The 144179-nt window shown below is 42.9% G+C and overlaps 1 protein-coding gene across 2 annotated transcripts; it reads right to left on the minus strand.

Annotated features, from left to right (window-relative positions):
• Positions 1–18703: 18703 nt before the first annotated feature.
• Positions 18704–58923, minus strand: ptchd4 (patched domain containing 4; the record flags this gene model as incomplete). 2 transcript variants are annotated; one of them, XM_084559922.1, is made up of 3 exons in its annotated part: positions 18704–21753; positions 45872–46367; positions 58498–58923. In XM_084559922.1, 3 exons carry the CDS (start codon positions 58921–58923, stop codon positions 20072–20074), a joined length of 2604 nt encoding a protein of 867 aa, XP_084416048.1. In that variant the 3' UTR covers positions 18704–20071. The 2 variants fall into 2 exon arrangements, with proteins under 2 accessions (XP_084416048.1, XP_084416047.1); XM_084559921.1 differs by having other exon boundaries at positions 58324–58923.
• Positions 58924–144179: the final 85256 nt, after the last annotated feature.

Below are 144179 nucleotides of genomic sequence, written 5' to 3' on the forward strand. Positions count from 1 at the left end.
GTCACGGTGCGCCCTGGTGCCTATCCCAGCTGTCACTGGGTGAGAGGCGGGGTACACCCTGGACAGGTCTCCAACCATTCACACTCACACCTACGGCCAATTTAGAATCACCAATGAACCTAACCAGCATGTCTTTGGACGGTGGGAGGAAGCTGGAGTACCCAGAGAGAACCCACGCAGACACAGGGAGAACATGCAAACTCCACACAGAAAGGAACCAGTCGGCCGTGATGGATTAGAACCCAGAATCTTCTTGCGGTGAGGCATCAGTGCTATAAAAGTATTCATTCCTGCAATCTTACAGTAATTCATGCTTTATAAATCTGGGGCCGTATTACTAAAGATTCTTAGCGCAAAAAGTTGCTCCTAGCGGCCAAACTCTAAGAAAATCCTTAGAATCATGATGTTTCTAAGAATTTCCCCTTACAGTTCAGAGAAGATCCTGGTAAAGATAAAAGGTATTCCTAAAGAATCTTAGCTCTTAAGAGAGCTCCTAAGATGAGATCTGTTAAGAGCAGGGAGGAGGACTTTTAAGAGGCTTGGGAGTTTCTTAAGCAGAAAGGAGGCATTTATCTGTTGTGCTATATTTCCCCATGCCTGCTTCTTGGCTTGTAGTGTGACATTGGAGCCAGATCTACATCTCAAAACACTTTCATTCTCTGTGACCAGTTCAGCCAGAAGTAAACACTGTTCCTCTGTCCAGTTGGGTTTCCTGCTTCATTTTTTCTCCATTGCTGTTCAGTTTGTGGAAGATTTGAACGTCAACCAACGCTGCTTCTTCTAGGCCGGTCAGCAATCACAGAAACCGATGAAAGCTGAGCCATTTTACAATCGTTAATACTAAATGGATGAAAAATGACCGGCATGGTAAATGAATGCAAGCAAATAAATAGAACTATCAGCATGTGACTACTGTGTAAGCAGAGATTAGATTAGATTCTATTATTAAGTCTGTTGATTTGACTCTCCATTCTATGCCCATTATCACCAAAAGTGTATGTTTATCTAGCTTTTAGGATCAACCAGTCACACCTTTTAAAAGGATGACTCATACCTAGCAACGGGGGTCAACCACACCTCCTCACTAAGATCAGAGTTTCTGTCCATTCCTTGCTCAGAGTTCTCTGAGAATGTTCTGGAATCACTCCTAGCACTCCTAGCTAGGGACTTTTAGGCTAAGTTAGCAGCTCTCTGAGAGGAATCGCAGCAACTTTAGGAATATGGGCCCTGGTCTCATGAAGACAAGGTTCAAAAAACAATATCATCACACAGTAGTTGGTGATCAATTATTCTGTAAGAATTCAGCTGCCTTTCTATCAATTATCAAGTTCTATCAAGTTTTGTGTGAATTTTAAACAATGTGGTTACAAGAAAGAGTCTGACATGCTGCAGTGTTTCTGTTTGGCTAATCGTGAACTCTTGTGGAGACACGAGAACTAAATGCCAATGAGTACTTCATATGCAGTCCACGTGTACGCACTTTTGAGGCTATTTCGCGCCCTGGGCGCCTTAGCGCAAAGCCAGCTTTGCATGTAAAAAAATAATTGCTTGTGTGGATGTACAGAAAGCCCTGACCTCGACACCCCCGTCCAACACCTTTGATGATGAATTGAAACGGCAAAAGCCAGCGAGAGATTATCTCCTGTCAGCCGCACTAATGCACCTACACGCACATCTCTGCAAAACCAGAAGAACGGCGGATGTTGTCGCAGAAGATTAATGTCCACACTTTCCAGATGAGATGCTACGCAATCACATGTAATGGCCAGGTGTCCATTATGTAGCTACAGTGCATGGCATGTTATAATGCTTTTGAATGCGTGCACACGAGGAGTGGCGTTTAATAGCACTCATGCCAAATTCTTTTCCTCCTGGGCTTTCAGAAGCCAATGCACTCAAAGGACCGTTGTCCGTAGCGACTGAAAAATCTCTCAGTTAATCATCTATCTGCTTAAAACCAGGCTTACTGTTTAAGAAAATTATTAAGCAATACCTGATTAATACGCCTCTATAAACGCCTCTGGAGACAAGTGGTTTAACTGTCATGAAAAGGATTCAGCGGCCGGCTATGTAAACACAAGTCTATGATTACCACCAGCCCCTTGACATCAGTGAGTGATGCCGCTGGAAAAAAAAAAAAAAAAGAAAAATCGGTAAATTCGGTTAAGGAAATTAGGACAATCTTTTAAAATGCTCCCCACGACTCTGAACTGAGGAATGTTCACTCCTGCCAAAAACCAAGAGGAGGCCAAGAAAGTTTATGTCACCCGGGACTGAGTGTACTAGGGTTTCCTCATGTCGCCTGAAATTTAAAGGACGCTCATATGGAGTTGGAAATTGACAGATTATAGTGAGGCACCTAGTGGTGGATCTGTCACACGGACTGAAATGATTGGATTTGGCAGAAGAGGTGAAACGGAAATGATTGCTTCAAATTTTGAAGCAGTTTAGACAGGAATGTCTTCTTGTAACAACTTGATGCAACCTGGCCACAACCTCAGTGATATGATGTTACCTGGGGTCATGGAGTGTTCCGGGTCTTTCGAACATCGTACACCCTCTCCCAGGCGACCAAGCTAGGGCTGATCAGGCCCCGGCTTGTGTTCAGGCAGCCCTACCTCGCCCAAGGCTCACAGCCACCTTGAGACAACTTCTGCCGCCTCAATGACTTCCTTGATGGCCCCTTTGATGCCCAGAAAGTTGTAAGTCGTGCAGAGAGAGACTGGCCCGCAAACCCTCTGCATCCCACCTCAGTGGGCTCGCAACGCTCCCGCCACCCGTTGTTCCGGCACTCCTCCACTAGCTCGGCATACCTTGCCCTCTTCCTCTCTTTAGCCTCCTCGATGCAATCCTCCCAAGGGACAGTGAGCGCCAGGAGAACGATCTGTTTGGAGGCTTCTGAGATGAGGAGCAAGTTTGGGCGCGGTGTTGCAGTAGCGACAGTTTCTGGGAATTTCAGTTGCACCCTCAGGTCAACTTTCACCGGGTGTAGGTGCTTGCAGTGGCTGATTCCACAGCCGATGGTGTTCGCTATGACCTTCAGGCCTTGTCCAAAAAAGGTTTAAAAAAGGCGACTGGACTTGTAAGTCCAATTGCCGTTTTTAAACCTTTTTTGGATATACCATGACCTGGATGACTGAGAACCTTCACAGACCTTCAGGCCTTGGTCATGGCGTCACCCGGGACTAAACGTAGTAGGGTTTCCTTGTGTCGCTTGAGATTTTAAGCACACGCATATGTACTTGAGAATTGACAGATTATAGTGAGGCCTGGTGCTGCCGCAGCACCTAGCGGTCGATCTATCACACGGACTGAAATGATTGGAATTGGCAGAAGAGGTGAAACGGAAACGATTGCATCAAATTTGAAGCAGTTTAGACACAGATGCCGTGTTTTGAATATAGGCAGGAATATCTTAAATACTACTGAAGTACATTTACTCAAGTTCTGAGGTATTTCCACTGCTCTATCCTGTATTTTTTTACTCGACTGATTACTTATCAGATTCAATTATACATTAAAGAACATTGAGGTTTTAAACTTACAGCACCAGTCTAACATATATAGTAGACCTTTTTCTACTATTTTATAAGTTATGGACCAATATTAAGATTGAACTATGAAATAACACATATGGCATATGAAGTTTGACAGAAAGAAACAGCTTTTGACTTCTACTATGTCGTATGCGTGGTTTCTTTTGTGCTTTCAGGTGCCGTCCTTCTTCCCCCGCGCTGGAGTCAAGTGACTGATTTCATCAGATGCCACTTGTTTGTTAAGGAGAGAACATAAAGGCAAAGAGAAGACGTGGGCGTTTGTCATAAGGTCAGCCTGAGCAGTGTCCGCATCTGTGTTTATGTGGGTTATTTTTCTGCAGAATGACGGCGTCCTCGAAGGGATGCAACAGTCGGAGGGTTCTCATGTGGGATTTTGGCTGGGGAACCAAGTAGCCACCGAAAAAGCTTTGGGGTTTGTTTATAATTGTATTGTGTTGTGTTGTAAGTCTCTTGCATTTGAGTACTGGCCTTTGTGCTGTGCTGAGGTGGTTTCTATACAGCGAATAAAAGAGTCTTGTTCCCTGCTGGGAAAATCCATAGCGTGGTGAGAGTCAGTTAAACGAAGGAGAAGCAACAGTCCAGCTTCTTTTGGAGGCTCAGTCTGGACCAACTGCTGTGATGAAACTGGCTCTCGTGAGGATGGGAAACCTCCCCTCGCTGTTCATTAAAGTTAACCAGCCCCTCAGATTAAAGCCCACATCGATGCTTTCAAGTAACAGACACAGCCAACCATGCTCGTTTTATTTTAATTAGGTACCCGATTTCTTATTCCTTTGACAGAGGAACATGTGAAGGTACAACCCCAGGCTCCTCAGACATCCTCTTCAGCCTTGATTAGAGGTCCTGGCCAAAATCTACTCGTGGGCCCCTACTGAGTCCCTTTTACCTGCACTATTGGTATCCAAGAAGCTGTAAAATGTCCTGTACATGCATTACCATCAATAAACAGTGGATTGTTTGGTGTATCAATGATCTGAGTGTTAAAAATGGGTTTTGTTTTTCTGTCTGTCCAGCTGTGGAAAAAAAAAATAAAACCCCAAAGGTTGGGTTGAAAGCTGAGTTTCTAACAACAACAATAAGGAGTTCTACTATTTCCTTGATCCAGGTAACCCTGGGGGCCCCTCTGTATAAGTGGAAAGCAATGAGGGGTGGAGGGGCCAGGCCTTTGGAAGGGATCTGGTGATGGGTCTACCCTATTCCCTTAATTTCATTCTTCCTTTTATACTCTTTTGTGTGTTTCTATGTGTTTCTTTCTCTGTGTGTGGGTGTGTGGGTGTTAGCTACCTCTATTCATACAATCCATCACTCTTATATTACACTAACCCCGTCATTCGCATCAATATTATTAGGTTTAATACTACTGCCCACACAATATTACATTAGCGACGTTCTTTTATTCTCTATTTTTTTGTGTCCCTCTATCGCTCTTTTCCTCTTTTACCTACATATATTTACCTTCAGGCTCAACACACAACCCAGCACATGCTTGCGTACACCATATATAGATGACGACAACTGTACCAGTTCTTTTGTTGCTCTCCTGTAAGTGTTTATGTTCAATTAGAAAGAAAGAAAGACAGAAAGAAAGGTAAGTTTACAGTCAAAGAAGAGTATCCAAGAAGCACTCTGGCTGTTTGTTTGGTGGTGACACAGTGTACGCTGCCATCTAGTGGTCAGCCGCTTGAATTTTCACAGCAGCAAAATGTATGACAGGCTTAATTAAAAATGAATCTATTATTATTATTACATATAAATAATTAATTAATCCAATTAAAATGTATTTATATAGTGTCAATAACAATACAACATCTGGTCTGAAACCCCCAGAGCAAGCCTGAAGGCGACGGTGGCAAGGAAAAACTCCCCTTTAACAGGAAGAAACCTTGAGCAGAACCTTAAGCTCATACGGAGGAACCCATCTGCCTGAGGCCGACCGGGTAGAGACAGAAAAGAGAAAACAGCACGAGAAACGGTCATAGACACATACATCTGACTGAAGCGTACATGTAGAATCTGATGATGATACAAATACAACATACAGCTGATGATGTTACATGACAGTTTGAGAATATAAGAGGAATCATAGGCAGGTTAGAGAATTGTTCATTCAGGTAGGAGAGGATAACTGCAGGAGGCCATGAAGACTGGGCAGGTTGATGAGGACCAAGACAACAGATGTACAGCATGTTAACTGACCTGGAGTTGTGTGTTTCCTGTGGAGCTCCATAGTACCACAGAACTGCATGACGAGTAATAGAGAAGAAATTAAATGAGAAATTAGAGGATAAGAGCTCGGTGCCAGAGAAAAAAAAGTAGAGGATAGGAGCTCTGTGCAAGAGAGAAGAGAGTAGAGGACATGTACTCAGTGCATCGTCCCCCAGCAGCCTAGGCCTACGTATAGCAGCATAACTAAGGGATGGTTCAGTCCAGCCCTAATTTGCTTGAGCAAAAGGAAAGTCTTAAGACTTACCTGATTATTATTATTATTAGTTTTATTTAAGCCTATGCACATTGTTTAGACATTTAAGTTATTAGTTATTAAACATTATTTTTATTCTGAATCAATACAGACTCATAAAAAAACATGGGTGTACGGCAAAAAATAAAAATGTAAAAATATACTAGTAAATAAAAGAGATAGTAAAAAGTGTATAACTATTATTGAAACAAATAAAATAAAAATAAAAAATTTCAATAAATATATATATTCTTTTTTTTAAAAGAAAAACAAAAACTTGACTGATTAGGACTGAAAATAATGATATTTAACCTAAAATTCATTATTTAAAATAAAGTAAAATGAATTTAAAATTCAAAAATTTGAAAAGTAAAAGTCTTAAGAAATACCTTTTTTTAAATTTTTTTTTATTTAACTTTACTTTTCTGCTTAACTTCAGCAGGTTACGGGTTTATGTTATATAACATACAGCATCATATGCAGCACTAACTCCATGAACTCAAATGAAACAGCAGTTGATCCACCAGGGGGAGGAATTGTTCTTCCCCTGAAGTTCAACAGCAGCTCAGGCTTAAAGGATGCACCCTCAGCATACTGAGCATAAATGGTGGCAAGTCTCTGAATTCATTTAACATGCTCTGAAAATGGAACCAGATAGAAACTATTTCCATATTTGCTCTCTGCGGGGGGAAAAAATCCTGAGCTGCTGTGTTTTCAGGAGATACCAGGGCCATGACGTTACTCTTCTCAAAATTACACCCTCACCTCACCACACACGTTTTATTCCACCATTTGGTTCTTCCCCCCTCGTCTCTCTGCGTGGGTGGTAGCTATAAGACGAGGGGACTGGATGTTGCCCTTGAATATATGCAGGAGCTCTTTAAATAAACAGGATGAACTTGCAGGTAGGGGTTGGAGGCAGCTTTGCCTCTCTCTCTCTCTTTCTCTCTCTCTCTCTCTCAGCTGTTGTAGTAGCAACTGCAGCAGGAGTAGATGGAGGCTGGCAAGAAGATAAGCAGCAGATAAAATCCATGAATATTTCATTTCTGGAGAGATGCAGGCAGTAGGAGAGGGTGAGGATGGAGTTTGAGGGGGAAGAAAAAAAAAGTGCCAGACTGGGGATTTTCAGCTGCTGCCTCTCTCCTTCTCGTACGCTTGCTGCTGCTGCCGTTGCTGCCTTCCCACCTCTCTCTCTCCCTCCCTGCCCCAGATGGACTATTTTCATTACCTGATTGGCTTGGTGTAATTAGCATCGATGAGCTGAGGGGGAAATTGGTCCTTTATCAGCCTGAGTTCAGGTTGAAAATGGCAAAATGCAAATGGTGCAATGGTAGCCGTCACGGGCCTCCAGGAGAGCTTCAGAGCTGCATGTCATAGATTCTCCAAGTCAATTTCTACTGTTTACGCACTGTTCTCCTGGAAGATATCCCCTCAAATGCTGTTTTTACTAGACACAAGATTAAGAGACCACTTTGAATTAGACCAAAATTCTATTTTCTTCTCAGACGAGGCTAATTCAAATGGACCAAAGACAGGAGAAGTAAATAACATTGACCAAACGGTGGCAATTCAGCGTTCTGCAGGGAAACTTTTGGACCTGGCATTCATTGGTGTGAATGTTACTTGGACATGTAGCACCCACCTAGACCAGACCATGGACCCCCCACCCCATAGCAATGACACTCCTTGATGGGAGCAGCTTTAGGAACAACTCAAACAAACATGAAGAACAGCACAAGGTACTGACATGGCCTCCAAATTCACGAGATCCAAAACTGATCAAGTGTCTGTGGGATGATCCACAGAGGCCCCTCCCCTCAAAGGCCCCGCCCCCTTCTATTGCCTGACACCAAAGGACACCCACAGAAGGCCCATGTCCATTCTCTGATGAGTCCCAACTGTTTTGGAGGCACAAGGGAGACCTACACAATATCAGGAAGGTGGTCGTAATGTTATGCCTGATCGGTGTATATTTTGACTATATTTTACTCCTACCCAGACTGATACGCCCGCATTTAACTTTGATTAATGTTAGGAAGCTTTGCTGAGTATACACGCAACCTGCTTCAGCACCGTCCAATTTCCCACTTTAATCATTCGGCGCTTTCACACATGGATGCGGCCCAGCGAAATACCGGTTTCTTCTGTTTGTCAAAGAACAGCAGCACTGCCGAAGCACTTCGTTAATTTGCTAAAGGACACGTTTACGGCTGTAATTTGTTGAACGGGGAAGTCGGGCCGCCGTCGATGCTCCTTCCGTTTGGCTGCGCTTCCCCTTAAGACGACTTTATTTCTTTGTGATTCTGTGATTAATTAGGTAATGGATACTGGCAGCCACGTCTGCCCCTTGTTGACTACAGTGAAATAAATAAATAAAATAAAGTGCGTTGCTTGGTTGTGACTGCGTCAGCTCTTGTAAGCCTTAGCTTTGACTTCAGTGTCAGCTTTACAAGGCTTGTTTGTAAGAGGCAGCATCAGTGAAGCAGTAAGTGAGACACATAGGAGGAGAAGTGCTCTTGTCAACATAACCATATTGGTGGTTTATGATCGCCCTCTGATATGACCCATGGGAGGCAGGATTTTGTCGACAGTTAACTTGGGTTTTAGGGGTCACAGTTTGTAATAAAACTAAGATTATGGATCATGGGAAAAACAAACACATACACAGGAAATGAAGAGCTGTCTCTCCCATAGACTGTACATAAAGATGGACGATAAAACGGCTCCTCAAAAGTAAAGCCAAAGGAAATAGAGCTCCCCCTGGTGGCTGTCTGAAGTATAGGTCATAAGCTCCACCCCTCCATGTTAGTAGGCGGGACTTGGGCCAAACTAAAACACTAAAATACACTTCAAATAATTCTTTTCACAGATAATTTCTGTCATTTTTTTCTTTTTTTTTTGGGATAAGTTTTGTTTTAGTTGGTTATTTGATGCTATAGAAACCAACCGCTCCATAAGCAGTCCCGTGGGACTGGTGGAGGCAGAGCAGAGCGTAGCATTAACTCTCTAACACTCTCGGACCGTACTGATCAGACTCTGGCTCCAAAGTCCCAAGATGGCGCCGCCCGTATCCCCAGGAAAATACCGTCAGTTTTACCAATGGAAGGAAGTGGAGACGCATTGTCCATATTTATATACAGTCTATGTTCTCTCCTATTAAAGCTTACTGTTTTGCTAACCAGTCCATCTACCCCGACATCCTCACCCAACTCCCCGACTCTCTGACAGCATTGTTCCCTTACTGTGACCACTTGAGGGCGCTGTCACTTAAATGCTATATTTTATTTGTTTGATTTGTTGTTGTTTCACGACCGACCGCTACATCTTAACTGTGGACTGTAATAAGCTGCTTGCACAAATGTGTTATGTTTTAACAAGAGGATAGTTTTTTCAGGTTGCTTGTGAACATGTTTCGCGGTTAGACTTCTTTTTCCCCAAAAGCACCTCTCTGTGTCTTTACTGCAAACAGGACTCGGGTCCATTTATCTATCAAGACTACAAAACCTTGTTGTCAGTGGTCTCTCGAAGGGAAGAATCGTGAAGTTTCAGCGTCGGGGTTGCAGTTCTTAATGTCCCCCCCCCGTTTTTACAACAACCATTTTTTGACCCCTTCCATGCGATGAATCAGCAGAATGATACTAACTGCCAGTAAGTAGGTCATACATGTTGTTTTTTATTTTTTGCTAATGTCTCTCATCCATCAGGCTTTAAACCTATAAAAAAAAAAAAAAACTATCCAAATAAATATGAGTCAAAATTGAATGTTACAGTAGACACACTGCAATCTGCCCCATTGACATCTGAATCTAGAGAAGCTAGTCTTTCCACACACACATTGCATAAAGCATATAGCCTGAGCTAAACTGCTAGCCTCGGCCACCTGAGAAAACATGACTGCAATACATTGACCCCTTCAGTATGTTGTTGTAATTTCTTTATTTGTTACCGTGATTACTTTTATTCTCTGGCCCCTTAGTTTGCCTCAGTTTCATGAGCTGGCCCCAATTCCCAATTAACTGAATAGCCCTGTCTTAGACCATAAAATGTTGTCCGCTGCAATTTTAAGAGCAATGTTGACAAAAATAAACCCGGCACTCAATTATGTGTGGTCAAAAGAAAAAAGTCCGACATAAAAGTTGTGACAGGCGGCTGCTTTTGTTTCTTAAAGTTGAAAAAGAAATAAATAAAAAATGGACAAAAAAAAAAACGACAGAAGTCACTCGAGTGTTTCGTAGACAAAAGCTCTTTTAATGAAAATCCTTTTTTTTTTTCTCTGTCAAGTAAAAAAGGTTGATCATATGCATACTATTTATAGCTTCAACATAGCAGGCAGTAAAAAAAGGAGTTTACATTTAAAATATTCAGAGCATTCAAAAGCATACGTCTTCTAATAAACTGAAACTGAGACATTCCCGTACACTGCCGTCTCACTACGGGTCTAGTTTTGGCTGGTCCGGTCGGTGGTGTTCAGCTGCTCGGCTACAAAGAGACGTGAGTACAGTATGCAAAGCCTGGGCTCAAACTCTATTCGAAATCCTTCCGCGGGCACGTCCAGAGCGTTTCTGATTTGGCTGCAGTGTGCTGGGTGGGCTCAACCGATCGCTGCGAAAGGCTTTGGACGAAGGATTCGGGATAACGTTTTGACCCAGGCGATTTCTGTCTGACACACTGAAAAGTGTTCATTTAATTATTTATTTTTTTTTTTTTTTGTAACAGTTGAAATCCTAAATTAGAATTATCAAGAGGTGTGGCCTGCTGATCATGTATCAATAGACGTTTATGGAAGACTACTTGTTCGTTTGCTGCTGCTGGGAACGTCTGCGTTATTTCACGTGACATCTGAGAGGAAAGCAGAGTTCAAGTCACACACACACAAAAAAATAATATATATTTATATATATATATATGTATATATACAAGCTGCTATACTTTAATCCTCACTGGATAATGTGTAGATGGTTGCAATGCATGCCAGCGTATTGGTGCCAGTGATGCCTGTTGTACATTCATCTAAATCTTAAGTTCCTGTCTACATTTAAAGGTTCAGGATGAAGTGGTCTAACATGATCATTTAATACGCGTATGTTTTTTGTCCTATTGTCTGTTTTGCTGGGCTGCGAGTGCCACTTTCACAATCTATTAAATAATTTGAAGACGGTTTCATTTAGTTGTATTTCATATTGCGATCGGTGGTTCGGCCTTTGAAATGTTTGGGGTGTTTTGTGAAATTAAAATATGTCCTCTTGCATAAGACAATAGGACAGATGGACAAAGCAACCTGCTAGCCACTGCAGCGAATTTTGAAATGCTTTTTTGTGAAACCACATTTTTTGTCTTATTTTATCTTGTCCTATTTTGGCAATGGAACCAAGAAACTCAAATCTAACTGCCGTAGTGTGAACGCAACCTGAAACCGAATGTGGTTCAGGTCAAATAAACTGGGACACTAAATTAGATGCGGAATCACCCGGAAGCCTCCAATTTCCCCACTTTTTTGGGGGGTCAAGGCAATAACAATGACTGTTTTCCATCATCGCATCATTTGTTAAGTGCCGTAGACAACGACAGTCACAACCAAACTGTAAGCTTGGCGAGATTTCACAGGGTACGCCGACTCAGTTTCTAGTGAAACCTGCCGTCTGTTCTTACATTTTTGAACTTTATCCATTTCTAAAGGTTTTCGGCGATTCTTTTCAGGTGGAGAGAGAAACAGCAAAAGAAAGGATTCTATGAAAGCAGCCCTCAGCGGCGAATTCAGACCACTTCAATAGGCTGTGAAGAAAAGTGATGTCAAAGAGTGGGTGGAAGGATACACTTTACAGATGGGTAGTGGTGTTAACGTGTTAGCAGGTATATAGATATACAGGTATATTAGTGTATATATTGTGCACGGAGAATAGCAGATACACAACCAAATTGATCAATAAATATCAGAGGCGATTGTTCGGCAGCACACTCGAAGACGTTTTAATGATAACACAGATATATGGCGCGAAAGGAAAGGCTGGTGTTAAAGGAAGGTGCTAAGGATCGGAGGATGGGGAAGTGTAAAAGGATGAGAGAGAGAGAGAGAGAGAGAGAGCGAGAGAGAGAAGGTGAGAACAAGAGGAGGTGGGGTGAGAGGGGGGAGAAGGGGAAGGTGGCAGAGGAAGCATGAATAATCCATCGGAGAATCACGACAGGATTAAGACAAGGTGGGAGCCAAAAATATCCCCGGCCAAGGCAGCTTGGCGCAATAGCGCTGCAACAGAGCACAACACGACAGCAGCCACTCCTGCTGCCACTCTCCGTCAGCTCAGGAAGCGAAACGTTTGGGGGAAGATTACGGAAAAGAAAAGCTACTGTGTGATGTTGCCGCGTACAGTAAAAACTCCAGCGTCTGCAAGCACGGACTCTCTGTGCACGTGGGCGAAAGCAAGGATATTTAGGAAAATGGAAAGCTGGACTGAAATGAAATGCAAGATTAGATTAGACAGAAGCTTGACATCCTCTTGGGGGTCGGAAAAAAATCAATTTTGACATGTCATTTAATGAACCTTAAAAGGACTCTCCATCTGTTTTACAGGTCAAGGTCAGTGACCTCAGTGTAACACATTACTCCGCCTTTACACAGTTGTATCATGAGTATTTAAAAAAAAAAACATAGTAAGATAGATAATATCCCAATAAATGAGTAGAAACTATGCATTAAAGAAACATATAAAAGAGCCTTCTGGACTGAGGGATGGGAGGTTTTTAATACAAGATCACCAAGTCAGTATGCTAGTAGCTGCATGAGGTGCTACAGTGATGCTTTAAGCTAAATGCTAACATGAGAACGCTTCAATGCTACTGTTTACCGGGTATGTTTACTATAATCACCAGGTTAGCTAATAGCTAATGCCTTCTGCTACACTCTTCTTCGCCCTTCTTTCAGCATGCTGCAGATAAGCTAACAGGCGGTTTATGCTTCTGCGTCAATTTGATGCCATAGCTATGCCGTCAGCCCAGGCCCTACGTAGACCCTAACTCACCTCCCCAGAAATATTACTGCGCATCACGGCCACACAGACCACAAGAGCTGCGATTGGTCCGCTTTCTGCTTCAGTATTTCCGGCTGCTTCTCCATCTCTGCAATTTTCAAATAGATTGTTTTGGACCAATAAAAATGGAACACGTTGGAGGAAAGGTTAAGTGAGGAGGTTTGAAGGTACGAGCATTTGTATGACTCGTCTACGGCGAAATTTCAATGAAAGCCAGAGCCAGACTGACGAGCGCACAAGTATAAATGGCTCGCACCGGCGTAGGCTACATACGTAGGTTATGCCGTCTAATCCCCATAGAGGCATAAGCTGCACTTAATAAGGCGCTAAGGTTCATCAAGTCAGCAACGGACTCAACGGGAACACCTCCCGCATTGCCGCAGTCGGCTTTTGATTCATGTGACGTCTCCCTATACCAGTAAACTCCTCGCTGCTCAAATCTTCTCAAATTCAAATGAGGGCTTACCTCCTGTTTTGCCTTCATCCATTTTTTTCTCAGACTCTTCCTCCCTCAAACACTTTTCTCAATCTTGCTTCCACCCCTTTCTTCCCTTGATTTCTTAAGCTGTCAAATGAGGTAAAAATCTTCCTGCTGCTTGGTGAGAAGCCGGGATTAGCTCTAGCAACGCCTAAAAGAAGCAAGCAACATAAATACTGAGATCATGATTTCCTGTTCTTCTATAAAGAGCATGCCTCGGCAAGATGGGTGAACTTAGGTGTGCAATACGAAGCCATGGAGCGGCGTACATACGGTAGGTTTACCTTTTGAGCAACATGAAACAATGTCTTTTGGTTGTAAGAAGAGAATAATCCATTCGTCCTTCTTTTCTGGGCACTAACTTTCATAGAGGTACAACTTCATGTGATTGAGAGTGATTGCTGTATGCTGAGTGAGAAAGGCATATTAAGAATGAACAGCACTTGAAAAGCCTACGTCACACTCGACACACAACTTCTGGTCACACAACACGCAAGTGGTCTAAAACGTCCGACATGCGTCGGCATCTCGTCACAGTGTAACTTTCCCGCACCTGGTTCTGAAAGTGTGGGACAGCTCAGTCACAATCTAAGAAAAATACTCCCAATATATCAACATCTGCTCTGAAATATATGTAAGGCAATGCCACGGGTCATACGAAGAGCACAGACTCATGAAGGTAACAGGCGCTTATAACTCTTAAAAGAGAAGCACCGCCCGATTTAAGAAACCACTTTCAAAGATGTGAGAATATCTTTGCTCCCAAACGGTGTCTTTTATATATTACAATGATGAGAAATTGGGAAAGGTTTGCTAACAATTAGCACAAAGCTCATTTTAACTTTGGTTGAAGGTACCCCTTAACCTTCAAACTTGCTGGAGTTCAGGAGTGAATTAGTTCACTGACTTTAAGGCTAATCTATCTCTGCTGTTTCTTTATATTTCAGCATTAAACCACCTTTAGTGTCCACTGTTCAGCCAAAGCTACATATTCTTGCTTGGAAGAATGTTTTAGCAAATGTAGAATTTGATGGAACACTGATCATGCTAATAGACTGACCAGACCGTCCATGTAAACCATTTGGGATTTGCGCCTTCTTAAATTGAGTGGTATATCCTTTTAGGACACAGTATATAAGGCTCAGACTTTGGCAAAAAAACTACCAGAATCCTTAGCATACATGTTTGTAATACTCCTAACAATTAGCCTCGTATACTCGTACAAGGGTTACCTGAACACATCATTCAAATGTACGCGATGCTAGATCCTAGATTTTTCACAACACCCACAGCAACGGTTCTATGGGCATGGGCAGGAACATTGTCAATTCAAAGCTGCTTTTTGATAGAAACACAAACTTGTAGGTATTGCCATACTTCACGATTGTGAGTGAACAATGCAGTAAACAGATCATACATAGATAGATAGATGGACAGTGCGCAGAACATACACTGGATTCACCCACAACATTTGAAGTTGGATTGGAACTAAGGTTACTGAAATAACCACACTATCGTTTGAGAGTCCGCACAGTACTGAATCCTAATATACTGAACTAAAAGACATGAACAGGAATCAACAAGAGCTTCTTTTTGTGGTTTAGTTACTTGACACAGGAGATAGACGAGTTCTAATAAGACGGCAATTTGTCCTCCGAGGCGGTGGTTGAAACAGATGTGCCATGTACCGTAGATCATTCAACAGGCAGAGTGATGATTGCATAATTTTATTGCCCTGCATTGTGGAAGTATTGTGCTGTCCCTGGTTGTTCAAACTGAAAATGTGCTGGAGTGCGTGGTCAGAGGATTCCACGAGACTTACAGTACAATTTCATCGTCTAACTGCCTAAACAATTAAAAACGCCACCAAATTTGGCTGTCGTGTTTATTCTATTTTCTTTTTACTGTTTGATTATGATGCATTGTGCCATATAGCACACACCCTATAGCACAAGCATATAGAACGGATCCACTGAAACTGGCGTGTGACGTTAGAAAATTAATAACACATCAATAAATGTGATTTAAACAACCTAAATTAACCTTGTTCTGCAGGGTTACATGTACTCGGACCAAAAAGAAAATAAAGCTTTTAGAGCAGACTGGGCTTCAATTACGTTTAAAGGGGAACTACTATCTTTTACAACCTGGACCTTATTTCTGGCATAAAATACGGTTGTTTACTCACCCATATAACTTTTGTGTCATTTGCACTCGTTTAGGAAATAGCATATCATAACAAAATATTGGCGAAATGAACGAGTTTTGCGGCAGATAATGTGTTATTTAGAGGCTGCGTCTCAGTGCCCTGTCACTCCCACTATATGGATATACGCTGATCTAATTATTTCCTAAACGAGTGCAAATGACACAAAATATAGTCGTTTACTCACCCAAATAACTTTTATGCTAGAAATAAGGTCCAGGTTGTAAAAAAAACGTAGTTCCCCTTCAAGAGCGTTTTGTGCTCAAAAAATCACTTTTTGATCATACCAACGAGTGTTGCTTGCACAGTATCCAAAGCCGAATTCATTTCATTCTACGAGCCGCAATGCTGTTGCAAAGTGACCCACACCCTTACGCCTAGCAATGTGTTCTTCATCTTCAAGATCACTAACACAAAACGTCATTGCAGTAATTAATGGGAGAAAACAATCCAGTAAATGCACAATTAACCATTTCCCATTGAATCACATTTTGCCAAATGGGCACCGGCAAGTGTGCCACAGAAAAGCTAGCACAGGTATGAAAGTACGGACTACGAACTAGCAATTCTGGATTTTTCAATGAAGAAGGTGGAATAACCACTGAACTACCGAGCCATGTTTTAAATATCAGCTATTGCATGCTTTTCAGAAATCCATTGGTGAGACTGCGTACATTGGTGCAGAATTAAGATTTCTAAGAGGGCATTCAGTCTTGGGAATTATTCTAATAGTAAGAAGGCTGAAAGAGTGGTCAGTGAAACAAAGATACAGGATGGCAGGTTCCGTAGAGTAAGAGGATTTTTTATGTAAATGAGGTTTAGGAAGAGATAAACACTGATGCCTCTGCTGCTAAGATGGACCTGCTACATAGCAAATTGAAATAGATATATATCATGACTTAACTTGGTTCGTTTTCTGAAATTTCTGATCTACGTTTTTGTCAAAAGATTTTTTATAAATCTTTAAAACACAGTTCTGATTTTCAAAAAGAGGGATGTCGAGTGAGGTATGATTTCCTTAAATGCAAGGGCCAAGTAGAGATTATAAAGGCGCCAAGACACACGGACAAACAATAAAGTGGTGGCCAGTTTCCCATATAAAAACGTGAATCATCAACACACATTGACACTGCAGAGTGCAAGGAATAAGATCTAGTATACTGGTAACATTCCACTGTTTATTACTGGCCTACTGTGTTCAACTTTTTTTCCCTTTTTATTCTTTTTTTTTAAAGAAAATTCTGTCATTTAAAAATCTTTCTCTCTTATACTTTTTCTTAAAAAATATATAAAAGACTAATTTACAGTTATTTTACAGGTGAAATATCCTCTGGCTTTTGTTTTGGAGCAGACTTGACTCAGTTTTGTTCTTTTTGCAGCACATGGTGTTACAGAATATGCATCAAAACAACAAACTTAAGTCACTACAGCGTAGCAAAATAATAATAATTTAAAAAAAAAAGTAAAATACACTGACTTCATACAGAAAAATTAAATACATGCATACATACAATACAGTGCCATGCAAACACAGCCCATTTTGGGAAGTAAATTATTTAAGATTTGCATTTCTTTCCCGTGTTTCAAACATTTCATGCCTTCTCGCTGTACATACATGACATGGCTTTTACATAATGCGACGTTCGTGTTCACATCCGCCGCAGGAAGCGGATCGCCAAAAACATTTCCACATTTCTCAGTATGGCAGGTTGATGAAAGTCGTATAAGAGAGAATTGAACACTTTGAGTTGCTTTGTGACTCCAGGAAGTGTGAATGTTAAAGTATGACAAGTAAAAGACTAGATTCCCCTTTTGTTTATATATGTGTTTCACTGATGTGAACAAAGAGAAGTGGGTTTAATAGTGATCAATCACAAGGACATATGCACTCCTTTATCAAACATCAACACATATTCCAAACTGGCATTTGGTTCAGTATGAACAGTCTAACTCGACACTCCCGCTGCTCGATTAGCTGCTCCGTGTGAGAGCTTTTCATTTTCTTGGGTGGCCGTACAAAGAAATAAGACAGTGTCTCGCCAATGACGACTCCGCGAGAAGCTAAGACTGGCCAGCAATCTGCAATATCTGCTCATGTGTGGGGCGTCTCTACCAGCTAAGACCCGCCTGCCAGAGGTCAGTGCGAGATTGGTATCTGATGAGGCGGCTGACCTTGAGCGTGTTTGTTTTGGGACTGCAGCAGAGATTCTTATCGGCCCTTTGCAGACAAAGATAATGCTATTCTGGGGAGACAGGAGAACGTTTTGAACTTCTAAAACTGGATATTGGAGAAGGGTATTTGTAGAGGTCGACTCCATTTTTTTTTTTGACAGAAGGTTGTTTGCTACTACATGGGTCAAACCTAGCTCCAGGCCTGTAGGTGGCAGTAATTACTTCTGCAATGTTACAATAGAGAGTCACTTCCTGGCAAGTTGCTGATCCACATCCTTCTGTAGCCTGATAGAACCTCTCATTGACGTCTTTAATTGTTCTGTTCGAATAAGTAAGTGTTATTGTAATAATAAACAACTTTCCCGGGGTTTAGTGTCCAAATTTTGATTTGACAAGATTGACAAGCGTAACTGAACCGTTCAAGATAGCACTTGGTCTTAAGTATATTTTTCATCCTAACAGTTGTTCTACTATAGCTCTACTATATCCAGGCTATCAATGTTACACCAAAATGTTTTTTTGATACTACTGAAGTGGGATTAAGGAGGATTTCTTTAGTTGTTGCACAGAGCAACAATATCCCACATTTGGTGTTAGGTTTCCGATCACCTGACCCACCTAACTTTGGTGAGTCTTCTTTTTGTTTTGCTCTCCACCAACTCCTGGAAGAAATTTCCAGCTCTTTTTACTGATAAATCATCCACCATGCTATGTAGCTAGTTGTCAACTTAGTCCGTCTGCGTAATTTGGTGCTTTACAGATAGTGTGACCAAAGCAACAAGCTGAAAGAGGCTACAACTCTTGTCAATACGACTGAGCCCTTTTCGCTTCATACTTTGCCGTCAGCGTAACAATATCAAGTAGTCCAGCAATGACAATGCATTGTTAAAAATGTCATACCATGGGCTTTTACTTCAAATCGTATCTTCGTACCATTCAGGGACAGTGTACTTTGCCCATTTAGTCATAATCTGTTTCGGCAACCTGGACATTTAAGAGCAATCTTTTAAATCCCATTGAATTATTCATGATTTATACGGTTGATTCCTATGAACTTTTTCAATTTACTGAGACACTATTTGGCACGACTGCTTGTACTGGATCACATTCAACCCTTCCTGTTTCACTGAGAGTAAGCTTTTGTAAGTGGATCACAGAGAGACATTCATACACTCACCAGAACTTAACGCTGTTATCAATCTGAAATAAAGTTCAACATTTCAAGCCTCGGAAACACTCTTCACTTTTGGTTTTACTGCTCTGAAGCAAAAAGCAGTGTAGGATTTACTTAAGTCATACTTCAAGAACGAGGCTTACTGCCTTCATATGCCGACGCACGACAGTCACTTATCACTGCTCCTCCTTCTTCATTTGCAGCAGCCCACTGCAGCTCTGTCTGCCATTGCCTAAGACCTTAGACGGCCGCTAAAATAAAGCAGAAATATTTGCCTCCTGTTTGTACAAACCTCGACAGTTCTATTCACACGATGCAATGTGCGAGATAATTCTTCATAATGGACACAGTGTATGCCATCTGCCCAGTTCAGCTGTTCCGACTGTTTCTAATGTTACAGAAAAGCATGCGGTGTGCTTTTATGCCACAGTTTCTCTCTTTCCGCACCATTTGGTTTTGTTTCTTTTTGCTGTTATCAAGGTATTTGTAGTAAGGTGCGTGCACAGTTGCCTTTTGCACAGCTTTAATTTGTACACTCTACCGCTCTTACCACTTCTGCCAACTTGTTTAGGTGTCCTTGGCTTAACAGACTGCTATGCACCTCACTCACTTCTTCAGAGATGAGGGCTGTGGGAGAAGGACATAGAATTGCTAATACTGAAATTGACTAACATACCGCGTGTTTAGGGTGTACTTACAGATTTAGCAAGCATACGTTCTGGTAACTAAGTTTTGTCTTTTTACCAGATTGATGGGAAAGAGCTTTAGAACTTTGAGCACTTTGAAGCTTGTGCAAACGAGATACACTGTCCAGACTGAAGGATTGAATGACCGACCAGTGGGGCTGCATTCGTCTCTGGCCAGCATAGCTGCTATTGGTTGGGAGTGACCACTCCTCAGGGGACATCTCAGACTCCCCTTCACCTCAAGAGGTGCCTCAGCATAGGACGACACCTCTAATCCACCAATAACTGACGGACATTACAGCTAAAATCACACACCGCTCAGACATTTGTCACATGATCAGGGTTCTCCCTGACTTCAATGCACTCTATCTCCTCCCTCTCTCTTTCCCTCTCCCTTTCCCGCTCCCGCTCCCTCTCCCGCTCTTTCCGCTTGGCCCGTTTCTTTTTCTTGTGTCTCTTTTTGGACGGCGGGAAGAAGGTCAGGAAGACGGGCAGGATGACGAAGCAGTGCAGCACGGTGCAGCCCGCGGTGAGGAGGGAGCACTTGAACAGTGTGTAGGTCAGATTGGAAGGCACAAACACCAGGGGCATGATCCCGATCACAAAGCATGATGTGTTCTGCAGGATGGCCGCCCCGTGCTCCTCCAGTGCCAACTTGATGCACTGCGTCCTAGTGTGCTCGGAGGCCAGCACAAAAGTGTACAGGTGTGGTGCACAGTGATCCATGGCAAAGTTGAGTGTATAAATAAGGCACAGGATTGAAATGCTGTCCATGCCGACGTTCCAGAGGGTCATCAAACCGAGGACGCCCAGCTCCACGGACGTGACCGTGAGGATGAGCCAGAAGTTCCCTAAGGGGTTGATGACCAGGAAGAAAGTGAGGATGAGGATGGTGAGTACGCTGAAGCCTGAGGTCAGGATGGGTGAGATGACGGAGGAGCTGTAACGGTCCATGAACACAAATGTGGGATTGAAGGCAATGAATTTGATGCTGTTGATCAGCATCAACGGACGGAGCTTCTCCAAAAGCTCCACCACCTCCTCTCGCTTCTTCTCCGTGGTTCGCGCTACCAAGTACATCCTTGAGGCAATAATGTCATATTCGTCAGTCTCACGGTTCTTGGTGAATATAATGTCCTCAGTGAAGTGCTGGTACTCTGGACTGCGTAAGAAGGAACCCTTAAGTATGTTGATGAAGTCACTCTTTGTTGATGCACTGACATTCACTACCCTTAGGTAGTGAAAAAAGTTGTCCATCCAGGAGATCTTGTTGAAGCCATGACTTAGAGTCTTCAGGTGCTCCTGCACCGTGGAGTTCCAGTACTCAAGGGGCTCGTAAATATAAAACCCAATCACAGGACTGTAGTTACTGAAGTATTTCTGCTGGGTCAGGGCATATGAAACACTTGGAGAGTTACTGGCAAGCAGGTTCACAATATTTGATCCATCACTGATTTGTAAACATCCCATGAAGGAGAAAGAGGCGTAGATGAGATAAAGGATGACCACAAAGGGTTTGACATAGGTGTTGGTAATCCACTCTGTGTAGTGCTCTCGTAGGAAGTGCTGGATGAAGTGATTCTGGTAAGGGACACTGTCGTGATGCGTGGACAGGTCATGGCCGTCACTCATCATGGTCTTAAACCACGTGGGTTGGCGGTCCAGATACTCCACTGAGGGGATCTTGCAGCAGAAAACACTGTGATAGCGGTTTTGTTCCAGCTGTCCAGCAAACACCAGGCAGGAGCCGTAGAAAGAGAAAACGTAGAAGTAGTTGACCAGGATGGCCACGCACATGCTCTGGCAGAAGATTTTCACCGATTCAATGTTAGTGAAAGGACTGGCTCCCATGCCAAAGGTGATGATGTAGAGTGAGCTGGTCATCGTGTAGCATACCATCACGTCAGCGAAAGCGTCCGCTACACGTTCCTTGAAGGGCAGGTTTTCTCTCGTCCTCCTCCAGCCTGCCAGGAGCTCAAACACCCCTTTGGTTCCATGACCTAAAACACAAGAAAGAGATGTGTTAGCATGTGTGCACTAAAACCGTCCAGATAACAGTTGTATTTGCAGAATGCAATCATTCCTACAACTGAAAAGGCTTGTGTGTCCCACTACCTTAAAAGAACTTGCAGCATTTGAACATATACATTCCCCCTGTCTGCAATAAGCACTGTGATACACACTGAAGGAGCAACTGAAGCATAATCTAATTGTTATGACCCCCAGAACAGAACCTTATGCAATCTAACATTGCTCGGATATTCTTTGGCTTGTAAAGTTGCATGGAATTACGGGACTAATTATTTCAGGCATCCAGGCTTCTCAAAAATCCCAATAATTTTCTGCCTAGACAATAGAAAGGGACACAAAGTTGGAACCTTTCCAGGCCTGGGAGGCCATGATACTCTTCTGGCTGAATTATGAGGGCAAAGTATGGGTGTATTTGATTAGGTTTTAACAGTATCCTGTTTTTGTGTTTGGGCATGTTAACATATCCTGATTTGAGAAATCTGGGTAAGCTGTTCTCGCGGTTTTGGTAGCTGGCACAAGAAACCAGTTTACATCTAGTCCCGATTTCTGACCGCCTCAGCCTCCCTGTGCAGGTGCCGTATCAAGTAACGTAACAGAAACACAAGCAATGGCAGCAATGAAAGCGTCTTACGTCCGGATTGATGAATTAAACAAGTAAACATGTTTTGGAAGCCTAGATTAGCAAAGGCATCAAGGTGACCTATTCAAATCTGTAGTAATCAAGCTGCAGGATAACAGTTCATTAAACAATAAGTAAGGAATACAATGTTACACTGTATATCAAATATCAAAACCAAAGATGACTGTGTGAATCACTTAGTATATCCAGAGTAATTTTCATTCATTCATTCATTTCTCCTACACAACCAGTCAATCAACAATCATAGTTATCATGTTCTGTATGTGGGCGGTACAAAAACTTTAAAATTCTCCATCTGGAATATAATCAAAGCTTCATAACCAGGACACTGGCGTGGATGTAAACGCGATCTACGATGACCTTTGTAAGAAAAGACACAAGCCAAAGCAGAGACACTGAAATCATGAATTACAGATATTTAATTCAGTTCAATTCAATTTTACATATATAGCGTCAATAGCAGAGGTTGCGCTAGACTTTTCCGTTGTCTGTCATTTTGACTGACGGGGTCATAAAAGTCCCGCCATAATCTATTTTTATCCGTCACTTTAATTTTTTTAAATTATAATAATGACATATTCAACAGCATTTCATTTTCATTAACTTTAAGTACTTTTTCAGAATAGTATTGACTTTAAATGGTAAAAATAACCCCAAAAAAAAAACGTTTGGGCTGCCGACGCGTACTCTTGTCCGTATTCGGACCGGGACTGCTAGCGCTAATAGCTCTTAGATGGCACTGTAGGGTTGAAGTGCTTCGCTGGTATGCAAACTTTTTTTTTTTTTGCACAATTTGCACAAAACTCCGCTTTTATCAAGGCTTCCATCAGGTAGTTTTTTTAAAAATAAAATTTGCCTTCCATCAGTCCTAGCTATGTGCTTTCATCTGATTCCTCCATTTTGGTAGCCGTTAGCCGCATAGACACCATAGACATATATACATATATACTGTATATATGTCTATGGTTAGCCGAGCTCTGGCGTGTGCATCAGTATAATCAGTGTACCAGGAAATCGCGCCCTGACAAAAGTTCTGGGATGTTTGGAACGCAGACTGCGATTAGAGACAAGAGCCAATTAATATGCTTACTCGCCACCAAGTGGTCAGTGGTGTGAATTGCAACCTGTCAAAATGACAGATGGCCTTCAGATTTTTCCGTCAGTTTTAAAAAACCATTCAGTGACGGAAAATATTCGGTTAACGCGACCCCTGGTTAATAGCAATACGAATTGTCTCAAGACGCTTTACAAAACCCGGCCCGAAACCCCCAGAGGAAGCATGAAGGTGACGATGGCAAGGAAAAACTAACTTTTAACAGAAAGAAACCTTGAGCAGAACCCAGCTCATATGGAGGGACCCATCTGTCGAAGGCCAGGTTGTCACCTAATTATCCTAGGTATACCGTCTTCTTCCCCAACCTAACCCTACACCATACTGTATTAAATTTGTTGGCCTCCAGTAAACTCCTCAGCTACGGTACTGAATGCTCAATTCTCAGAGGATGTCTTCTGAAAGGAGGATGTGATCAAATTGGAGTCACAATTTACCACAGTGTCATTAAAAACAGTATGACGTACAGTGTGACGACACATCTCGGTTCTATTCCTCCATTTCAAGGCTGATTTTGATATTTCAGCAGTGGTGGCATGGCTGCTTAAAAGTTTGAGTGTGACAAACCAGATTAAAAAACTGAATTCTTCAACACAGACAGGCTTTCCCTTTCCTCTTCATACAAGAGACAGAGTTGTACAACGTCCTCTCTGCATCACATCAACAAACAGCGTCCGCATCTATCTGCAAGATTTTTTCACCAGTCAAAAAATAGAGACATGAATACACGACGTTTAAAGGCATATGCAAAGCCACGGTGCGAAACCTCCCACGCTGGAACACTCCCCCCCCCCACACACACACACACACTCTGTTCATTTATTTGTAAAATGCCGGAGCCCGGACTGCTTCGAGCGAATCTGCTATGAATCCACTTAACGTTCTCCTCCACCGTGCAAACATTTCAGCGCTGGTGAACACTGGATGCAGCTCTATCCGTGTGTTTCTGCGCCAACGTCAGCTTTAAAATGCTCCCTTTAAAGAAATCCAGCAGGGGGAGACGGAAGTGACGGCGGCTGCTACCACTGGCCGCATTATAAATTTCCCCTTGTTTGACACAGAGGAAAATAAGCTAATTAACTATAAAGGATTAGGCCTATGTAATGAGCGGACTAGATGGCTCTTCCTGCTCTTAGCTTTATTAAGCCGCGCTGCAAGTCAATTAGTTAGTGTCAGTTGGCTTGGAGGCCGCGGCGAGAGAGGACATTCATGCCCCTGGTTTTTGTAGCATTACACCAGGGGCATCAGCATGCATTTCCCTTCACCAGTCACCAAATAGGATGTTAAGTAGTGTGCCATTTTCTAGACGTGACTGGAAAAGCTCTGGGGTTCATTAGAGTGATTGATTGCTGCCAGGTGGAGGTTGATAATACAAATAAGCCCATCTGGTATGGAGTCCCCGGTTAGTATCCCCAGCACAAAGACTCCTAACACAGATGTTCTTGCGACTGCAGAGGCCATGTTTGCGTCAAACCCAAAATGATTCAACACTAATGGCTCAACAGCTTCATGTAAGGTAATATTAAAGCAACACAGAGAGTAGACTAGGGGAGAGACCTGTCAAATGGACCAGATTCAAGAAATGCTATGACAAACTAGTGTTTTGATCTAGTCTGTTTTCTAATGAGAGCATTTTTATTTCTGCCAAACACCCGGGAGACTTCGCACCTGTCTTGTCTCTGCGTGAATCCACCTCTGCCTTTGAAAGCCTTATTACCCCTCAGTGAGAAGAATCCCAATTAGAAGGGGATGAGGGAGGAATGGAAGTGCCAGCGAGGATCAAAAAAGAGACGCACGCTCACCGGGGTGATGTATTCACACCCATGTCTGACTGAGACATATCCTCCGTCGGGCGTCAAGTGTTTTGGACTGAGCAGAAGATGATAGCAGCCTGCTACCCCTTTGTGTTCGGCGAATACCAAAGCGTTGCCCTCCCTGCGTCTACCGAGACATTTCGCACGGGGGCACGAGAAGCAATTACAGAAAATATGTGGGAAACATCAGAGATTATGGAGACACAGTTGGTTGCATCTGCTGTTCTTAAATTCAAGCTAAGCCAAGGTCTAATGTTCACGTTGAGGAAATCGGCACATCAAGGCAGTTCGCCCCATGAAAACTATTTTTAACCTTGAGATTAGTTCTTACTACATATGCAACAGCCAGGTAACTCTTAGCTAAAGTACAGTTAGTTTTTTTTTGTATGAATGGTATTGGAACCAATTGGAACCAACTTTTTTTGGTTATACAATTATATCCTGTTGAATTTATTGTATTTATGTCATTATTTTATTACTATTTTATTTTTAATAGGGGTGGGACTTCAACGCGTTAATTATGATTTGAACTTAAATGCAAATGCCATTTAAATTAAAAATCTCACAGCTTTTTCGGGCAAATATGTTATGCGATTAATCGAGATTAAATAATTACAAAGCCTCTAATTAATTAGATTTTTTTTTTCAGTCCCACCCCTAATTTTTACGCCTCCAAGACTGTATTTTTTTATGTGCAACTGAGCTACTATGACCAAGCAATTTTCCTTGTGAATGAATAAAGTCTATCTAAGTCTAAGTCTAAGTCAATTTCCACAGTTAGGATCACAGGTTGCATTGAAACAAGACATGGTCCTGACCGGTTACATCCCTGTCACTAACACCTGTTTGTGTGTGCATATTAAAATGAACTCATAATGCTTAAAATTACAAATAAACAACAGTCCAGTGTTAACTGTGATTTTTTACAACGTGTACCTTAGGTCGCGATGCTACGCTGACCTGAAGCCGGCTGCACCAGCCGTTCAGACTAGTTACAGGACAAATGTTTACCAGGGTTTTAAGTGATGGGAGTGGATGGGAGGTAGCTTCTGTAAGTAGGGCTCGGACTTAACATAAAATTTGTAAATTCATAGATCTGTAGGGTTCACCAACACATAAAGTGACATCTATTATTTTACTAACAAAAACATACTGTAATAAATGACTGGATGGCTGCGTTGGGGGATGACGTTTCCTTATTGGTTATTTTTTATGAACTTACTGTACCCTCTATTTAATCTTTACGGTACGTATAGAAAAATAGCAAAAACAACAAAAATTATTATTACTTGAGATTAGTTTCAACTTAATAGCTAGCATAATTTTGCCCTCTAAAACTATTAAAGCTTATGGTTCTACAATTAAAATGTCTTTGCAGCTGGCTGATTTGCTGTCCAGCATGCTGCTGATTTTGTGTGATTTAATAAATAGCCATTTTAATCAATGAGAAAGTGCAAAAAGCAAGAGGGAGAAGAAGACATGGCTGGAAACATGACTGCCGCTCAATTCTAATCACCTTTGGAGGAAATCGACAACTCTCTCACTGTCTGAAATGCTAAGAAACGCAAAACTCAATGTCCAAAGTTTGGCTCAGGCCTCTCAGACTCTTTACACAAATGGACGATGAAGGAAGTTTGGGATGAGGCAACGCAACAGAGGCCAAGTGAGAGTCTAAATCCACACGAGCCACGATTATTGCAGTGATAAAACTAAACCAGCGCCACTGACATGTCCCGTACACGGCGGCACGCACAGTAAGGCCACCCTCTTAAAATTTTAAAGCCACGATTATGAGTCTGCAGGGAAGACCACACTCTCATTTCCGGTGGCTCTCACCATCTTCACCCACACCCACCCACACACTGTGGAACAAGCACACTCGGAGAAAGAAAGTCTGCAGGCGGTGTAACATACTTTTCGGTAGCTGCAGTGAAGGACTTGAGCACTTGGTCCTTATGCAACGTCTGCTAACAGCTAAGTGAATTGACCGGGGTCTCGTAATAGCAATTTCAGCCTTCCAGAACGTGCTTGTTAAGTTTTTGCTGTTATCTGAATGTAGCAAGACAACATGAGCAATGAGCATAACATGAGTTTTTCTGTAAATGTGGGCAATTTAGCACCAGTGGACTGCTTGAGTTTCCAACCAAAATTTCTTGCGGAGCACCACAGGGCTCAATCCCAGGCTCCTTGTAATCCTTCATTTGCTGCACATGCCGTCAGCTAATTTATTATTGATGAGTTGGGATTGACCGATTCACTGCATGCTAACAGAATCTAGGGCTGCCTTAGTGTTTATTAGGTAGCTAGGTTCATTGGTGATTCTAAATTGGCCGTAAGTGTGCATGAGAGCGTGAATGGTTGTCTGTCTCTCTGCGTTAGCCCTGTGATAGACTGGTGACCTGTCAATGGTGTACTCCACACCGTAACCTACGTACGTAGCCTACGCCGGTGCGAGCCATTTACACTTGCGCGCTCGTCAGTCTGGCTCGCTCTGTAACAACACCACCCAAACACTAGTCGGCGCTGTGTCTTTTTTGACAACTTTTGTTTCTAGTTCCTGCTTCACTTTCAACAATGGCGACTGAAACTTTCGTGGAAACTTCGCCGAACACGAGTCGTACAAATGTCTGTATCTCCGAACCTCCTCAGTTAACCTTTCCTCCATGTGTTCCATCTTTATTGATCCAAAACAATCAATTCTAAAATTGCGGAGATGGAGAAGCAGCACGAAATACTAAAGAGGAAACACGCTACTACAAAGCGGACCAATCACAGCTCTTGTGGTCTGCGTGGCGTGTGGTTACACGCTGTTCTTTCAAAACACTGGATTGTTAACGCTGCTGTTTCTGTTTCGAGGAGATGTTCTTTTTTGAGTTACCCTTTTGTGTTTCAATAAATTCTGTTAAACTTTCCTTACACCCAAACTTGGTTTCATTGGTTGTATTGTGTTTGTCCCTGAATTCCCCTGGACCCTCCTAGGGACGTAACAAGAAGCATAAAGTTTATTGTGTATATCAAAGTCAAAGTCTGCTTTATTGACAGTTGTGCCATATGTGCAGCACACACAGAGGACTAAAATTGCGTTACACTCAGACTCACGATGTATACTGTAAAGTATATTTTCTCCTTATTTTTAAAGTATACGGTAGAAATTAAATTGTTTCCATGAATCATTTTGCCCTTTAAAACTAAAACAGCTTCTGGTTGTACAGTGAAATATTTACAGCTGACTGCTTTTGAACCGGGGTTTCGTGCGATAAATTACATAATCACACGTGGCATATGAAGGTAAATGATGCATATTTAAAAACCCTTTTTTGCAGGGTTCTCATTTTCCGTCGGGCTCTGCCGGAGACAATAAAAAGTCAGCCGGAGACAAATTTTTTCAACCGACTCAAGGAGTTAATAATAGCTTCAGAAAGCTTGACAGACATAGCAACAGTAACTAAGGTGGGTGGGGTTCAGTGCGTCAGATTTGTCCTCCGTAGCCTCTCGCAGTCATTTGATTTGATATTAAATGTTTAATGACCACATAAATAACTATAAATCCGACTGAAATATAATTAATCCATCCCCTGGCCCCGGTACCTGCACTGTTAACAGTCTTATGTCTAGTCTGGGTGTGCTATTTTAATAAGAAGCATGCAATCTTGGTGTCATTTTTTTGACTCTGTGATAATGCGACGCTCAGGTCGGTAATATAATGCAGTCTTGTTTCACTTAGCTGAGGCATTCCACACAAATCAGGTCATAATCCTCTCACTTGTAGACCCAGATAAGGTCGTGCATGCTTTTATCTCCAGAAGACTTGACTCTCGTTATGCACTTTATTCTAAGCAGGCAGTTGGACCCGTGACCTTAGCATTTCTTAACTCCCGGCGACAGCGCTGGCTGTTTCGCTCAGGTCACTCACCGGCCACGAAATATCGGTTCGGGTTGTGCTAACCTTTGCTGATGTTTCCCGACAACACTGATGAACTTTTGCGCCGACGCAGCAGCTTCCGGAGCTTCTCTACACTCTCTGTAACCTTTATAGACTCACCTGTTCTCCTTCTGTCTAATAGGGGCACAGCCTGCACTGCCTGCCAACCGCTATGCCGGAGAGCCAGGAATTGGGGGAGTCGGGGACAGATAAAGAGAGGGAGAGAGATGTGAAGCTGTGGCTCAGAACGAAAGGACGGAGAGGCGCAAGGTGTTGTATCGCAAGCATTTCCCAGATGCAGGTACAACCCTGAATGGATTGTAAGAGGGCAGTTTGTCACCAGCTGTCCGGCAGTCTATTTTCTGCCAAGAAGGGAGGCGGGGGGTAGAAAAACAGCCGTACAGTCTCGCAGCCCGACCGCAGGGCTCCTCTAATGGAGGCCCCGGCCGAATTTCGCCCTCCCCTCGTCCCCCGGCACACACCAAAAAGCCACCGAGTCATTAAACTGAATTAATGCTCCAAAACCTCTGGGGCGCGCACGCCACCCAAAACACATCCATCACGTGGGGAGAGAGCGCCTCGGCCACTCCCTCCCACTGTGGATTCTCCCAATCGGGGTGACTGTTAAGCACGCCGGCTTGTCACACAGGTGGGGATGACAGAGGAGCCAATATCACAAGGAGGAGGTCTCGCCGCAGAAGTGTGATCCAAACTCAATAAAAACAGATGAGGGGAGCGAAAGCGAGGACCAACACTGGGAAGCCCAAAAAGCAATCTACACATCCAAATCAATATTTAGGTAATAACGCTCCGAATAAACTTCAGTTTACTTTTTTTTTTGCCACCAGAGGGAAGTTTCTCCAATTTAAGTCTTAATGTCCACAGTGTGGTCTCCATCCACCTGCCTGGTTAATTATCCTGATGCAGTGTTTTAGCCAGAGGTGAGCTCAGGGCTGCTACAATCGGCTTACACGCAGAAGTAATGACTACTGAATGACAACATCATTTTCCGGTCTGCAGGGCCAGATTCACATTCTGTTCTCGGGCAAAGCATCAGAAGGCAATTAACAAAAACAAGTTCAGGAACTCAGGTCCCTTTGGCTTCCAGTTGCAACTGCACTGGAATTTGATTTCACCTCCATACTGTGAGCAAAAGGCAGCAGCGTAAAGTCGTCATTTTCTGATCAATCAGTAGACTGCTGATGTCTCTATGGAAAGCCACAGTGGTCTGTTGTTGAATATTTTATCGTGAATATTGAATGAAAAATGATGTGAAACCAAGCTTGCAAGAACGTTAACAAGACTTTTTTGTGGCATACTGAGGTGTTTTAATTAGTTCACCTTTGGTGGTTATTTTGTCATCTCTTTGATCGCTTTTAATTTGCATGCCTGCTGTTGCCGTGCATTGGCGTGCATGTGTTATGTGTTATGTCCAGTGACGGTGTGATGAAATTTGGATCTGCAGGATATTTCAGTCAGTAAAAACAAAAAGAAGGCATGCCCATTGTGGTGCGAGAAGTATATTTATTGCACCTTATTTATCCTTCCCAAGGATATAGTACATATTTACTTCTGTCTCTGTTTCTTGTACATTTGCAAATCTTGTGCATTTTTTGCCATTTTATTTTTAATTTATTTTATTTTAAATTTTTACTTTATTTTATTTTATTTTGACTTTAATTTTATTTTATCTTGCACCTATTTTTCTTTTTACTAATGGTTTTCGAGAGTTTTTTTTTATATGCAACTGAGCTACAGTGACCAAGCACTTTCCCTTGTGAATCAATAAAGTCTATCCGAGTCTAAGTGTGACGACAGAAGCGAAGAGCTGCGCAAAAGCAAAACCATATACAAAATGCAAAACCAGTAGCAACATATTGTGTAAATACCACGAACCTCTGGAGCCAATGACATTAGTTTAAGTTTTAAGCAAACTAGGTTGAAAACCCAACTAACTCTGAATGAATGCCGATCCATTCAGTAAATGCTGAGATACACTGCCTGGCCAAAAACAATTCTGTGGCATTGTCTCAATAAGCTTCTTCAATGTCACCAGACTTATTTCCATCCAGTGTTGCATTCATTGGTCACCAAGATCTTGCATTGATGATGGGAGAGTCTGACCACTGCACAAAGCCTTCTCCAGCACATCCCAAAGATTCTCAATGGGGTTAAGGTCTGGACTCTGTGGTGGACAATCCATGTGTGAAAATGATGTCTCATGCTCCCTGAACCACTCTTTCACAATCTGAGCCCCATGAATCCTGACATTGTCATCTTGGAATATGCCCGTGAACATCAGGGAAGAAGAAATCCATTGATGGACTAACCTGGTCATTCAGTATATTCAGGTAGTCAGCTGACCTCATTCTTTGGGCAACATAATGTTGCTGAACCTAGACCTGAGCAACTGCAGCAACCCCAGATCATAGCACTGCCCTCACAGGCTTGTACAGTAGACACTAGGCATGATGGGTGCATCACTTCATCTGCCTCTCTTCTTACCCTGATGCCCTGGTTCCTCACTATCCTTCCAGTTTTTAATAATGTGTTGGACAGTTCTTAGCCCAGTTTTAGTAGTTTCTACAATCTCCTTAGATGTTTTCTCTGCTTGATGCATGCCAATGATTTGACCCTTCTCAAACAGACTAACATCTTTTCCATGACCACAGGATGTGTCTTTAGACATGGTTGTTTAAGAAATGAGAAGCTACTCATTGCATCAGTTGGGGTTAAATAACTTGTTGCCAGCTGAAAGATAATCACCCATGCAGTAATTATCCAATAGGAGGCTCCTACCTATTTGCTTAGTTAAGGCGGTGGACTGACCACCGACCAGAGACAGAGCAACCAAACTACCATCAGACATCTCTGTTTCTCTATTTTGACTTTCCTGTCATCCCTACCAGCACATTTTTGCTGCACAGTATTCTCACTGTTCACAATAAACAAAATACCGCATTACTACAACTCAGCACCAACACTATCCTGGAATTTGAGTAGGAGTCTGGCAGGGCTTGAAACACATTTTCTGGAATTGCCCTGAGGTGTGAAACAGCAAATTTGGTTATTTGCATTTTCAGGCCCTCTCCTTCCAGACGAAAACTTGCTCCTGCTGTTCTGCAGCAGGGTGCATGAATCTTTCACATGTACCTGTGTGTGTTTGTCTGGCTTTTTTTCCGGCGACACGGTTCTATTGTTTTAACAATCTAATAAAGCAGCGGTAGAGGTGCAGTGTCAGGACTGAGCCGTGCGAAGATTTATTTTTAGATGAGTAGGCCGCCTGCAATTGTGTCTGCATGTCTATTTGATTATTATAAGCCTTTCTCCGTACTTGCGTTTGCCTGAAAATGCATCTCTGGACTTTTTCCAACGTATTCGAACAAGCGAGCACTTGATATGCCTGAGATGAAAGTGATATACTCAAAGGAATCGCAATTCTTCAGTCATTTCCAACAATTTGCATTGAACGGGCCGGTCGCAAACTGGTCTCCGTCGGTTACGTAACGACAGGCCAAAATTGCTGTCGCACAGAAAGGAACAGCTGCTGAAGGGAACTTCCTTGGGTGGACGTTGTCAAATCCAGTCTGTCAGGTCAGGTGGCTTGTCTGCGCATCACTTTTCCGCGTGTTCCCCTTGACTCTTGCAGAAAGGTCCGTTACATCAGGTCCCGGGTGTTAATTAATTCCCGGGAGACGGTTATTTTTAATAATGCATTACAGCATGTGTCTGTTTTTGCTGTACGACACTTTGTCGGAGATGTGCTGAGCTGGGTAGGGTTTTGGCGAAATTCGGAATAAAGGAAAAAATTGGTTTCGGTTAGGGATGCACCGAAGAATCTGCAGAAAAATTGCTGCAGTTGTTGCTTGCATCATCACAACATCCCGTTTCGGCCGTGTTGTTTCGGCGATAAATTTCCGTCCGGACTTTTAGCAACAAACTGCAGCAATTTTCAGCCGAAAATGGCCCGAAAGTGCATTTTCGGTTTTCGGCCGAAGATTTTCAGTGCATCCCTAGTTTCGTTTGCATGTACTGAAGAGAGCTCAAAGCGTCTCTCTGCAACACGGCATCACACAGTCCAACTTCACAGAGCGCAGAGAACACAATGCCTCAGATGTGGCCACTGATCCAACATCCAACCAAACGTCTTTGAATGTTTCTCAGGTTTTTCCCAGGTGATTAATATTTTTCACGCACCTGTCACAGAAAGCCCGCCGACTCCTGAAATAACATACGAGACAACCGTCACTGTCGCACTCTCATCTTTGATGCGAAACGGCTTCACAAGCAATTTGTGACAGCGGGCAAAAATATCCACAAAAGACCAAAGTGCAGAGTCGAATCAGACGATGCACAGGGAAAAAAACTTTATTTTTATTTTTATTTCTATTGAACTGTTAAAAATGCCAGACCTCACATCTCTTTGATGCTATATTTAGCCATTAAGCGGGGTCCTTTTGCGACCCCTCTTCCTGCTGAATGTTCTATTAAAAATGGATTACCCCCCCCTTCGGCACACCTGTTCATAGACTCTTATCTGTAAGAGTGGCTCTCGCCCAGTCAGCAGCACACACTCACGCAAATGGCAATTCAAACGAGAGGGTGGAACGCAGAAGGGAGCGTAATGCGGCCTCTAATTCATTATCACTCTGCTTTTTCATAGTGTGGACAAACACGAGCCATGGTATTACAATTAAACAACAATATACACCAATCGGCCACAACATTGAAACCACTGACAGGAGAAGTGATTACCGTTGACTATCTTGTGACAATTCAGTGTTCTGCTGGGAAACTTTTGGACCTGGCATTCATTGGTGTGGATGTTACTTAGACATGTGGCACCCACCTAGACCAGACCAGGCACCCCCACCCAATAGCAATGACACTCCTTGATGGCAGCAGCCATCCCCAGCAGGATGCAGCCACAAAAACGCTTTAGGAACAACAAGGTTGGTCAACAAGGTGTTGACCTGGCCTCAAAATTCCCTAGATCCCCAAATGATCGAGTATCTGTGGGATGATCCGCAGAGGCCCCTCCCCTGAAAGGCCCCCACGAACAACATTCTGTTGCCAGACACCACAGGAAACCCTCAGAAGGCCCATGTCCATTCTCTGATGAGTCCAATAAAGGTTCAAAAAAGGTTAGTACCCAGTACCAACCTCAACAACAGGTTAGTACCCAGTCGTTAATGGAAATTAGCTGCACCAGTTTCTGGTTATTAGCATAAGCATACAAGCAAGTTTCTGGAGGAGTTCCTATTTAAACCTCAAACTTCCCACCAGTCCCCTAGAACTGAAGAAGCTACTCGGATGAGTGGTGAAACGTCTTCTCAAAAAACTCTACAAGTCCAGTTGCCTTTTTTGAACCTTTATTGGATATACCATGACCTGGATGACTGAGAACCTTCACAGACATATCTCTGGTGAGTCACAACTGTTTTGGAGGCACAAGGGAGACCTACACACTATTTGGAAGGTGGTCATAATGTTATGCCTGATTGGTATACGTTAGCAAATATCATGCTTACTTAGCAGTCTCCACCACTGTTAAAGATATTCTGCGGACACATAAATCGGAAACGTTGCCAATTTCTGCGGTAATGGAAAATATGTCAGGTTGAAATGAGCCTGAATTTGCTTTTTCACGATGCTACTCCAACACGGAGCCTAGCTGTCGGCGAGCTCTTAGCTGGTGAAAATTATGAAAGCACTATATATTATTATTTTTAACTTGCTTGTGTGCTTTAAATATTGTTTTACTTCTAATTGATAATAAATTAGAAATGAGTCACAGTGAGCCATCTTGAAACCTCATAAAACGGTGCATTTAATGGTGTATCATCCCCTCTCTTTACTTCGAAAGGCCAAACACGAGTGCTGAACTAGCATGACGCCGACCTGAAGCCTGCAGTGGCTCCATTACTCCCAATCAGGAATTATACAGCTACCTGATTAATGGTATATAATTTGCTCTGGAGGCATATGGCATGAGAAACTAAGGATACCTCTTGTGTTGATTAGACCTCTATCACATTTTCACTGCAGGCTGCTACAGTAAATCAATAAATAACAGTTAAACCACACTTTAATCTCTGCTCCGAATTCAAATACTTGGGTAGACGCATGACCTCGGAGGTGCTCTGACTTGTTTTATGAGCAGAGTGTGTGACATTATGCATCAAGTATGTTCTCAGTTTGTTTCCACATGACACACTCACAGGGTTTCCCATGCAATGCTAATACTATGGCAGCCCGCCAGGGTCTAATTTATTCCGCCATGGTCTCAATTGGAAATGAATTGGAAATATTTTTGCAAGTCTCAAACAACGTCTCCTGCCCCTCCCCCAAACCCCCTACCACACCGGCTGCTCACCTGCTCTACTGAATTTAACCTGACGGAGAAAACGACAACTCACGTAATGCAGAGCTAAGCGCTTTGTTCACTAACAAAAATAACGTTATCGCCAGCGTTTAAAACACGATGTTTGTGCTAAATTTTTTAGACCACGGAGATTTAAAATTATTTTACAAGAGTTGGTCAAAAATTGGAGGGACCGACTGCAGACGTAGCGTGAGCTAGCATAACTTTATAAGAGCTAGCTAGCAAAGTTAAATAGAAAGTCAGCAGTTTTTTTTTTTTCGTTTTTTTTTAATTATACTTTAATCTAACATACATTTGTCCATAGAATGCCACGTCTCAACAGCTTATGTTTCGTATTCACGTACATAAATTGCACAGGCTGCTGCTATTTTTCGCTAAATCCAACATCCGCGTTATTACGTAAACGACGTACTGATAAAAACGCATGATCTTATTCTATGTGCACACGTTTAGTATACCATATACCGTATGCTTTGTTTTTAATAAGTGGAATAGCATCATAATCTGAAGTTACTTTAATTTTCTTATTTATTAAGATAGCACCCCACCCCCCCACCCCAAAACAAAAAACGTCAAGGTCTCATGAAATTTTGTGGGAAACACTGCATTCATGTATGTGTGGTCGTACCTCTACCTGCCCGCCTGCCAGCCTGTCATGGCTCGGGACATTTATGCCGACGTCAAGTGGAGAGTTCTGCATACATGTCTATGTGTGTGTGTGCAGGTCAGCTCTCTCCTTAACCACAAAACTCTGACAGTGACATGAAAATCAATACTTTTAGACGTAACAAGGGCGAGCTGCTGTGGAGCTGGAGAACATATGGCATGTGCATAAATCCACAAACACACACACTTAGGTTCTTACTCATGTTCAGGGCCTCTCAGTCAATCCAGCCGTCCAGGCATCCCGAACTCTGATCAGCCCCTCTTAACTCTTACACTGCCATTCAGTGTAACCAGCTTAAATATCTGAGGTCATTGACACAACTGCAGAATGCAAAGCTTCGTGCTTTCAGATGACAGTTTGACACATTTGACTCACAAACGGTCAATGTCATTTCAAATATAACGTCAAAAGTCATCCCAGTGATCCCAGCCATTATTTCCGTGTACGTTATAGCTTGGTCCAGCAAAATCCAAGGTAACCTTGCATAAAATACTGTTGCATATACACCACATCAGGCATATCATTATGACCACTGACAGGAGAGGTGAATAACATCATGTGACAATTCAATGTTCTGCTGGGAAACTTTTGGACCTGGCATTCATTCATGTGGATGTTACTTAGACATGGGTTAGGGTTAGGGTTAGGGCTGACAAGGGCACCACAGGACACCTTCAGAAGATCCATGTCCATTCTCTGATGAGTCACAACTGATTTGGAGGCACAAGGTAGACCTACACAGTATTAAGAAGGTGGCCAATGCATTTTGTCCATCAATTCCCATACCTAGTGTTGGTCTGGTTTGTGTTCACACAGCCTCTCTACAAACAAACCAAGATGGTGTCAAGTATATTCATGTTCTCCGATGGCCAAACAAGACAAGATAGTAATGTATATGGGTATTATTAGTTGACACTGCAAAGGGACATTATTTGTGAGGTTATATGGGTACAACAGTGGTGTTGAACACATACAAGACAGACAGGGTATAGTATTATGAGTTGGATTAAACATCAGTGATTAGACAACAATCACTCACTGGCCTGCTTTCTTTCAAGCATGACATTTCACAACTGTCTTTGCAGTCAAGTTTACCAGCAAGAAACGGGAGGGATTTTAATACTCTAAATGCAGAGACACATGGAACTGAATACTGACTTTCTGGAGAAGAAAATACGTGGAAATGCTTGGAATAGAGGAAGGAATAAATCTGGTTTCCAATATAAAAAACATCTTCCTCTTGCCGATAGCAACATAAAATAATGGTGGAAACGTCAGGAGGAGTACATTGTATTAACTCCAAGCGTACTTTCAGAAATAGTGTATTTTTCCATTTAGGGCTGTATCGTCGTGGAGCCCTATTAATTGATGTATAGACCTGGTTTATAATACCTCCCTGCAGGCCTTAATAACCCTGAAGCTGCCATACTTCCATCATCCTAGAGCCACTCACAGCAGTAACATCCACAGATCGATCATCAGTCATCCAGCACTACTTATAGAAGCAGGCACGAATTCCCAGAAGGCTTTTCACCATCAGCGGAGATGGCTGTTGTGCGTGACTGGCTGCGAATGTTGAGTGTCACTATCTATCTTGCCCTCAAAGGATAAGAAAATATCAGTCCGTAAAAAACATCAAGGTCCAGAAAGAGACAACTCCAAACAGCTTGTAAATCATGCAGAAGCACTGACGGGAACATCACAGGCTCGGGTTGATGTGGCAGAACACAGGGAACGGGTGAGAGGGACAGAACTTTTCAAGAAAACATCTTTAATAGCACTTACTTCACCCGGCCCCGTCCTAGATAACTGGTTTGTGTGTGGTTCTAACAGCTGCATTGTGGCAACCTGATACAGCATTACCAAGGGACCAACTGTTCAGGTAAATAAACTATAAACATCACAAATAGGTGCATGTTTGCGTCATGGGTTGTACAACCCACCTTAGGTCAGTGATTTATCATTGTTTGCTTCTAACCAGTTGCACTAAACTAGCTGATATTCTGAGGGAGGTAGGGGACCTTTGTAGTTCTTTCGTACATTGAGTTTGTGTGTAACGTAATACTATAACTAGCAAGCTAGAGGCACAACCAATCCATGGGTAGTTGATATGTGGCTTGCTAGTTATCTTACAGACTACTAGTCATTTGTTATTGAAAAAATGACAAGCACGCAGTGAGCGTTCACAACAGTCCTAGGGACTGAACCTAGGGCTAGGCAAGACTTCCGTACCAAGGTCTAGTGCAAATGACGGTACCTAGCTCAAGACGGCAGTGGCCATTGCTAAGACTCCAAATGTTGTTCCAGAAATAGTGTATTTTTCCATTTGAAGGCGTATCACTGTGGAGCTCTAATAACTGATGTGTAGACCTGGTTTATAGTACCTCCCTGTGGGCCCTAATCACTCTTAAACTGTCATCCTGCTGTCATCCCAGATAGGGTTCACTCAGCTTAAGATGGCAGCGCCCACAGCTGAGATATATTTGGCTTTACTCTTGTACAGTAGGAGGAAGCAGTGCACCTTTATTTTTAGATACAGTTTATGGTGGTAACCATTAACAATACACAAAATGTACAGGGACGAGGTTTTCGCAGAGAGTCTACATGGTAAATAATACGCTACCGTAGCAGCTGGTTAGTGTGACTTAGCACCAACACTACACACAAGGCTAAACTACTATTGTGGCCCTGTCCAAAAGTGAACAAAATGCCTACCAGCACCACGAAAGCTTATGAATATGATCAATGCAATGCAATGAAATTGCCTATTCTGGACAAAGGTTATCAGGGTCACAGTGCACCCAGCCTCTCAGTGCTGGGTCTAAGCTACGAAGAATGAGGCCACGCCTGGCTGTGGCTCAACCTCAAGGACACACACCATCAATTTTAAGAGGTAAATCCTTTCTCTGTAAATGTTTCGGGTGACAAACTGTCTTTACTTTGTGGAACGTTACCGATAAGGACATGCGCAAACCTAAGGATGTGCATATAAGAATTTCAGAATTGCTGTGGCAATACATGTCATGTTACTTCTCCCCGATCAAGCTGTGCAATGTTGCTTCTTACGAATTCATATCCAACAAAGGTTCAAAAAAAGGCAGCTGGACTTGTTGAGTTCTCAAAAAACTCTACAAGTCCAGTTGCCTTTTTTTTTTAACCTTTGTTGGATATACCATGACCTGGATGACTAAGAACCTTGACAGATATATTCTTACGAATTCAAATTAACCTGGTCACAAGAATTCCCACCACTAGGATCACAACTACTTGGCAACATCACACTTCACAAACCATAATGTTTGGCATCTGTAGTTACTTGCTAAATTCCTACAACATCTTCACTTAAAATAACTTTCCTGTAACCTGGCTACTAGCCACTAGGGCATTTGGTAAAGTTGTTAACTGACTGCTGTTGAGAAGATTTGGACCGTTCTTCTGCTAGCGTTAGCGGATGCCTTTTCAGATGAGTGTGCATTGCGCCACATTTGATGAAACCTGATAGTTCCTTGTCTTCTCAGAAGAGTCCATGTTGTTACTGTCACGTGATCACTGACTAGTCATCTAGTGCTTGCAACCCCTAGTTGGAAGGCGTTTGTTGTTTGACCTAAAAGAAGCCACATGCACCAAAACTCACTTCATACAAGGTAGCTATTTGAAACAATTTGTACCCACACTGTGACTCAGACTTGGCTCAGGAGAAAAAGACTGTTTTACAGCTCAGCCCTGTGGAGCACCATCGTGTCTCAGTGGAACGTACAGCACCTGCATGATGTGTTAAGTAAGTAATATGCCGCTCTGCAAGGTCAGTACACCGACTTCATTTAAGCCCACTGTAGCACAAGGAGAGAATAGACAGTCAACCGCCTAGCATGTATGTTTTATGAGTCCGGCTATGATTTTTTTTTTTCCCCTTTCCCCTTCTCCCTGCTTGTTTTTACACTTCTAATAGTCATCACATATCCAGAGAGAGAAGGTAGTGACAAGCTCTGCTCAGCAGTAATTGGCCAGCCAGCAGATGACACGACAGATAGGCACAAGGGACAAACAGGAGGAGAGGCTGCTCCATATTAAAAAAAAAAAGGTTTGAAGACACATGGTGGTACCTGCCCCGTGCGGAGCTGCTTCCTCTACATGATTCATACGCCAGAGATGACATTAGTTCGATCGCTGAGAGCAAACAATGGATTTCTACAATGTCAGGGGAGGCATTGTCGAAAAAGGCAAAACTATGGATTCACAAATCTTACTTGTTTTTCTTGGCTGTATTCAGGCTGACTGATTACACAGTTCCTGATCTAAACCATCCATCCAGTGTCAGGTCACTGTTCCTGCAAGCTAAGCAAGGTAGTCCGAATGTTCCCCCACCAAAGTGATGTTTTCTACCTCCTCCTGGGGATGGAAAGAACTTTCAATGCCAGATACTTAAAGGGTGTATTCACACCTGCCTTGTTTAGTTCGATTAAAACGAACTCAAGTTCGTTTCCCTGCTTGGTTCGGACCTTTTTGACTGGTGTGAATACAATCACTCGAACTCTGGTGCGGACCAAACAAGCGGACCGAGACCCAGCTGAGGAGGTGGTCTCGGAGCGGTTCCTACCGAACCCTGGTGCGGTTCCTTTATGGTGTGAAAGCAGCCCGACCTCGATCCGACCCAAGTTGCAAAAATCTACCTTTTTGGATTTGACGAGCTCCCGTAGTTTTCGCGCATCTATCAAGAAGCGTCTGTGTGTCTGTCTGTCTGTGGCACGCATATGTCGCGAACCGTTGGCCCGATTGATTTGAAACTGGGTAGGTGTCTCGCTACGGGCACGAAGATGTGCACTGCTAAGTTTGACGTTGTTTGGATAAGAAATGTAAAATATATCGGTAAAATAGATTTTCTCCGCTCTAATATTTCCAGTTGCCTGATGACAGTTCTAAATTATTGCGCTGGCTCAAACGCTAGATGGTAACCATGGCAACGGAGACTCAACGTTATTTTACAGTTTACAGACAAAACATGATTGATTTGATCATCTATCTATAAATCAAGAATTTCTTTTAACTTATTTGGTGAGTTTGTGTCTGTCTGTCTGTCTGTGGCACGCTGATTTGAAACTGGGCAGGTGTCTTTGTGGGGAGGAGACATGGGTCACGACAATGGTCACAACTGAAAAATCTTCTTCAGCTCCCACTATAGGAATACATACTTCCGACGGGCACTGCACTAGTTATGGGAAATGTAGGATAGCCCAGTGACACACACAACAGAGAGAGACACGTGAAGCAAACAAACGCAGGTAGGTTAGGTAGAGATGAGCCGTGGCTTAACCTGGAGCTCTGAGGAGACACGCTGCCTCCTAGATGTCTGGGCAGATGTCCAGATATCTCAAATGCTGGAGAAAACACATAAAAATGCAGAAGTATATAAGATTTTTAGTAAACAAATGAGAGAGAGGGGATTCCAGTGCTCAGTTTATAAACCATATTGCTAGCATAATAACAAGTAGACCTACAGTACGCAAAGTCTCCATTGTAGCCTATTTACGTGGGACATTTGGCTTCCTTCTTTACCCCGCCTATACGTTTACCAGCCAATGGCTGAACGACCTTAGCACATGTGTTTTTGTTAATAAATTCTGGTCCGGTTGCAATTAATCACAGTGTGAAAGCGAACCGCACTAGAAAAAAAAAAAGAAAAAAAAAATTGGTCCGGACCAAAGCAAGTGAACTAACGGACCTTCCTGGTGTGAATACGCCCAAAGTCTCCATTCTGCTGAACCACTTCCCTGCAAGGAAGACCTCAGATGGAAGGCACCCAATATGCATGCTGATCAGATGACGTAAGTGCCTACCCTGGCTCTTTTCGACATGAAGGACCAGTGACTCTCGCCATGCCTCCAATGTTGAACTTAGTTAGTTCAATATCACAAACTGTAGCCAAAGGTAAGGGCTTCCCAGCTCTTGCAACCAGCTCTATGAAGAATTCTGCCACCTTTAGGGTTTTACGTAGTTTTTATTGGGCTTCAATCACCATCACCCCCAAAAATCCTCACCACATTCAAAATCATGGCCGCTGCTAAAGGTTTCCTAATCTCACACCACACCACGCACAGCGCTTGGCATGCATAGTAGGTCACAAGATCAGTTTCCATCCCATTAGACAAGTGAAGAGGTTTTTGGCTTTTACTCAGGAGTGGCTCTGTCTGCTGCCCACGCTACCACAATGACCCAACAGGTGGAGAGAGGTACAAAGATCAACAAAACGTTTTGTTATTCCAACCCTCTTCCACTTCACAGCGAGGGAGGCTATTGTGCTTGTGGGAACTTGCATTACCGATTTCAGCCCCGTTCTGAAATGATTATACTCAGCAAAGATCTGCCAGGCCAATCAAATCGTTCGGGTGGGTTTTACACAGTGATGGATGGAAGAGTAACGGCAACATAGTCATCTACAAATTAAACTCCAAGGAGTTTAATTTGTTTAACAGAAAAAGCCTCTCTTGGGCGGAGATAAATGATAAATGAAAAGCAAATTCTTAAAAGCTTGCACACACACTGTGTACTAAATCTTATCTTTCCCTTTAACATTTAATGATATTGACACTAGAAAACTGAAGATATCATAAACTTAAGGGCTAAAATTTCTTCTTTTTTTCTCCAGCATCTTGACAGTATCTTACTGCCGTTATTTAGCAAAAAGATTTTGTATTTCAAGGAGGTCATAAACATGGTCAAAAGTAAATGGCTCTGATTGGTTTTAAGAATATCCAGTTGTGTGCAGAGATATTTTTGAGCCTGTATCGGTTGAAACATGTCCCATTACGATATCTAAATGTCTTGTTACCAGACTAATGTTCCTATAACAACTGAATCTGGCCTCACCAAGCTACTCGTACACTACTGTTGATTGCAAAGAAATATCTAATAGCAAAGCCGGATATTAATATTACAGCCTTTAGTATGTCTTGGGGATTTAATTCAGACTTTGGCAGTCAAGCATCAAGATGTAATGGCACTTTACAGTGAATAATAATAACAACCCATAAATGTTTCTATAAAGGCCAACCCATACCAAGAGGATAATTTCCTTGATAACATAACATTTCTACACATAGGGGCTTTTAACAGCAGCACACTAAGATATGATGTGTTATAGTAGTCTCAACAGAGGGGATGAAGGGATCCAGAACCAACTAAGAAGCAATGGGACTAGAGTCAGATAAGATAATTAGCTCTATGGTGTATATCACCAACTCAAATAAACCATGAGACTGTGCAGAAGCAGGCTCAGAAGTAACTCTGCGTCTACAAAGATATTTGTTAGCGTGTAGCCACCAGACACCGGTATAGTTGCAGGCTAACTCATTAGCACGAAAATGAAAGGTGAAAATGGATGTATAGCAAAACTTATTTACTTATTTCACGCTGTCATATACCTCACAGTATTCAGATACTCCATATCTAGATTCCAAATGGCCTATTTAAATCCTTTTGGGTTCACATCAACCTGCTTAAACTAGAACCTAGGATCACTTAGTGTTAGCAGATGACTGACTGGTTAGCACGCTATCAGCTAGATTGGGAAGTGCAGTGTAAATATACACCGATCAGGCATAACATTATGACCACCTTCCTAATATTGCATAGGCATCCCTTGTTGTGGTTCATCAGAGAATGGACATGGGCCTTCTGAGGGTGTCCTGTGGTGTCTGGCAACACAGTGTTGTTAGTGGGGGGTCCTTTGAGGGGAGGGGCCTCTGTGGATCATCCCACAGATACTTGGGAGACACACAGGTGGATTCAAAAATGGTTTAGGAACAACATCCCAAACTGATCGTCTACTCAGCCCTCTCGTTTTGTTGCTTTTCCCAGGAGATAACCGTAATTTGCCTGGCCCTAAAACTTATAAGGAGCAATAAGGGCTAATTAAGTAAATCTACTTAAGTACTGTACTGGCAATTTCCAGGAAATACTGTGTAAAACATTAACGCCAATGACAAATTATTATTTTTTCAATCGATTAATCAGTGGCGATTTATCGATTAATCTATCAATTAATTAAGGATATCTTTACCAAAACATAACATTCAACAAAAGCTGTGATTTATTGAGTGTAATATAAGTATTCTTATATTTCGATACTGCTACTTTTCCTAAAGCTTCCTTCATCGCTTTATCTTCGTAGTTCTGCCAAGCATCATTTTGTTTGTGTGAAAATGTGCATAAAGGCGCAAATACAAATTCTAAAAATTCAAAAAACTATTTGGGCACAGTAACAAACGGATAGATTCTGTCTTCTTATACTGAGACACAATAAGTTTTGCATCTATGGCTTGTCAGACCATAATAAAATATAACTCAAAATGCAAGCCTTTAACGGTAAGGACGTCACAAAAAGTGCCGTCGCACTGCTGCCCCGACGTGTAACTTATCAGTTTCAATTTCAGCGCTAAGTGTCTTCCCTGATGTGGCGTTGATATAGTGTTAAGGGCGTGTCTCAGACAGGACCTCCAAAGAGGAACTCAGACATCTGCTGCCTTTGAGGCCCTGTCACATGAAATTACAGACTTAATCAAGTCCTCTCCGTCTTGTTTGCCCTTCTCCACCTCTTCACTCTGCATGTGCCTTCCTCTCTATCTTCCCCTCTGCCTGTCTGTCTCTGTCCATCCCACCCTCGTTCCTCCGGGCCCTCTAAATTGTCTTACTTATACATCACATACATTTTTCTATTTGCTCTTTTCTCCTTGACTTTCCTTTTTAGTCTCTCTAAACCCCACCGCACACCCCCCACCCCCACCTTCTCCTCCTCCTCCCCTGCCTCCAGGTCACAAGGAGCTGATCCAGCCTCCTGTTCCTGAGTCTTACTTAAACTTCAGTTATGCCAGCTGGCCTGCAGTAGAGCTGTACCAAAGCCCCGGGGATCCAGTGACCTTAGGAGCACACAGGAAGGAAATGCAAGATATACTGTTAAGTAAATGGACAAGGTATAGCTGAAGAAATATAGGGAGCAAGAAAACGCAGGAGGGGAAAAACACAAGGTGAAGAGACTAAGAGCGCAGAATAACAAAACAAGAAATGGAAATATGCGCACTGCCGATGTTTATAATGCTGTATTGTTAATGATTATTAGTCACAAAGCAGTGTTTCACTTTCTGCTTGCTTTAGTCCGGCCTGCCATGAAGCATCCACTCCTACACCCTCCACGAATAGCAATTTCTGCAAAATGATGGATTACTGTTTTGAAAAAAATGCAGCTCATTGAAATAATATTGAATCTGTACAACTTTGCCAAATTGAAAACAAAAGTACGGGCAAAACGCAAACTACAAAGGAAGGAATATAAGACTCACTCACATGGATGCGCACATGCCACCTTCAATGTTTTGCAACGCCAATTACAACGCAGTACCAGCTTCATTTCCGAGGAAAAGCCCATCACACTCCTGCTAAACCTCTCCACAATCAACCCACTATGAGTGTCTTCCTGATAAGCCCCTTATCCAACCGTTACGCACAGAAACACACACACAAAAACAGTCTCAGTCACGACCCACACTCCTACTCACCCATGGCAAAGAATGGGATCCCCAGTAGTGTGGAGTTGAACTTCCCGTCCGATATGAAGAAGATCCCTGCAGCTGTCACGTTGGCGATGCAGATGGTCAGCACGCCCAGGAGGCCGAGGAACGGCTTCCCCCTCAGGCAGTCCCGCATGGAGCTGGAGATGGTGGCGGCCAGGAGCACCAGCACCAGGCTGACCAGCACCTCGCCCTTGGCCAGCACACCCGTCTGGTGGAAGTCCCGCCACAAGCTGAAAGAAGTGAGCGACTGGATGTGGAGCTGGTCGGTCGCATGGGGCACCTCGGCCGTGGACAGCCGACTGACCAGGGCGCAGAACTCATTCTCCCAGCGCTCTGCGATGGCGTCCTGCACGACGGGTCCGTTGTTACGGAGGTAATAGGTGATCTGGACAGCGCGGGCAAACTTGACCTGCTGGTCGCGGCTGTTGGGGGAGAAGGACACGCCCCCCAGCTGGTGTCCAATGAAGGAAACACGGCCATTCTGCAGAGAAAGAACAAACAATTTTTATATAATATAATATATATATTGTTTATATAATGTTTCCCTCACAACATTTTATTTGACACCAGGGAATGGGGAGCAGCTTCAACCCACAGAGAGCAGGGTAACAGTAGTTTTTGAGCTGCCATCTAACACGCACCCACCTTTGCAGCTGTAGACAGAGCGGGTGATATATTGTGAAGGTTGACTTGCTGTCCCATAGTAATTTTTAAATTAATCAAATTATACAGTACATGCGAGACATCACGGTGACAAGAATATGGTGTTAATGTAATTGCGCAGGGCAGTGAGGAGCCCAATAAGGCAGCTGGGACAATAAAAGTGGGTAACATTAGTCTGTCAGCAAGAAAACTGAATATAAATGGTACATGAGGTTATTGTTGGCACCACCCTTTACTTCATCCTGAAAATGTTGCCAGGGAAGCGCTGCAGATGTACACCGTGCCATGTTCTTATTCTGAAGTACCACCAGTCCACATGTGGGAGAAGGTGACCAAAGGATGCTGCATGAAAGGTGTGACGCAGCTGAAAAAAAAAATGCAGTGGTGTTTGGAAGGAGCTTTTCTTTGTATGTTTCATTGTCAATGGTAGCGAGCGGTGAGGAGCACCTGTCAGTCAGGCAAATATGCCCGACCACATGTCACTGGCCATGCTAATTCTAAAAGTCTGAGACCCTTTTAAACAAATACGATACGATACGATACGATTCGATTCGATACGATACGATACGATACGATATGACACGACACAATACGATACGACACGATACGATACAGCCTCCACCGATATTGACTTAATTCAGCAAGTTAAAAAACAAGGTCACTGGCCATGCTGATTCTAAAAAGTCAGAGACCCTTTTAAACAAATATGACATGACATGACACAACACGATATGATATGACACAATACGATACGACACGATACGATACAGCCTCCACAGATATTAACTTAATTCAGCAACTCAAAAGACATGTCTCTGTCCATTCTGATTCTAAAAGCCACAAATCCCTTTAAACAAATGCGATGCAATGTGATGTAAAAGCCAGAGACCCTTTTAAACGAATACGACACGACACGATACGATACAATACGACACGATACGACACGACACGACACGATACAGCCTCCACAGATATTGACTTAATTCAGCAAGTCAAAATGACAAATCACTGGCCATGCTGATTCTAAAAGCCAGAAACCCTTTTAAATGAATACGATACGATACGATACGATATGATTACAATATGATACGATACAGCCTCCACAGATATTGACTTAATTCAGTCCATGCTAATTCTAAAAGCAACAGACCTCATTAAACATTAAACAAATACATTACCATACCGTACCATACCATACAGCTTACACTCAAATTAACTTAGCATCATCAAAGCCAACTTTGTTGAAGAGCTTAAACCAAAGTTAATAACACAATTCACAAATCAATGTCCAGTAACTCAAAGCATACAATTTATTTTGGTGTATTTTCAGTACTGAGCCACTATCAGACTTAGCGTTTGGCTAGTTTTAAGCTAATAGCTAAATAGCTACGCTGAATGGTAAAATCATATAAATTCAGTAAGTAATTTTTAGGCTTACAGCAAATCAATGCCTATATCTGTATTTAATGATTCTTGACACAGACTAATTATAGTAGGCCTCCTTTTTTTTTTTTTTGATTTCACTTCCATCTATCGGTTTAAGTTTTCAGGAAAAGGTGTCTGCTTTGGAGAATGATTTCACATAATTTCCATTCATTGTACTTCAAGGCTGGATGTGCATTCACTGGGTTTAATTGTACAATACATTAACACTATGACATGACGAACATTTCCCCAGTCCGCTCAATCCATCAAACAGGGCACGCTCTCAGTGAACGCTGTGGTGTGAATTTGAATTCCTACATGACACTAATTCAGCAGTTACACTTTTAATTTACAGTTTTTTGTAGATGTGATTTATCTTGTCGGGAACACAATAATCTAGCAAAACCAAACAGGCCCAACATGCTGTTTCGCAGTGGTGAAACTGATATAAATCTTTTCTTAATAAATAAATCCTTGTGATTGTTTGCTTCAATATCCGTGAACGATTTACTCAAGTGATGGAAGAAAAGGACGAGCTATTCCTCTCATGTGGGCAGCAGCGTGAATTGATGGTGGTGGACACCATATTTCAGCAGCCAGGTTTCCTGACTGCCTCTAATTTGTCAGGCCAGATCTGCATGCTACTTTTGCGCTCTGTCATTAGTCTCTAAAACAATCACACTCAGTGCTTCAAATTTGTCATTCAGTGACAGAGTACAAGTATGTTTATGTAAAGAAATCACTCAGTAATTGCTGAGGGAACTCGGAAAGCTTTAGCTCCAATTTCACTCGTGTAATTGCAAAAAGCTCGTATTAATCTACCAACTTCCCCACAGCTTTTCAAATGAATCTCAACACACTTACGCAGAAATGTTTGCACACTGCGCTGAGCCCGCATGTGTCCGGGCTGTGTGTAGTTCTGCAAGACGCACGCTCCTTTCAAATTTTAAGAAAACTGAAACAAAACCAGAGCAGCGATGTGTGTTCGGCTTCGTTTTTATCCTCGCTTGAGGACAAAACACAGTGCCAGAAAGACGTGTGACGTCTGTGTTCATACGTGAAAAAAGGGTAAGCTACAAGAATGCTACCGACATAATAAATTGAGACCACAGACTTTATAAACCCATTCCTGCTCAGCGATGGGTCGTCAGCCTTTATATGCAGCATGGGTGGCAAACATACGGCCCGCAGGCCACAACCGGCCTAGCCATGGGTCCAATCTTGCCCGCGGGGGATGAAATTTGCAAAGCGCAAAAATGACATAGACGACATTAACTGCAGTTTTTTCGATAAACCTGCCACCTATTCCTAATTTGTCGTCTAGAGGTCACTGTTTTAGTCAGAGCTGCAGACACGACGTAACGCCAAGACCCAGAACTGAACAGCAGGTGGCAGCAATGCACCGAAACTGGACTTATGTGTCTTACGAAATTTCACAATGTTCATAAAATGTTTTGTAAAATGATACTTCATCAAATCTAAAAAAAAAAATCATAATGTTCTTCTTTGCACTAAAACAAAGGGAAACATTGTTATACTATGATGTTACTCGTTATGTTACTCGTCCTGGCCACTTGAAATTGGCTCAAATTGGGCTGCATGTCACCCCTGAACTAAAACGAGTTTGACACCCCTGCTATCTGCTATATAGTCAAGGCCGGATTTACCATATGGGCAACTGGGCAATTGCCCAGGGGCCCACGACCTCTAAAGGGCCCAGGGCAGTGAGTACTGTAATTTATTCTGTATTTTGCCAGATTATGGTGATTCTGGGGTCGTGATGATGGGGCCCTTGAATATTGTTGCCCAGGGTACAGCGAAGTGTTAATCTGGCCCTGTATATAGTCTGTGACTGGGACAACAGGAACTTGAATTGGTTTTAGCTTAACGTAGGAAACGTATGGCAGGAGTTCTCCTTCTTATTACGGTAAAATTATCATTTTACATGATGCCAATTGCTCTTATCACAAAGTGACTTGCCCGTCTTAAAAGCTAGGTTGCGCTCGAGTCTTACATTTGTGCCAGCCCATCCATCTAATGAATATACAGTTTAATACATGCATGCAATAGGAATCTTTACAGGTTTAAGCGATGCCAAGTGGATCTCATGATGCAACCCGCTGTGATTACACTTCTTTTAATGTCATGTTTTCACTGCGAAAGACATCTTGAAGAGATGCCAGTTAAGATTGTGTTTTATGAAATTCTGCTTTCCAAATCATTGACTGAAAGTAAACACATGAACTGATGTGCGGTTTACTGATTTATTAAACACTGTTTCCTGTTTGCTAACTTTTAAAATGTTCAGTTTATGTGGAAACAACATCGGAAAGGTGGTGATTAAATTGCATGTTTCTTTTCTTGAGGATGTAGCTTAGTCAAATTTCAAAGCAGCATGAGCCTCAGGAAACCAGTAGTCATTGGTTACTGTGACTGAGGGTTTGAACTGTTGAACAGAATTGTAAGACTTCACCTTGGGTTCTAGCATGGATACTGGATGGATAAAATAAACAAGAAGCACTACTGACAATCAAAGTTATCACTAGTTGCAGCCATAAATATATTAATCAATTCATTGTTGCAGTCAAGATCCAATATGGGCGATGTGATCACGTAAAAGACAGACGTGAACACCCCCAGGATGCATTAAGATCGCATTTGAGAGATCCAATCTATGACCACATCTGGAGGTGGTCTGCAATATTACTCAGCCATGCTATCTGCCTATATATCTATGGTTAACTGAAATAGGTTTCTGCTAATGCAGGAGACATCCAGGGATTCTATTGCCTGTTTTTATTGCCGTACACCGCAGGGCAAACCTATTATTGACACACACACGCACCCAAACCCCATCAGCCAGTTTCTGGCACCGTCGCTCCTCCTCTCCTCCAATCGCATCGGCTCTCCTGCAGGATCTGACCTGTCACAGACCTCCTTCTGTCTATCGGTTATTTTCTCGCTGCCTCGCTTCTGCTCTCACCTCCGGTTTTATGATTTATTAAAGGGAATTGGAGGGGGGGGGGTAAAACAAACATTGACCTTAGCTTGACATTGCCATGGAGCGTACACCTCAAACTATAACTTAATTCAATCTACTGCTCAATTTCACTGTCTTCTCATGAATGTGACAAGAAGCTTGATCATTGTAGGTGTTAGAATAAATGCAATGCAGAGAGAGTACACCTGTGGCATTTGATTTTTTATATTATCTTCTAAACCCAATTATCATGGTCCTGTTCATCATCCTGAAATACTGATTTAAATAATAAGTCAATAATAAGTCAAAACAAAATCTTATCTTTTTAATATCTGTCAGTCAGGCAAATATGCCCGACCACATGTCACTGGCCTTGCTGATTGTAAAAGCAACAGATCCCTTTAAATGAATGCGATGCGATGCAATAAAAAATGACATGACATGATATGACCTCCCAGATATTGACTTAATTCAGTATGTTAAAAGACATGTCTCTGTCCATGCTTATTCTAAAAGCAATAGATCCTTTTAAACTAATACAATACCATACCATAACATACTATACCATATCATATCGTATGATACGATACGATATGATACGATACAGCCTCCACAGATATTTACTTAATTCAGCAAATCAAAAGACAAGGTCACTGGCCATGCTGATTCTGAAAGACCTCCTTCTGTCACAGACCTCCTTCTGTCCATCAGTTATTTTCTCACTGCCTCGCTGCTGCTCTCACCTCCGGTTTTATGATTTATTAAAGGGAATGGGGGGGGGGGGGGGGGGTTAAAACAAACATTGTTCATCATCCTGAAATACTGATTTAAATAATAAGTCAAAATAAATATCTTATCTTTTTAATATCTGGTTGATGAAACCAGAGATTAGATTCGATTCAACTTTATTGTCAATGCGGTTAGGCATCTAATCAGACATGTAAATAGAAAGTGAAAAATGTACCCAATAATAGGGAACAGGCTATGACTATTGAGTTAAGTATGTATTATACAGGGGATGCCATTTGTGAGTAAGAGCAATTTTTGGTTTGGACATTGGTTGGAGCAAAGCAACTCTCTGTCCTAACTGGAAAACGATAAATTCAGTCTTGATTATCAAACTAGACCCCAAATGAAATAACCAATCAATATTTTAAGAGCTCACTAGAATTGCTTAGCTTAACAAAAAGACGCAGTGTCAAAAGAAACATCACTCTTACATCAGTCTCTCTGGCAACACTGCAATTAGTCACAATTTGCTTACCATTTCAATAGAAAGACCACAGCTATAAGCCACAGTTCATACACTGTAGGTGTATTAGGGGTTATACCGACTGGTCGACTAGCAGTATCAAGTGTGTGGAAACACTTCACTAAAGATACGAAGCCCATTCTACTGTGAGAAGTCCCTCTTCAATTGCAACTAAAGTACTACCGCAATGCACGCTCATCTGAAAAAGCATCCGCTAACACTAGCAGAGGAACGGTCTATATCCTCCCGAACGCAGCCAATTAACGACTCCACCAAACGCCCCGCGGAGACAGAAAGAAGGAGGCTGCTCATCAACAGTTTGCTGGTAAAAATAACCTGTCAAAGTTATTAGACCTTTAGCTGCTATACACGAAGAAGGCTTCAGAGAAATACCACTTTTTTGTTCATCCCGCCTACATTATCCTTTCTTACATCACGCTGTGAAGTGCTATTAAACTGATGCTACTGATGTTGCCAATTTATACAGACAATACATATCTGCAGAGCTCAGTATTGAAAAGCTCATGTGTGATCATGTTCAGTTCTGCCTTGTTCTATTAGTTGACATTGCTGAGGAGGTTGTAGAGACGGAAGTTACAGTAGAGCTGAGAGTTTGCCAAGCAAGAGCCACATATTAGAAGTGTCAGACTGGTTATGGTGTTGGCGTGGGCTACGGCCGACAGCAAATGTTGCAAAGCATCACTTTCTGCTGTGTTTTTATTACGGACGTCATCGGCGACTAGAGAAGGGCAGTTCGGCTCTTTTCTGAGAGTCGGCTCTTTTGCCACGGCTCCCAAAGAAGAGCCAACTCTCGAATGGCTCTTCATTTAGCATCCTTTGTAGCTTACTATTTTAACCCAACACAGCAAATACACATGGTTTGTGTGTTGAAAAGCCCTTTGGCATTCAGTGTTTTTATGAGAAACCTAATAATTGTCTCATTTTGTGCAGTTATTCTGTTACAAAATCATTCTTACTTTTGTTTAACATTTCAATAAAACTGTAATCGTGCAAACAAATGAACAAAACGCTGCAATCAAATCCACACAAGCAAAGCCGGAACCAAACTCAGTAAACAAGCGGTATAAATGTCCTTGTGCAGGTTTGTGCTGGAACCTGCTTTTGATATTATTTTCATTTTGCAGTGAAGACACTCTGCTCTGCCATCCTGATTGTCTTTAAGTTTCAGCCAGATGCTGCTTCGTTTACGGCTGTCACTCATAACTAGGTGCGCTCATGCCTGTCTTACTGAGTCAGCCACATCGTCTGTCAGTCTCTCTACTGTCACATAATGGTACGATCCTTAGTCCTCACATGTGATTGGCCACATGGCGTGCCCATTAAAACAAAGTTCTGTCCCCGTCTTCACGCGAGCAGAGATGAACGAGCAAAAAAAAAAATCGTGGGGAGCCGGCTCTCACTCGTTAGGAATCGGCTCTTCTGAGTCACTACCAAGAATCGGCTCTTTTGCGCATGACACATCACTATCGCCGGCTAGTCCTAATGTAACCATGCTCCTCTGAATCCGCCTTCATAACTTTTAAACTGTACAGTTTAATCATCAGAAAAGTGGTGATTAAATTGTATTATCATTGTTTTAGGATGTAGTTCAGTCAAATTTTCAATATCAGCTAGAGCCACATAAAAGCAGTGATCAGTTATTAGGCTTCAGGGTTTGAACTGTTGAACAAAACAACTAATTTTAAGACCTCACCTTGGGTTCTAGCAAACTGGATGAAAAGAATAAACAGGAAGCACTACTGACAATGAAAGTAATCATTAGTTGCAGCCATGAATTCATTAATTGGTTTAGTCAGTGATTTACGGTGAGGACATCACGGCTTTCTGAGTTTACCTTTCCATTGGTTGCATTAGTCTATAACATTTGAGCAGCTGGACAACAGCAGTTCACATCTGCGTGACCCAAGACAAACTGTGACATTTAGGAGAACTCGGATATTTGGGATTTATTGACGATCAGCGACGGTGCTGACATGTGTCTAGTTTGTTGCTGTAGCAACTTTGGCACCTTAGCTATCAACCCACAAGCTCTAATGAACGAACCATTGGGCATTACATTTGCTGTAATGTATGTACTTCTCACATGGCTTGTTGTATAGATTTATATTAATATTTTCTATCTAACCATTTCACCTTAATAGGTTCTAATGTTGCATGACTGCCTCATAGTCTTTAATGTATTTCTATTTCTCTGACAGCGTAAAAATTGAGAATACAGCAGACAGAGCGAAACAAGGAGTATATATTTTAGGCATTTTCTCCTGGGAATAGAGCTAAAGTTCAGCTCAGCAAAATGTAGGACTTTTTTCCCCCCCAAACAAAGACTACATCTATATAACAAGCACAGAAATAAACCCTGAGTTGTGACATCAAAGTGTAGGATGAGGCATAAGGAGTCAGGCAAATGAATTAGCCCAGACAGCTCGTCAGACCGGCAGGCAGAGAAAAGGAGGAGTCAGGGACACGGAGGGAGCAGGGTGAGCAATACAGCGCGAGGAGAAGCCGGAGAGGAAGGAGTTCACGTCAAGCGTCAAGAGAAATATACTGCGGAGAGGGGCACGTACTGTATATTGTACCATGTTGTGGAAAACTTGAAAAACTGTACCTGTTTTAGCCTTATTTCTATGAAGTCAGAATGTACATTTATAAAGTATTTATTAGGGGTTAGACTCTACACGTTGATTGCGATTAATTCATTACAAAAAAGTTAACGCAGAACTTTTGTCAGTGCACGATTTCCTGGTACACCGATTACACTGATGCACACGTCAGAGCTCAGCTAACAGCTACCAAAATGGAGGAATCGGATGAAAGGACGTTGGTAGGACAATTAAATGCATTTTTCCAGACATTAAAAGAGCTTGAGTTTCCAATATTCATGTCTGTGTCTATTGTTTGATTCAGTCTTCCACTAAAATCTATTTAAATTAAAAAATGTTGCTTTTTGGGGCAAATATTGTTTTGCGATTAATCGAGATTAATTAATTACAAAAAATTTTAATTGAGTCAAATGTCTAGTATTTATGTATTTATAAAGCCAAAACCCAGAGATTTCCTATCATATATGACCAAAAAAGTGTCATAAAAGGTCATTTGAGGAACTGGAAGCAGAGAATATTCACTAGTTTTGCCCAAATATTGACACGTGTTATAGGTGCAGTATTATCACATATTGCAGTTGCATTATGTAAAATGTTTTAATCTTGGTAGTCAAATAGTCAAACTGGACAGCTTGGGAGCCGGACCGAACTAGCCTGAAGTTAGTTTGGAGCAGCGCTGTTGGGAATTGATTATGATCTCCCGGGCCAATCAAATTGTTTGGGTGGGCTTTATGCAGCAGTGGACAGAAGGGTAAGACTAACATAGTCATCTTAGCGCCGTGGAGTTGAATTTGTTCACATTAAAGTGGCTCCGATTGGTTGTGGGACTGTCCTATTGCATGCAGAAGAATGTTTTTTTCTCTGTATCGGTTAAAAGGCGCCACATAAATGAAATCTAAATGACTCATAATCTGATAAGAATTGAGTCTGGCAACGCCAGGCATAATTTGGAAGGAAGCTAAACTGAATTTAGCTGTGGGCAAATACTGAAATGGCCTTTTGAAAAACTCATCAGCAACTCTGCACTACTGTATGTAACTACTGATTGAACAAAGAAGAGGAACAGAAATATTGTCGGCGACGAAATGTAAACTTGATAAATAAAAAAATGCTTTTAGATTAGTGAAACCGCGATTTCTGACCCAGTATCAGCTGTTTCAACAAAAATAAATTTACTTTTTTAACCCAACCGTCACTTCGGCCTCAAGTTGCCATAGCAATAATGACAGGAGCAAATGTCATGTGGCAATTTTATGGAACCACAAAGTCTGCAAAGAGAAGCTGTTGGGGTGAATGGATGGCTCAATGAAACATTGCTACGGAACATGGGAAACAATTGTCCATTTCCTCGTTCTAAGGACCAATTATGCGTGTACCTTTAACACCTTAAAACCACAAATATTCCATGGCCTTGAAGGGGAACTACTGTTTTTTACAAACTGGACCTTATTTCAGGCATAAAATACGGTTGTTTACTCACCCATGTAACTTTTGTGTCATTTGTAGTCCTTCGGGAGATATTTAGATCCGCGTATATCCATATAGTGGGAGTGAATGGGGCACCGAAACACAGCCTCTAAATAACACATCATCTGCCGCGAAACTCGTTCATTTCACCAATATTTTGTTATGATACGCTAGTGCTATTCCCTATTGAGTCCGGAGTTAGCTGTTGTCATCATCCGGGGTCTGTAGATTGACCTACAGTCCCCTGATGATGATAACAGCTAACTCCGGACTCCGGATGATGTCTTTTGACCTGGATGATGTCATCTCTGAGCGCCGCAGATGATGATAACAGGTAACTCCGGACTCAACGGGGAATAGCACTAGCATACGATAACAAAATATTGGTGAAATGAACGAGATTCGCGGAAGACAATGCATTATTTAGAGGCTGCGTTTTGGTGCCCCAGTCACTCCCACTATATGGCTATACACAGATCTAAATATCTCCCGAAGGACTACAAATTACACAAAAGTTATATGGGTGAGTAAACGATCGTATTTTATGCCAGGTTGTAAAAAACAGTAGTTCCCCTTTAATAATAACACAGTAAAGCAATGACATAGAAATTTGGTTTAAAGGTCAAACGTCACATTTTAGAGAAAACTGAACTATTTTCAGGCCGACGAAAATATGTTTTCTGTTAATTCAGTGTGTTTTTAAGTTAACCCAGACTTGAAGCTAAATAAGTTAGAGTGCTTTTACAGAATTTATTTATCAGTCTTTTGAGAGAATGACAGAGCCACAATCAAATCAACTGGATTAGTGAAAAGAGGGTTTCAAAATTCATACTGGACGTTTGCCATCCAAAAGAGGAATGAATGCACTACGTCCCTTCCACTATTAGGAGCCGAACAGCCTGCAACAGGACGATGGACGGCCTCGCCGCTCCACTCAGCAACTGCACGGATACCTCACGGTGCTATGGCAGCTCTCAGAAGTAGTAACAAGCTGCCGTACTGGAGGCCAGGCATGTGATGCTCTGAATCTATGCTTGTGTCAGTCTGAGCCTGCAGGACTGAGATAATCCAAGTGAACGCAGTCTGATCAGCTGGACGGCTGTTGCAGTGACTAAGGTCATACTCTGCTAAGGCTATACACTGGGGTGACAAAACTCCAAATAGGTTTACAAAAAGCACACATCATGAAACGAGAAGCCGTAACCTTGACACCGCTCTCGCCTTTCGTTTTTATCCGTATTAACAAAAAAGAAAGCTGAGCAAACGCGTCCGTGTTTGCAACACCATCTTCAGATGAAAAGCGTGAACACCTGATAAGAGGCGCCCCTCTCCTCCTGCATAGCACATCTGGGCCTCCCGAATCTGAACGCACATCCCGGCGCGCGTCTAAACCCTGCATCCCCGACGTGTTGCTGCTAAAAACTAAAAAGCTGTACGTATGTGGGACTGACGAGAGTTGCATGTGTGCAGCCAGATCTCATATCTCGGCGGCTCGGATGGAGATACAGATGCGCAGGATACCTTGGAGGCTGTTAGCCATGTCATGCTGCATGTGCAGCCAGGAGGAGGCAGGAGGGAGACACTGCATCAAAAAAAAAAACCAAAACAAAAAAAAAAAAAAGAAAACACAGGATATCCCTGTGTGTGTGTTGTGTGTGAATGAGTGTGGAGGAACAGAGCAGAGCAGAGCAGTCAGGGGCTATATGCAGCCAATCAATTCACCTGCACCAACAAGGGAGGGTGAAAACTGTAAAGCCGGCTGTCTGTGTAATGGAGAGGGTTCCCTCGCCGGCTGATATATGTAGCAATCTGCAACCCCACATCACAGCCTGAGCGAACACAAGCCCACCGTGTTCATTCAGAAATTATGGCAAGCTGCTCCGAGGGCCAGCCTGCCACAGCTATGCACATGCTGACTGCTGCTGCTGCTGCTGGTGCACTGTCACCGCGGCTCTGTGAGAGAGATTTCTTGGGGAAGATAGTGTGCAAGGGGGCCCGGCTGACAAGCACGCGTTAAAAAACATCTCACCTTTAATGTCGTGTTTGGATAGCTCACGGGGACCTTGTGGAAGGTGCTGTTGGAAAGCACAGCCTGCCTGATGTCCTCGAAGATGGTGATGATATCATCCAAGAGGCAGCGCTTGTCCCTGTGGCTCAGGATGCAGAGGTGCGCGAAGGTGTAATTGAACCCCTTGTAATTGACGCGCAGATCCAACACCTGCTTGTGGACTTCCAGGACCTGGTCGGCCAGCTCCAGGATGTTCCCCCCGGACTTGGCGAGCAGGATCAGCCTGCCATATCTGCCCGGGGTGTGCAAATCCGAGTACAGCTTGTGCTTCGACTGGTCGATGGGGAACAGGCTGTTGGCGAGACTCCGCTCGATCTTGGCGAGGCTGTGGGTCGGGGCGACCAGCACCTCCAGGTCCGTCTCCGGCTTGAATCGGCTCAGCACTGTAGATCCGAAAATGATGGTGAGGACCGCGGGGACGGTGAGGAAGAAAACGGGGTGCCTGCTAACGAATAAGCCCAGCCAGTAGAATGAAGCCTTGAGCCCTCTGTGTATCACTTGCCGCAGCATCCTCCACAAAATCCCGCTTGCAGATGCCCCGTCTCCTCCGATGAAGCACATGTGACATCAGACTCCGTTCCCCGGCTTAGCACAATCCGTATAGGGAGAATTACACCAGGCTACAACACCAACACCACCACCACCACCGCCGCCGCCATGCACGCACATTTACACACACGCGCGCGCACACACACACACTCGCAACACCTGGAAAAACAGCACTGCAGCAATTCGCGGCAACACGGGCGGACGCGTGCGGACGGGCGGACAGTCAGAAACACCATCGCGCGTCGGGCGATCGAGTCCGCGTCGTCTGCTCTCGGGCCATTCCGTCCTCCGCGGGATGGAAGGGGGGGGGGGGGGGAAAGCCGCCGAGTCTTCCTTCCTTCCTTTCGCCGCACCGGCTGCAGTAGCGGCGACGAGCCGCGGCGGTGGGGATGTGCATGTGCCGCCTCCGTCTAACGGCGTCTACGGCGGCTCTCGCACCAGCGGTGGCGCCTGATTTATGTAGTTAACTGTAACCATGTGGCGCGGGGAGAGAGGGGGAGGATGGGTGGCGGTGGTGGTGGTGGTGGTGGGGGTGGATGTGGTGGGGGCTGACGGTGCCTGGTTATTTTAGGAACTGTGGAGGCAACAGGCAACATGAGAGTTGTAAAATGCGCCTGCAGGTGGCTGAATGACCGACAGAAATTGCAGGAATGAGTCAGTGTTCATGAATGGGGTAAACCCAGCTTGTGTTGTGGATCCCGCTGAGTGGTTTGTGCAGGCTGGACAGGCAGGGTGGCGTGAGGGGGTTTCAGGCAAGGCAGAAGTCTCTGCTTTTATTTTTATCCGCTTTATAAAACAGCCTGTCGGCCATTCAGAGATTTATCCCAAACCCAAAGCCATCAGCACTTCTCTTAGTTTACATTTAACTGGGTATTTGAGTCTTTTTCCATTTACTGTGTCTCTATAGAACAAGATCACGGAGACGGGGCAACACGCTCAGCCTCGACTGGATTTGAATGACTGGTATTTTAGTGCTGATGTAAAATATGTCACACAGTTGGACACGATTACTGACAGACGTCCACTCGTTCTGTTGGACATCGCCACCGATGAGGCGGTCAGGCCGTATTTTCTCACACATGACCTTGAGTCATCGCTCAGTTTTGTTTAAACACCAAAGCTCCATCGCCGCCACACCGAGGACGTGTCTCCGATAAGACCCAGTGCCTTTCGCCGACCGGTTCCCCTGATCTGGCCACCCGAGGCGGCGCTGGCTGCACTTCTGCCTAGCAGCACAGCAGTTAGGAGGGAGGTGGGGGGCAAGACATCCTGCACCATATTTGATTTTGCATACTGACTATTGGATCCTTACTGTCACACAGAGTCACGCTTTTTGTTGCTTTACACCAGATGGTCCACCTTACAAAGCAACAGGTCCTCTAAACTAAATTGCGAACATATACCTAATGAGACGTCCTGTTTGTCTCTCGTGGTCATGCAACATTTTCTGGAGCCTGCTTTTAAGTGTGGTCTGAGGGGCCTAATTATGACATGAGCAAAAGAGCAAGTCACCTTTTAACCATGATCATTCCACGACTGTAGCCATATGTTGCACTTACTTTAATAATAAATAAACACAAACCCTCGGTCCGACTTAAACCGTGATCTTTTCCCAAACCTAACTAGGGCCCGTTGCTGTAATTCTACTTTTCATTGGGTTTTTGGTGGTACTTTAGTGTAACTAAAGTAATTTGCATGTAATCAAATGATCTCAAAGTGGCAACCTGTTACACCAGGATAACTGTGTGCATCACGACAAAGGTAGTCTTACTTCTGCAAACTCCTTATTTTAAGCTAAACCACAATCTTTCGCTGGACCTAACCTGATTGATTTTGTGCCTAAATGTCAGTCATTTTCATTCATTCATTCATTCATTCATCTTCTGTAACCGCTTGTCCTGTGAAGGGTCACAGGGGGGCTGGAGCCTATCCCGGCTGTCATTGGGTGAGAGGCAGGGTACACCCTGTACAGGTCGCCAGTCAATCGGTCCACTAGATGAAGGACATTTCGTCCAAATTGTTACAAATCGTCATTGTAAATTTAAAAAGGAGCACTGGAAATTAGCTTTGGCTGTGCACATTACACAATAAATAATTCTAACAACTCAATAAATCTGTAATTGTCCATGTTTCAATGTAGCTGTCCCTCACAAATAAATAAAAGAAAATCATTCAGTAATTCCTCAATAGTTTCTGATGTCACTGTTAAGGTTTGGTGAGGTTTGGGCATAAAAATGATTTGGTAGGTTCAGAGAACAATAATGGTTTGGGCTGAAGTGTAATGGGCTATCCAGCCAGGGGCTGGACCCAAAATGCACGAGACTGAGCACGGCTTGTTAAAGTCAATCAAAGTGAGTTTATTGAAAAACTCAGCAGAAAAAGTAAATCCAAAAGCAAAAAAACAAACAGAAAACACTGGAAACTCCAGGGTTGAGGAAAAAAATGTAAAACAGCTGCAAGGGCAGGAAACTGGCTCTCTCAAAGAGGTGCCGGAAAAAGAGAAAACACAGGAGACGAGTTCCATGTTTGCAACAAGAATACTACTAAAGCGTGAGGCGTAACTCGAGTGCTGGCACAGACCGAAACATGTGGAAGTATCCGGCACTGGAGGGAAGCCACAGACGGCCTTTTAAAGAGAGCTGATTGGCGATAGGCCGCAGCTGAGTCGGGTGCTCCCGCCAGTTTCCTGCCCAGGTGAGCCTGATGAGAGTGACAGAGGGAGAGAGAGAGTGCAGGGAAAGAGAGGACAAAAAAACAAGGTCCCGGATGCACTGGAAACCCAGGACCATGACGTAAATAAGCAGTTTGCCGATGTAAGGGGACCTTTGTCATCACTACTTAAAGAGTCCAACACTCACTTTTTGTTTCCTGTTCAGTGTTTACCCAGTCACCTACATTAGTCTCTCATTTACATGCTCTTGGAAGCTCTGTAACAACATCCTTTTATCATTAAGTAATTAGACAATATTGTCGTAGTGGTTGGTACTGATGCCTCATAGCAAGAAGGTTCCGGGTTCAAATCCATCATGGCCTACTGGGGCCTTTCTGTGCATGGGTTCTCTTCCTCCCACCGTCCAAAGACATGCTCGTTAGGTTCATTGGTGATTCTAAATTAGAAGTAGGTGTGGATGTGAATGGTTGTCTGTCTCTCTGTGTTAGCCCTGAGATAGACTGGAGACTTGTCCAGGGTGTACCCAGCCTCTTGCCCGATGACGGCTGGGATAGGCTCCAACCCCCTCGTGACCCTCCAGGGGACAAGCGGCTACAGAAGATGAATGAGTGAATGAACTAGACTAAGATACTGAAACGTCCATGTTCTGTGAGATTTGTCGTCCAGGACAAAGGCCGTTCTCATGGACAGGACGTTGGTCACAGGTCCATACTTTATTTTTTACAAGTGTTACTGGAGCACCACACTCATGTCTTCAAATCAAGGTCCAAGCTCTGTAGATGTCCATCATAATTTTACATTATTGTGTTTTTTTTGTAGTTAGATTTTTGTCCCTGTGCTATTATTAGCATCTATCTCCATTAGGTCAGGGCTGGATTAACCTACATGAGGAGCCATGGGGGTCAGAAGGAAGCTGGGACCAATTTTGGCACTCACGTACCACTGACAGGCCAGAGCCCAGACAGTCTTGCTGGATTATACTTTCCAGCCACTGATCAACTGAATGTCAACCAATCACTAATAAGTCCAACAAACAATACCGTATTCATATATACAGCTGGGGTAGAGTATCTTTGAAACTAGACTTCAATACACAGGTTCATTACAAGGAGCCACTTTAAATCCATTGCTGCTTCGGTTTTTCATTGTGTTTTGGAAGCTCTGTGGTTTCAAATGCCTAAAATAATTTGCAGTCAGCATTAACAGTCAAACTGGGGCCTGTTAGGTTAAGTGTCATTTTTATGATTTCTCTCAAGATGTACGTACTAAATTGAAACCTGGCCGACTCACATAGCTTCCTGCTTGTTGACCAGTTTCACGGACGAGGATTAAACCTCATCCTAGTCCAACATCCCGTAATGAACATCTGATCACTGGAAAATCAATTACTGCTCAGGATTAGGATTACCTCATGTCTGTAACGCTGTAAATACCATTTGTATACTCTTGGGTTTACAGTGGTAATCATCGTCATGGCCTCTTCCCAGCCCGGTGTGCAAAGGTAGTCGAACTGTGATCTCGTTGCATAAGTGTCGGAGCCGTCATTACTGTTGACCCAGAATCCTGCCTTAGCAGAGAATCAAATTCCAGCCAGTAACTCTTACAGCTGGAGCAACGGCACTGAAAAAAGCAGGATAAAAAGTAGGGCATATACAGTCTCTACCGCTACACCTGAATAATTTCTTGGCATGAGTCAAACCTCATTCGCCGGTCTGCCAAACAGGCCTCCTGAGAAAAAGATTCAGCATTCTTATTTGTTGATATTTTGCTCCCTTTGACTCTCAGGAGTTTGACTGCTTTGATGTATCTGCTGATTTAAATGACAAAGCTTCAACCGTGCTCATTAGACCGCCACAGAATTGATATCTGTGCACTGTCACTGAATAAATCGTCTCTTGAAATTGCCAGCGTTTCTGGCTTCCAAAATCCCATTCTTCGGAGCGGCCTCAGTTGCTGAGGACTTGAGATAAACAACCTCCCATTGTAGCCGAGTATCAGCTGAGCTCGAGTAGCCTTTACAAAAGGCCTTTATTGTAAACAGAAAACATTGGTATCAAAGAGCTCGTAGTTGTTGGCCCTGCCATGGAGAGGCATTTTGGCATTATTCATTCATTCATTCATGTTCTGTAACTGCTTGTCCTGTGAAGGGTCACCGGGGGGGCTGAAGACACCCTGGACAGGTCTCCAGTCTATCGCAGGGCTAACACACTCATACCTACGACCAATTTAGAATCACCAATTAACCTAATAAGCATGTCTTTGGACGGTGGGAGGAAGCCGGAGTACCCGGAGAGAACATGTAACCTAGGTCAATCTACAGACCCCGGATGATGATAACGTCTAACTCCGGACTCAACGGGGAATAGCACTAGCGTACGATAACAAAATATTGGTGAAATGAACGAGGTTTCGTGGCAGATGCGTTATTTAGAGGCTGCGTTTCGGTGCCCCAGTCACTCCCACTATATGGATATACGTGATCTAATTATCTCCCGAGTGAGTCCAAATGACACCAAAGTTATATGGGTGAGTAAACGATCGTATTTTATGCCAGAAATAAGGTCCAGGTTGTAAAAAACAGTAGTTCCCCTTCAAGGTCTTTTCCAATTCAGCTATTCAACAGATACACTGCATTATGCTATAGCTTTCAATAGCTTTCATATGCACCTCTAATGCCGGAATGCTCATCTGTACGCGCAGGATGCTGTAGCATAAATTCTTTATGACTTCCTGGTCTAAGCGGGTGAGAAAATACTACGTCTTCATTCTCTTCTTCAAGAAAAGTAAATCCTCTTCTCTTCTCTGGAAGGACTTCATTAAAGGCCACACACTGACCACAATCCATTTAGCTTCTGATTGGATTCCAAGTGTTCCAAAATAGTCTTTGTTCAAAGGAGAGAAGGCTGGTAACAAGATGTGAGATAAACTAGTTTGTACATAATAGCTTTTCTTATAACTATTATTGATAGTGAACACTGTCGTCGAGATACTGCGGTCTTGTATTGTTGTATTTTCTTGTGGCTTTGTTTCTTCCTTTATTCATAGTGCTTCTACTTTGCAGTCACAATGAAACATCCACCCATTCGTTCACACAAGCACACACATTCATTGACTACTGCCAAGCACTGTGGGTAACTTGGGGTTCAATGTCTCACACAAGGACTTTGGCATTTGGTCCACCGGGGATCAAACCACTAACCCTAATCGACCTTTTGAGCCACAGCCACCCCATAAAGTGTTCATAACTTTTGCATAAGGACACTACTAGGACCACTTGTCTCAAAGTTGCGCTACAGTGCCATCAAAGACATTTGGTGATATTTCCATAGCAAGCAGAGATGATCAAGGGTCAAATAGCGTATTAAAATACTATCATGCCAGTAACATCTTGTGTAGAATCAAAATGTGCATGTTGTTATTCATTGTCTCTTACATGGCCCATTCGTCAAATGAGTGTCAAAGTAACAGCAACTGTGAGCCACATAACGGATATACATGACAAAAATCCGAACCCATGCCAGCACTAACCAATCACAGCAAGCAGACAGTACACCCACTTTAAAGCCGCCCGGAAACACAATCCAAGTGTTTATGACAGCAAAATGAAACAAAGTGACACCGTTAAAGGAATTACCGGCTGAATCTCTGGGTCTCTTCAGTTTTATGGAGATTAATAGTGCATTTTACTTCCCCCATGCCATCATCTTCAGCAGCAGGAGGCAAATGTTTTCAGCATAAAAGCTCTAAAATGCCTGCACTGCACACAACACGCTCAACACAGAGCAGCAGTTACACAGTGTGGCAACTACTGTAGCTGGTGAACACCGTGGATTGTCAAGCTATTGAAAAGGCCAAACAAATCTGCCAAAAAAAGAGAGAATAGATAAAGTGAACGAAAAACCTTTGGGTTACCAGAAATAAGAAAATCTCATTTACAGTCCTGCTGAAATTAGTCTGAAACTACAGTATGCCAAAAAACAAAAAAAAAAAAAAAATGTTTTTTTGTTTAGTTTGTTGTTTATTACTGAATTTTACTGTTGAAAATACTCTGTAAGGCTTCTCGTATTAAAGATTTTCATTATCAACTTGTCAGGATCAAATATTGGGTGTATTGGGTAACAGTAATGTCAGTGTATAAATATTAGTGCTGTCAAAGTTAACATATTAACAGTGCCTAAGTGCAAATTCCTTTCAACGTCTTTTTAAAGTGTGATTAACGCACACAACTTCTGTTCATATGACCTCGGCCCGGCCATAGTTTAGGAAATCAGGAAGTGCTTAGTGCAGTAGTATTGCTGTGGAAAGCAAGCCGAGACTGAAGTGCAGTCGTAGTAAACATTTTTAGCCTGCGGTGGGCAGTGACACGCCTTATAATGTCTTAACAGGCAAAAATCCCAAAAGAAGCAGAAGAAGAAATAAAGTGAAGTTACCACTGGGTCAGGCAGCTGGATAAATTGCAACACAGACGTCCGGACAACAGTATTCTGAACACTATTTGTCAATTCTTTACGTTGTTGCAATAATAATAAAAGACATTTGCATAATGCAATCATATTTCTCCACTCCCATGTTGATAAGAGCAATAAAAACTTGAAAAAGGTCCCTTTGAGGTACATTTAAAGAGATTAAAATAAATCTGCATAAAAAGATTAAAACTCGTTTTAAGCGATTAATCGCGATTAAATATTTTAATCTATTGACAGGCCTAATAAATACATCTTATTTAGCAACAGAAACTTAGACTACTGCTAACCATCTATCAGTGACAGACAAAATTACATTTGCATTTGTAAGTATTGACATTATATAGTATTTATTTTGAATAATGTTATGTGTAACACAAAAGCTGATATATCATCAGAGTACATGTACAAGCTCAGAGGCAACCTGCAACCGTCTCCAGTGGCCTCTTAGCTGCGTTCTCAGTGGTGGACACAATAGACTAGTGTGTGTAGACAGTGAGTCTTACATCAAGTGAGTCGAATACTTTATGCTTGATGGACAGTATCATATATTTTTGTGTCAAAAGGCTCTAATCCAAGGGAAGCCACAAGCCGAAGTTGAGTTGCATGTCTTGAGTCCGCGCCTCTGGTAAAAGCGGATGATGTGACAGTTATGAAAGTCATTTTCTGCCTGAATGGCTGTTTCCCAAATGTTGGCAACGAGCTGTAATCCTGCAGCGGCCTCCTAACGCACTGGTGTCGTCCTCACTGCCAATCAGAGCCATTCATCAGCACCTCCACAGAGACATGCAGTCACATACTGCTCTCCAGACTGCTACAGCCCTTACACCGGGATGGACAAATGTACACGCTCAAATAACGCCAGTTTCCCATGTGACCGCATGTACACTAACAAAATCACATCCAAGTATTCTGGTAGATACAATAATGAAACTCGAGTGGCACAAATTCATTATCAAAATATAAATGAACAAATGAAAACTCAACAAGAGCTAACTAGCTGACTAGACAGATGGCTCCAGGCTAGCTAGGGTGTCTTTCCATACTTCCTTTTCACTTAACATTATTCAGCTAGAAGAGTTGGGTTTTCTTCACATTGACACTTAAACGGAGTTACATGACATGAATTATTGATACAGTAGTTTAAGATAATGACTGGCTTTATCCAAAGATAAAAAAAATCCTGTCCCTTAATCCAGAATATTCCTCCAAGGATATACAGTAAATTAATGCTTTTCTTAAGGCCATCCCACAATGTATCAGTGAAATTTAATGAAAAAAATCAAATGAGATAAATGGACATGGTCACGTCCCCATCTATCAGTACTGAAGGGGTTCTGGTAAAGCAGGGTTATGTGCCAGACAATATATAATTTTCCACAACTAGAATTCGATTTTTTTATTTGATTTTACGCTTGATTTGGAAGCTTAAAGTACCATCGTACACCGATCAGTCACAACATTAAAACCAGTGACAGGAGAAGTAAGTAAATATCATTGACCATCTTGTGACAATTCAATGTTCTGCTGGGAAACTTTTGGACCTGGCATTCATTGGTGTGGATGTTACTTAGACATGTAGCACCCACCTAGACCAGACCAGGCACCCCCACCCCATAGCAATGACAATGACAAAACATGAAGAACAGCACAAGGTGTTGACCTGGCCTCCAAATTCAGTAGATCCCAAACTGATCAAGTATCTGTGGGTTGATCCACAGAGGACCCTCCCCTCAAAGGCTAACACTAACAGTTTTTCTGTTGCCAGACACCACAGGACACCCTCAGAAGGCCCATGTCCATTGTCTGATGAGTCACCACAAGGGAGACCTACGCAATATTAGGAAGGTGGTCATAATGTTATGCCTGACCTGTGTATAACGGTTCACTTTTTGGTGCAGTTTGAGGAATTTATTTATCTAGGACATCATTTTTGGTTCTAGATAGATGAATTCAATTCAGTTCAATCAAAACTGTTCCTGGATGCTTTACAGGACACAGAATCTGAAACCCCAGAGCAAGCTCGAAGGTCCTTTCAACCTAAAGCAGAACCCAGAACATATGGGTAGAGGTAGATGGGACAGAAGAGACAAGAAGGGAGGTGAGCAGGAGAAGATTGGAGTTATTTCGCAAAACTGTACAAAAAGAAACTGTGTGGCAGGTACGGCCCAGTGAAGAACACTGATAAACAGATGCAACAACAGGCACAATGATGAAAATAGCTTCAGGCTGCAAACAAAGTATGGCATCTACAGTATGTTTCAACACCTGTCTCCATTTCCTTTGTCAGGTGACACTACAAGAAGGGGTGGTGGGACCAGTGGGCACCATTTGGCAGATTCTGTGTGCTTGTGCATTACTCCTTTGGATAGGCAGGATGGTTTTTGTAGTCTACTAGGATGGTTTGACTTTATTGTGTGATCAGTTGGGTTGTTTGGCTTGCAAGGGTTCCGTATTCTGGTGCCATTGATTACAACTGCCACATTGGCATCTGTTTGAAAATAGGCAAATTCTTAATTGTCACCCCCCTCCTCCCCCTGGAACTAAACCAGGGATGTAACAGCTTGGGGGCTCAGCTGGGATATAAGAAAGACAGAGAAACAGAACGATGTGAAAAGTACATTTTTGTGTCGAGATATTCTCCAGTGACTACCGCGGACAGTGTTGCCGCTGATTGTTAATGGTTTGGTGTTCCTCGGCAGTCACAACAGGTGAGTGTACAGCTGAGCCATAGCAGCTCTTCTGTCGAGGACTCTTTTGTAATTACCTTCTCTACTGGGGGTAGTTAAACCTTTCACATCGCCCCGAGTCCAGCACGCTCCAGAAGATAAGTAGGTACCGTAAGTCTGGGCTAGGCAGCCTCCGGGGAAGAGTGTGGAAGTCTGTAATGTCTGCAGCAAAAAAAAAAAAAACAACTGCAGTTTTGTTTGTTTGGTGACATCTGACATCAAGTTTTTATTCTCCAGGAGGCGTGTGTGTAGCGATGATAGTATACTGCAATCAGCAGACACAGCATTGCTACCTTTAGATTATGACGTAAAAGCATTTTTGGACAATCCACTGTAGGGAGATGTATGAAATGGCAGAGCACTACATTATCACGGTACCAAGTCCTTTTAACAAGAGCAAGCTGGAAGCCACTCCTTTAGATTTCAGTTAGCACAGTCCATTGAAACCTCTGGGTTTGGTGGCTAGGGCCGTGCCCGTGACAGCATTACCCCCTGGCGAGGGCCGCTATGATCGTTCAGCCAAGGAGACGGACAAGCAGCCGGTTAGTTTCACTCCCCTGTATCTACAGGTAGATGCAGCCATTAAAATATGTCAGTCAGAGCTGCTCATCTGGGTATCGTCCAGAGCTACTGTTTGATGTAAGTAAAAGGGCATTTAAGCATATTGAACTGCCCACAGCCTCGCCAGACTTCGCTAGAGAGAAAGGCCTTCTTTTTTAAACAGTGGTTTGTGGTGGTGTCACTCCATGAGCTGATGCTGGTAGAAGAATTGTACATTGAGTCTTTCGTCCCACTCCAACTCTTCCCACGGACTTAGAGATGGTGACACGCAGATCTTTAGTGCCGGCGTTTCTTCATTTCTTTTGTCATGGTTCTGAAGTCGCTGACAGTGAAACTCTTAAAGGGGAACTACTGTTATTTCTGGCATAAAATACGATTGTTTATTCACCCATATAACTTTGATGTCATTTGTATTCCTTCGGGAGATAATTAGATCAGTGTATATCCATATAGTGGGAGTGACTGGGGCACCGAAACGCAGCCTCTAAATAACGTATTATCTGCCACGAATATCGTTCATTTCACCAATATTTTGTTATAGTACGCTAGTGCTATTCCCTGTTGAATCCGCTATTCCCTGTAGATTGACCTACAGACCCCGGATGATGTCTTCTGACGATGTCTAAAGCGCCGCGCACACCTGCGACAGTTGGCTTGTTTACCTGTAATTTGCTACTGCTAGGTTTTTACAATGTGGCTGAATATTTTTCCGATTCTGAGGTTGTGGATGAACCATAGGAAGTCATCATAGTTAAAACTAACAATGATTATAATAATGACTTACAGTGTTCTGTCAGCCCATCCATCCGCCCCACCATCTCCTTTAAGCAGATCATAACTACTTTGACACTTTGAGCGACAGTCTCCTCCAACAATAAAGATCTCGGAGTCCAATTACTCTAACTTCGTTTAATCTTGATTGTCAGCTAACATCGTCTATTCTGACACCCGTTAAACTATCCGACTCTGAAATCCAAAAGAGCACACCTGCCCGCCTAAAAATAGCTCACAGTCAGCAGAAGGAACATCACAGAGGCGTCGCTCGTATTCCCAAAATACCCACAAATAATGAGGCTTTACGATTCTATTCCTGTCCCCGCTCTATCAATAACGTGGGGAGAAGTGACAGTTAATGAATGCCCCCTCCCTTCTGCATGACAGCACATCTGAAAGGGCTGGATTCGTGCTGATGTTCGTAGCGGGTGTTGACGTTTCTTCGTTGCTCGACAGATGCGATTAATGCCGCACACAAAATGCAAGACACGCACACACACCATCCAATTACGTCAAGAACGAGAACACAGGCCTTTTGTCACCAACTTCACGTTTCTTATTCACTTCAGCTTCTCCTGTAATGACCATTAATCTCCACAGAAAGACTTTTTTTTCCCGTCCACTTTTAGCTAAATTTAGCAGCCTCCTATTCATTCGCCAGAAATCCTAATAAGACAGAACTATTTCAACTGCCTATTAATGTGACTTGAGGAGAAAAAAAAAATCTACATGGTTTGCTTAATGATGGTTCAGTAGTGGATATCAGTGATTGATTTTTCTTCTACTCCACTGTTCCCCACAGACCAGACTCTAATGAGTTCTCAACTGCTCATAGCAAGCCCACTTAACCCAAAGTGGGTGTCATTAACTGTCTATCATGCCCCGCTCTCCCTAACGAATCATTAGTAGGCTAAAACGAAAGGCTCGGAATAACAACAACAGCATCTGGTTTGGTTTGATGCCTGACCCAATACTTGCGGTACTTACAGCAAGCTTAAAGGTGACCAACAAGTAGATGTTGTCACGGTTTAGTTGGAATTATATACTCTGGTCAGTTCAGGTTGGATGTAGCTGTGTTCAAGTAGCCTTCTGCCTGCCTCAAGCTGCTCAAAACGAGGTTAATGACAGTAAAATCATAAATAGATAAATCCTGCTTGTAGTTGAGGGGACCTGCAGATTTGGTGAGAAGCTCCATCACTATAAGGAAATGTCATCTTTCAAGCAGTCTGCTGATTCATTATTTGCATATATGTCAAGATGTACCCTTTGCCTTATGTGTATCCTTGAGACTTAACCATGGAAATTGTTTCTCAAAAATAAACAAGGCTCCTTTTGTTTTGTTCTCAAATGCAATTAGGGGTCAAATGTTCTATAGAATGCATTTAAGACAGACAGTTTCCTACAAATATGGAGGTTCTATGTTTGAAATTACACGACACTAAAAGGAATCCTAGCCTGGATGCCAGCCCAAACTGCCCGGCCCACTGCCTTTCTCTAGGGTAACGTTGGTCTGGAGTTGCTCCGTTGGGAACTGATTAACTGTTCAAAGTGGAGTTCTTACACAGATGAGCCACAACATTAGAACCACTGACAGGAGTCGTAAATAACACTGACCATCTTGTGACAATACAATGTTGTGCTGGAAAACTTGGACCTGGCATTGGTGTGGATGTTACTTGGACATGTAGCACCCACCTAGACCAGACCAGGCACCCCCCCCCCCCATAGCAATGACACTCCTTGATGGCAGCAGCCATCCCCAGCAGGATGCAGCGTGACACAACCACAAAAACGCTTTAGGAACAACTCAAAAAACATGAAAAACAGCACAAGGTGTTGACCTGGCCTCCAAATTCACTAGATCCCAAACTGATCAAGTGTCTGTGCGATGATCCACATAGGCCCCTCCCCTCAAAGGCCCCCCACTGGTAACATTCTGTTGCAAGACACCACAGGACACGCTCAGAAGGCACATGTCCATCCTCTGACGAGTCGCAGCTGTTTTGGAGGCACAAGGGAGACCTACACAATATTAGGAAGGCGGTCATAATGTTATGCCTGATCGATGTATGCTATAGCAGTTTAACATGCATGCGATTTTCAGTCATTCCACTGTTTTCTGCTACATCCTTATGCCTTTAAATGCACAGTGCCCCCTTTTTCCTTGACTTTCCCCCGCTTGTTGTTATTTATAAAGAGCCTTGGAAATACAAATGCATGGCGTTAATAATTGATGTAGGTGGTGTATGAACATGCAGCAGCGCTTACACTTCAGAACGATGCAGCCCATGTTTTATGAATCTGCAGATGCTGTACATAGCAACCCCCCAGAGGATTTAAAGTTGTGCAGGAGAGTGAGAGAGATGCAGAGAGAGAGAGAGAGACAGAGACCCTTCTGGGTTTCTTCCACCACTCACCCACATGAAAAGAGCTTTTATTCCACAGAGACAGAGCAGCAGAGCAAAGGAGCAGAAAAAAAAGTGAGGTAAGATAGAAGGCGACCACTGCTGTGTGTGTGTGTGTGTGGGGGGGGGGGGGGGGGGAGGAAGCCCGGTGCAGAGTTGGCATGTTCCTGAGCTTCGCTGCCGCTAGAAACATCACATTACTGTACCTGCAGGGAGAAGCCAGTGAGCAATGCCCTTACAAGAGTGGGACTAGCAGGTAGCAGATACGGTACGAGCTCAGGAGGATTTTCAATATGATAAAACATCCCTCTGTGTCACACTCCCCGGGCACCGATTGTCCTCTCTGTCTGTTCTGTGTAGGTTATGAACATTTGTGCTGGCAGTCCCTCAATGGAAGGCTTGTCACCTCCCCTCCTTCTACACACACACATTATGAATCACTTCCAGAGCAACCGTCTGTCACTATGTCCACCCATTTTTTACACCACACTCCACTCAGTCAGTCCATCCATTTTAACTGACCTGGTTTATAGCTGCCCCATTCAGAGCACAGAGAGGGGGTGGGCGGGTTACAGATTTACTTTAAAACTCTTCTTCTCAGTTTTAGGCAGTGCACTTTGTGGTATCCCTAGCCTGGAGACTACCCAGTACAGCCACAGCTTTATTATCAGGTACTGGGTGACCTAACTGGAGCAGTTACGGGTTCAGCAGCTTTGTCAAAACCTCATAAGTGGCATAGGGGGAGCAATACTCGTATACCTCACTAACCCACAATTCCCAAGCCAGTGCAGGGTGTTAAACCACGGCCATAATTCAGAGACTGTATCCTCCGGGCGACGGCATCATCACAGGGTTAGCTCTGCTGCCTTCACATCACCAACTATGATGACTATGCATTTTGTGACTCTTCCACTGTAGCGTATTTCTACAAAGAATCTTACTGCATTAAAAGGAAATACAAAATGAGATGGGATATTGAAATTCGGCAAGTTGTAGAAATGATGGGGGGAAAAAAATCTTTTGGCAAAGAGAAGCAAATGGGGTGCGTACTAGGGGTTGCGTGATTTTAGATTTTTTAAAGTCGACTGTTATGTGCTGAAAGCCAGGTTGACGCCGACTAGTCTCTGATGACGACACTGATGAAAACACAGTAGAAAGTAATGCTTTGCAACAATGAAATCTATATTCTTGACCTGAATACATATGCTGAGAACAGGCAGCTCATACTGTGAGCTGCAGATATGTATAGCCTGTGTAAAAACAGGCACTCCACAGATTGTACTGAATTGTTAGGGACAAATGCATGCACCATAATCGTCCTTCTCAGGACCCTGTCTCTGATATCTAAATCAGGGCCACAATCCACACTAAACACCCCTACACAAAATATGAGCTACAGTTAAAAATAAAGCTAGTAAGTGGACCCTGAGCCAAGGTTACTCTATGGACAGATGTTGACATGACTAAAGATGCAACTGCAAAAATATCAACTCTAACCAACCAAAAGACAGAATGAATCACATAAAGGAATTGTTTCGAGCTCTTTAGTCAGTGTTTTTCTGCCCTAAGCTTATTTTATTTTTCAGTTAAAAAAACAAGACCTTTGGACATGCAAAGCTAAAACAGATCCATATGATGAAATATGAATCCTGCATAATGTGCACATTGTTCCAGTGTTAAAGGGGAACTACTGTTTTTTACAACCTGGACCTTATTTCACAGCTAACTAACAGCTAACTCCGGACTCAACAGGGAATAGCACTAGCGTACGATAACAAAATATTGTTGAAATGAACAAGTTTCGCGGCAGATAATGTGTTATTCAGAGGCTGCGTTTCGGTGCCCCAGTCACTCCCACTACATGGATATGGCTGATCTAATTATCGAAGTAATACAAATTACACAAAAGTTATATGGGTGAGTAAATGACCGTATATTATGCCAGAAATAAGGTCCAGGTTGTAAAAAACTGTAGTTCCACTTTAAGGGTGCATAGATCATTCCCAGCCTCAGCAAAAATGTGCATTCTCCAGTTTTCCAGTCTTCAACCGTCCAGTTTTCTGAGTTATCAAACACATGGACACATTATTTGCCACTGCTTTCCTATATCCCCGATCCTTGGTATACAGCACAGATTTCTGGTAGTCCAAGGTGCATACAGGGTCTATCCACCTCTGGAATACACCGTAAAGTGGTCTTCAAAAAAATACAGCCCCTCGTTAAAGGACGTCAGAGCGGTCTTTCCCAGTCTCATTAATCATCAGGACTTGTCACAGCTGATTCACCACCGTGCTGATGCAGCATTTCAGGAAATATATAGCCCTCCAAGCCAGAGAGGATTTCTCCATATAACCATCGTCCATCTTCCTCTGTATCTGCCATCAGACATCTACATGTTTTCTCCAACCCTTCACCTGCTCTACTCTTTTATCGGACCGTGACTCTCAAACCTTTCTTGAGTTACACCTTTTATTATTCCCCGTAGTACATCATATGTCAGTGCAACCCCCCCGCAGGCCAGAATAACTAGCCGTGGAGCACTGTCAATGCCCGTTAACCATAAGCCTCCTTTGATATGAATTAAAGCTCCTCCGTTGCTGCACTGTGGTGCTGCTATTAATACATCCTACATAAGCTATTCATCGTTCTGAGTTGTTTTCTCCAGTTTGAGCAATCATTTTAAGAGACTATAGTTCTCACCTCATTCACAAAATGATTGGCATTTCTTTGCAGCAAAATAAAACTTGATATTCATGTCTCTTTTCAAACCAGTCAAAGCAAAGCACCTTTGTTAGCAAAGAAATAGGTGAAAGTAAGGCAAAGTAATTACCAAAAAAAAGCTGTCTGCTGATGGCATTCGTGGGAAAGGCACGTGATATATGGGTGGGGCATGATTCCAACTTCAAAGATGTTCTCATTGACTCCACACAGTTATCTACAGTGAAGGACAACCTATGAATCCACATTCTACACAGACAACTGCAACCCTCAGTTCAAGACTACTGTCAATTCAGACAAGTACAGACATCAACACAGAGCCTCTGTCTCGGTACCAGCAGATATCTACTGCTACATTTACTGACATTGTTTCAGTCCAATGAGTGATACCAACAACTCAGCACCCAGGGCATTAATGCCCAATGGTCATGGACCCAGAGGAGCATTCGTGCCCACTGGTCATGGACCTAGAGGGGTATTCATGCCCAATAGTCATGGACCCAGAGGAGCATTCGTGCCCAGTGGTCATGGACCTAGAGGGGTATTCATGCCCAATAGTCATGGACCCAGAGGAGCATTAATGCCCAATGGTCATAGACCCACTGGGGCATTTGTGCCCAATGGTCAAGGACCCAGAGGGGCATTTGAGCCAATTGCCATGGACCCAGAGGGGCATTAATCCCCAATGGTCATGGACCCAGACGGACGTTAATCCCCAATGGTCATGGACCCAGAGGGAATAACCCTCACCCAAATGTCATGAATGACCATGATCAGCTGCAAAGAGCCTTGGAGACATGTCAGCTGTATGTTGTATGTTTAATGTGTAAAAATCCAGTCACTGATTATAGAAGTAAATACAACGTTACCTCTGAAATGCAGTGGAGCATAAGGGTAAATTGTGATTAGAAAATACTCAAAAGTACAGGAACAGAATCTTAAATTGCTATTTAAGCAAATGCACTAAGATCCATCACTGGCCTTGACCAGTGAAATGCAAAGCAGAGAACAACATAAAAAATCAAATCATTCCAACCCAAACTCCGTGAGTTAGGGTACTAAATATTGATGACTGTCAAAGTTGTCGTGCCAAATTGATGATTTTAAGGATTTTTAATTCTCTGTTGGCGTTTCTGACAATGCAAGCTTTTAATTAAACTGTAATTCATTCTGTGAAGTGACAAAAACCCTTGGTAGTCAGCAAATCTGTCAAATTAGCATTGAAATGTTTGCATCATGTTAGCACCGAATGGGAACATTTGAATCATTCGAGTTCATGATCCAGACACACAAAACTCAAAAGTCTCATTGTGGATTTAGTCAAATTTTTCCTCCATAGGGACATACAGATGGATTCTTCATTTCATTGCGGCTCTTAATTATGTTTTTCCTGCAAGCAATGTGCAAATCTCAAATTAACACTTGTCTCTAGGACCTAGGATTCTTGTGCAGTATTACGCCTGTAAATATTACAGCTTACCCCAATAGGATAGGTTAATTGTAACAAACAGACTTGCTAGAAAGGGCTTTTTTTTTTTTTTTTTTTTTTTTAAATGCAATAGGCTCAGCACCATTTTATCTATACATAATAGGTATATGTATCCACACAGTTCTGTCTGTTCATCCCTAATCTCACCATCCATTTTTCATGCATGAAAAGATTGACACATAGTTGGCTTAACAGATGGATGTCATCGATACAGTAGATATAGAATTCCTAAACACGCCAGTTTAAACAAATTTCAATCAGTGTGGCATGTGAATATGACCATTCACAGCTAAAAAGTTCAATCTTGGCCTAGTCAGACCAAGATTTGGGAGACTGGTTATGTGTTTTTCCAAAGTTTACCTGCGTCTGGATGTGGTTTTCTCTCATCAAAAGCTTTTATCTTGCAACCCTGCCCCAGAGCCTAGACATTTACCGGCACTTACCAGAAAGAGCTGTCCTTGAATATTATTTTTTTTTTGTCACTTTCAACCGAGCGAACAGTGAGATCTGTTTGATGTTTTGTACAGTCTTTGAGGTGCACAGTTCAACCAAGACAAATCCTTCAAAAACAGCTAAGACTGATTTGGACTCAGGTACAAAATGATGTTTTTCCAGTTAATAGCGGTTGGATTTGGCTACTTACAGACGTACATAGCTCAGTAATCAAAAACACGTATGATACAACACTCGGTGCCGCAGATAACCATGACAAAATGACCGAAATATTCCCCTTCGACCCAGTGTAACTACCACATGTCAAACATTTAAATTTAACACGAAGAAAGCGGCACATCACTGACCTCTGATGTGCCAGTCTAGCTGTTTCCCACTGCTGCCAGCCTGTATGTTAAGCAAAGCTACAGTATATGTTTCTTGAATGGTAATTCTTCTAATACAATTCAAAAACTGGTGTCATATTTCCCTTCAGGCATCCCTTAGCTTTCCCATATCACTCATTTGCTATACCTCGTCTTACTAATGCACGGTTGATGCTTCTGCGTCAATTTGACGGCGTAGCTACGGCGACAGCCCAGACCCTACGCAGGCGCTAACGCCGTAGCCTGAAGTGCACCTCCCCAGAAATGTAACTAAGAGTCACGGCGATGCAGACCGCAAGAGCTGGGATTGGTCCGCTTGGTTGTAATGTGTTTCCACTTTAGTATTTCCAGCTGCTTCTCCATCTCTGCAATTTTCTAATCGATTGTTTTGGATCAATAAAGATGGAGCACAACGAGGAAAGGCTAGCTGAGGAGGTTCGGGGACACAAACATTTGTACGACTCGTCTTCTGTGAAATTTCGGCGAAAGCTTCATTCGCCATCGTTGAACGTGAAGCAGGAAGTAGAATGTGAACCAGGAAGTAGAAACAAAACTTAACCCAGTTGACAAAAAAAGACGCAGCATCGACTAGCATTTGGGTGACGTTTTTACAGAACGAGCTTTACTAATTTACACTTTACTAATCCATCTTCCATGCGCTAATTAATTGACTGGAGGTTTTCCTGAGGAGGTTTTTTCCTTTATCAGATGGTGTTCCCGCCGTCTTTCCTGTTCCTACCTCCTTACATATTCATCTTCTTATCATCTTATCTCATGCTTGCCCTTCCCCTCTCTTTTGCTGTCCCTTTCTCCCATGTCATTTAACAACCCTCCTCCCCTTTCCCGTCCTTTATCGCTGCGGTGGAGGTGACTCATTGTGGCCGGTGTTGATCATAGAGCTGAAACAATCTGTCTAGATGAAGGTCATTTGATTGTCTCCGGAGGGGTCCAAGGAAGGGATATGGAGGAGGAGGAGGAGAAGGAGAAGGAGGAGGGGGACTGGGCGATCGCAGAGTGGATAACATTTGCCGGACTCACAGCAGTATAAATCTATAGCTAAGTCAGGAGGAAGACACTTAATAATGAATAAATTGTCTCTAATCTTGAGGGGATTTTCCCCAGCAAGACTGATACAAATACACAGGGAAACTGCAAGTTTTAAGGATCTGTTTGACCAAAAATATGCGTTACGTGTTCCTACACTGTTTTTGCATATTTGGAAAAATCAGCATGCCTGAAATGTACAGTATATTAGGTCCAAATTAAGATGGAGGAAAAGGAATAGAAAATACTGCATACACATTTACTGATACAGAGCCAGCTCTTTTTTTTCTAATTATCGTTAATATGGAGTTGCAGTTTCAAACACCGCCTATTGAGTTGAAAGATACATTTCTTTTATGGGTTTAATGAGCCTGAGCTTAATTTTTGGTCACGCAGGTCTCATAAACTGAGTACACTTAGTGGCAGCAGGACACGGCTAATGTGTCTGCAGTGGGAACATCTTTTAAATATGTCCAAAAACATAATCCAAAAGAAGAAGCTGCTCGGATGAGTGGTGAAAGGTCTTCTCAAAAAACTCTACAAGTCCAATTGCTTTTTCTTGGATATATCATGACCTGGATGACTGAGAACCTTCACAGACATAATCCAAAAGCCACTTGCAGTGTTCCCCAAGGTTGCAAATGGCGTCACAAGTGCTAGATAGCAATACCAGACGGCAACATCTGGAGCTGGAAGTCAACACACAGAAACAAATACCTAAGGGCCTTTTGAGACCTTGCATTAGGATCCGATCTGGGACATCTGATGACCAGTTTTAGATGTGTTCAGACCTGGCATTAACATGCGTCTAGTTGATATTGGTTTCACATGTTAAGTTATTAGATCCAGCAGTATATCCATATAGTGGGAGCGACTGGGGCACCGAAATGCAGCCTCTAAATAACGCATTATCTGCCGCGAAACTCGTTCATTTCACCAATATTTTGTTAAAATTTTATGCCAGAAATATGGTCCAGGTTGTAAAAAACGGTAATTCCCCTTTAAGTTATACATAATTAATAGCATAGCCACTTTGAGTCACAGGCTCAACTGCTGGCTGCCTAGGCGTCACCTACCCACCACAGCTCCTCTCACGTTTATGATAGCTTGTTACATACTCTGCGAGAAGCGAGGAATTCGTCCTTGTTCTCAAGGTGAGCAAAAACTTGTGATTTATACTTCACGAGAAACTCATCCATATGGCCCTCCCACTGCAGCATAAGCCACACGTTCTAAACAGCTAAGCACTGCGGGAGATGCGGGAGTTGGACGACGAGACAAACTTTTCTTATTATTTTCGGATGTCGGCCAGTCGTTTTGACAACCGAGCTGCGAGAACAAACTTCACGTTTCTCATGGAGTATGCAACAGCCTTTTGGGCAGAGCACTAATGGCATTGGGCAACCATTGAGGGTTGTTGAATACAGTCAAAGGACAGTACCCATTTCCGTGATATTTTGGCTTCACTACTGAAGCATCATTCATATTTATATACAGACTATACAAAAAGTCTGTTAAGTCTTGTGCTGATCATATTGTGTCCTTTGATTCATTTTTGTGGTCACAGTTGCAACGAGCGGTGCTGCTAAAAATGTCACAGAGTGTTTGGTGCGGCAAATAAGTAACAATTGGAGCCGTGAGCAAGCAGCTGTATGAGTGCAATTTATATATAGTTGTCTGTATGCCTGTTCATGCAGTATGTGACTGAGCAAAATGGTGCGTGTGTGTGAATATGCGTGGGTGTCCAAATGCGCCTGTTTGTATTCCCACATTGCCCCAATTCATCATAATGTCAAAGCCATGGTGTGTGTGCATGTGTGTGTGTTTGTGTGAGTGTGCTGGAAGGCTGCGCTCATGTCATCTCTGGATTAAATCATTAAACTCATCAACAGCGCAGATCCCATCTCCCTCCTCTTTAGCTACGGGGACAGCGGTGACAGACAGGTCGGGGGGGAACAGACGTGCAAACTGTGCACACGAGCGCAGCAGACGCCGATCCGGTGGAGTAAAACAAATGCGCGGCTATACATCGGCACACGCGCAGAAAAATCCAGAGATGAGCGAGGACAGAGGGGAGGGTGATTTGCATTCACAAATTGAAACTGTTTGTCACACGGCCTTTCACTCAGTCCCTCTCCCCGCGACCTGCCAGAGTGAAGTGTTCACGCGTGGGTTTGGAAACAAAGGGAAGGCGGTTAAAATTATAGCGGCCGAGAATGGAAAATAACTAAAATTTCAAAATTGCATATTACAAACTAGTCAAGTGTCAAAAACCACAAGCAAAACACCAAAACCGGAGCAATGAGGCTTTCACAGAACACCAGGAAGAGCCGCTGATACATATGCATGGTGCTGTTTGCAGCTGTCTGAGCAGCGCTGTCAGCGTGTCTTTGCATTTCTTCTCGCCAAATTGTCTCGAATGGCAAACTGACCAAAAGCAAACATGTGTTATATGGTAAATTCAGAGCACTTCAACAGGTTATACTGATAAATATAATGCATGCAGCAACTAATTGTCAAACTGACAGAACTGACTTTATTGTGCACATTCTGCCTTTCACGTTTATCTCCCCCGTTTTCTCTCTCATTGTTTTCATTCTGAACATTATGAAAGATTACAGCAGTAGGTACCAGACCTACCGTTTCTACAAGTTGAAAGTATCGCATGCTGTCAAGGAGGATGCGAGCTACCAGTTCTGGGAGGCTTACGTGCGCACCAACAACGTGCAAGGCAAGGAGGGCTTCCCTGGCTTGTGGGTAGCAGCCTGACAGCTCTGACTGGCAGCTTTAAATACTACATGGCACACTTAGATATTAGAAAGTGTCAGACGCAGGCAAACAGTTACAGCTGTCACACTACATACACTTTTCATTTCAGCCTTTTTCCTGCGCAGCCACTTTTCGACATCACATCAAGGTCAGAATTAATCTTACTAGGGCTGTCAGGAAAACTAAAATCCGAGAGGGAAGTCGCTGCTTCCTTTCTCCCTTTAGCGAGTCTCACTTCGTACAAAGACCAAATTATTAGAAGCCAAAGATAACAAGTAAACTTTTACTTGAATGAAAACATCTTAAATCAACGAAATGTAAACTGGATTAAAGGCTTTGGAGACGCAATAAGATTAGTTTGATTATGGGCAGTTATAGGATATTGTAATGTGACTCTAGTGCTGCAGATATGTATAGCCTGTATAAAAAAAGGCTGCAACTCAGCACCATCAGTAGCATTGAAAAGTACTCCACAGTGTGTACTGTAGCCAACAGTCTAACAACTTTGACAATAATATTCACCAGCAAATTGTCGATTAGCAGCCTTCCTTCTTCTCTCAGTTCTATAAATAAAATTGTATTGAACTGAAGTGAAAATGATCTTCCAAAATAAACCCTAAGAGCATTTTGATTTGTTGCCCCCGACTAAATAATGTGATATTCCTCTGGGTCTTAGGGCCATGGTTTGGGAAACCAACACTGGCTGTTGGCGTGAGACAGGAAGGATGAAATGATTAAAATTAGAGCAGCGCTGTCATTTTAATGGGAAAGGACGGTCACCCTGTCATGAGCGTCAAAATTCCTCATAGTGATACCCTTGGTGCAAATGAGGTGGTTTGGAAGGGTGACTGAGTTACTCCATCCTCAGGTATACTGCACATGGCATTTCTGCAAACGCAGCAGTCTGTACGGCCAGCTGGACCTAACACAAATTACCCAAAGGAGTCACATCTGTCGTCAGTTTCATTATGTCCTCTTCACTTTTTCATACATATTTTACCCATTTTAGTTTAGTCTTGCAGGTCGAGACCAAACTCAAAGCTGAAACTTTGTCAAACTTAAAGATGGTCTTATTAAAACCGAGAAGGTAGCTGAGATCAGTATGGAATATGAGTTCACTATAAAGCACCACCTCTGGATGGAACAAGCTGGGTAACCTCAGGGGCAAGAGATGATGGTGTGCGTTGCCATGAATGCCACATGTTCCATCGTGGCTGATGGTTTTTGTTGGTTTAAGTCACGGTATCCTCTGAAAAACAAAGCCTCTGGTATTTGTGGACGGAATTAGTTGGAACTTTCATTCATTTGCATTTCCTTTGGCCACCTTCATGATTCTTCTATGAAGTCTATGAAGGAGGAATTTTGATAAATTCCAGGATCAGTATCAGCACAAGTTATCAATCCAGTGCTGACTTACTTGGGACACCTCGTGACATTTGTCCATTATTTCACAAAAATACAATGCACTATAAATCTGGCATTGAAGTGAGGGGCCTCTGTTGATCATCCAACAGATACTTGATCAGTTTGGGATCTAGTGAATTTGGAGACCAGGTCAACACGTTGTGATGTTCTTAATGTTTTGTTTTTAGTTGTTCCTAAAGTGTTTTTGTGTTTGTGCCTGTGTCAGGCTGCATCCTGCTGGGGATGGCTGTTGCCATCAAGGAGTGTCATTGTTATGGGGAGGGGGTGCATGGTCTGGTCTAGGTGGGTGCTACATGTCTAAGTAACATCCACACCAATGAATGCCAGGTCCAAAAGTTTCCCAGCAGAACACTGAATTGTCACAAGATGCTCAATGTTATTTACTTTATCTACTTGGTTTTAATGTTGTGGCTGATTGATGTATGTCTGAATATAGTTATACTGTGTTACCCCGACAGTTCCCTCTATACATATTTCTAATTCATTCTAATGTGTCTGATCCATTACTATTATTTTTCATTATAATGCAGTTCAGCTGCAGCAGGTCTCCAGCAGCTTGTCAGGAACCTCTTGTTGCATCAGAGTGATTTTTATTTTCCTGATGTCTGATACCAGCTGTGAAATCAATAACCCTTCCAGATGAGTTCCACTCATGTGCCGGTGCTGGCAATCATTTCATCAGCGCCTTTCAAACGTCAGATATGGGAATAATGTCTCTTTCGCTGCTCGTCAACCCGCCTTCCCAGTTTCCGCGCTTGGCTTTTTGTTTCTGCTTTCCGCCCCCCCCTTTTCCTTCCCGTTCCGTCGGCGCATGGGAGACAGCGTTGATTGCGAAGCTGCACAGATGTTGAGGTTGTCGGAAACTTTTCTTCGGAGTGGAGACGAATTTTTTCGTCCAAACTGAGAAAAAAGGCGGCTTTGATGAAGAGGCTGGATGTGGAACTAATCATGTTCAATTTTGCTAATGAGGCTTTTCACCAGCGATGTTAAGTAGGGCATATCGCTCGTGGGAAGGCATGAAATCGAACTGTTCTTTCTAGGTGGTGCTTCCAATTAAGGCCACTGTCTGCTATTTTTCAATTAGGAAGTGATGATCTCATTTTCACATCTGTACATTGCATTTTGAAAAGCTACTCAATTCTATATATATATTTTTACATGCTTCTGCATCTGTGGTGGTGTTTCAATGAGTTCAATTTAACTAAATTCACAAAATATATGGATAAACTGCACATTAAACATACTTTTCAAATAATGGTGAACTCTCGCGGCCAGTTATTTAGCTGTTATTAACCATGTGACCATTGTTTAATCAAATAAGACTATTATCCACCCAGACAAAAATATACAAACACCTAATAAACGCAGACAATAACCTCCCGCCAACCGTGAAAGGCTTGGAAAAAGACCTCGAAGCCACCATAAATATTACAACCTGGATACGCATCTACAGTAACATCTTCTCATTGTCACAGAACTCCAAATTACAACTTATTCAACACAAAATCTTGCACAGAGCACACTTTACCCAAAACATGTTGTACAAAATGGGAATTGTAGAAAATAACATCTGTTCACACTGCACCACAAACGCTATAGATGATTACTTTCGCGCCATCTGGTTCTGCCCACCAACTCCAACCACATCTCAACAGAAAAGACTTGTTTCATTCATACTGGTCACCACTCAAAAACATTGGACTCTTGTAAAGGGAATTAAGACGTACACATAAACACACGAAGGCACATCAGTGAGCACGCCATGTGAGCATTCCTGCATGTCTTCTTAGACGAAGCTAAGAGAAGACAGAAGCTTGATGGGAATAGCTACAGTTCAGCTCGGATATTGGCATCTGTTTGAACTGAGGGAGCTTTTGCAGCAGTGAGCAGCGACATACTAGAACCGAGGGAGTGTATGGACAGAAATGGAGGATGGTGAAATAATGTCTGCCGGGTTTAGCCAACAGGAGCTGGGGGTAAATTTATCCCTAGATGTAACATGGAAGCCAGCCTGACTTTTTTTTTTCTGGCAGAAAGCTGGTCTGGAGCTGCTCCGTTGGGAACCGATTATGCTCCAGCGAAGATCAGCTGATTGGTTGGAGGATCATCCAATTGCGTGCACACGTATTTCTTTCTCTTTATTGGCTGAGGCATGCACCATCATGAAACGACATGCTAAATTATTTCCAACCACAGCAGTTTGTGAGGTTTACAGGTTTCTTTCTCAATCCCAAACATGTCCTTCAGTTTGAAAATGAAAATACCATGCTGTTAGTCTGCACCTGTGATAAAGGCTTTGCATCTGCTAGCAGTGAGGGGGGGAAAAAAAGGACTGTAAGGGCAGTCAGAGCGAGATGTTGGTTCATATTATTATAATTGGCAAAGAGGCGAGAGCAGAAAGGGAGAGCAATGGAATGAGAGAGATGAAATGAGAGAGAGAAGAGATCTACAGCCTGGAGCAGAATCAGTGATAACCAGGAGGATTATTCCTGCTGCACTCTGCTGATCACAACCTGAAAGGGCAAGCTTCTGCTCTTCAGAGACCCCAGAACACACACACACACACACACACACACACACACACATTATTATTTGCTTAGAATTATTGTGTGCATGTGTTCAGATGTGTGTGTGTGCATGCTCTTGCACAACTATCTAGCTGAGGTTCAGTTTGAGTTTTACACCACTAGAGTGAGGACGTTTGTGCAAAGTGAGGACGTTTTGTTGGGTCCTCACTAAGCTAGTCATACGAACGTGTGAGTGTGTGTTTGGGTGTGTTTACACATACATCTGTGCGCACATTTGTCTGTATCTAAATCATCAGCTTATCTAAATGTGGACCACATTAATGACCTAGTATGAATCATTATGTTTTTTTAGCTTTATTTTGAGTTACCCTAATGACATACTCTGACGTAGCCAGACTCGACAGATAACAAAAACAATACTGGTCCTGCAGTCAATCAGAGCCATTTTGCTGTAAACTAATTCAACTCAACAGGGCTCCTCAGATGAGTATGAAAAACATAGAGATCTCACTGAGAAGATGAAACACATAGACATGCCAGTATTTTCTCAATTATTTCCTTTTAAATGTTACACCGGTAGCCAGTATTTTAACAGGTAGCTGACTGTTGCTAAGGTTGAGCAAAGAGTAATTCATAACTGAGCAGGCATCAGATGCATTTCCTACACTACATTGCCAAAAGTATTTACTCATCTGCTTTTACACACTATGAACTTAAGTGACATCCCATTCTTAATCCATAGGGTTTAATATGACGTTGGCCCACCCTTTGCAGTTAGAACAGCTTCAATTCTTCTGGGAAGGCTTTCCATAAGGTTTAGGAGTGTGTTTATGGGAATTTTTAACCATTCTTCCAGAAGCACATTTGTGAGGTCAGACACTGATGTTGGACTAGAAGGCCTGGCTCAGTCTTTGCTCTAATTCATCCCAAAGGTGTTCTATCAGGTTGAGGTCAGGACTCAGGACTTTGTTCCCACAAAGTTGGGAGCATGGAATCGTCCAAAATCTCTTGGTATGCTGAAGCATTCAGAGTTCCTTTCACTGGAACTAAAGGACCAAGCCCAGCTCCTGAAAAACAACCCCACACCATAATCCCCCTCCAACAAACTTCACACTTGGCGCAATGCAGTCAGACAAGTACCGTTCTCCTGGCAACCGCAAAACCCAGATTGGTCCATCAGATTACGAGATGAAGAAGCGTGATTTGTCACTCCAGAGTCTCCACTGCTCTAGAGTCCAGTGGCGGCGTGCTTTACACCACTGCATCCGACGCTTTCCATTGCACTTGGTGATGTATGACTTGGATGCAGCTGCTCGGCCATGGGAACCCATTCCATGAAGCTCTCTACGCACTGATCTCAAGCTAATCTGAATGCCACATGAAGTTTGGAGGTTTGTAGAGATTGACTCTGCAGAAAGTTGGTGACCTTTGCACCAACTTTCTGAATGCCTAGGTGCTTGATTTTATACACCCGTGGCCATGGAAGTGATTGGAACACCTGAATTCAATTATTTAGATGAGTGAGTGAATACTTTTGGCAATACAGTGTATATTGCATGACTGTATCAATACCTTGTAAGGGTTAAGGTATGGAAACCAGTTCCTCCCAAATACTGCAACAGTTTCACAACAAAACATGGAAATGTCTGACAAGTGATGCAGCAAAGTTTTTTTTGTTGTTGAAAATAATAGCTAAAAATCATGTCTTTCCAGTAAAAATAATTTAATAATTTAACTTCCCTTCACATTTTGCAATGGCATTCTGTCAAGCAACAGTACAAGCTTCTACTTCATGTAAGCAATTTGTGGTCCCTATTGCATGCAATGTCCAGCTATGAGGCAATACCAGGCTAAAGTGAACACTTCTCTTCACTCCACACAGACATAATTAATATGGGTTTTTGGGAGGACTAGGTGCGTTACCAGTCAGAAGTTCGTGCACACCCTTATTCGAGTTTCTTTCTACTATCTTTAACTATTTACTTGATTTTATACACCCGTGGCCATGGAAGTGATTGGAACACCTGAATTCAATTATTTAGATGAGTGAGTGAATACTTTTGGCAATACAGTGTATATTGCATGACTGTATCAATACCTTGTAAGGGTTAAGGTATGGAAACCAGTTCCTCCCAAATACTGCAACAGTTTCACAACAAAACATGGAAATGTCTGACAAGTGATGCAGCAAAGTTTTTTTTGTTGTTGAAAATAATAGCTAAAAATCATGTCTTTCCAGTAAAAATAATTTAATAATTTAACTTCCCTTCACATTTTGCAGTGGCATTCTGTCAAGCAACAGTACAAGCTTCTACTTCATGTAAGCAATTTGTGGTCCCTATTGCATGCAATGTCCAGCTATGAGGCAATGCCAGGCTAAAGTGAACACTTCTCTTCACTCCACACAGACATAATTAATATGGGTTTTTGGGAGGACTAGGTGCGTTACCAGTCAGAAGTTCGTGCACACCCTTATTCGAGTTTCTTTCTACTATCTTTAACTATTCACTTGATAGTAAAACAAAAAAGAAGAAATTATGCACTTTCCTTGATGCTGGTTAAGATGATAGACTGTATTTAAATATGGACAACATGTCCCCACTTCCTCGCAATGGCCAAACTAACGCTATTTTCCCGGGGATTTGGGGGGCGCCATCTTGCGACTTTGGAGTCCCAGTCTGTACAGTACGGTCCGAGAGTGGAGACACATGGAGCTGCGTTAACGCTCACACTTCAGACAGATTTTTGTTTGATTCATTCTACGCTCTGTTCTACCTCCACCAGTTTCAAAGAAATGTTGGATTATACGCTGTACTCATTTATTTTTTTTCCTACTCTCAACTTGTAGTGTTCATGATTTCACATCCTGTTTCTATATGGTCAAGTATCTCACTAAAATGAAACTTGTCAGAAAAATCCACACTTGAATATGCATCATTAACCTTGAGAAAAACATATTTGATGTGTCCTTTCATGCTTTAGTTTGGCCCATGCCCCAGCCACTAACATGGAGGGGGTGGAGCTTATGACCTATACTGTAGCCAGTCATCAGGGGGAGCTCTACTTGCTTTGGATTCACGTTTGAGTCGCAGTTCTGCCTTTATACTGTCAAGAAGTAGTATTGAGTAATATTGAGTTAGATCAAAATTTATTTATTTTATTTTATTTAAATGTATTATCATTATCATTATTAATAATAACATCTTGCTTTCTTTTCAGCTGCAGTGTCCCACTTTATTTCATCATCCAGCCAACGATGACGCCTCTCACACATTCATGGCGGAAATATATATGTTGATGTATGACACTGTCAGATATACTGCCTGGTCAGGAAGCATGATTTATTAGTTTAGCCAAGATAACTGAATTTATAGCGTGTTATATTGTATTCTGTGTAGAAGTGTTGACGCATAAAATCAACAACACATCGTTTCATTGCCCCAGCATAAGGTTCACTCAATATTCCATGGACACAGATGTGAGATTCATTGGATTAGGGAAGACGGAGGGTGTCAAACACGGATGAGCAGTGGCTGGTGCGATTGCATTGAGTTTAAATTGCGTCCTACCTTCTAACCTCCTTGTGATTACAAGGAGGGAGCCATTCCTTAAGGTGTGTAATTGGGAGGGGCGGGGATGTGATATAATTGTTGTTGGTGCCGGTGGCTAAGCTGTCAGCGTGTCAGCGGCAGTTTGACAGCGCGTGACGAGCATTCGCATCTCTGGTAATTGATTATGACACTATAGCTGGGGAAATATCCCAAAATTGCTGCTTTCACAGGGGGTGGCCTGCTCAGATATTTGCAAGCAGCTGAACAGACGACAGCATATGATGCACAGACGCAGGAGCTCGCTGTGAGCGGTGGCGCAAACATCAACTCGACGCCCGACTAATTTGTATGCTTTTTGGAGACAGACGTTCTGCATCAAAACCCGTCTTTTGTTAATGTATCTCTAGGTGCTGTATGTTGAATGCTAGGATCAGGTAGTAGGTATTTGTGGCCACGTTGCTGCAGGATGGCAATCCCAGTCAGTCTGCCACTCTATCAGCCTTTTTTTGCAGTCATATACATCATCTGAGCCCCGTGGAGTTGAACTGGTTTAGAACAAAATGGCTCTTATTGGGTGTTGGACTATCCAATTGCTGAAGCCAAAGCAAGTAGAGCTCCCCCTGCTGGCTACCTGGAGTATAGGGCGTAAGCTCCACCACCTCCATGTTAGTGGATGGGTCTTGGGCCAAACTAAAATATAGGTAATTTCTGTCATTTTAGGTTGTTAATATACCGATGGATTGTCAAGTGTCAGCTTTTCTGATAAAATAAATTTTAGTTTGTAGATATAGAAACAGGGTGTGACGTTGTGGCAGCCATAGCAGTTGTGTCAAGATTGGTTTGGTCACAATTTTACACTCTCACTCCTACAAATGACACTATGCATAGTCTTTTGCCTTCAGATTACACTTTATGCCATTTACAGTTTGTTGATTTGCGTGCACACAATTTGGCACTCTGTCCATGGTTGTATTAAGTTGTATTAATACTTACCATTTCCTTTGTTTGAGTTCCTCTGGCAAAAGGCCTGAAGCCTGGCTGAGAAGGCCTTTTAAGGACAGTCAGGAGGAAGTGGAGTAAACCATTCAGAAGATGGAAGAAGGGGGAACTGGGCTGAAACATCTTAAAGTGTCCTTTAAAGAGGATTTGTTATTGTGGGGAAAGATAATTATATTTGTTCACTTTGCTTATTTTTAGTTAGTTTAAATATGTTAGCTGTTCTACGTTAGTCAAGTTCCCCCCTGCCTGTTTTGGACTAGTCCTAAGAGTATATAAACCCTGTGTGTTTCATTTGTCAGGAGGTCCGTTTGGTTAGGTTAAGTTGAAGCCTTAGTTTCCTTATTGCTTGGTTGACCTCATTTTGAGTTCTTGGGCCCTATGTTTCCACATTCGTTAGATCTTTATATCTGACCTCGTTATTTTTGTAATTTTCTCATATTTTTTTGAAACTTTACTAAAACATTTTTTGACAATTTTACACCTTTGTCCTCTGGGCCCTAACAGACATCATGATAACTACAAGTTGCCATGCCAATTGCTCCGTGAAGTGGTCCCGTTAGGATCATGAGTAGGAAACAAATTGCGAAAGTATCATCAGTTTGGCCAATGCAAGGAACTGGGGACATGGAGTCCATATTTATATACAGTCTATGACTCGTGACCATTTAAGCCTTTTCAATAATCTTTAAATGATTTTTCCCAGATAATGAAGTACTGACTTCGCTGATCCTCTGATTTCGTAACATGTTAGAATCACTGCTGGTGGCCTCAGTATAAACTAATCATCATGCATTCAGACTACAGACAAACACTCCAATAAGACATCCACAATGTCCCAGGTGGCAGATGGCACCTGTCCAGGTGACACTTTAAGTGGGGCCACCGGAGCAGCAGGGGGGTTAATTGCCCTGCTGTGGGGCACCTTTAACTGTAAACAGCAGAAAGAAAGACCCTTCATTCACTTTCACTTATTTCAGCTGAGATTAAACCTGGCAACCTTCCAACCACAAGTCACAACTTCGCCTTACTTTTCAGCTGCTGTAATTCCTCTGGAATTCACCGTGGACCTCATCATCCTGTGCCGGTTTCTGCCGGGAGCCGATCCATCCCTGGCGGCGCTGATGGATGTTTTCAAGGACACCGGCCGTTGTGGAATAAATCAGCAGAAATCCCCAATCTTAATGGCGCATTCCGCTCAATCACAGGTCGCTCAAACTGCAATAGAAAAGCCATCATCACCTACTCGTCCAAGTGGCGGGGAGAGACAGCCTTTTTCCTCTGAGATTGTCAGATGAAAGGAAATAAGTGGGAAACAGCGAGGAAATGGGATAGCTTAAAACCAGTGACTTGAAATTAAACAGGCAACATTTTAAAACACAGCCTGTGGAGCAGAGTGTAAATCTGCTGTGTGAATGCTGGTTCACTATAACTGACTTTTTTGCTATTTTGATCACCTTTTATTTACATACTGTATCATGTTATTAAACTAACACATATTATCGTCCATTATTGTGTGTGGTTTTTGTGTTTTAGTAACACAAAAATGATAATTCCTCCAAATCAGCTGCTGTCAGTACTTCGTCCGAGCAGAAGGTTTGTGTTAGCATCTGCTAGCTTACATTTCAGCCAAACAGTTGCAGTATATGAAAGCCATTGTGTTGCATAAACCTAAATTCTGCATAAACAAGCATGTGGATGTGCAGAACAAGTGCGCCCTCAGTTTCTCTACATGTCATCGGGACCCTTTTTCGTATGTGGTCATCTAAAGCTTGTGTACTCTGCGAAGAAAGAAGCGTGAAATTTGTTCTTGTTCCTAGGGCTGCGAGAATAAGAAAAAAGTTCGTCCTGGCCAGGGAAGTTATACTTCACACGAAACTCCCGAAGAGGCACTTTTCTCATTATTTTCGGATTTCCGGATCACGCCATTCATTCAGCATGCACTCACACACAGTATGCCGAGATTAGCGGTCACACTGCGAATATTAGCATCTGGGAGCTCACCGAGTGGCCGTTAGCATTTCCGCTTTTCCACATTAACCAATTCCAGTTTCTGACCAATCACAGAATAGTTGCCGGACACCACACGAGAAAAAAAAGCACGCTGCGAGAACTCTCAAATGAGGGCTGTGAGAACCTAGGTGCCCTAGGTGCGAGAACAAACTTCTCGCTGCTCATGGCGTAGTGTACAGCGTCTTAAGTTGTGCAATTTTGACGTCATTTTGACATCATCAGATGGCTTCGTAACAGATGTGAGTCGTGGCTGTCTGCTGCGGGTTGGGGTTGTCACGACTGTCAATAGGAATAGGACACACATATTCAGTCACAGACCAAGAACCCAGAAGCTGGTGATTAAACCGGTTTATTGCCAAGACAGAAGAAGCAGGTGGGAGCAGATTTGCAGGACGACTGAGATGGAACAGAAACAGGTTGGTGGGGAACCCAGGGAAAGCAGGGGTGGATATGCTGGGAGGGAGGCTGGTGGACAGGTGGAGCTGGGTGAGGATTCCAGGGAGAACACGACGGAGCAGGCGAGTAGATCCAGGAGCTGAAGACAAGGAAAACAACAGTCAGTAATTGCAAGAGAACACTCGGTACTAGAGACGAGAGCCACGGGACTATACCATTAGAGGAAAGCAGACGATCTGGCTACGGGTGGAGGACTGAACAAGGATTTCTGGACGAGGGGAGTAGATGGCTGATGAGGCTCCATAGATTGCAGGTGTGCAGGTAAGTGGCTCCAGACACACCCAACAAGGAAAAGGAGCGGTGGTTCGAGGTGCTGCTTGGGACCAAGGGGTCCCAGGTGGACCTACCGCTGTGTCCATGGCTGAGGTGCCCTGAGCAAGCATCTAACCCCCAAATTGCTCCCTTAGAGGCTGCAGCAACTGTACACACTACTGTGTGAATGGGTCAAACAGCAGGAACTGAAATTCCCCCATTGCGGGACAGTTAAGGGTTACAATTATTATTATGGTAAGTCATACTAGTGCACCAAATCTGGGTTGTTGAAGTACTAAACAAAACATCCATTATATATTTTGGATGTGTGAGTTTTGGTGGTTTCTGAACAGTTTTTGGGCAGTAACCAATCAGCCGTATCTGGCAACACTGGCTGATGAGCTAGGGACATCACACTTATGGCCTGAAGCCGGGGCAGGCGTGTGGGGCAGACAATGAAAGCAGATCTCCTCCAGATCCCGGGAAAAGATTCAGATCTAGTAGATTTTATAGTAATGCATGACTGTTTCTTGATGTTTAATTACACCATAAACACTAAGTATATGGGCTACGCCTATATACTGTATACTAGACCTAACCAGTTAGTGTTTTATTGATAGGCTACGTTCTGAACCGCCACTACACAGTTTTCTGGCTCAGTACAGAAATGTGCCTCAGACCTATTAAATCCTTCTCCACCCAGATATACTGTCACTGCAATAAGCCTCCCAGGTCACATGGTCCCCATATGAACCACACCGCACTACAGCATGCATAATGCATGTACAGCCCTGAGCATCCATTAAAGCTTGTAGTGCAGCATGTGCACATCAGTCTGCTCTTTATGTCTGCAAAGGAGCATTTATTTGGTGGAGGCGCAGGCACGTACAGAGTAAATGTGAGAGGAAAAACAGAGAGGAGAAGAAAATGGGGGAGCGTTTGATGGAAATAGGGTCATTTGATTGTCATTTGACTGAGTTAATATTGGCCTGAATGGGTATTCAGATAAGGCCGTGAACAGTCCGTGTTGGTTTGGTCCCGGCTCACTGGAGGTCTCCAGCAAGGATCTGACTCTCTGACTGTTATTCCTCTCCGTCTCTCTCACACTCACATACAAAGACACTCAGTCATGCTATCCGGCCTTGTTATTGTCGTTGTCAGAAGTGTGTGTCAGATATCTGAGCTTATTGACTCCTGCAGGGTTCCCAGCTGCCGTCCGGCCCCTGAGCCCCGGCGAGGAAAAGTGGAGAGGACACAGTAATCGATTGGGTTGTGGCTCGGACTTGATGCTCCAGGTTTCCTGCCATCCTCAGAGGCTGTGTGTTTGTGTGTGTTTGCTTTAGAAAGTGTGCGCAAACCGTCTCCGGTTACATTTCCCAAATGTCCCGGACAGGAGAGAAGCCGAAAGGAACTCATCTGGAAATAAATAAAGGCCAGAGTGTCAAGGCGGAATATGATGAATTGCATTTGAAAGTTTTGCACAATTGGTGGATAGATTTCTCAAATGCACCGCACTCCAATCTAATAAAAGGCTTTGGACATGTCTGGAAAGCAGACAGCAAAATCCTACTGTATTCATACAGCACTTAAGAGCCAAAACAAAGGACTAAACTAAGCAGATCAGGAGGCGCACATAAGACATGGATGTCAAAAACTGCCCTTGGACCCAGACTTTTGACCCGAACATGTTTTAGGTTTTGTACAACACATACTTCCTGAAGATATTCCTGTTTTCTTGGTCCATCACAATTAATTCTAACTAAAGATCATTTTACTTTTATATTTTTAGATTACTTTTTATTCTATTTGTATTCGACTCTGTCGCCTTTATAGGAGCAACAGCAACAAAACAATTTCCTTGAAGGATTAATAAAGTATACAAACGATTCTGATTCTGTCTGATGTTGAACAAACTCATTTCACGCCACCCTTTAGTCTGATAATCTAGTGGAACTATCTGTGGACAAAACTAACACGTGCCAGCGTGTGAAGTCGCACGTTTGATCTGGAGGATTATTAAAATGTGTTAGCTTGCACAAGATGCAGCGGTAACGGCATGACTGAAGGTGTTTTCACCTTCAGAGCCGTTGCGCTTGCCTCATTTATTATTACTGCACCACAAGTTCAGATTTGTTGAAATTTTCTCAGAGATGTACTCACCTTTTGACTTTTTTAGCCACACTTCTGCTAGCTTAGAAACAGCTAAATGCTAATGTCGGCGTACTTACGGTGACTTTTCAACATCTTAGCTTTTCTGACACAAGGTAGAGCTGAGACTAACATTATTGGTATTTCAAGTTTGGGTTTATATGCTCAAGAGGATGGATTTTCAATTTAAAAGGCTAAAACAAAAAATGCTATTCAAGTCAACTGACTTTTTCTCGCCAAAAATATCCCCAAATTTTGTGCCGAACGTGCAAAAAATGTTGCATTATATACGTTTTTTTTGGGGGGTTTTTTTGCTCTTTGACTTTAAAGCACGTTACTAGAATGTTACTTCAATTTTTAATTTTAGACTACAGACCGAAAGAAAGGATTCTTTGCTTTCAGTTTCTCATTTTTGGATTTAAAAATAACAGCTTTCGTTTCTGGTTTTAAAAGCAAACTTGAAATACCAAAAAAAATTGCGCAGGCCTTCGTCCGTTCTCCATGACTGTCCATCTTCTTATATCAAAGGTATATTGTGTCACCAACGTCAGCTGGTAATAAAGAAAACAACAGCTTGTCCAACGCGACTTACTTCCTAAGAGAGCCTTTCAATTTCCTCATAGTCGCTCTGACATCCAAGAAATTTGTTGACTTCAACTTAACTGAAATGCTCCCTATCCATATTTTAACAACACTTTGAAAGTTTGTACAAAAATCCCTCAGACAGTTAGACGGCAACATGAGTAAACCAGACATTTGAATCAACAATTCATACGTTTCCATTAAATGAACCCTCGGAAAATCATGCTTCCATGATGACAGACAATATATATTCTCTCTGTGCCTGTTCCAGCACAATCTCTGTGATGTTTTGTTCAAATATAAAAACCCAAGATGAAACGTTATTTTATGTGATCTCTACATCAGATAGAATTATTATAAAAGTCTGTTGATTGATTTCATAGACATGTTAAATCTTGCCTGGGCTGTTTTAAATTGAATTTGCCTGCTTAACGTCTGGCAGTGTTGAAAAGAGTGGTTAAGGCTCAGATCTTGACCCTGCTACCGCGTTGCTCGTGCGGCCTTTTACCCGTTCACACCTACGCCAATGCGCTTCCATCTCACGCGTTCTCCCCTGAGCCAGCAGCGCTGACGGAGTGAGTGCACGCATTCGTACATCTGGCCAGCGCAACGCCGGCAACCTTGACGCCACCGGGGACCCCTCGCTGTAAATTCCTTCATCAGCACAAACACACAGGCAACCGCGAAGCATGCATATTCATGAGGGATGAGTCAACGCGGGTGCAGGAGCCCGGATGTCGTTAGTCATGCAACATGGACAAGGATCCAGAAGGGGTAGTTGGAGAAAGTCTTTTAAATTAGGCATAGATTCTTAATGTTGTGTATTTTATACACCATTTGATTTTTTGTGTGTGTCTGCGTGGGTTCTCGCCGGGTACTCCTCCACGGTCCATGCTCCTTGGGTTAATTGGTGATTCTAAATTGGCTGTAGGTGTGCATGTCCAGGGTGTACCCCTCGCCTGATGTCGAGTGGGGTACAACCCCCCACAACCCTTCACAGGACAAGTGGTTCCAGAAGATGAATGAATGAACGAATACATGAACTTCTCTGCGACAGGGTTTAATATAGTGTAATGCTTTCTGTCCTCTACTACGTTGGTGTATCCAGAAACAGTACCATCTGGATAAGGTTGTACCGATCACCGCTTGGCAGGAGTGTTTGGTTTGCTTTTGGAAATGGCTCCGCGTGAGGTCCTATCCTTGTCGTGATTTCCTTTCACGTCCTGTGGATCCGCTTGCACAAATCGGCATCAAGCTGTCTCGGGACGAATCGTGGTTCACTCCCGCATCTGCCATCTTCTCATTGGGATGTCGTCCTTGATTGTCAGAGTATTATGCCAGTGGTATGGCGTGAATGTTTGCGCTAATAATAATTTCTTTCATTACAGTTCTTTTGGTCATGCTTCATTGTTAGTCTTGAGCTTTTCGTGACCTCTTTTTGTACATTTTACATTTCCCCACCCCCACCCTCTGCGGTCCGGCCTCCAGTCAAAAGCAGCAGCACCTCTTCTTCCTCGTCGATAGGCCTCGGGCTCATTGTTAGGCATCAGGAAGGGCCAGCTGGATATTATAACTGCTAATGAGGATTCACAACTCAGACTCCGGGTTCCTGGGTGCGTCTGAAATTCTATTGGGTTAGAGCCAAATTACATCAGGCAGAGATGTGATATCAGGATGGCCGGGCCACTAAGGGATTTTCCGAGCTGAACACATCAGTGGAGGCTATGTGCAGTCCCCGCAGCTGCTGTTCCCACCGAGAAGTGCGTGAAATATAAAACCTGCTCAGAAACGATGGCTCCATATACGGCGTGCAGCACCTTGACACAGAATGTCATGATGAAACCCGCGGTTACACACTGCACATGATTAAACATGCTCTCATATCGCTGCACCAAAGAGCTGCTGCATTTCCTGGCTGACAGAACAAAAGCGAGTCAACCCGTGCCATACACTGAATTTTGTCAGTTAAATGACACTGGTTATTTTGCTTCTTTTAGCTTGAAGCCTGATTCTTGACGTTCATTTTAAGAAGAGACCAAGCTTTAGGAAGCAGAAGCTGACGCGACAACATGTTTTATTTATGCCGGAGCAGGTGGTGGTGCGTGACGCAAACCAAACAAATGTCCTCTAGCAAAATCAAGACAGGAAGGAGTCTGTTTATGCTCCGTTACAAAATGAGAGTCTAACAGTAATTACCAAATTTAGAACCGAACACAGGTTAACTGCAGCAAAAGATATTCTAGGGGTAAATGAAGGCAGGACTCCTGGTCATGATAATATAACATGAACTTCCAATTGCAGCTGAAACACAAGTGCAGCAACCTTTTCAAGCGATGTGTGATTTGACGAGGCGCATCCTCAGATCTGACCACATCATCTCGGTTGGACGCCCTGCAAGCATCTCACTGCTTGGTAAATCTTCAATAAGAAGACCCGTTCCTCCACACGTTCTCTGCTGGTTCTTCTTACGATCAATATGGTCTATTCCCGCTGCTCTTTTTGCATATATTATGGGAGGGCTTCCCCAAACCTTTCTGTAACCTGTTTTTCTTTTTTCTTTTCCCATTAGTTAACGCTCAAGACATTCCTGTAAAACACAGGAGCACTGGTCATTTAACTAGTGAGTGGTTGCATGTCGTGTATAATGCGCACAGTCCCTGAATTATGAATATTTTAATTCATCGCACACTGTTAAGTGGCAGCTTGTCGGCCTCTGTGGGTCTGCATTTGTGTTTGTTTGGCTATCGTTTAGTTTTAAGTGCTCTATCTAACGTACCTGACTTCTGTAGATCCTTTGTTTTCTTTTTGGAACTCCTCAAAGGTGAAGCCAAAGCAAGTAGAGCTCCCCCTGGTGGCTGGCTGCTGTATAGGTCATAAGCTCCACCCCCTCCATGTTAGTGAATGGGACTCGGGCTGAACTAAAACACTGAAATAATTTTAGGTAGTTAATATAATGCTGATGCACACTAATTTTTCGTTTTAGACGTTTCGTTTTAGTTACTTATTTGATGCTATAGGAAAAGGACGTGACATCATGATGACTTCAAGTTGCCATGCCAACTGCTCCATAAAGCGGTCCTGTAGGACTGTGAGAGTTGGAAAAAAATAAAAAAATAAACTGGTGGTGGTGTTAATCAAACGAAAATGCAAGTGAGTCTGGCGGAAGTGTGAGCGGTATGGTGCGGCCTGTATCTCCGGGAAAGTAGTGTCAGTTTGGCTAATGCAAGGAAGTGGGGACGCGTTGTTCATATTTCCGTACATTCTATGGAATGAACTGATAAGTGCCGTCCATCTAGTGGTTGCTGTTGGTATTGCTACCAGAACTGCACATACATAAACAATTGTTCAGTGGTTTTAATTGACCCGTTGGTCAAATCAGACATCACAGCAGCAGTTGCCATCACTTACCTTCGATGGTACCCCACTCTATGATGTTGTTTCCTATCTAACTGACAAAACATTCAAACTCACAACCTCTTGTTACTTGATTAAAATTTGCTCTTGACTTCTCGAGGATCTCTCCTCATTGAAGTAGCCTGTTCAAAAACACCAATCTTTACCTCGAGTCGAATTATTTCTGAAACGTGTTTGAGAAACCGTTTGAGTTGTGCTCAGAGAGGCTTCTGCTGTGAATCCATTCTGAGAACGGTGTTTGTGCAGACTGCTGTCATTAAAAAGAACACAGAGGAGCTCATCGGAGATGAAATCGTGTTGTGACTAGTGGTTCGATGCCATGGCGTATCGTCTGCTTCATTTCAAGAAAAAATTATAATAATTAAAAGGAGGAGCTATAGCAAATGTTTAGCTGCGATATAGCTATTGACATTAGCCACCAAGAATTTGAAACGTCAACCTCTTGCACCTCCAATATCCAGGTCATTTTTAAGTCAGGCACTATAAGTGTCCACATGAAAGTAGACATTATTAAACATGCTTTTACTGGCCTCTACATAATACAAGCTGCAAATCAGGTTGCTACAGAAAGGCTGTCACTTTATGTGGTCTAAAAATAAATTAGTCAATTAAGGATTTTCTCCACTGAGCACTAAGTAAACCTCCTACATTGTATTATTGTATTATACGCTTATAATCTATATAACTGTAGTTAGGACTTCATGTTACCAATCAGTAGTGGATGATTGGTTTTACTTGTCTTTGCTTGTCAGTCCTTAGCTGATGAATGTGTCCTTAATATTTTGTGCACTGGGTTTAAGTGCCCTGTTTGAGAACCCCTAAAAGCTGCTCTCAGCTTTATAAATAAATAACACGCACAAAAAAAAAAAAAATATGACGGCAGCATTTCTATTTTAATCAGGCGAGCATGGAGATGTCCAGCTGCTCTGAGAGAGAGAGGAGGAGAGAGGGAGAGAGAGAAGCGATGAGGAGAGCCTTGAGGAAATACCCTGCTCGAAACACAATCACAGTTCTGAGACACCAACACCTGCTCTATTATAGCACCTGATGGCGTGCCAGACAGCCTGGCTAAGCAAAAGCTGACTGATGGCGCAGCTCTGTGTTGCATGAAGGAAAATCTCATTATATGAAGGTCAAATTCATTGGGAGAAAAACTGTCTGAAATGGCACCGTGGTCAAAATTTGCTTTAAGAAGTGGGGAATCTCACATGGGAAGTTAACTCTGTTTACTGTACAACTTCAAGGAATTGCAGTGTTTTCTTTTCAAAGATTCAAGATTCAAAGAGTTTACTGTTGTGTGCACAGTGTGGAGACATTTCCCTGTACAACGCAATTCTTCTTTTGGCGTCCACCCAAATGCCTAACACTATAAAAAAAAATAGAAATAGAATATAAAATATACATATAATACAAAATATATAGTTATAAATTGGATGACATGAAGTAGTCCATGATTATAGTCCATGATTATAGACTCCTGTCAGCTGTTGGACTTCTTCAGTCTCGGGGTCCTACATTTCACACTCCTGTACCTCCGGCCTGAGGGTAGGAGTGTGGGTGGGTGGTGTCCTTAGTGATGGAGGCAGCTCTCCTGTGGACTCTATGCTTGTAGATGCTCTGCAGAGAGGGGAGTGGGGTCCTGGTGATCTTCTCAGCAGACTTCACCAGTCCCTGCAGGTGTTTTCGGTCCATGGCTGTAGTGCTGCCGTACCACATGGCGATGCATCCGGTCAAGATGCTCTGAATGATGCGGCTGTAGAAGTTACCGAGGATCTTAGGCGAAATGCCGAACTTCCTCAGTTCCTCTGTTGAACCTTCTTGACCAGCTGTGCGATGTTTAGTGTCCAGGTGAGGTCTTCAGTGATGTGGACCCCTAGGTACTTAAAGCTTGCCCTCTTTCTCCAATGAATGGTTCTTCAACAGCCCATTGTCAGTCAGAGGCTCCGCTCTTAAGGTGTCAATGGGGATGAAACTTCTTGAGGACAGAAGTTCAGACTGAATTGTAAATTGATGGCAGATTATATCTCAGTCCACGTCCCCTGTTAGTAGCAGATCCTTAAAGTCCTGTAAATTGCGAGGTGGGGCCTCCATAGATTGGACTTGTTTCTCCAGCACATCCCACAGATGCTCAAATGGATTGACATTGGTGGACTTTCGAGACCAAAGTCGTTGTTGTGCTCCTCAGACCATTCCTGAACCATTTTTGCTTCGTGGCAGGGCGCATTATGCCGTTGAAAGAGGCCAAAGCCATCACGGAATACCGTTTCCATGAAAGGGTGTACGTGGTCTGCAACAATGCTTAGGTAGGCTGTGTTTGTAACACATGATATCATGAAGATATAAGCTCATATATAATGGTATGACTGTTGAAACATGGTACTGTCCTTGGCCAGGAGCAAAGGCCACACTTCCTATGGCTTACACCTGCTATGACAGTAAAGATCAAGGCATCTGTCTCATACTGATAATGCAGGTAGCCAGGGCCGGCGATGCATGTCGATGGCAGGCAGGTAATACAACTGGATAAGGCGGCTAATGCAGCTTGTAAAGTGCCAGATATATGGATAGCTTTTCCTGGGCTGTGCCAAGGTTGCAGAGGTTGTTCCTCCTGACCAATGAGCTGTGCAAATGGTCATTAAGCCTTTGAACCTTCCACATGTCTCCCTCTTCTTCTCTTCGACATTTCTTTGCTCTCTCCTTCTTTTGCTTTTTTTTTCATTTCAGCTTTCCTCTCTCACTGTCTTGCTGTTTCTATAGAAATTAGTATCCATCTTTATCTCACCTACTCACCATTCATATCGCTCTCTCTCTAAAAATCTAAAAATAGATGGCATCTGAATAATAGTCCCCTTCCGCTCCATTCCCCAACACCTGATTTATGCCACCAACCAAACCGCCCTGCAAGCACACATCCCCAGCATAATACCCCATCTCACAGTTTGGTAACCAATAATCATTTCACGCTTGGTCAGCTGGCGGATGGAGCGTGGCGGCACCTGAGGGTTACAGGGAAGCAAGGTCAGTTGGAGTTGATTAGCGTCCAGGTGAGAGGTCACCTGAAGGCTGGTTATGCTGGCATACATGAAACACTTTCAAGCCTTTGGATTAGATTCAAACGCTGGGCCATGTGCAGTTTTTCAATCTAAATAAACTAACAGACTAACAAACAGCAATCCTTCTGTACCTTAGAAGCACAATAAATATTTTCGAGAAGAAACATGTGGTTTAAGATAAAATGGGTTGTGACAAATCCACAAATTAACCAACCCTGCAGTCCCTTTCAACTCAACTCAACTTAATATATCCTATATATCCATTATGACCAATAATCTGCTTTGACCCATCTCAAAATTGGCGATAAGCTCCAACTTTTGTGACTTTTGATGGAAAACAATATCTATGCTATGCGCCTGCATGAATAAGAAAGGATGTCACGATGTTACAAGAAAGAGCCAACAACTGTGTATTACTATTTGTGGATTTCCGGTCACTTTTTCTCATTTTCTCTCACTCATTGTAGGTGGTCTTTGTTCCTTCAAGCTCGGGTCCTCTATGAGATACCTGGGAGCTTGAGGGTACAACGCAGTATCTTATTTTTCCTGGTACTGCACTCTCTGGACAGAGATCTCAGATGTTGTTCCTGGAATCTGCTCTCACTTTCGAAGTCACTGTGCTCTGATCACCGCAGGAACTACCATTGCCTTCACCGTCTCCTTTCAGCTCTCTGTATTTCTCGAGCTTCTCAGGTTCCCTCTTCCCGATGTTGCCGTCACTCAGGATTGCTACATCTATCACCACGTCTGCTGTTTGTCCACCACTGTCCAGTTGGTGAGCCATCACTCTCTTGTTGGTCTTGTTGGTCTGTATCTGTAAGTTCCCACAGGATCTTGGCTCGGCCATTCTCCGTTGCCTTTGGAGGACCTTGGAACTTCCAGTCCAAACTCAGCACAGGTGTTTTTTAGACTATTCCTTAGTTTTGACGTTCCATGTACGTCCTGCCTGCTAGCATCTTACACCGTGCTGTTATGTGCTGGATTGTGTCAGGGACATCTCTGCACACTTGGTGAGGAAAATCCCGGCTTCTATTGATCTTGCAGTTAGAGCCTGTTCCTGCGCTGCCATGATTACTGCCTCTGGGCTGTCTTTCAGTCAAGCCTTTTCCAGCTACTGGAGGGATTTCTCTATGTCAGCAAATTCTGTTATCTGCTTGCAGTGCACACCATGCAGGGGTTTGTCCTCCCATGATGGTTCCTGTTTTTCCCTCCTCAGGTTTCTGCTGCCTGAGGTATTTGCTAAGCATTTCCCCAGAGGGGGTCATCTTCATGATGTGCTCCTGGATCTTTGCTGTTTTATCCTCGATAGTAGCTCTCACGTTTAGTATTCCTTGGCCTTCTTCTGCTTAGTGTACAGCCTAAGGATGCTTGATTTGAGGTGAAACCTTCCATGCACTGTAAGGAGCTTCCTTGTCTTGATATCAGTGGCCTCCATCTCCCAATTTGGACAACTTATTATGCCACTGGACTATCTGATGACCGGCAGGGTGTAGGTGCTAATAGTCCAGATCTAGTTCTTCCTATTCAACCATAGGTATTTGGCAATGACCTCTTGCAAATAAATATTTACACATGAATATATATAAGTATATGTACACTAAATAAAGTAACAAATGGTCAAATTAATTTATATGAAACAGCGTTTTGAAAGACATATTCTGGTTTTATTGCATAACCTCACTAATTAAACGAGCTGCCTCATCGTCAAACCTCCTAAATCACTCCTCTTGACACAGCTGACACTCTCTGGGGAGCTGGACAGTGCGAGTGATGTAGTGTTCAGTTAAAATCCACTGGAGCAGTGAGTCGTGAATGCAGGAGCGGGGAATTGTCTAGTAATTCATTGACAGAAGAAACATGTGCACGGTCCAGCCGGCCCAGTCAATCCTCAGGAGGGCAGCACGAGGCAGAATTGAGTTCAAAGGTCAAATGAGTGGTAGTGACCTCGAGTTGACACCCATCTAGAGATTGGCACTCCCACTGATAATATAAGCATTTATGAAGCTCTGCACATCTTCACTATGCTACTTTAGTCAAATACTATTTCAGGGCATCGTCGTACAATTGAGAAAATCCAGGTCTTCAAAAACGAGATAAAACAAAGGCAGCTGGACTGGTTTGAGTCTTCTTGAAGACATTTCACCACTCATTCAAGTAGCTCCTTCAGTTCTAAATGACCAGTGGAGAGTTTAGGATTTTATGTAGAACAGCTGTGGGTGGGGCCCACCTGAAACTCACATGACTAGTGTGTGTTAACAACCCAATGCTCACCTGGAAGTTGTTCAGATTGACTTGGTTGATTCATTGACAGATTAACTGACATATGGCGAGTGATGTCTCAGGCCACCTCCCCTGTTTAGATAAAGGCTTTCCAATTGTCCATAGTTGGTTTCCTTTACTCCTCTTCTTTGGCTAAATGTGTAGTGTACATTGTTATCCTCAAAAGAGTGTCCCTTGTCCCTCAGGTGTAGGTGGATTTCTGGTTCCTGACCTGATCTGGTTCTCCAGTGATGAGCCAAGCATTCTGGTTTTTAGAACTGAAGAAGCCACTTGGTTGAGTGGTGAAACAATCCTCAAGAAATCTCAACCTAGTCCAGTTGCCTTTGTTTTAAAAATACCATGACCCATGACCATGTCTCAGTATATAAAGCCTCATCATTCAAATGGTATAAACCCTTTTTAGACACCAACAATAGCAACTTGTTTTACTCTATAAAAAGAGAACAGATAGCAAAATATTAATTTGGGGGCATACAGTCTCGTAAAAATACTCTGTTTAGTGAAGGTCTATGAATCTGTGTTGTTATATTTGTTGGTGATGTCCTTTCTAACATGCATCTAGCAGTAGGCCAGTCCATCCAAATGAAATGAAACTGCCGCAGGAGCGGCAAAGTGGTTTAGTGGTTAGCGCCGATGCCGCACAGCAAGAAGGTTCTGGCCGACTCTGGTCTTTCTATGCGGAGTTTGCATGTTCTCCCTGTGTCTGCATGGGTTTTCTCCAGGTACTCCGGCTTCCTCCCACCATCCAAAGCCAGTTAAGTCAACTGGTGATTCTAAACTGGTCATAGGTGTGTATGTGAGCATAAATGATTGTCTGTCTCTCTCTGTTAGCCCTGTGATAGACTGGCAACCTCCCACCCCCCTCCCGCGACTCTCTAGAGGACAAGCGGTTACAGAAAATGAATGAATGAATGAATGAAGCTGCCACAATTATGAGCGTTTTCGCTTGTGTCCTGAAACACATGTGATATAACCAGCAATGCAGCAAAATAATAATTTTTACATTTTCTTTAATTGAAATATATTTCTAAAAGGCATGCAGAACATTTGTTATGGCAGCATTATGCAAAGTATTGCTGCATTTTATACAAACTGATGCATTAATCGCCAGCAACAAAGGAGTAAAATGGTAAAAAGTCCATCCTGCATGCTGCTAGCAGATCACACCACTCACCACGGGAGAGGTTATACTGACTCACTGGATGTTGACAGTTGGGATAAAGCGTGGTGTTGGGTGCGTACTTCACATCTCTTCCCTTCCTGCTGTCTGCCTGCTGCCGTCTTCAAAATGTCTTTCGCTACAAGAAACAACGACCTCCAGGCTTCCAACCTACATGCTGAAAATGCCAAATGACGATGTAGAGTTAGATTGTACAATATGGTAGGCCTGTTTTGTTCTTTTTTTGTGAACGGTTTTAACGTTTGACAAAGAGCAGGATTTGCTTTCTGGCGGGGATGTTCTTTGACGCTGCCGTTGACATCACCATGTGTCGGAGACAATGACCGATGTACGCTTGCTGGTTTAAGATGTTTCTGCAAGAGTCTCAAAAACTGCTATCGAGTTTCCTGTGATCCCGATGAGTCCTACCCTGGTGTAGCCAAATTTAATACTTAATTTGAAGATGACGTGGATGACTACATCACTGTAACTCTTCTATCCATCACCTATCTTCAGAGCACTATATCAGGTGCTGTCTGGGACACTAAAGAGTTAATACTTGCTTGAACAGCCCACTGCGTCTACGGTAAATTGCTACTTTCTCCCTGTGCAAATCACTCTTGTGTCATTTAAAATGTCGTTCAAAACTATCTGCATCACATATTGCCACGATTACAGGTTCAAATTACTGGGATCAGTCAGTTTCTACGAGACAGTTTCCTCTTTTCATGCAGAATGTGAGCATACCTGCTGGGCAGCTGTCCTAGAAGTGACGGTCACCGTTCGGGCAGAGCCGTGCTCTGCGAAACGTCCTTGAGCAACGTGGAAAGTTCCCGCCAGACCGGGGCCAACCTTGCTCTCTCACCTCTCCAGCTGGCGGAGAACTTTTAGCGGAACTAATATTAAACCATCCCTGCGATCAAGCGTCAAATTTACACGTTTGTTTGAGCGCTCCCGAGGCCACGTTGAACATGTTAAGACGCGGTGACAGCTGTCAGTCACAGTAATACGCGTCAAGGCTGAAGGTGAAAGGTTTTCTGAAGGACAGTGACCAGAGGCGGTGCAGCACTTGAGATATGCTTTAGTGCAACACTTGAGACACTGTCTAGACGATCAGCCCCCCACCCCCACCCCACCACACCACCAGATGTCTGCTGGTACAGATTTAGGTTGTTTTGCTCTGTTTCTAGACATCTGGGTTGGCCATTAATAGACACTGTCCTTCTTTCTGAGTCCTCAGCAGGGAGACGTGATTCCCAATCACAACCTCTAAACTGATCTTAACGTCCCTCCATTGCCGGGAAAATAGGCCAGAAAAGGTGACTCCATACTTAAAATATTAATCTGGCTCATGGTCAAAAAAAGTTTCAGTTTGAGACTCAGTAGATTAATATCTGGAAAGTGGTGCTTTACTAAAAGAATCAGGTATTCCTACTATATATCCCAGCTCTTATTTTACTGTATGGCAGCTTACAAAGGAGGAGTCTTAAACACTACATGATTGGTCAGTACTGTTGGCCTTAAAGGGGAACTACCATTTTTTTACAACCTGGACCTTATTTCTGGCATGACATATGATCGTTTACTCACCCATATAACTTTGGTGTTATTTGGAGTCGTTCGGACGATATTTACATCCGCGTATATCCATATAGTGGGAGTGACTGGGGCACCGAAACGCAGCCTCTAAATAACGCATTATCTGCTGGGAAACTCATTCAAAGATGACATCATCCAGGTCAGAGGTTAGTAGGTCAATCTTCAGACCCCGGATGATGATAACAGGTAACTCTGGACTCAACGGGGAATAGCACTAGCGTATCATAACAAAATATTGGCGAAATTAACGAGTTTCGCAGCAGATAATGCCTTATCTAGAGGCTGCGTTTCGGTGCCCCAGTCACTCCCTAACCCTAACTTGGTTACGCTTGGTAGTAGTGTGTTTCCGCTTCAGTGTTTCTAGCTGCTTCGGCGAAAGTTTCAGTCGCCACTAATGAAAGAAAAGCAGGAAGTAGAAAGTGAAACAGGAAATAGAAACAAAAATTAACCCGAATGACAAAAAAGACAGTGCCGACTGGCGTACGGGTGGCGTTTTTACAGGCTCTCATTGACATAAGCTGTGTGTGTACATCACACAGGTTTATAAGACAATCCTTTAAGATAATCCTTTAGTTTGTCCCACCAAGTGATGGTGCAGTGACAATGGTCCATGCATTTTTTTGGTATTTCAAATTTGCTTTTAAAACCACAAATAAAAACTGGAAAAACAACTCTTTTTTGATTTTGATTATTAAATACAAAAAGGAAAAAGAAACTTTTCTGATAATGTGATTTAAAAAATAAATAAATCGAAATTCAGCCAAGTCAGAAGAATAAAAAACAGTCGTATTGTCCTTCAATGAAACAGGAAGTAGCCTACATCTGTAGCTTGCTGTGCTCTCACAGGCATGGATCATGACCACAACCTGCAGCAGATTTTGTGATGTTTTTTTGTGGGAAAAAAAAAATTATGCTGGTCCATTTTCTGAAGACAAGCTCTCAGAGATGGTTTCAGATGATGTACCTTGTGTCAAAAAAGTAAAATTACATCTGACTATTAAATATATATAAAACAGTAGTCAGATGGTCTGTTTTCACCAACACAAGAGTTTTTCCTAGAGATCTACATAATCACTGACTGCTGTTATTAACTTTTTCTCCTTCACCTACAAAAATGTCCAGTTTTAAATGGGTCAACGAACAGCTGATTTCTCATTTTGTTCTCTTTTTTTTTCTTCCTCAGGACGTAAGGTAAACGCACAAATTTTGCGTTTTGTTTGTCTAAAACCAAACTTGAAATACCAAAAAGTGCACGGCCCCCAACCCACAAAGTCCTGCTTCAATTCCATTTACTTAAAAAAAAAAAAAAAAAAACAAGCACGGCGGTGAAGTATTCATGCAGAATATATATTCGTCAGTCTTCTTTCCCACTACTCATCTTCTGATTCCCAGGTGGAAAAAGTGATAGAAGCTGTCCCTTCCCGCCCCGGCCTCTATCAGCAGTTTATGAGAAATAAAGGACGTTACAGCATTTAATTAGCGGAATCAAAATTTCAAATGAATCATGTTAATCCAGCCTGACATGATCTACTTTCTCCGTGTCTCTAAGCACCAACACAATTAAAACGTGAAAAAAAAAAAAGAAATAAAGGATTACCACATGGACTAGAAGACACAGTAGCTGCTTGGGTGCACAGGGGAGTTCATATTCAGTCTGTTTCAAAGCCGTGCGTGTAATACTGTGGTGTGCATGAACGGGCAGCTGCAAGGACAATTACTATAGCCCTTTCTCCAGATAGCAGCATACGGCTACCACACACCTAAACACGTTTACATGGATGGTGAGACCAAAAAAAAGAAGACGTTTTGGAATGCGATGAAGAGCTCAGGGCTTTGCATTTTATCTCCAGAATGAATGACACACCTACTCTACTGGGGCTCCAGGTTAAGGTGCTCTGTGAGTACACTTTACAAAGAAGTACATCGTCAGCAAAGAAAGAAACCATGTTAAATCCTTCTGAAGTCTCATACACATCTGTTTCATTATATGTTTTATATGTTTGAAATGCACTACATGAGATATGAATTTAGTCCTACATGGAGCTTTACAGTGCATCCAGCATAGCTCTATTATATCTACTCAGTCCAATCTATTTTACTTAATTCTTGTTACACCATTGGCTAAACCATTGCACACACTTTCACTTGATGTATATTATTATAATCATGGCAAGCAAATGGAGTCTCTGAAGAAATTAGCTCTTTGTGTCGATACTCATCCACTAGAAGGAAGGCACAGTCATTTCCCCCCAAACTCATGCTAATGCTACTGTGTTCCTACTTTGGTTCTTTATTTACTGGCCTATTCATGAACTAAATTTAAAAAACTAACTAAAAAATCCTATGGGGTGATCAAGGCATCATTACTGTTGACAGGGTCTCTAAGGAATATTAATGCTACCCAAGAAACTGATCTAATTATTCTTTCCTCACAGCTCAGTCATTGATTCAATCAACAGGATCGGTGGTGATTGATTTAATTAGTTTCGCGTAATGCCTTGGAAGCAGGCTTGCATGTAAATAGGTGTTCAGTTTTTTTCCCCAGCTGTTGTTGTTTTGTAATTTGACGAGGGACGCCTCTGACACTGTAGCTGGTCCGTGGCCCTGCTTTGGATTTTTAAGTTTTTGTTTGTTGTTCTATTCTTTGCAGCGGTTGACAGAATTTAATTGCAGGTGCAAAACAAAGTGTCAGTCGGTTCATTTAAATTCCATAACCGTGTTGTTAAGCAGAGTAATTCAGAATCAGAAATACTTTATTAATCCCCACTGGGAAATTGAGTAATTGGTATGTATCTAAATCAAAATGTTGGATTGGAGTATTGAGTCCATGACTTGCATATTGGCAAATATACAATTTAAAACATAATACACAATTTAAAACTATAAATAAATCCAACTGATGTTCAACATTTCTGGTAGCTCAGAAGGCATAACATCACCTTCCTAATAGTGTGTAGGTCTCCCTTGTGCCTCCAAAACAGTTGTGACTCATCAGAGGGTTAGGATTAGGGACAAGGAAGTAACCTTACTCCTGAAGAGAAAGTTGGGTTAGGGTTAGGGTTAGGGTTAGGCCAGGTCAACACCTTGTGTTGTTCTTCATGTTTGTTTGAGTTGTTCCTAAAGCTGCTGCTATCAAGTGTCATTGCTATGGGGTGGGGGTGCCTGGTCTGGTCTAGGTGGGTGCTACATGTCAACAAGTTCTATTTAAGGATATCCGATTCTTTGCAGCCACTACAATCCTTATGGTCTTATTCAGTGTTTTCACACAGCATTATTAAAAAAGCAGCAGCGCTTTAACCGACATGCAGTGTGTCTCTAAATGGATTATTTGGTACATCTGCTTGCACTGGAACAGATGGATAAGCTCTGAAAAGATCAGCTCGTGGAACAGTCTTTACCGCATATCCGTTCCCTCATGCTGTGAACCGGACAGTTGTTTCCTCTTTGCTTCGTCGTGTTTCATTTTTATTTAATCATGTATTGTCCTCACTGAGGAGCAGAGCAATGTGATAAACGAGAGGAACAGTAAAAGATTATCTTTCTGATTGCAGAAAATGATGCTCAGAAGTGATCCAGTATCCACTCATCACTATAGGAACCCTAAAATAATGGAGATTCATTGTTCTGTTGTTTTTACCAGACTGTTTCAAGATGCGTCAGTCCTCAGTCATTGCATCTCTCCCCTTTGATTCAAAGTTATCATCTCCTGTTTGGATTTTGAATTTGAACAGCAAATTTTCAACAGCCCAGATTGTAATTTGTTCTTTAATTAGTAGAAACACACTGATACCAAAGAGTGTGGATCCTACTCTAAATAAAAAGTGTTCCCTTTTTGTGTCAACTGAATGTTTATCAGCATGGTGAAACTAATTAATGAGTAGACAAAGATAACCCTTTACAAAGTTACTGTAGCCACCATTTAACAAACAAGGACAGCACAACAAATTACGGCATCAGAACAACCAGCAATGAAGTGGATTTTTTTTAACTAACCACTGTTCGGTGTACTTTGCTAATTGGGGTTGACTGAACAGCCTTTTCCTCCTAAAGGAGCAAGTAATCCTTGATCACATTATTAGACAGTGCGTGAGTATACATGTGTGAGTGTGTGTGCTCACCTGCATCCCGACATCTGTGTGGAGAGGGCACATTTGAATAATGCAGCCCCGGCACTCGGATCATTTGCACTGAAGCAGAATCTCAAATGAAGCTCAAATTAGCCGTGACTCCGTTACCTGGGATGCTAGCTGTTAATTGCTTCACTGAGGACGGAGGTGATAATGGAAGAGATAAGAGAAAGAGATCTGCTTTCATGTCGGCAAACACATAATTTGCTTGCACATTTTTGTGACATGCATACCAGAACGTTACCGATGCCGTCAGGCGGATACAAAACCTTACTCCACCGTCTCTCTCTTTTGTAATCCGGCTGCTAAACAGCGGATCACATACTTCAGCCATGACAGAGCCTAACGAATCATGTCATTATCTCTAATATCTGCCTTACAACGTTTCCATCCAATTAGTACTTCTGGAAGTGCACTCAGGTGTCACATGCAATGTGCCAACACACATAAATCCCAAGATGGAAGCAGTTTGACAGCTGCGTGAGAGGTTCAAAGTCGAGTGCATCATGTGAGGCACATGCGCGCTGGGGTCTCAGTTGCTACTTCTGATCAACTCATCAGAGAATGGACATGGGCCTTCCGAGGGTGTCCTGTGGTGCCTTGTCTGGCCTGCATCCTGCTGTGGATGGCTGCTGCCATCAAGGAGTGTCATTGCTATGGGGTGGGGGTGCCTGGTCTGGTCTAGATGGGTGCTACATGTCTAAGTAACATCCACACCAATGAATGCCAGGTCCAGGAGTTTCCCAGCAGAACATTGAACTGTCACAAGATGGTCAATGTTATTTACTTCTCCTGACAGTGGTTTTAATGTTGTGGCTGATTGGTGTATAGGGCAAGGTGGCATAAACACCTGCTGTGACTTGAACAGGGCACTACAAGTGCCTTGATGGTATACTCATATCAGTCAAAAAGTTAAACGTGAAACACTGACACTTTCGCACCATGAGTGATTGCCATCTTGGCTGTGCGATGGAAGAACAGGGATGTTGCTATCTAGTGAGTGTAACTTGCTTTGTTCAGTTTGAAACAATATATGGAAATGTACAAATGAGAGTATGCAATATAAGATTCTGGCATGATGACGCCGACCAAGGAAACAAAGGATTACTGTTAGTAAGACAGATTCCCTCAGTCACTTTCTAAGGAGGTTCTAAAGTTTGGCACCTGGTCTGGACCCCGTGATTCAAAATTGATGTGAATGGCTGTGTAACTTATCTGTTCATTTAAATTTTGAAAATGATCTAATGAAATATCTTGGTTCTCTTTCAGGGAGAAAGTGTTTGGTGTGTAAAAAAAAAAAATAAATAAAAATAATAATAACAATGTCCATGTGATGTACTCACTACTTTTCCGCTTGACTATAAGTAGTAGCTGTACAGGTGGTATGTGTAGGATCTGTTACTGTTGATCTTTTACCATTTCCGTTACTGCAAACCAAGAAAAGCAGGGAAAATCACCCTTGCACTACCTCTGTAAAGCCAAAACTTCCAATATTTATCATTACTCTATGTCATAAGGGCTTTGCTGACTAGTGATCTGTTGGTGAAGGCTAATTCCTCCACCCTTGGCCACGTTCCCTCTCCTGTAACAGGACATCCAGAAAGGTCCACCCATCCATGCACCCTGCTAGGCGTACAATGTGGGACTGCCAACGCCATACTGCAACTCCCTTCCTGTCCTTCCTGCTAAACTGAACGTGGGGGGGAGGCACGATCTCAGTTGAACCGCGAAACAGCGATGCAAGGGATGGACCCAAAAGTCTCCAGATACATATAATATATAAAAACCCTACGGGCGACGCACAGTGCCAGCTGGGGGCAGGATTTTCTAAATGGCTAAATCAATAGCCATGAGGGATAGCTGCACAGAGGCATCACTTAATGCAGAGCATATTACAGTGCAGGAGTATGAATGACGTTTCTCCTTCACGTGGCTTTGCCATTACTCCTCAGCTGTGGCCCCATCCTCTCCCCTGGGCAGTTATCTACTCCATCTTGTCAAAGGAAGGTTCACATTTATACTCCAGACCTGCCAACGCATCAAGAGGGGGGGTATGCTTGAACGGTTGCCCTTCACTTTTTCACCTCCTCTCTGGGTCTGCCCCTTTCATGCTCTTTAACCTTTAGGTCACGTGATTACAATGGCTGTCAGTGGGTTCCGTTGGGAAGCATCCATTTAGGCTCCAAAGCTCTGTGGCCACGTAGGGTGAATGATATGTGGCAGCGACGACAGCCCAACTCCATCAAGGAAAATTGACACGTGATAGAGAATATATGTGTGTAACACCAAGGCCTTGTTGGGAATGTTAAAAATCCCAGGGTTGTACACGTGTGGGAGGCTTTTTCTGGTCTGATTTTTTAACAAATCAAGAGGTGCAACCATGCGGTTGGATTTAAATCAGTTCCGTTGGTTTGAGAGGTGAAAGTGCCGTGCTACTCTTAAGTGTTGCAGGGAGAAGGGTGCTCTGGTGATGAGCAGGGAATTACAAAAACAAGAGTCCAACAAAAGAAAGACATGAAGGTAAGTTGGTATTCAATAGGCACATAAAAAAAAAAACACAAAGTCAAACTGATAAGAGGGTTAGGGTTAGGGTTATGAAGGATTATATATACACACATGCAGGACTAATTGGGAAATAAGACACAGGCAGGAAGAGACAGGAAGTGAAAGTTGATAGCCGGTATTGCCTCTCACTGATTTGCAAAACATGACACATTTATATGAAAATACACTGATATTTTATAGTGGTTTACGTAGTTAAGGCAAAGTTGTCAGTAGGCCATTATGCAGAAACATCTAGATCACATGAGTCATGTTTCTCGCCGCTTGGTTGTTTAATATTCATCCTCCTTTAGCTGATCTGGTATTTACTCCTCTTTTGAAACTAAATATTCCACTATTTTCTCTTGTGTGTCACTAGATGCATCCAGACGCTGCTGGGCAAGTAGCATACAGTTTGTTTCTGGAGCCCGTTCAGCTGTGCGAGAGCAATGATGAGACTGAATATGGCTTTTTTCATGGCAAACATTTCAACTTCTTTAATAAGTTCCAGTAAGACATTGCAGTGGCACGTGCCATATTGTGGAACTATTGGTATAAATAGCATGCAGCTTGGCACACTTTCCTGTGTTTGTTTAATGGCGTAAATGACATGAGGGGTTAGCACAAGGACTGCTTCACTGTGTCATAACCATCGACGGTAAATAAATATGGACAAAGCGTCCCCACTTCTTTGCATTGGCCAAGGTGACACTATTTTCCCGGGGATACGGGCAGTGCCATCTTGCGGCTTTGGAATCAGAGTCTGATCAATTACTTCATTTTTGAGGAGCAATTCCATCATTCATTGTTATACTTTCTATGGTCGTAACACAGCAAATCCACAAAGTGCATAGAAAATCCATACTCTTACTCCTTTAGGCGATATCAGCCAACACCTTTCAGTTGCAGCTGTTTTCGATAGTGACACCTGTGATAAAAATAACAGAACAAAGAGACGACGAAGCTCAAACAAACTCTCTACACAAAGGCTTTTATGTGCAAGTGGAACTTGATGAGCCCACAGAGAGTTAAACACACACAAAAAAAGTAATTACTGCAGAAAAAAACTAATGAAGATGAACACAAGTTATGATAAAATGTTGTTTTCACGTGACTGGCCATGCGTTACACCATTAACTGAAGGTTATTACAGGAGACAATCTGTGCGATTTTTTCATTTTGCAGCATGAAGCGCAAAACTGGTTTGGAGCAAGCATGTGTATCGCCACACAGTCGGTCTCTCATTGTTTCTCATATAAGCTGAGAGGGTGGCGGGGTTTTTCTTCTAATAGCATGTACTTTTAAGATGCACTGTATTCGTCTTCTTTTGCCCGCCTCTGAAACTCTGCTACTGAAATATCCAATTTGGCTCGGTTCAGTGCACAGAATAATAGCCGCATTCTCCATGGATGGCACTGTGCTTTGATTGCGCTGTCAACTCCTTGTGATTCCTTTTCATAAAACAAATGGCAATTTAAGTTGCCGGCTCAATTATACAATATTGTGTTGATGTTATTTTTTTTTTCCTTCTCTCTCTCCCTACCTCAGTCTCTCATCCATTCGTTGTCTTCTCTGTTGTGACTTAATGAGAATAGTTTGTACGAGCAAACAAAACCAGCGCTTTGCTCTTGTGGTGACATTGCCGCCACTTTAGCAGCATCTGATTGTTCTTTTGGCGGATTTGGTCTCTCTCTGAATGTAGGCTGGGACGCTTTGAGGACACTACAAAGGTGCAGATATCTCAGAAAAGCACTTGATGCTTTTTATATCCTGGTGTGGAAACAACAGAAATAGAACAAGATTTATGAAAGGGAGATTGCGGTTTATGCAATTAACTTTACACTACTGTCGCACAAAGGCAGCATTTGCCTCTGACGTCCATGGCATCCTCTTTTTCGGCCATGTGAACCCGCTGCCTCTCCCTCTCTCTCTCTCTCTTGCGGTGTGCATAAGCCCTTCTGCCCCGTGGCGAAGGCTTTAAAAACCTGCTGCTTTCGGAGGCAAGCGCCCGCTGTCAGCGAGGCCCGACGTGCCACGTTGACGAGATGGATTTGGGTAATGGTCCAGCAACAGTCTGTCGCAACCCACAGAGAGAATGGGAAAAGGGAACAGGACCCAGGACTCCCACAGACCTTTGAGTGGGAGGACGAGGTGTTCCCCCTCCACGTCATTTCGCTGATGGCAGCTGAGAAACGTTCATCGATGTCATAATGGAGAGAAAGGCTTTGTCACGGCGTGTAACGCGGAGAAAATGGCAGTGTATTTCCCTCACTGTAGCAGCAACCAGTCAACCAGAACATATGCCATATGCCGAGTATATCCATATAGTGAGAGTGAAACACAGCCTCTAAATAACGCATTATCTGCCACGAAACTCATTCATTTCACCAATATTTTGTTATGATATGCTAGTGCTATTCAACCTGGACCTTATTTCTGGCATAAAATTTTAACTCCGGACTGATCGGGGAATAGCACTAGCGTATCATAACAAAATATTGGTGAAATGAACGAGTTTCGCGGTTATTTAGAGGCTGCGTTTCGGTGCCCCATTCACTCCCATTATATGGATATACGCAGCACTCCGCTGGATCTAAATATCTTCCGAATGACTCCAAATGACACCAAAGTTATATGGGTGAGTAAACAATCATATTTTATGCCATAAATAAGGTCCAGGTTGTAAAAAAAAAAAAAAAAACATAATTCCTTTTTAAGTGGAACCAACTACTATGTGAATGAGTCATGGGGCACCAGGAGCGTTTGTGCTTATTTTATTGTTTTTGTTTGCTTTTTCAGTTTCAGTTTTTCAGTTTTTGTTATCAATGCCAATTTCTATTTTTAGTGCCAGTGTTAACTGTCAGTGTCTTGGCCCCACACCTTCATAATGATCTTCTGTTGAAGACATGGACAATAACCAGCAGGTATTACACAGCATTGGATGGTAAACCAGCTGCCCCAGCAACTGTTGCTACGCTACCACATACAGTAAATCCAGTCGGTTCTGTGTTTGGATTGAGCTCACCTTCACACTGTAATGCAGTCCTCCCTCCAACACAAGGCTGTGCACACTTCAAGCTGATGCTCTGGAAGCCTTTTTTTCCCCCCACGTCATTGATTGGTAGGATTGGATGATAAATCCACAAATGCTGACCACTTCAAGAAATGAAGGACTCCTGATTTATACGTTAGATTTGGTCTACTAAGGCACAAATTTTGCTTTTCATCTGAGTCTGTATTGATATTTGATATTCGGGCGCTCTTCGAATGGCAGTTAAATTCTTTATTAAGCATTTTTTTATTTCCATACCAGGCCGCTCCTCAGTGAAACGCTGCAGCTGCACAGCAGCTTTGTGGAGTCAGCCGGAATGTATCAATATCATCAATGGGATTTCATTTAAACTAGACTTTCAAGCTCATATTTGACTGTTTTTTTTTTTTTTTACTATTCATCAGGCTGAACCTGCAGTGGATCCAGTTGAACCTCAATTAGCAGATTCCTCAATAAAGTTGACTGAACAAACTGCCTCCTCCTGCTTTCCTCAACAGTTGCGGGGCACAGTATCAGGTGGTGCTAATTTGACTGTTAAAACATCAGGTGGGTTGTGCAGGCTTTCAGATTTTGTGCTATATTTTTTGTGCAAATATACCTGTGCATGTGTTTGATATTGCCTTTTACCAGTGTATGCAGCATAGGTTTGGGTCGTTTTTTTTTTCTTCTTTACACAAAATGCCTGCTTCCCTCCACTGAACTGTGAAGCGCAGCAATTTATTTTTACTGCGGCCTGATGGCTCATGAATGGGTGCGAAGATAACGGCTGTGCTATGATACATGGGCTTTCCCGTGCTCACCTTGGGGTCTCCTTTTCTGCTCGTTACAGGAGCTCCTACATAACATGGAAAATGCTTTACCACGAGGAGAATGCGGACTGGAGAAGCTGTTTTCTAGAAATGAGCATGTTCTTCTGCACTGCATGTCTACAACGACCTTGTGCCGTGCGGAAGTGTTGCTTTTTTGGTTTGTTTGCCACCTTTTATTACTGTGCATGTTTCCCTTTGGGACCGTGACGTTCGGGCTTCAATGGGTTTTTGTTCCGCTGCCCTGATTTCAGAGCACGGGGGCTTGCGGGGCCGAGGCTGCAGAGGCAAAAATCAATAGCTTTGCTAGCAACATCATTTTACTAGTGACAACTGCATTTATCAAGCAGAAAGCAGCCCTGCCTGGCGACTGAGGCTCACTGAATATTACTCCTCAAACCCGCAAATGTGTCGCGCCATAAGCCCCGTGAAATGGCCAGGGAGAGGAAGCACCCTGCCTCCGTTGTTAACTTCATGGAGCCCTCAGGAATCACACTTAGCTTTCAGTGGGTACAGATGTGCTCGCGACTGTTGTCATCTGTGCCCTAGTTTTGTGAGCACAGGATTTAATGAGTACTGGATGCCCTCCTGGGGTATTCTAGATATCTTCTGTTGAGGTAATCTTTTTTGTATTTTGTGTCGTAATATGTTGTAGTGGAGTAAACAGAGTAGTAAAGTAGTGCAGCAGTAGTTGCAGTTGTTAGTGATTGTGCGCATATACACCGACCAGGCATGACATTATGACCACCTTCCTAATATTGTGTAGGTCTCCATTGTGCCTCCAAAACAGTTGTGACTCCATCAGAGAATGGACATGGGTCTTCTGAGGGTGTCCTGTGGTGTCTGGCAACAGAATGTTGTTAGTGGGGGGGGCCTTTGAGGGGAGCTAGGCCTCTGTGGATCATCCCACAGATACTTGAGCAGTTTGGGATCTAGTGAATTTGGAGGCCAGGTCAACACCTTGTGATGTTCTTCGTGTTTTTTTTTTAGTTGTTCCTAAACCATTTCTGTGGCTGCATCCTGCTGGGGATGGCTGCTGCCATCAAGGAGTGTCATTGCTATGGGGTGGGGGTGCCTGGTCTGGTCTAGGTGGGTGGTACATGTCTAAGTAACATCCACACCAATGAATGCCAGGTCCAAAGGTTGTTATTCACTTCACCCGGTCATAATGTTATGCCTGATTGGTGTGTGTGGCGCAATGGGACTAGGAGAAACAATACTTCACAGCTCTGTATGTTTTTACATATTGTGGAAGTGGAATAGAATAATATTACAGATGTTACAGTACAGATCAGAAAATCCTTCTTCACCCGCCACTCGGTCTATTCCGCGTATTTCCATATTATCTTGCACATAATGGTCAACCTGTCCAGGGTGTACCCCGCCTCTCGCCCGATGACAGCTGGGATAGGCTCCAGCCCCTACACAACCCATCACAGGACAAGCAGTGACAGAAGAAGAAGACATAATGGTCAAAATCCATGCAACAGAGGCTGACATACTGCCCTCATGTCATGTCTGAGGCAAGCTTTTCATTCCTATTTTAAGCAGTGAGTAGAACAAGACTCAAAACAACTGCTTTTACTTGCTATTTCGGCTGCTTTGTATCAGAATCAGACATGTTGGCTCTTTCTAAAAGCCTCAACTCTCCCAGTTGTAATTATTACTCGATTGCTGTTGTGTTATTTAAAAGTGTGAAACTTGTAATTACAGCCACTGGGATGTGACGCAGGATTAGACCTACAGGGCGAGCTGCAAGCGTGTGACACCCTACATTTTCAGCAATTTCATAGCCTCTTTTTTTTTTTTTTTTTTTTAGAGCTTGTAAACATCAGCGTCTATCACACCTCGGGCTCCCTATTAAACATTTCTCTCCAAGCTCAACCTACGTGAAGCCTGATGCCATCCCCGGGGCTGTTTTCTCAAACTCGGCGAAGCATCCGCAACAAGAGGTTATATTACGCAAAGTCTTATTTTCAACGTTGCTAAAAGCGCTGCGTTGCAGTAAACCCTTTTTTTTTATTGGCCGTTTATAGCGCGAGGCTACGAGATTGCCGCGGCGGATGGTGGGGGTGCCTCGGTGAGCCGATTTAAATGTCACGGCTGATAGCGTTGCAGAGGTTGCTGTTACCAAACATTCAGAAATTAGATAGATAGATAGATAGATAGATACTTTATTAATCCCGAGGGAAATTCAAGCATCCAGTAGCAGTTACAAACATTGAACATAAAATACAAAAGCTATATAAAAAATAGAAAGTGACTAGAAATAAAATGTTAATACAACTATAAACTATGTTAAAAATATAAAGTGACCTGTTAGAAAATATAAATATAAAGTGACCTGTTAGAAATATAAAGTGACCAGTAGAAGTAGAAGGTTTTTTTTTTTTTTTTATAAATATGAGAGCTACAAATGGGAAAAAATTAATGAAAATCACAGTCACCAGATGTAGCAGAGGTAGACAGACATGGTAAATGACAGAGTGTCCAGTAAGTAGGTGCAAATTAATCTCATCTGTATTTTCTTTAGTAGAAGAGGAAACACTGCCGCTGCCATGAAACTAATTTGAGCTTTCAGTCAAAGCTTTTATTCCTGCTGCTCGGTGGAAGCTTGATAGTGGAAGAGATAGATGCTTAAAAAAAATTGACTTATTGTTCATTACACACAATAAGTGGTCACCTATTTGCCTACTTGCTCATATTAATGCAAAAGCCTAATAGCCCAGTTGTGAGGCAGCGACTGGAACCCTGAAAGTTTGATTCCGTCCGCCGCCCACGCGTCCTTGAAATAAAACTGCCTCTTCTTTATTTATTAAGTGCTCCTCTGCATAAAAGTGTCACCCCCAGCCTAAAGGCGAGTGAGCGGGAAAGTTGCAGATGCCCCTTCGTTCCTGCACACGTCATTTTTATAATGCCCCGTGACTTTATAGCGGTCCCGTAGAGCGTCAAGGGCAGCCATAATAAATGTTGGGGTTTTAGCGTCGCCGCTCTCCCGGTGGCTCGGCAGTGAATAATGATAAGGCTCCGTGGTGCGCGGACCTCGTGTCTGATCAAGCCGCTGTATGGCTGACCTTCAGCTGAGCCTTGGCCACTTTGATTCATACGAGCGTCCACTCCGGTCTAAAGACTAATATAGAGTTGTCCTGAAAAGGGCACTTTGAGAATCCCTTTGTTATATGAGTTGGCACTCCTATACACGCTAAAAGCTCTGGCTTTAGCTCGCGGATGGTTGGTTTGGCAACAGACTGTGTAGTGTTTGGACTGAAAAATTTCCTTTACTTTCTTGTTCTATTAGTAATGCTTTACTCAGGATTTAAATTATTTCTTTTAGATTATTTACACTGAGAAAACAGTTCAGTCCACAAATCAGTGGTAGATGAAGTAGTCTGTATGAATTTGCAAGCAGCAGTGAAACAGGAATCATTCAAAACACGCAAAGACAGCCACTCTTACCGGACACGTGCAGTAGTCTGCAGTCAAAATTTGGACATGTACTGTACCGTTAAAGGTGTCCAACGTGTGTCTAAAGTCAAGAAACAGATGTAGCTTGTATTATAAACTCTGGCCGGATCACACAATTACCATTAGAGGTGGGAAGTAACAAAGTACAAATACTTTGTTACTGTACTTAAGCAGATTTATCAGGTATCTGTACACAAATATCTGTACTTTCTACTCTTTACATTGGAAAAACAGGCTCCTTACTTTTCAACCCCCCGTCGGCTCTGTACACCAGCGTGCCTGTGTTCTTCTTCTACTGTTTTGAACAGGCAGCCTGTTGATTAGTTGGAGCTCTGCTGCCACCTAGTGACTGGAGGCTTGTTTATCATCAAACATGAATAATAGATGCTAATAATGAAAGTCCACGTTGCCACTCACGCGATCAGCTCACATAGTCAGAAAAAACAAATTCAGGTATGGCTTGGTTTCTGTTGCTATCATTAGCTTTTTGAGGATTTTTTGGAAGCCAGTCTACAACGTTAGCAATGCTATGGGAAGACATTGTTTTGATAGTATAGCTGAACGCTAGCTAGCTCTCGGTTTAAAAACAACAACCCAATAACCCTCCATTTATTATTAAAAATTATCCCGATACTCATGCAGGACCTCTGGTCAGTTCAGTCGAGATTATTCTGCTAGAACATTTTTCATTTTCAGTAAAGGAATTGAATCAGTACTTTTACCAGAGTATTTTTTTACACAAGTATCCGTACTTTCACTTAAGTACAGAATGTGAATACTTTTGCCACCTCTTATTATCACCGACTCATTTAATCACCTGAAACAAGGGCTTAATGATTGACTTTGAGAGGCCAGTGGGTTTCTAACCAAACCACAGACCTCAGACCAGTTCCATCAAGTGTCTGACGTTTTAGGCGTGAGACAGCCTGTGGTGAAGACTGAACCATCCATGGACCGTGCACCAACATGTTACAACCACATGCACCAAAACTTTTGGACCTGGCATTCATTGGTGTGGATGTTACTTAGACAGGCAGCAGCCATCACCAGCAGGATGCAGCCTGACACAGGCACACACACAAAAACAGTTTAGGAACAACTCAAGAGACGTACAGAATATTAGGAAGGTGGTCATAACGTCGTGCCTGATCGGTGTATCTAGCTACACTGACTTCTTGTCAGGTTGCAAAGCTCCTCCTGCTGGCAAATGATAAATGGTCTTGTATTTATATAGTGCTTTTTACAGTCACAATGACACGTCAACCCACTCGTTCACACAAGGGCACTCACTTTCACACACCAGTGCCAAGCGCTGGGAGCAGCTCATGGTTCAGTATCTTCCTCAAGGACGTGCGATTCATGCACCTGGGGATCAAAAAGCTAACCGTCTGGTTTGTGGACAACTCATTACAGAGCTACGGCCGCTCGGCAGCCTGTTGATGCGTTTCCTCTTTGATGCTGACCTAGTACTTCATATGGTTCATTCATCCGATTGGTTGAGGCAGATGACTCTGCCAATCCACTGTTGACAGGTTAACTTATGTCCTCAAACAATAGCGTAAATGTGTTTCTTTCCAGTGGTGTGGCTTTGGAAGGTTACTAGTTTAAATAAGATGTGAGTTTTAAGGTTGTTGAAAGATAATTCCACTTTATGTCAACAGACATATGTATCAGTACTATGTGTGGCCCTGCGGACCAGGCTAACTGTGTACTCTGCGTAGCTGTTGTAGAGTAAAATGTGGAGTTGAAGAATCACCACCAGTGGACTGATGTACATTAGCTTTCAGGACGGCTTTGTTGTGCTGCCTTTGCTTCCACCCTTCTCGTCTTGTCATCCATATTATTTAGCTTCTGATCTATGGGCTCAGAATGTTGTTAGTGGGGGGGCATTTGAGGGGAGGGGCCTCTGTAGATCATCCCACAGATACTTGATCAGTTTGGTATCTAGTGAATTTGGAGGCCAGGTCAACACCTTGTGCTGTTCTTCATGATTTGTGGAGTTGGTTGCATTCTGCTGGGGATGGCTGCTGCCATCAAGGAGTGTCATTGCTATGGGGTGGGGGTGCCTGGTCTGGTCTAGGTGGGTGGTACATGTCTAAGTAACATCCACACCAATGAATGCCAGGTCCAAAGGTTGACCAAACACTGAATTGTCACAAGATGGTCAGTATTTACTTCTGTAGGTGGTTTTAATGTTGTGGCTGATCGGTGTAAATCCCCTCATATGACAAAACACATACACAATGTTCACGCAAGAGTTCAAACCCCTGAACATCAGCTCAAACCTTTCTTTCTGGAAGTGTTTCCCTCCCACATCCATTTATCCCTCGCAGTGTCTCCAATACGTCCCTCCTTCCCTCTCCGTCCGTTACTCCTTCTCTGCTGCAAAGTCACAGAAGCCGGCTACAGTTACAGTCGAGCTAAAGCCCCAAACGGTGGCCCGCCATCTGTCTTTCTCTCATTAAAGTGGAGCGTATGTTAATGCAGCCACTCCGCACCCTTCACGTGACGCTGCTAAGTCAAGGACAAAATTGAATTGCTCCAGGAGATTGCATCTTCCCATATGCTTGGCATTTCAGCTACATTATCACCCCAACCCCCACCCCCACCCTTCTCCATGTCTGACTGTTCTCTTGATCCTCTTCCCCTTTCGCTCTTAAAATATTCCCGTGCAATCGCCGAAAACACATTTCTCCCCAGCTCTCATTTCCTTATCTTACTTACTTTTCTATTATACATAATTACTCCTCAGGTCACCTATTCTCAGGACATTGATATCCCTGATTTGCAGCGACACCGGTGGGTCGTCTGCGACACCTTAGAGGGAGACGAGTTGCATGATTTCGCTTCAAGTGTGGAGAGGCTTTCTTTTTAATGAAAGTGCCGGTTTTCTGTCTCGGGCCTAGTGGAGGGAGTACCTCAACAACAGCGGCTAACTCCGGCAACCTCTTCCAAGCCGAGCCTAGGTTTCATTACGTGGGTCAAGCGATTCAGCGCTAAATTAGTTCACCAATCAAGTCGGATGTGTAGATCCGCACAACACATACGAGTAGCTGAGATTTGGGGGCCCTGAGAACTGGTTCCTCTGAGACCTTCAAGTGCAAACGTTCCACTGAAGCAGATCTTTGTACGTACAATAGCATCAATCGCAGGGACTCCTTTGGTGAGCGTCTGAGAAGTCTGTAAATAAAAGCAGTGAAACCATTTCCCAACCTGTGATGCTTTCCCCCACGCGGGACCCGGCTTGATGTACCGTTGCTTGCTTGTACTCCGTTTCTGCCTCACCTTTTTTTTCTCAAATCCCTAACATTACTTGTACCAGGAGTACCTGCAGCTAGGCTTTAAAGCTCAACTCAAACACACACACACACAGCGAGACAGACATAGATGTGTATAGGTGTTTCTCCGTCTGTGAACTCAATATATAAAGGCACATGAAAGCGGTGCAAGGATTCAAACCGTCAATATTTCACTGACTCACCTTACACCGCCTCTAACATTAACGTTAATCTCTGAATTCTGTTTGGATTTGTCCAGCGGCAGAACGGCGATATAATAATCTGCCGTCGTATAAAAGTGATTATTTGTTTTCCACTGACATGCTAATGTCTCCCCTCAAAGGTTATTTAAAAACGGAGAACACGGCGGAGTGAGGTGACAAAGCAATTAACCCCTTAATAAGCCCATCTGTGCACACCGCTCGCGTCATAAATCTCTGCGCCGCGGCAATGCACTCTGACTGATTACGGCCTCTCATGGAGCATTACAGCGTCGCATTATTGTGCACACTCCTCCGGATCGCCGACGGCCTCGCTGAAACATGTCTTCAATTTCAGGTCTGGGTACCGCGCCGTCTCATCTTTAAACGTGACCTGTGACTTCGCTTCGTGGATGTGGAATGTGAGGCGGGCAATTCACAGTGGGGCTTTTGCACTTCGGATTTCCGAAGGGTTAATGCTACAAATAACCTCCACAGTGCCAAGAAGTAGGCTGCACATGAGGATAATCAAGAGTCACACGTATAGCTGAGAAGATTCTCTCTTCCCGAAGCATAAATTAACAGGTAAATCATGTCACGCGTTCACCAGCCCTCCGCCACCGGTCAAAAACACACGCATCACCATGGAGACCGGTGGCACCCCGTTTGCTCATCGCTTTAGCCGTAGTATCACGCAAAACAACAGTTCAGAAGGCGTTGTGAAACAAGCGACGCGCAATTTGCTTTTATGTAGTGTAATGTACACACAGTATGGACAGCAGATGAATTACGTGATTCTAGGGGACTCACTGATGCACTTAGACACATGTACAGTGTGGAAGGTATATGTATGTAAAGGAGGGAAAGGAGAGATGGGGGAAAATACATGAATAAATGCATGGAAGTGAGACAAAAATAGATAAAGAAAGTGCCATGTGCTTAATTTGTGATGATATAGTGGTAGTAGCATAATAACATGTGACATACACCCATGAGGCACACCATTATGACCTTCCTAATATTCTGCATGGGCCTTCTGAGGGTGTCCTGTGGTGTCTGGAAACAGAATGCTGCAGTCGGTGTTATTTCTAGTGCCCTCGGTGCTGAAGTGTGTCTATGGCAACTTCCATCGCTATCTGCGAAAAAAGAAACACACACATGCATGCGCACCAGCAGTCAAACTGTTTATTTCAACCACAGGAGTGAGTTAAGGTGGCGGACGAGAGCTGTGTGAAGTCAGGGTCGTGCTTTTGTGCGGCACAGAAACACACACACACACCGCCAGTTTTAACCTGTCACACACCTATAAGCACCTGCATTCACACACATGAACACGCACACACTAAAGCTGAAAGCTGATTGAAATGCATTGGAGTTGCCTGCAATGTTCTGCTTTATAGTGAATTCCACTGTGGGCGAGTATGCTGTCCTCGGCTTTACGGTGCATTTTCAAAGGAGTCTGCCTGCCTTGCCTTGCCCGTCTGTCCGCCTTCTTAACTAGGCCTAATATCCCCTTAATCAGCAACTGTTAAAATCCGTCTCAAGGTCTGAATATAAGCATGACCTAGTTTGTGGTCTAAAAGCGCACATCAATAGCGCTTTGAAGGAAGAACAGAGGCAGAGATCTAATAAGTGGTAGTGGTTATTTAGAAATGCTCTGTGTGCAATGGACTGCTGTGGAGGAAGAGCTGGAGGTAGCAGAGCTGAAGTTGCCTGATGTTCCCCACTTTCACAATTCTGCTTTTCGGAAATGTTCTGCTGGAAACTTGAGTCACGACTGTTTTTATAACAGGCGAACAGTTGCTCAGTCGCTTTCTTTTTTTTTTTAACACGCCTCTGATGAGTTTATCAAACCTAACTGGGTGACATGTGTGCACTGCTTCAATGGAAGGACACAGTCAATGCCGCTAAATTGCTTGGAAACCTTGAATTAAAGTAGAAGTATTTATTCTGACACGGTGGCATTACATGTTGAGCTTTCTGACTATTTCCAGGTTGAAAGGAAAATATCACATCATATTTTGGATAAATATTTTAGAATGTGAACTCGAAATGCAATGTATTCATTAGCAAATTGGCTTTACAGTTGTTTCAGTGCAGTTGTGAACCCATGTGTACCCATGTCATATACAAATCATGAAATTTGGTTCCGGTATTGAGGTTAATTTCTCTCCATAGAAAAGAAAACTACTTTATGTCCAATGCCATGAGCCATGAGTCACAGAACATTCACTGAGGAGACTGGGGATCATGTGGCATGTGAATTCACATTAGGAAAATATAATGGTTAAGTTGATTTCAAAGACACGGCTGCAGTGGTAATAACTGCAGTACTTAACATCCTGGGAAAGAGGGCTGTACAGTGTCGGGGGTTGTGGACTAGTGGTTGGAGAAACAGATTTGGGACCACAAGGTCACTGGTTTGAATCCCTTCCACGTCCACAGCTGAGGACCTAAACCCAACAAACAACAAATTGCTCACCTTCTGTGTCAACTATTGTGTATGAATGAATGGATACGTTAAAAGCAGAGAATGGAGGATTGATAAAGGAAAACCGTCCAACACATTCATTGTTTGACTCAACTTCCCAGCATAACCGAACCCTGACAGACGCTGAAGCAACCGGCAGCTACTGTCCATCGTGCATTAACTATTCAGCTAAGGACTGGGAGTTTTGTGTATTCTACCCCACACGATTTGAGAAAGCGAAAAAAAAAAAAAAAAAAAAAGCTGTCTGCAGTGACTGATGTTTTTCCTTCTATTTTCTCTGCCAAAGGTCCTACAGCCGCAACTACGAGTCAAAACCTACAGTGCTGGCTGTCAGCCCTTGTCAGTATTCCACTTCGGATCTTTTCTTTTCCACAAAGAAACTCTTAATTAATGGAGAAACTGGTCTTCCCTTGCTGTTTCTATAACTATCTGTCTGTCTCTTTGTACATTTCTCTCCGTCCCTGTCAGTAGACCTATGTACAGTCGGAACAATATGACAATACAAGTGCAGACAATGAATAGCATGCAGTCAAACATGGTACGTGGTTGTGTTCCAGTTCAAATCCTTGTGAAATACTATACAACTATCTTCACCCGAAGTGACTCACTATGTCAGCTGTTCTAAGGTGAGGGCTACAAATGAAATTTCCAAGTCAAATTATATTGTGTAGGTCTCCCTTGTGCCTCCAAAACAGTTGTGACTCATCAGAGAATGGACCTTCTAGGAGCCTTTGGGTTGTAGGCTATGGGTTCAGGGGAGGGGTCTCTGTGGATCATCCCACAGATACTTTATCAGTTTGGGATCTTGTGAATTTGGAGGCCAGGTCGACACCTTGTGCTGTTCTTCATGTTTGCTTTGAGTTGTTCCTAAAGCTATGTGAGTCCAAGACCTCCCCTAAGTGGAATAGAGCTATTTTTATTGCATTAACATATTTCCCACCAGGAAAGTCAAGATAAAAGGTGTACGGAGCAGCCCGGGAGAATTCACAGCTGACGGACCAATGACAAAGTCCCAGGGTTTGTGTTTTTAGCGGAGTGGATTGAATACATCAGCTGACTAATTTGCTTTGGTTGGAAATTCAAATCGCAACGCGCCAGAGAAACATTTACCACTGGGAAAGTTTATGGACATTAGTTCTTGTTAGAGAACGGGTCAAGCATAAATGTCACCTCTGTGCTGCTCCAGATGGAGCAGTAATTAGCCCATTATCTCGCTTCGATGTGGAACTCAAATTTTTTGCTTGAACAGGACAAAAGTGTGGTTCATGCCTCATCAAAGTCGTTTCCCTTTTTCAGTTTCACAAAAGAGACGCTGACAAGATGGATTGGTCTAGCCATAGTACCTCCTTTTAGTCTGGGAGGTGCCCTGACTTTCCCTGCCGGTGGAAAAAACTCGGCCTGGGGTTGCTCTGTTTAGAAATACTCTGGCCAATCAAGTCATTTGGGCCAGCCTTTCGTGGTAATAGATAACAGTAAAGCACATCATCTGAGCGCCATGGAGCTGAATTTGTTTGCAACAAAATGGCTCTGATTGGTTGTAGGACTATCCAATAGAATGAAGAGTTTTTTTCCTTTATCAGTTGAAACACTTTGGACTCAACAGGGAATAGCACTAGTGTATTATAACAAAATATTGGTGAAATGAACGAGTTTCGCGGCAGATAATGCATTATTAAGAGGCTGCGTTTCGGTGCCCCATTCACTCCCACTTTATGGATATACGTGGATCTAAATATCGTCCAAACGACACCAAAGTTATACGGGTGAGTAAACAATCATATTTTATGCCAGAAATAAGGTCCAGGTTGTAAAAAACAGTAATTCCCCTTTAAGATCGGACAGGCCAGAACATATCCTAATGCCCGGTCTGATCAGTCCTAAAGTCATCCAGCCGTAATTATGTAGCCAAAGTTATTTAGTCTTCAGACCTGCCCATTTCTCCCATATTTTTTTTGCTAACCTATTACTGGTTTGTGGTGAAGGCACTACTGTCAGTCTGGCTGTACTATATCTTTATCAGAGCCTGTTTCCTTGTCAAGTTATGGACATGCTGCAGCTATTCAAGCTCACACTATAATTCAGATTAGGTAATCCGTTAAGATGTGATTCTTTTTCAGATAAATCAGATTCTGAGCTGGCAATGCTATAATAGCAAAGCTTTTAGTGTGTAAATTTCATATATTTCTTACTTTGAGTGGACTATAATTACTTCTCGGTACTGGCCATTCAAAGTTTTTGGCTTGTATATAGAGCATCCTGACCTTTTCTGGTTTTCATTACCACGGGTCACAGCAGACTTTGAAGTTTAAGGATTGGATAAACGAGGGCTCGCTTCAAAACATAATTTGGATGTGATTTGTCAGAGTGAGCTTCCAGCATTAATGGGACTGTACTCCAAGTCCAGTTGCCTGTTAGAAGCAGATATACCTCTGCCTGTTGTCCTCGGGCTGCAGCAGAACCAATCGCTTTATTGGTTGCACCAGTGGATGTGTGTCAGCGCAGATGCGGGAGAGGGGGGGAAGCCAGATAAATGAACGCCTCTTCGGCTGGCCGCGTGCATTAGTGCCGCGCATCCGGAGACACAGAGCAGCTGGAGAGAGTTGCAAAAGAAAGACAGACAGGGAATGGGTAAGAAAGAATGGAACGATTTGTGTTCAGAGAGAGGAAGGCAGTTGATGAGTAAAAATGGCCAGACTGACTTCATGTGCCAAGTAGTGGACATGGGACTAGACAAGCTCAAAGGGTGTCTATGTTTTAATGTGGCGTATCTGCCAGAGGTACAGTACCGGAAATAAGATTACTTTCATACTTATTGTTTGAAACAATTCTTGAGTTCTTTGAAAGTTCCACTTCCACGGTTTCTTTACCCACAGAGAAAAGCCCAAGCTAACCAGAATGCATCATTACCAACCAGAGGAAATTAAGTTAATAGAGGAACTAAGAAGAAAGATATCCATCCACCTTGGAGACAAACATTTCTATGGTATTTACTAATGGCAGAGTTTGCGTTCAGTGACCACGGTCATTATCTTCACTTATCTTCCACTTCAAGGAAACAACTTGAAAGTACTACACTGCTTTACTATCTGCAATTGAGACGTGTTGCATCAGATGAATGAGCAGAACAAGGAAACTAAGGGAGTCTCTTAGGGTTAGGGTTAGGGTTCACTACTAAACTCTACCCTGCTATAACCCTGACTGCACTGCTGAATCACTCCAGAACTTCTGTCCTCCTACTACCCTTGCACTACTGACATTTTACTGCCACTTGTATAACTGTTAACCATAGTTTGTACATATCCTGCTGTAATATACTTTCTATCAACCATAGTTTGTGTAATGGCGTGTGCAGCCAGAGGCCGGACCCGAATGCAAAAGACTGAAGCACTACGTGTTAAAGTCAATAAAGGTAAGTTTTTCAAACAAACTCGGCAGGAAAGGTGAATCCAAGAGCAAAAACCAAAGTTGCAAAAGGCGCTGGAAACTCCATGGGGGAGGGAAAAAGAAAACACAAAACAACTGCAAGGGTTGGAAACCAGAAAGAAAGAGAAAACAGACGAGGCGAGTTCTACATTTGCGGAGAAAGGAGAAAATCACAAAAGCGCGAGGCAAAACTCGAGTGCTGGCACAGACCGAAACATGCGGAAGCATCTGGCACCGGAGGGAAGTCACGGCCAGCCTTTTAAAGAGAGCTGATTGGCGACAGGCCGCAGCCGAGTCGGGTGCTCCCGCCAGTTTTCTGTCCAGGTGAACCTGATGAGAGTGACAAAGGGAGAGAGAGAGTGCAGGGAAAGAGAGGACAAAAAAAACAAGGCACCGGAGACCCAGGACTGTGACAGTTTGTACATATCCTGCTGTAATTGCCATACTTGAATTAACCAAAGTTCTACAGTGTAAATATCTGTATATATCCTGGTGTCTACAGTTGTATTTTTAATTTAAATTATCCATATGTAACTGCATCTAACTGCATCTCATTGCTTTGTACTTGAACATCAGCAATGGCAATAAAGTCTTATTTGCACTGAAGAAGCTATGCTGTACTTTGGCAGTACTATGGACCTACTGGTGTGCCCTTGATAAACATCATCATCTGCCAAAAGCAGACTCTCAAAGAGTCAAACACTGCCAGGACAGCAGGGTACAAGTTTGAGCATTTCCCTAGTCCTCTTTTCAGTGCTTAATCCACACGTCATTAATGTGTTTTACTGGGATTTGTGGAATAGGGAATAGTTTTAAAAGGCACAGACGGATTTCACCCTGGGTGAATCAGGTTAGCAAATACTTCCTAATCGCAGGGGGCTTTTACTCGCAAATTATTTCTCACTTGTTAGCGTTGCATAACAATTGTGTGCTCTTTTTTTTGTCTTTTGCATCCTCAGTACATTCATATATCATGTCCTGTTTGTACCTTATCCCTAGGAACACAAAGGAGGTGGACTGCAGCATGCAAGCAAAACCACAGAGGAGTCATTTGGACTTGTCCCATAGCTTTGTGTTTCATAGTTGCACAGATGGTAAAACTTTGTTGTGTTGTGTGTGTTTCACTGCTAAGGATGCCTCCCGGACGCCTCCCGGGAGAGGCGTTTCAGGCATGTCCCCCTGGAAGGAGACCTCTGGGCCGACCCAGGACTCGATGGAGGGATTGTATCTCTCGTCTGGCCTGAGAATGCATGGGGATTTCTCCGGAGGAGCTGGTGGAAGTGGCTAAGGAGAGGGCTGTCCGGACTTCCCTGCTGAGGCTGCCGACCCCACGACCTGGACCCAGATAAGTGGGAGAAGACGAAGACAAAACTTTGCTCTTGACAACGGTTGGATCCACCAATCGGCCAGCCTTGATTTCTGGATGGAACATTGCATTGTTGGACTCAGCTTCTCCACGGATCTGTAGTTTCCCATGAGACTTTTTAGTGACTCTTCAAAGAGCTTTAATTCCTGGCATTGTATATAGTGGTAGTGTGACAGAATAATAAGGACATGACAGAGGTTTTTCTTGTCATTTCAACCTTGTATACCAAGGGCTGTACATAGTGAGATGAGAGGGCGTTCCTCCAGGACCATGGAGCTACTTGAAGACGTAGGACTAAGTACAATACAAGGGACTGAGTATAACGTACCCATTTGCAAGCTTATGCAGACAATACAAAACAGAGCAAACAGTGCAGACAAACAGTACAAAACACCTGTACAAAGACATAACACGAAAACAGAGAGCACTGTCGACTAATAAGCAGACAACAGAGTATGAGTAAGGGTGATTGTAAACGTCTGACTGACTTGGTTGTAGGTGAGTGTATCCATTTGTGCATATTTAGTCCAGTTTTGGCAAATTCAAGAGTCTGATAATCAGCTGGTCAGGAGTACATGAGGCCCAAACAACAACAACAAAAAGCACATTTCATTGCTATGAAAGTTTCAAAGACATGGCAGAGAGATAAGGACTGATTTGGACAAATGAAAAGGTGGCAGGTTTATAGAAACCCGACAGAGCAACAGACAGTCAGCTCCAGGTGATCTGTACTGAATTATTGGGATCCCAGCAGACGGAGAGGAAGACAGATTTGTTCCTCTGCTGGATCAATGGCCGAGTGTCCCGTGGCGCTCTCTCCCTCGTTTATCTTCTCCGCTTTGATTTCATCGTTGGAACAGAGTGGAGGACGTCTCCTCATGAAGGCTGGAGCTCAGCGTTTCCAGTGCCCATCCATCTCTGTTGGATTCCTCCACCAGTTGCCTCCTTATTTCCTGAGTGAAAATGTCATGACGGTGCAGTTTGGCTGTCACGGCGCAGTTTATAAATTGAACAGTACCCTTTGGATTTGTTTGGGGTGTAGATTAGAGTATTGATCTGGCCCATCTTCTACACACAGTGAAGTAAATGACTCTTTGTTGTGTAGCACCAATCACAGCTTCTCCTCTTACTGTAAAGCTAGGCCTTACTGTAAAGGCCCCACATGCCCTAATGGGATTTAAATGAAGGGGACCTTTACTGGCTACTCAAGCAGCGCAGTTCTCGGATGTATACACAGATCAGCCACAACATTAAAACCACTGAGAGGAGAAGTAAATGACATTGACCATCTTGTGACAATTCAATGTTCGGCTGGGAAACTTCTGGACCTTGCATTTATTCATGTGGATGTTACTTAGACATGTAGCACCCACCTAGACCAGACCAGGCACCCCCACCCCATAGCAATGACACTCCTTGATGGCAGCAGCCATCCCCAGCAGGATGCAACCAAGGAACAACTCAAAAAAAGCGTGAAGAACAGCACAAGGTGTTGACCTGGCCTCCAAATTCACTAGATGCCAAACTGATCAAGTATCTGTGGGATGGTCCACGGAGGCTACCAGGACCAAACATAAAAATGCTCATTTGCTTCTCAAATATATAACAACTATTTTGCCAGTCATGTTAGGTGTGTTAAGTGAATTCACTAGATCCACTAGAAACTATTCATTCTAATTGTAGGGAGTTACCTCTCCAAGGAGGGACTCAACCTTTTTACTAATGACCACGAGGAATTATCGTAATTATGGGCATGGTCATCACTTAACATTAAGGAACTGTTACCTGCCAGCTGTCCCCCACACAATGAAGGTCATTACATGTGCAGTATTAATCATCATCCTCCAGAGAGGCCACAGAGAAGTGTTCATCTTTAATAAACCGCCAGATACTGGACGTAACGTGTGCAGGGTCATTTTAATGAATATGACGTCGCGTTAATGTGTCTCATTTCTTTATTAGCCGCCGGGTCACTGGCTTCGCTCAACAATGACTCCTGGAGGACTGCCTCTGCTCGGTTTTCCGTCAAGAAGGATGACTTTATTAAGGTAACGGAAACAAAAGCTTTGGGCTACATAATTAAATGGAGCCAAGACACCGAGTTTTATCATACCGCGCGCCACGAGGACACCTGTGGTCAGTACTCACCATCCTGCCAATATGATTACTATTATTTTCATCACAAGCAGCAAACCATGACGGATTCATTCATTAGAAAAAAACCCTCGGAGGCACAGCAGAGGGGGAGAGAAGTCTATCACTGAGAAACACTGATTCCCTGCTTTTGAAGTTTCCCACAGGCCACTAGAACAGAAATATACACTGCTGAAAGAAGAGCTGCCAGTTTTGAGAGAGTGTATTCATCTTTTTCCAGCAGGGCTTATGGATAATTATATATTTAAAAAAGTATTCCTTTTGTAGTAATCATAAGTGCCAGAACTGTGAATTCACTGAAAAAAACCACACTGGTAAATGTAGGTAGACACAGGGGCCTCATGCATAAATGTTTTCTTATTTTTCTGTCATATTTGTTCTTACTCGAAACCATAAGAGGATTTAAGAGATGACCACTGACAAATCTATTCCTATTCACCTGAGTATGCTGATGAATTGCTTTTTATCTTAATTTTGACGTGCCTTCAAGGTACTCCCAAGGGACTTTGCTATGAGCGCCAGTACCGGTATTTAATCTTCAAATGGTGGAGAAAAAAAATTATTTATTACCCCAACTGCATCATGTGACATAATTAAAAAGCAATAAATACCCCATTTATAACATATAATTTTAAGCTACTTGCCCAATATTTAAGAAACATTATAGTTATTTGAGATTATATATTATTGTATATTTCAGGAGCATCTGGCTCCCAGACTAGAGCTGTGATGTTTGCAAACAAACCGTATCTATTGACCGGCTCTTCAAAGCAAGCGACGGGAACCGAGTCGCAGTTCCAAGCTTTTTTTTTTTGCTGTGTTTCACACAGTTGCAGAAGGAAGCTCCCGTTTGCTTTATTTGTGTTGTAAGCTGTGAGCTGGTATAATGGAGAGCATAACTCGATTCCCGTTCTTTTCTTACGCGATAAATAAAGCATATATATTTTAGATATAGATCTCTCAGCTCAGATATCCCACCAAGAGAATATGTATTGGTGGAATGGCATCTAAAAAATAAAAAAAATATCAAAATGAGCCAGTCTTTTGAATGGCTCTTTGAAAGGAACGGATTCAAAAGATCCGGCTCCCTTCAAAGAACCGTAAATCCCATCTCTAGTCTGGACCATCAAGACGATCAACGTAAAATCATCTGAGTAGGTCTTAAAAGAAGATATTAGAGACTCTTCAGCTTTTTTTTAATTTATTTCTAATAAGTGAAATCTATTCAAATAGTTATTGACAAATGATTGTCATGTGTGTATCTAATAAAGCAAACTGCTTCTTCATCAAAAGCCAACAACAGAACAGTGAACGTTGGCTTTTGTGCGTATGGGCTTTAGTGTGGTCCAAATTCTGACAAACGAGAAGTACGAAAGTATCGACTAATGCAACAAAAGTTCTTCACTGGTGCAAAAGCGTGCAACTGCGTATAAATGAGTACCTTGTGAGCGACATCCATTGTGTTGTTTGTGTTTGGGGGAGCTACAGCGTAGTGGTTAGAAAAGCAGCTGTGGGACTGAACGGTTGAGGTGCCTCAAGCGTGCACCTAACCCCCAAATTGCTCCCTTAGCGCGACACAATTGGCAGCCCTCTGCTCCGAGTGTACACGCTACTGTGTGAACAAATGGATGGCTCAAATGCAGAGAAATAATTTCCCCATGAGGGATCAATACGGGAATAACTGAATTATTAAAAAGTCTAGTTTCTGTATGTTTGTTGAATTTGCAAACATCTTTACCATATAGTTACCAGGTAACATGTCAAGATTGGGCATGTTGCACTTCCTCTAAATATAGCCACAAATGAGCAGTTACAGTTTTGAACTTGTATTACAATTTGGGTCACAATCACAAGAGTGGATCTCAGTGAATAGGCCATACAGTAACTAGCACAGTCCAGACTGTAGTGACAGATAGTGATGTCAATATGGAAGACAGCAGCAAGACTCCATTAATGTTCTTCTCCATCTACTTTACATCATTTAAGCCTCTCTGCTGCCTTCGAGGTGAAAGACACGAACAGCTGAAGACCCCAGAACACAAACTGATACGATCAATTGAAACTCCACATGTTGGACTCCACATGAGTGGACGCTTCAATGTCCACTCTGCTTTGTCTTCCTTTCTGTACGTCCTTGGACACAATACTGAACCAATGAAAGGACAACTTATTGCTGGAGGGTAAGCCATGAACCCAATCCTACCCATGTCAGGTTGTGAAAACATTCGTGTCCATGTGCCTGGACTAGAGTTGTGATGTTCGTGAACGAGCCGAACCTATTGACCGGGTCTTTAAAGCGAGTGAGAGGAACCGAGTTGTTTTTTTTTTTTTTGCTGTTTTTTTGCTGCACACAGAAGCTCCCGTTTGCTATAGACAGACTGAATTCTTATCCGAATATAAGCCTGGTAACACGACATCTGGATTCCATTATGGGGAGTGTTTCAACTGATACAGAGGAAAAAAATACCTCTGCTTGCAACTGAGTAATCCTACAACCAAACAGAGCCATTTTAAACAAATTCATCTCTACGGTGCTCAGATGTTGTGGATGACTGCATCGCTTTTACTCTTCTGTGCATCATCACATAAATTTGATTGACCCTGCAGATCTTTGCAGGAGCATAATCAGTTCTCAATAGAGCAGTTCCAGACCAACTTTCCCTCGCAGAGACTTTGTGGGCGGGGAGAGGTTCGGGCAGGCAACTTCACCGTAGAGGAAAATCAAGTTTTATGGACAGGCCCACACCTAATTCGGACTGAAAACTCGCTACATTGTAGTGCATTTGAACACTGATTGTGCAAATCTTTGAACTGAACAAAAGGATTCACATCAGGTAAGTGGTGATTCCCACTCTACTTTCTGGAGCACTGTCTGTATTATTTAAACGAATACTTGATTAGAGTGTTCAACAACACTTTGATTTGATTAGTGAGGAACTTTGCTTCCCCTTCCTTATACGTACCTTTTGTGACCACACATCACCTCACCGCAACACAAATCTTTCTGAAGTAATCAAGGAAACACAGGCTGTTATTTAAGCAAAATCCATCAGCGACAAGCTATAAAATGACCAACATAGATTTATAATGCCTGCTTCCCCCTTAGTCTGAAGCATTGTAGTGGGCCCTGGGGAGGTATTCAGAAAGAAATACCGTAGCTGCAGCCTCTGTTCAAGAGCACTTGTGTATGGGTATGTTTTTACATGTATGTGTGTGGTGTGGGGGCGGTTCTGGTGGATGCCTAATGATTTTGTGTGTGTGTGTGTGTGCATGCATGTGAGCCTCAAAGAAACAGATGGAGAGATTTTCTTCACTTCCTCAGACTTATATACCATACGGATGGATGTGCCCATGTATAGAAATGTTAATGCACGATCAACCATGTTCAAATATAAATCTCGAGTCAGTTCACCAATACTGTCGCTTAAATAAAGCGGTTTGCCTAAACCTGTTTACCTGCGAGCTTGCATTCCACACCCGAACCCCCTCAGCAGGACAAACACTACGGTGCGCAGCCCACATCCGTCCCTCCATGTGGCGCGCACAGTACGCCGAAATTTGTCACTGTCAAATATGTAATTTCAGCGGCAGTCAAAGTAAATTGCCCAGCCTCCCACGGTACTTTATTAATGATTTACAAATCACGGTGGAGCAGAAAATAGGTACACACACATGCCTCTGTGTGTGTTCGGGCGGAGCGGCGTGCCATTTCTCAGCACGGCTCCCTCGCGCTGACCGATCCCTGTGAAAAATGTGACACGTCCACAGTGTAATTTAGTGTATACAGCTGTGAGTAAATACGCGTTGCATTATCACACAGTCTCTATTTGATTGTGACTGTATGGAAGCGGGCTTGTGTTTGTATGTGATTACCCCACCGTGTTTGTGCACATATAAACTGCTGTGATTCAGTCAAACAGTAGGTATGACCCTGACAGGGATCAGATGGATAGAAAAACTCTAACTGGCTGGCGGATATTAGTTAAACATCTTAAACACATTGTAACAGCCAATGAAATTCAATGTTGAAGTTACACTTACTCTAGGATGGCTTCTAATATAAGAGTCCTGCATGTTTCTATTATTTTGACAACCCTATTTTAGTCAATACGCTAAGCTAAGCAATATAAACACTTTCGTGTCTGATTCAATCCTTCCTCCAAAATGGTCATCCAGCTGAATTGCCACCTTTCTAATACTGTTTCAACACAAACTGATCATTGGAACAGTCATAAAGGTGGAATTAGTGCAGGACTGTTATATGTGACAGCGTTCCCTTTTTAAAGGTGTGCCTAATGAACTGGCAAGTAAGTGTATATTAATTTGTGGGTAACCATGGCAACACCCTTCTCTAGTCTGCTCTCACTGGATAAACGGAAATAACTGGAGTTAAGTCAATACAAACAACAAACACGTTTTAAAGTAGATGTTTATCGGAACACGTCCTGGTATTAGTGAAATGATGCAAACTGAGGCACTGGACTCCTTCGCGGACTCTTGGAATATGTATACACCGATCAGCCACAAGATTATGACTACTGGCAGGAGAAGTGAATAACATTGACCATGTTATTGTGACAATTCAATGTTCTGCTGGGAAACTGGCATTCATTGGTGTGGATGTTACTTAGACATGTAGCACCCACCTTGACCAGACCAGGCACCCTCACCCCATAGCAATGACAGTCCTTGATGGCAGCAGCCATCCCAAGCAGGATGCAGCCTGACACAGGCACAGAACAACTCAAAAACACATGAAGAACAGCACAAGGTGTTGACCTGGCCTCCAAATTCACTAGATCCCAAACTGATCAAGTATCTGTGGGATGATCCACAGAGGCTCCTCCCCTCAAAGGCCCCCCCACTAAAAACATTCTGTTGCCAGACACCACAGGACACCCTCAGAAGGCCCATGTCCATTCTCTGATGAGTCACAACTGTTTTGGAGGCACAAGGGAGACCAACACAATATTAGGAAGGTGGTCATAATGTAATGCCTGACTGGTATAGATAGATAGATCACGTTATGTGCGTTATGCAACGTTTCCACGCTACTGGTTCTGATACTGCCACAAAAGTGCTGAGTGAGGATTACATATTGGCAAGTCCACACATGCACTTGGTTTATTTTAAGAGTGTGACACTGTATTACTTTACTCTATAGGTGGAGAGTAGAGATCTGGTTCATCTAGTCACAGTTTCTATGAAAATGTATGAAAAATGAAACCTTCAGAAAGCACCACCATGGTAGTCAGTCAGAAATCCCCACAGTGTGACTGGCTGTTGGCTGGTTTATAATTACACATTTCCATACTAACTCCAAACTAACTCTTTCCTCCTTATCCACCATGAAAACCTCTCAAGCTCTCATTATTCCACCGCCTCAGGCATCAGTGTGGGTTTAGAGCCAAACACCGAATGACCGTTAGTTTACAAGTCCACATCCTGTGCTATAGTAAAATAAGATTAAGAACCTTATTTTAATTTTTTTAAGTAAATGCAGTAGTTGTAATTCAGATGCACTGTGAAAGGTGGCTTTAGTGGGTTTATAAGTTATCGTGCATACTTCCATAAAATCCATTAGTGTACTTAAAGGTGAGTTCACCATCTCGTGGCCAGTAGAGCAAGATGAAAACACAGTGCTGCCATCGTATAGCTAAAATAATCAACTCAAAACAATTTATTATTATTGCTGTCGATATATTTATACATTTAAGCTTCAACAGTAATGAAGAACATCGTAAAATTGGAGTAAGCCACTCCTAGAAAAAACTTCAAACTCAACTCAAACTAACAGAGCCCCTAATTTCTCCTTCAGAAGGCAGCATCCAAAGCATATGAAGTGCTAAAGGCAGTCCAGCGTTACATTCTATCTGCATAGTGAAGCCTCAGTGCACACATGACAAGGTCCAGTCGCCACTGGTTGAAGTACGTGGAGAAGCTCAACGCTGGCTTTGTTATTACATGTAGAGCTGTGGACCGGTGGTTAGACTAAAAGCTTCAAGACTGTGAGGTCATCTGTTTGATCTTCTCTTTGTTTCATGGCTGAGATGCAATCAGTGTAGCCAGATATATGCATATCAAAGGGCAAATATACGATAGTTTGCCATTTGACTGACAGTGAATAAAGCAGTTGTTTCATTCAAATGGCCAAGCCTATGTCTTTATTTCTTAGGTTATTGCAGTTCCATGCACATAGAATAGCTTTGATTTTAAACGCACAGTCCTAGTGGGTGATTTCTTTCAAGTTGTTTTAGTACATAGGCCTACGTATGATAGTTTGGGTCAAAATACGATCATTTTAAAACGACCGTACGATATTTCTTCATTGTTCATCTGATTTGAGTGACGTTTTGGCTCTGCATAAATTTGGCACGGAAGTGTAAATATTTAACGTGACATAAGCACGTCAGTAACGTTAGCTAGGTAGTGTGTCCGCTTGCTACAGCTGCTGTTGCAAAGCTAGCATGCAGGGAGGACGATACGTGCTGAAGGAGGGTGAATTTTCCGTGCCTGTCATCCAGGAATAGGAGATGGAAGTGGATGATGTTCTTATATTTCTAGGGAGGTATCTTCAGACCATGTAGGCTACAGTGGAAGTTTTAGAACAGCAGAGGTATACATTTAGCTTTAGTGTTGTTGTATTGGCCCGCGACCCTTAACAGGAATAAGCGGTTACAGAAGATGAATGAATGAATGTTGTATTGGCAATGCACATCCATGAATTTCGGAGGTGGAGGTTCTGAAGGAGAACAAAAGGACAGCTCTGTTTGTCTGAAATAGTTATCGTTCAAAGGCAATTCATGTGCTCTCCTATTAGCTTGATCTTTGGATTCACAAATTCCGTTTGCAGCTAACTGCTACACTGTACTTACCAGCTATATAGGTGCTAATTTGACTGTTTACTAGAAGTTGGTGATACAGGTATTTTACTTATATTACATACTATTTACACCATGCTGCAGGGTCAGTGACATGAAAAATCTGTCTAGCTAATTCGGCGGCAGTCTGAGCGGCTATAGTAAAACGCAGTCATCATTTTAATTGACTCATCCATTTAATGCACTCCATTGTAAAGTGATACAGTGGCGTTTACCTTGAATTCCCAGGCCTGCTCTCTGTGAGCAATGATGGACTGTTGTCTGCTTTGTCCCTCTCCAGGGAAACATCTTGGATAAACCTCTCACTGAACTCCATTAGTTGCAGAAGCCCTCTGCTTAGTGTCAACTCAGTTATATACAGCGTGGTGTAGATCTGTTTTATGTTTATACTTAATCGATGAGTGTAGCTATGTGTGGCACTTCCCTTTATCAAACACAAGAGTGGACTCTCAGGGAAATTAAACTCAGGGATCGTTTGTCTATTGTCAAAGGAGTCTTGGGATCTAAGGAAAGATGTCATTCACAGACAAAAAAAAAAATCTACGTTAAATTAAAGCTAGCCCAGTATCATAGAGCTATTTAGCTCACCTACAGCTACGGCAGCTTGACAAAAATGGACCAGTGGTAATCATGACAATACATTTCATTAGCATCTCTTTGCATATTAGGAGGTGTAGCAAGGAGGTAGGACCCAAATTCAGACACAAGAGGAGGCAGGATCAGAAAACAAATCTTAAATTAAACTTGCAAATCGGGAACAAAAAGCACTGCTCTGCATTGACTTTGAGAGGTGGACCGCCAGTTGGGTGGTGCCCAGGGAGCAATTTAGGGGTCGAGTGCTCGCTCAAGGCACCTCAGTCATAGGGGTACTGAGGGGTACCAGGAACGCTGGAGACAAAATACTTAAGGCAAGGAAACATGGCTTGGAAAAATAAAGAAACAAACAGATGATATGACAAAAGGCAAAGGGAAAGGCAGGAATATGTACACACTGAAACTGAGGCTGAGGTGAAACTACTGAGGGCAGAGCACCCAAGGAGAAACCAATCAAACAGTCAATGGAAAGAGAGCACAGGAAGTAAAGCAAGAAACAAAACACCAAGGAAGAAACCTTCAAAACAGAAACAGGAAATGTTCAAAAGTCAATGCCATGACAGCAACACCAACCAGCCACAACATTAAAACCACTGACAGGAGAGGTAAATAACGTTGACCATCTTGGGACCATTCAGTGTTCTCCTGGGAAACTTATGGACCTGGCATGCATTGGTGTGGTTGTTACTTAGACATGTAGCACCCACCTAGACCAGACCAGGCACCCCACCCCATAGCAATGACACTCCTTGAGGAGTCACCCTCAGAGACACCCTCAGAAGGCCCATGTCCATTCTCTGATGAGTCACAATGGTTTTGGAGGCACAAGGGAGACCTACAGAATAGTAGGAAGGTGGTCGTATGCTAGATAGATACAGATACTGTATAATGGTTGTTGATAACCTGACTTCAGAATACAGAAATATGCATAGAAACCCACTCTTGGCTTGTTACCTAGCTAAATATGCAGACATTTACAAGACTGGACATGTAAAATTTAAGGAGCATTGAATGTAGCAGGAAAATTTAAGCATGACGTAGCATTCAGGGTACACTCAGGGTATCCTGTTCTATTTGTGTCTGTTGTACATTCACGTTTCCTAATTTTGCTGGATCAGTGTTTCAAGTCCACATTTACAGTCCGTCTTTTAACAGTCCCCCCTCTTAATCAAGTAACACAAAAACAACAACTTCATCACTATCCGTTTTCCTTATTATTATTGTCCGTTATTTGAACATGTTTTGGACAATGTGTCCTCAGTTTCCAAAAAACGTCCAGTGTTCCTGCCAAGACACTGAAGAAAATGGATGGAAAAATGAATAATCCATTAGTTGCTCCTTCCGTCTTTCCACATCTTCCTTCAGTCTTGCTGATGTAACACCTCATTGTGCATATGTTGTCACTGGACAAATGGCCAGCAAATCAACCAAAGGTGAATGGAAGTCAATGTTGAGTTGGTGCCAATGTAAAATAAGACTTAGTTGTTGCTGTTTTTGGCTGTGCGTTCTTTATTTTCATCATTATTGTAAATGACCAGGAGGGCTTAGCTGCCCTGTTTGCCCAATTATACGTCCTTCTCTCTGAGTTGTCATCAAATTGGTGTTTCATCCTTGTGCGCACAAGCATGCGTATGCGAGCCTCTAGATTTCTCCCAGCATTTCTTGTTGTTTCGTCACCCTAAGCATCACAAAGATACATACAAAATAAAACATTACAAAGGCTGATCTGAAAACTTCACTCCACCCACTGACAACGAATTAGAAACCCAGTATAGCTGTTCCATTAATGGCTTTACACTCTTCCCATCAAATCCACCTTCCTCCTCTTTCTGCATCCCAAACCCAATTTCAGTAGCCATCTTTCATAATTTATGTCACCAAAGTAGCACCAAGGTCCCTCTGCAAACTGTCGCATTTACATAGCCCCAGAAGGACTCGGGTGGATGTGACACCAGTCTTTCTTGCTGAAGCCAATACATTTTTAAACAGCCAATTATTGTCCACTGGCTGCATTTCCAAAAACAAAACAAAACAACAAAAAAAAGTGGGTTGGGGAAAATGAATTGGAAGGAAGGTGGAAAAAAATATAAAACAGGAAAAGCAATTGACTGCTGGAGCGAGGCTGCTTTGTAGGCAATGTGTGGATTTATTTATCGGTCTGTTCCAGTGGCCTCCTTCTCTCTCCCCTTCCTCCTCCTCCTCCTCCTCCTCCTCCTCCTCCTCCTCATTTTCTTCCACATCCATGCTTTATGTACACAATCAATTATTCAACATGCAGTTTTCACAAGCTGAACCTCCCACTCCGCCAAATGCACGCCTTGTTGTATGCTCAGATAAACACAGCCATTGTAGGCTGCAGACAGCACCAGAGCCATGGCCTGAGACCATACAGGTTGCTAAGCTACTGTCTGCAAGTAGTCTGCAAATTTCTTTTGTTATTTCAGGGAAAAAATATTATCAATGCGTGTATATGTTTGCAAATCACAGTCTTTTAGTTCCTAGGTTTTAGCTGCACATGAACTCTGTGCACAGGAACCAGTGTCGCCATTGCTGTGACACTGGTTTGTGAGATGGTGTAATTACAGAAAGCATCTAGTAGCTGTATATGTTGACGCTGTTGATTGTGTACTGCATCACTGCATGATGGAGGAAATCTCTTTTTGTTTTTCTCCATCCCAGAAATCTCAGAGGTCAGTGTCAGACAGCTAAAAACAGTCCCAGACACACAGGGATTCATTGCCTTCTCTCTCCGGTTCCCGGCTTTAGATTTCAACCGGCTTCCCTGCTGGAATATATTTACCAGCCCTCTTCGCCGCAGCTGTCACTTGTTTAATGTGTGATTTCAAACAGCGGAGATAAACAGCTCTAACGCACAACGAGACGAGGGTAAGAAAACAATGCCATACGCCATTAGCCGCTCTCAACCCTCCCCGTTTGCGTCAACTTGCGATCCTGCGTTCTGCTCCGCCTGAATGCAAAGAAAGCAAAAATAG

This window comes from Chelon labrosus (genome assembly GCF_963514085.1).
Source record: "Chelon labrosus genome assembly, chromosome: 14".
NCBI lineage: Eukaryota > Metazoa > Chordata > Actinopteri > Mugiliformes > Mugilidae > Chelon > Chelon labrosus.